Raw genomic sequence first — 144,179 nt, forward strand, 5'->3', positions numbered from 1 at the left:
AAAACCTCCCACCCGCTGGTTGTTTTGAATTAGGGTTTTGGCCTGGGATCACTGAGTTACACGACATAACATGAGAATATATATATTTTAAACAGAATTCAAAGCTGTTCTATGGCTGTTAGTTGCCTATAAAGTGCTTGAGCATCACTATACGTCATGACTTGGATAGTGCAGACTGCAGTCAACTGAATTTCTTGGCCCAAGACTGCAGTCTTTGCCGTCTAGGGTTCCAACGCTGCAAAGAAAAGATAAGCCACTACTTCTGAAACCTCCTTTATCTTGTCCTATCTCATCTGAGAAGCTGGTATACAAAGAGATACTGATGAGCTTTGTTTCAGTGCCTTGTGGAGGATGCCCGGGCAGTTGAGCGATGCTTAGTGCTGCTAGTCACCAGATGTCCTGATGCTGCCCAGCACAAATGGGCCCTCAGTAAACACCCAGGGACAATGGGGACTCTAGGGGGGAGGAATGGGTTTGTACCAGGGCTAGTGACTGTACCTGAAATAACAAAGGGGCAATTGAGCCCATTGGGATGGCGGAGTGCGGCACAGCGTGGAATGAATGAATGAGGAAAGATTAGCAAGGCTTGGCTTGTGCAGGCTGGCACATGATAACATTATTGGTTCTGTCATTCGATGCCGGGTAAAGAATGCAGAAAGATAGTGCTTTTAGTCAGCTAAGTTAGCATATGATGTTGGTAAGGTTATTTTCTGGTATTTTCTGCTCCGTTCCCTTTTTTTATCCCCTGAGTCATTCCTCCTCTTCTGTCATCTCGTGATACTTCCAGTTATCAGGCAGCAACACAACCATGGGACTCCTGGCAGAGCAGAATCAGTGCTGACCCAGCAGGGATCGATACACTCACAAATTCCCAGTTTGGGCAGACTTTGAAGACATCAAAAGTGGGGTGTCTGGCCTGGGGCATTAGTAATGGAGGAAATGTAAATGTAACACCTGAGGAAAATAAAAGATCTCTGATGAAGTTTTGTACACTGAGAAATTGGATAGTTCTGTTTAGAAAGGCGAGTATATGTTGAGAAACCCAACAATGGGCACCTGAGCTTGTAGATTTTTACTCTCCATGAAATACTTTGTAAAATAGAAATCTTAATGTAAATAGTGGCAGATAAAGAATTTTTAAATGGTCCATTGCCATGAAGAAAAGGAGTTGAGCAAGCAAACAAGCAAATGCAGCTGAGAGAATGAAGGTGCCATAACTCATGGTGCATTTATTTACTTACTTTGGCATGAGACGCAGGTGTGAGTGAGTTCTTTGTTTCTTTCTGCGGGCTGGAAGAAAGCCCTCCTGCTCCTTGCCACGCAGGTAGAATAACTTGAGTACTGAAGAATATTCTTTAAAGCTGTGCTTTGCCACCTTTTTTTTTTTTAAATGAAAAGACACACTTTTGTTGGAGAAAGAAGTCCAAGGACCAGCTAAAGTTAAATAAATAGAATCTGCAAACTGTTTCATGCAAGGCTCTAACAATGGTTTTCATTTATTCTCCTCACGTCTCCCTGAAATAAACTAAACTTTGAATGTTCATGGATTACTCTCCCCAGTTTTGCTCCCTGGTGTGGATCTTTGCACATTTTCACCTCTCGGGTGTTGCAAATCCCCACGTCCCCCCCTGACTCAAGCCTGCAGACTCTTTTACACACTCTCTTCTTGGTTATATAAGTCTTTTATATTTTAAAGCTTTTAAAGGATTTTTTTAAAATACAAACACCTTTTTATTTTAGCCAGCTTACACCCTTTTATTGAGAGTTTGGCAGCACCTTCTCTGAGAGCACAGAGAGTTTGGGAGAGGTCAAAATATAAAGGCACTAGTGAGAATGGCTGAGCGGAGCCCAGGTAGGAGCTGCTGGTTTTGGGGAGCACTGGGCACATCCAGCCTCCAGGGAGGGAGCTTAGTTTTCAGAACTAAATCCAGTTTTAGGAAAGCCCCTCCTGGAGCTGGGAGGAGGTGAGCTGGCAAGGCCAGGCTGGATCGCAAGATGTGCACTCATGCCAGCTGTGTACCCTGAATATCTCTCCCGTGGGATGGATAAAGGTGAAAAAAAGCAGTGTATTTGCAGGTAGTAACCTGGGTGGATTGAGCAGCAGTGTCAGGTGTGTGGAGATGCCGAGGCTGGAGAGCAGGGAGAGGAAGAGCAAACAGCTGCTCTGTTGATGGTCCACGTATTTGGCTAATGATGGTAATAAAATAGGATTAGCTGCTAGTCCTGGATTGATGGCCAAGGCAATTGCCAGACACTCTGCTTCCCTTCTGTGAGTAAACAATGGTGGTGGCATGTGGAAATTACTTTTTAAAGGTAATTAGCTGAGTGTTAAGTCTCATCAGACAGTTAATGTTTCAGGCAAGTACAACCTGGGTATAATTGCAGCCCCAGTAAATTTGTTTGCCTCGTTAATACCTGTCACTATCAATTATTTAATTCCTTCTCAGCTGTTTGAATGCTTGTTTCAAACTGGGCTTTACATGGATTCATTAATTTGTTTGTGGTACTGTCAGAAACTAGTAGGAGCATTTGAAGACACAAGGGGATGTGTTTCCTGCTCCCCGAGCTCTGTAACCTGGAGGTAAGAGATTATGTAAGAAACCTGAGAAAGGCAGTGAGGACAGTGTGCTGATACAGCTTTGGTTTGATGCTACAAAATCATGGGGGGATTTCTAGTGGGAGGACAAGTCCAGGTTTGAAAGGGTTGGTGTGTGGAGGACTTGGTTCTTGTCTCACAGATGTCACCAGGAGCTCCAACCAGAGCAAAGGGAGCCCGAGTCATGCAGGAGACTTGTGCGCCTGTTTATACCAGCGACAGGAGAACCATAGCAGCAGGAAAACAAACTCTGGGAGGGAGGACAGAGAAACGAGCCAGCCCTGGGGAGCAAAGGGAGCGGGAGCTGGACAGGGATGCTGTGGGGCTGAGGGTCACCTGCCCCGGGCCACTGGGCAAGTGCCAGAGGGTGAATCGTCCCTTCCAGCCCGATAAGGAAAAATAATAACTGGGAAAAAATCTTTACTAGAGCTGACTCAAGCATTTTTGCCATATCTTAAATCAGAATGTTTGCTTTAGCTGCTGGGTTTTTTTCTTCTGTTCTTTCTGGCTGCTGTGTTTCTGCTGAAATATTTTTGTGGCACAGATGCCTCCCTGGCAATTTCTGTGTATGTCCTCTCAGGAATAATATGCTCTTCCAGCACAGCTCTTTTACTTTTCTAACTGACACCTGTTTGATGTGGGTACTAATCGAAGAGAGCAATAAAGAAATGGGCTGGCAGGTGAAAACCCTTCTCTTGATCTCCCTGTGCTTATCTTTAATGCTTTTAAGCTTATGGTATCACAATAATTAATTAAGGTGGCATTTCTGTGGTCAAATGGAGAGTGCTCATTTGGCTGGCAGCTCTTCGCAGCTGCTCAGCCAACATGTAAGCAAGTATTCCTGTGCAGTGCATATGTGGCACGCTGCAGTCCTGGCGACCGAGGGCAGCAGTTTATTTTGGAAACTGCTAATGGCTTTGTTTGCACATTTATTCCCTTTGCTGAGAGAGGCTGCAAACTCTTACCGTGACCTTTTGTGTTACTATGATAAGAAGCTGTTTTGGAGGAAAGTAGGTCTGGTGCTTTGGACACCCAGGAGCCTTTTGTAAAGGCCTCCAGCCTGTCTCTGCAGAGGGAGGTGCGATGCTGTTTGCAGCTGGAATCCATAGGCTGGATAATATTTGCTAGGGTAAATATTTAGAATTCAGGCGTAGGAATTTAGAAATAAAAAGAGGTTAATGTGTAGGCTTGTTCAAGGCACTCGATTGCTGATTTTTGAGGGTCCAATTCTGGAGGCATCTCCCGCCATGACAGGACTGCTGAAAGCTGATTTTCCAATAGAGCAGAGAGGTGCATGCGAAGGGGAATGTACCTTCCTCCTGACTTTGCTGCAGAACCCTGCAAAGTGGTCAGATGCCAATAGAAGAGGGACTTTTTGGTTTGTAAAAGGGGAAGTAGCAGTAGCAGACTTTACAAAATATTTTTCTGTCTTCAGACCATGTCTTAAATATAGCTGCAAAAAGTGAAAGTTGAAATGTTAATTTTTTTATAAGAAGCAAACCATACAATGTGCTTGTTCTTTATTTTTGCACTAGAGCTGCAAGCAGGCATGTCATATTGCCTTCATAAATTAAACCCAAACAATTAACTTTAATTTACTTTCATGTTTTGGTAACTTTGGTTTCCATATATGTCCCCAGCTTCATTTAGTAAGAAATGTCTAGTTATATGAATCACAATTCATGACAGAGAAAACTGAATTATGAAGACATTCTCACTGAAAATCCTATGTGTTTTGTTTTGGTTTTGTCTTGGTTAAGTAAATAGCTCGAAACCAGTCATTTAAAAAAGAAAGAGCAGTTCTTGTTGCTCTTGCAGTGCGCCTTTCAGATCGCGCATATAATACTATATAAAACAAGGCATTTTTCCAGAGCTGCCATTCTAGAGTGAACAAAGCTTGTTATTAGATGTCTAGCCTAGTTTGTTTGATTTGAACTGCAGTCAGAGGGATGAGTGCATGCTTGACATTTCTTCCACAGCAAAATGTCTAAAGCAATGCCAGCCCAGGCTCCATTATGGGAAACTACCAAAATCCATTCAGTATGTTCATGAACAACAATTCTAACTTTTAATAAACTTATGAAGTATATAACCACTTTTGGCTGCATATGCTCCATTTTTCTGCTTTTTGATGTTTTTTTTTTTAAAAAAAAGTGTAGGTTTTCTTAGATATGGAAAAAATACTAGCAAAATCCACATTTGTTTTATGCAGCTGAGCCTGTTTATATTGCCCCTGCTAAGGTTTATGTGTTCTCAAATGGGAGAGTTATCTTGTATACAGCTGTTGTGGAGAGCCATTATTGTAAAAAAAATGATGGAGAAAAAGTTAAGAACTTTCTTAATGAATATATAGGTAATAAGAACAGAAGAGAGATCAGGAGCAGTGACCTCTGCTCAGTTCCTTGAACCCTGGGTGTACTTTAAGTATATCCCTGAGCTGATCCTTGTTGAACAAATATTGTGAGCATATCTTGAAGTTTTATTAGCTTCAGTGGGGCTTACACATGTGTTCAATAACAATGTATAATAAACACTCCACTAAATTGGGGTTCCAGCTTTGCTGCTTAAATCTAAAGTATTTGTCCGGCTTGTTCTGATAGTTACAGATGAAACTGCTTTCTGTGTTCAAAGTAGTATTATCCATGCTTAAAAATGTTAAATAAATAGCCAGAAGTGTATTTCTCCCTCTTGGATTCCCTGGAGACACTTGTCTCATTTGACTGATGGTTTGCCATCTTTGGTGTTTCTCAGCGCATCGAATTGAAGTACAATGCTACTTAAAAGATCTCTGACTTGCCTCCTCTTTTAAGCCCTAAGATCTTCCCACCAAGGACGCTCTGTTTCCAGCTCTCACTCCGAGATGCAGTAAGAAGCGGCATTTCACTGAAGTCACTGAGAAGCCACCAACTGACTAATAGTTTTGCCTAAAATGCAGGTGGACTAATGTCACTTAGCCTAGAAATATCAACTCTCTTGTTCACGTCCCAGGAAATCAATCCTAGAGCTGGGAAAAGCAGCAGACCCCCCAAAACCAGGGCAGCTATTTCAAGCTTCTTGACGCTACTGTGACTCAGCCAGGAGGGCTTGGAGCTGTTGGGGCAGAGGGACACAAGGAGCTCCCACGGGGAGCATTTGCACTGTGGAGATGCTCTTTGTTTCTTCATTCCCCACCCACCTAAATGCAGAGGAGAGAAAAGGGGCATAAAGAGGGAGTAAATCTAATCAATACACCCTCCAAATCTTCTGTGAGGTGATTAGCAGAACCTAAACTCTCTGACAAGAATTTAATGTGTCTTTGAGCTGTGGCTAGGACAGAAGATGCTATGAATTGATATCATAATCAATCTTTATCACTTTATGTATTGCTGTACAAGCTCCAGTCATTGCTCCTGTATCTCTTCTAGTTAATGGATTTATTCATGTATCTTCAGGTATGCACAAATGTGTTTGTTTTGGGTTTTTTTTTTGCTATAGCAGTTAGTTAAACAGCCTAAAGGCTGAGATAAATGGCCAATGAGTAAGACCAGAGACTGATGCACAGAAGTGGCTTGCACCACACACCTCTTACTGATGGAGCCCTGTCAAGGCTCCCTCCCACAACCTGCATTGGGACGGCTGGAGGGATGCTCTAATTCACACCCAGCAGCTACAAATGTGATGTTGCAGGAGAAATCTTGGCTCTGCCTCTTTCCAGCAGCAGCAGGAAGAAGTTTCAAGTTCTTCTATTGGATTCCTGTCACCCAGATGTGGATATTTTTTTTTTTGGTAAATAAAGGATGCATGCAGTTTAATTTACCTCATTAAATACAGTGTGTTTGCATAAACTTGATGCTAGTGCAGAGCTCATGACTTGGAGAGGCTGCTTTGGTAACTGGAGAGTGACCAGCATCCACAACCTGGTTTTAAGGCTTCAGCCTTTGCAAGCTGATGGAGCAGCACAAAAACCCTAGCAGATGTTAATGAGATCAGTGTGGAGAATATAATAATGGACCAAGAGCAAGAGGTCAGTTTCTAAATGAAGAAAAAAGAAACATTTCCAAGCCGACTGTACTAGCACACAAGTCAGCCTGGCACAACAGAAACATGTAATCCTGGTGTTCACCTTGGAAGAGTGTCTGGGTTAGAGATCCACCTCTCCACCCCAAGGTTTTACATGCTTTGGGAGTTTTTAATTGCTTCCCTTCTCTGACCTTGAGTGAGCCATTTTGGCCTGATTTTATAATGCAAATGTCTCAGTGAGAGCACCAGTGAGATGCAGGATCTTCCATGTACCAGCAGCCTCTTGGTAGGAGGCAGAACCCTTCCAGGTTGCTGAAGGCCAATTTCCGATATGCCAAAAAACAGGGATAATCAATAAAAACTCCAGATGAGGAGAAATATACTGGGGGAAAAGTAGCACCGTTAGATGATGTAATTAATCTGTGTTGCTGTCAGATATGTGCAATAACATATCCTTACCTTTTCCCCAAATTATGGAAGAAGTTGGGTAGCTGGGAACATCTATGAAGTGACTTTTGCATTCAAGTCTGGATTTGGAATACAAAATGTAGCTGGGTTGGTTTCACTTAAAGAATAAGAACAAGATGTCACAGATCGCTGTAGCACATGCAGCAAACTGGGGCTCTTAGTCACTGTCAGTTGTTCTTCTGGTAGCTGGCAGCCATCACTTGCATTTTTCTAGCTAACTAGATTGCGTCCCAAATATATGCTCCCTAATCAGTTTGTTATGGGAGAAGACACTGAGTTCTTTGGGAATAAAGATATTTTTTTTCTTTTTTAATCACTGTAAATTTATGTTTCCTTCATGAAATCCCCACTTGGGGATTTCCATGGCATCTTTAAAGTATTTGTCTCAAAATCTTTATATAAAGGTTTAAGTTTAGTACCTGGTAGTAGTAGTTCTTAACACTTCATGTCAGACAGTGTAACTAACATTTTACTATTTATTGCTTTGCTGTCTGGGGGAACTCTACTCGTTTTTGTTTTTTTTTTTTTTTTTCTGAAAATTAATCAGGTCATACAAAACAGACATTAATATGAGGATGAAGCCTTTTATAAACAAAATTATGTTTAATGTTCCCACTTCCAAGTGGTTCTCAGCACTGTTGATTTCTTAAATCCTCACTGTGGACTCCCTAATAGTTTACAATGGTGAGATGGTTTTATTTTCTCTGTAAGAGTAGGGAGCTACTGTCCTGACATTTCTGCTGTCAGCTGTTAGCCTGTGTTCATCACTTCTTGAGTGCAATGAATTTATGCATAAGGCTTGCGTTTTTCTGAAGATAAACCAATAGTTTGCATGCATTTCCATTCCTTCTATGGATTTTTTTTTTTGGTGCATTTTGATTAAGATAATCTGTCAAACAAGAGTGTGACTGACAGTGACAAAGTGGCCCTTGTGCCATCATTGGTTCCTGTTGGGACATTTTAAGTAGTGGTCTGGTAATGTTAAAGATGGAGACAAGGGAAGACAATATGGCCTCAATGAAGCTAATTGGAAAAACTCCCATAAACTTCCACAAAATCAGGATTTAATCCCCGCTATTTTATAGTAAAGCAAAGCTACATGGGAGAGAAGCCTTTAAAAGAAAAAAAAAAAATTATTAGAGAACAGTTGTGATCTTGCATGTCAAATGTATTTAATTATAAGGATTTTTCCAGTATCTCTAGAGAATTTTGGGACGTTCAGTGGGACCTTCTTTTCTGTTTGGAAAATACTTTGCCCATTGTGGGCACTAGGAGAGGAAAAAATTGAAGTAAGCTGTCTCCAATTGCAGTTGGAAATGTAATACAATGGGAGAGGACTGAGACCCACAGGGAAGCCAGTGGCAGCACTCCCACTGACCTTAATGGGAGCTGGACCACGTCCCACACGGCCTTGGAGACATTTGTGGGGGGGAGGGAAAAAAGTCTAGTGTAAAACTGAAAGATGAGAATGAAGAAACACATGAATTTCAAAACTTTGTGGCTCAAGTGGGGTCAGTGCCAAAACCTGCTGAAGCAAACACGAAGTCAACGGTCAGGCTGACTTTGACTTGGTTATGTCTGTCATTTTGTTTTGCAGAAAATTTTGTCAGTTCATCAGCTACTACTCTTAGAAAATACCTGTTCATCCCTCACATAATACACATTGGCAACATTTTTCCTTTGTATAACTGATGTACTGGATTTTATCCCAAATTGTAAGAGAGAGGTTATTTGTGTGTTTGCAGTCTTCACTAATGGAGTCCATCAGGATCTTGTGACCTCCGCTCTTCAGTGGTTCCCCACCTGGAGGTCCTCTGGGTTGTCTCCCATGGGATCCACCAGCATGTAATGTGATGAGACCTGTGGACAGGGGCTGGGTCACCTTGCAGCCCGGGGAGAAGCTGCAAAAAGGGGTCCTACAACAATGGGGTCTGATATTGCAAGGTGAGGTAGACCGTGGTGGTGGACAAATGTTGCCATCTCACTGGTTTTAAACACAACAGCAAAAGAAGGTGGAATTTTCTTTAGAGGTAGAATATTTTTCTGGGTTTGAAATGCAGCTCAGGAAAAGCTTAATGGTAAAGAGGCGTTTGCTTCATGTAAAGGAAAAGGAAGGCCTAAAAGACTGCAGAAAGAGGTTGAAAACATCTTGCACATCAACACTTCAGGGCCAGCAAAGGTCAGAAAGCTCTCAAGCTGCTGTTGTCTGCTTGCCATTTGGTGAAATTATGGACAGATATCTCTGTCATGGTTCAGTTCCCAGCAATCAGGTGTCTGATCTACAAGTGTGGGTAGTGGAGAGCTACAGCACAATCATAGAGCCTCATCCTGGGTACCAGGACGAGCTTTGCTCCATGACGCTCCAAGTGCCTCTATTCTCCAAACTACACAAAAAACTGCCCAATTTCCAGAACTATCAACAAAGTAGGGCTTACTAACATCAACTTGGGAAGAAATTGGGAGGGCACACACCCCACTCAGATAGGCAAAGGCTGCTTAAGGCACGGCAACACGCAGGAAGAGCACAGCTCCCGAGAAAAGGGTTGCTTGCGCTTTCAGAAGAACTTGCTAGAAGCCACAAAGCGTCTTGGAAGGAACGTGGATCATATTTCAGCCTTGGATTTTAGGCACACGTTGTGACAGCCCGCGGCAGACATGCCAGGAACTTCATTCCGTAAATCACATTTCTTGCAAAGGAGGCCTCTGTGCTCAGTAGTAGTAGCATTTGTTTCTTCTTTTTCTTGGCTGCTTTGCTTGGAAGTAGTGTAAAGACTTAACCCTGGTGAGAAGGACCTGCAGAGAAATAATGGAGTATGTGAGAGCTCCGGCTTTTGCCTTGTTAAATTAAACTCCGTCTATATAAACACCCTTGAAAAAACCCACTGGTAATGCTGCAAACACAGGATTCAGCAGTGGGCTGTTTTCATTTAGCTTTTTGGCAGTATTTTTAACAAGAATATGTTTTTTGTGACTTTCAAACCAGACACATCATCTTGGATGAACTATAATGGTAATAAAAACATTGCAAATATCTCTATTTCTAACCCCAGTTTTGTTGGAAACATCTTACTACTTAGAGGAGAAATAGAGCCTTTGTGTACCATGTATAACAACTTGCGTAGAAGTGAGTGTGTGCTAAAGCATATTCCTGCCTTTACTCATGCCCCAGCTTTACTCTTAACATTCTTCCTTTGGTTTGCTTGGTATCACTCCCTCTTCTTATGGGTGGCTTTTACTTTCATCTAGCAGAAACTTCAGAAGTGAGTGACCTTCTGTACCTTGCTTTCTCCCTCTGAAGTGTGTGATGTGTTTAGTGTAATAGTGTTTGATATACACAAAAGCCAGCATCTCCACAAATTACTTCTTTGTAGAGAAAAATATGTTCAGGCAGGTGGGGAGGGTGAGGAAGATCTCTGCTGTCAGGAAAGAAGATGCTACATTTTGCAGCAAGGTCTGCTTCAAACACTGCTGAATAAATATTTTGCACAGCAATGCATGTATGGAACTACAATGTTCAGCTTGACTAGTGGCAACCCTGAAGAAAATGGTAGTGGAGATCATGAAAATGATTTAATTAGCAAAAGCACCCACTGATTTGCAGAACAGATGTCAGCAGCTGCAATTCAAAGTTCCTACCTCTACCAGAGTTGCTGAACCCCATCATCAGCCTTCACAGGCAAACACCTGGTGTAAATCTCTGCACTTCTATCTAGCTCCAGACTAAGATTAGGTAGGACTTTGCCCTTTTATGGAAAGACACCTCAGAATATCTCAATAGCTAGAAACTTTCCAGCTTTCAGCTAACTTCTACGTTTTCTTGTCCTTGGCACAAATTACCATTGTTGATCCTGAGCAGCACGACTCACAGTGTTAAGAAATTCAATCTACTTTTTTTATTCTGTTCAGTTCTGATCCCATTGTCCCAGAATGGATATTCCCACCTTCCTCTCTTTGACAGTCCTTCCCATTCTTATGCTATCAGCAAAATTCATCAACATGCTGCTATTTCATGTGCCAAGAATAGTAATGAAAATATCTAATGTATTCAACCCCAAGACCAAGATTATGGGAGCTTTTCTCTTTGCCTCCTTCCATGCTGATGGTCCCTGTTTCGGTTTCAGATGATACCTTCAGCATCCCCAAGAATTTTCCTCTGCCTCTCTGGTGAAAGAGTTGCCAGAAATGCTGGGCAGCTGCTGACAGGTGGTAATGGTGGGTCACCAGATTTAGGGTGGCCAAGGGTTTGATTTGTGTTTCAATTATTTTGCGATACAGAATACTGTAAGAGTATAGGAAAATAACCTAAAAAGTCACAATTTCCATAGTGAGTACGCTTTTATTATAGAAATTAGAAAAATAACTGATTGTTGACTTCAGAGATTACGTCTAAAAAAACCCTGAAGACAGTCTGCAAACAGGTGAAGGAGGGAGTGAATGGGGAGCTGAGTTAGGTAAGCTAAGCTCTGCAACACTACAGTGTTTTATAGTCTCCTGAGGTGATTGAAATATTCTGTAAGCCCTTTCCACCCTTTGGCATACAAGAAACAGTATCTCGCTTTGTAGCGCAAGGCCAAGAAGTACATCTTTTTAAAATAAAGATGATCGGAAAATGCAGAGCTCTTGAAGCTGGAGCTGTCCCAGAGTCAAAACACATTTGTTTGTTATCAGCCTCAGTAATGAACACCTGAGTGTGAAAATAAATTGCCTCTTCCACAAAAATGTTTGGTTTATAAGAATCATAGGTAATGGAATATTTAGCACTGAGATCTCTTCAGTAATTCATTGTCTTGATTAAAACTTGAGCTTGCTGTCTATAAAGGTGTAGCTTCAGTATGTCATCAAACAGCTGCTTGTTGCCAATGCAGCTTCTTTTTTTCCTTGAAAAAGTGGTATCTGCAGGGAGGAGATTCCCTCTTAGGATGCTGTTTGTGCTGTGCTCTGCGTACCCCAGCAGCTGCAAATGCAGCCGCCACTGATAGCAGCAGAAATCATCGCCTGTTCCCTTGCAGAAAGCCTGGCCATGCCCAAAATATTTGCTATTTCACCTCCTTGCCCAGCAAAGCCAACAGCTCTCAAATGCCAACGAATCACAGCATATTGCAGGATATTTGAGCATCACAACACAAAGAAGGAGTGAGGATGTCATGCTCTTGTTGTGCTGGTCATTATTTTGCCTCCTGCAGTGTGCTGTGAGGCAGGCGGTGAGTTAACTTTGTGCTCTGCTGTTGCTTGGAGGTACAAGTCACCCTCTTTGCATGAATGCTGCCCACGCAATGGGGAGAACTGTCAAGCTGCAACACGCCGGAGACACCGAGACACACCTATTGGAACGGTGCTTCACCTCCCCCTTCGCCTTCCCTTGCTGTAGCCTTCAAACTTTGAATGGAAAATAATGATCAGGTACCATATTTGGCCTTTTTTTCGTATTTTCTATGCCAAACACAATAAACACTCCCTGTGCTGTGAAGTGTAGACTGTCACAGAAACAGCCTATTTGCAGTATATTTTCCTGCTGCTGTGTGACCATGCACGGCTATGGTTTTTGCACTTGTGGTGACAACAGCAGCCTCAGCGCTGTGTGTGCTGCATTGGGGTGCTTTGGTTTTGTGTCAATATTGCAATTTAATGGTGTTTGATGCAGTAAATTCTATAGTAAGATGGGAGATGGGATGGGAGGGCTCTCGGAGAGGTGCCCGCACCCTCCTGTATGAGCTGGGGTGGTCTGAGCACATCACCAGGAGCTGCTGAGACACAGCTTCACCCCAAGAGGAGCTGCTGGTGTTGCTGGCACTGCCGTGTGTCTGCTTCTATAGCCCATTTGCTGCGAATCATCTCTCTACTCTAACCCATTGGGGTATTTAATTGAAAAAGAAAATTGTTACAGTGATGCTATAGGTGTGTAACCACAGCCTTTGCAGAGGGAGATGGAGAGTATCACAGCACATGAGGGTAACCTCGAGGGAGGGGATTGTCCTGTTCCACTCTGGTGTGGCCTCACCTGCAGCACTGTGTGCAGGCCTGGGTGACACAGGATAAAAAGGATATAAAGCTACTGGAGAGTGTCCAGAGGAGGCTACGGAGTTGCTGAAGAGTTTGGAGAGGAAGCCATATGAGGAGCAGCTGAAGTCACTGGGTTTGTTCAGCCTGGAGGAGACTGAGGGGAGAGCTCATGGTGGCTCCAGCTTGCTCACAAGGGGAGAAGGAAGGGCAGGCACTGAGCTCTTCTCTTTAGTGACCAACGACAGAACCCGAGGGAATGGCAGGAAGATGTGCCAGGGGAGGGTCAGGTTGGGCATGAGGAAAAGTTTCTTCACCCAGAGGGTGCTGGGCACTGAACAGGCTCCCCAGGGAGGTGTCGCAGCCTGACAGTGTTCAAGAAGAGACTGGACAATATCCACAGACACATGGTGTGAATTTTGGGGTTGTCCTGTGCAGGGACAGGAATTGGACTTTGTGATCCTTGTGGGTCCCTTCTGAGTCAGGACATTCTGTGATTTTATGGTTCTAACCTCTGAGAATAAGGACTGTACAAGGAGTACTCGGTGGTGGAAACAAGTCCCCTGTGAGCACTGTCCTGTGCGACCTGTGTGCTCAGGGCTGGTTGGTGGCTGTGGCCACGTCTGGCCCTGGGATGTTGCCCTTGACTGGAGTGTGGGGACAGGACAGGGAAATGGGGAGCAGGAGCAGCGTGTGGCTGCAAAGGCTCTGCCCCACCTGGAGCCACCAGCAAACCTGGGATGTGCTGTCCCTGCTGCCAGTCATAGATCACAGCTGGTGCGTGCTAGAAGTATGCGTCTGCCACGCTAACCACGCTTTGTTTTCTTTTAAATGTTAAATTAGTCTGAATAAGAGATTGTTAACCAACCTTGACTTAAGTTACTCAGGAAATTCCATTATAGTAAGTTTACACTGACTTTACTGGCTACTCTGTACAAACTCTCTGACAGCATGTGTGTCACCCCATGCTCCTCTCTGTGGACAATTCATTAGTGCAAAGATACTTGTGTGGGAAAGGGCTCTTTAATGAAGCAAACTTATAATGAAGTTCTGTGGCTGAAAGCTGAAGCTGAAGAATTCAGACAAGTAACAAGGTGTGCATTCTTGGCCACTGGAGAATTTAATATCTGAAACAATTTGCCTAGGGACATGATGAATTCTCGCTTTGAAAATTTAAATTAAGTTTGGGTTATTTCTTTCTAACCAATCTGGTTCAACCAGAAGTCATGGTCTTGATGCTGGAGGTACTGGGAGCAAATATATGACCCAGGCGATGCAAGAGTTCAGACCAGACCCTGCAAGTCTCCCCTTGGGTGAAGTAAAATGTTTTGAATGGTATATTAAAGCAATGCTTACCTTAGTGTTTTGAACCTTAACTCAACCTCACCTGTGTGAAGAAATGAGGAAAACGTGAGAACAAGTGACATTTTCTGAATTGCTTCTTCTGTGATGTGTTTTTACCTTTTTGTCTATTCCTTCAATAATCTCTCACTGACAGTAAATGTGCTTGACCTAAAAGGAATCAGATCACCTCTATAGAGCTTTCTGATGTATTTTCATGTCCTGGGGAATGGGTTACTGCCTGGTAGAATACCAGCACTAAGGCATAATTCACCAGGAAATACCCCAGGCCAAGTAATGAACTGCACACTACAACAGCCCTCTTTCTACTAATTTTCCTGCAAAAACAATCCATGTGCTTAAATATTTAAGGAATGCAAAATAAAGTGGTGGTAGTGACTTTGAGCTATTAGGTGTATTTTTCTATACTTCCCTTAGTATCATTTTGCATAGAGGGGAGTTTTACAAAAGCTCCTGTGTCTGGCAGGGCACAGACACCCTGGCCATAGCAGGACTTCTCCTCCTGGTCCCTCGTAGAGGAGCTGTAGCTACAGCACGCTGACATCCAAATCACTGCTACCTGCTCCAATGGCCCCTGAATCCATGATCCCCTGCAGATGAGCTGGGATAAGCATGGGCATGGAAACAGGACAGACTTTTTAGCAGGGCCTGTAGCAATAGGACAAGGGTGATGGTTTTAAACTAAAGGAGGGAAGACTCAGGCTGGACATGAGGAAGGAATTTTTGCCCCTGAAGGTGGTGAGAGCCTGGCCCAGGTTGCCCAGACAGGTGGTGGATGAACCATCCCTGGAGACATCCCAGGCCAGGCTGGACGGGGCTCTGAGCAACCTGAGCTGGTGAAGATGTCCCTGCTCATGGCAGGGGTTGGACTAGATGGGCTTGGAAGGTCCCTTCCAATGCAAACTGTTCTATGATTCTAGAATTCTATGAAATGTTTACTACACCACTGGAAATACCTCGGCTGGCAGGAGCTAACAAGGCTGTTACCGCAGCTGTGCTGAATAGTTAGTCACAGGTTTTTGATGAGAAGAAGAAAAAGGAGAGTGAGAAGAGAATCTTTGATACAATCTCATGGAAGCATCCTCTGCAACCCAAGAGTACCCTATATAATCTTTCAGCACTATATAGATCTAGATTAACCTGGCAGCGATGATCTAGATGGACCCTTGTGCTTATTTTAGCTGTTTCTGTACAAAAACCCTGAAGAAAAAGGAAAAGAAAGGCCTATATAGAAGGTCTACTTGGCTTCTCCTCTCTTGCTAATAGCAGTTGTGAATGAACATCTACAGGGATTGTCAATCGTGTTGTATGTGAATAGTAAGTCTTCTCTAAATACTCTGGATTTAGTAGGCAAACAAGAAAGTGCTCTTTGGTTAAATCAGTGTAGTGATTCCAGTATGTCCTGTGATTTTATGCTTTAATTTATCCAGTCAGCTGCTTTGATTAGCCCTCAGACCATGTACCCACAACTATGTCAGTCAGACTTCCCCTCTTTTGCTTTAGGAAATCATTCTAATAGATGTTGCTGGTTATTTTACCTTCTTATTTTACTGTGAACAGAGTAGGGCTAGAGGAGAACTGAATTACCAATGTACTTCATATGAACATATTGTGAAAAGTAGGTAATGCCCAAGGGATTAAATACTGGAAAATTATACTTTGATTTGTTACCATGTTAAAACCAGAATCCATCCTTTTCCTAGTGCTCGTTGTCTATAATGTAGCTTTGCAAATTTGTATTACTTTTTTGAGCTTATTGCCCAGTAGCTATTGAAACTAACAGAAAAATTCCTGCTTTCTTTTCAAAAACGGCACATTCCGGGGAAAAAAAAATATTTACCGACAAGAACTTTCATTTTGAAGGAAAAAGAACACTTTGCTGAAAAGTGTCTTGGGGAAAAGTGCATATGTTTATTTCCCTGCGTTTACTGAAAATAGACAGAAGAATTTTCCTTACAGAAGTTCCCTTTACTGGCAATGAGGCACAGACATGAAAAGCTCTTCTGCGTTATGATTCCTGGTTGGTGCTCAGGGCTGGCAGCTGGGAAAGTTCTTCTGTTCTTCTGCCTTCATGTCTTCCATCAGCAGAGACGTGCAGGGTGGCATTTTAAGGCTGTAGCTCACCAGGAGACCAAGTTGGGAAAAATACCCTCTAGACAGGCAAGGCAGTGAGATTTATAAGAGGAATTTCAAAGCATGCAATGGATAACTCCATGTAGGTAATTTTTGCTGGGCAGATGTTTCTTTATTGGCCTGAAACACACACTGTATTTTTAAATGCTTCATGCTGTTTGCCCAGTAAATTATTTAATGGAACAAACAGTTAATCTTCAGTGTCCTAGCCTTGACTCTGGCTCTGCTCTTCAAGTTCATACGTACTCTACAGCAAATGTTTCTGCTGACAAATTCATAGTGATTTTTCATGTTTTTAGCGTGGTCTGGCACGTTTCTTCAAGGAAAACAAATCTTGATATCAAAAGGGGAATAGTCACCCAAGGAGAAATTGAATAAAGGCTGGATATTTGGGTGTACCCTCATCCTGTTTAAAGGGTGTAAGGGTGTAAACTCATCCTTATGTTTAAGTCTTGAAATATTTTGTTGACTTTAAACAGAAAGAAAAAACATCTTATTAACAAGAAAGAGAGCTTAACATAAGCTCCTGACAAATACGTAAAAGCCTGTATATTTGTACTCCTTCATAGAGCAGAGCTGGAACCAAACAGTGACTAAAGATCACCACTAAACTTCCAGTAGATGAGGCACACGTGCAATGGCCAGAAACTCTCATAATGGACAAATTAGATGGTATTGCCAAGTACCTGCTTATACATTTTTTGTTTGGTTTTTGGTTTTGTGTGTTTGTTTGGGTTGGGCTTTTGTTTGTTTGTCTGTTGTTTTGGCTTTTTAATGTTATTGTAAGATGTAAAGGGCCTGGCATGCTGGATGCATGCAAGCACTGTGCAAGAGACTGCCCCATCTCAAATGAGTTTATAGTGTCCCCAGGACGGATAAGAACAGAGCTGGCATTAAACCCCAAGTCGTGTCCAGACATTTTTACCTAGCTCACTAGCTTTGCAGACCTAACACAGAGGAAGGACTAAGTTTTGCTGAAAGAGCTACTTCTTTCTGTCAGTTGTACAAAGAGTTGGCATTTTCTCAGGTCCTCAATTCAAGCTTTTTGTTACAAAGTAATAGGAGTATATGAAGTATTCCTTAAACACAAGTTTTGAGAGTCTCAAACTTGGCTGGGAAGCACCTACATTTCCATTTCCCCTTGTCTTTCAGAGCAATGGACTTTAACAGTTCTTCTCCAGTGGAGAGCACAATTAAGTTGGGATTACGGATCCCACAAAATTCTGTAGTGTTAAGTCTCAGCTGAAGCTGTAAATTAATTGATCAAATAAAAATATAGAAATATCATCTCAGCATTTACAGGAGACGTTTTTGTAGGAAAAACCTTTCCATTATAGTCAAACATTGCAGCACACCTCAACTTTTGTTGTTTTGAAAAGGATTCCAGATTGACCAAAGCTTTTTTTTTTTTCCTGTATGCATTAACATTAACTGAAAGTGTCATTACCATACAAATATTTCTTCCTTTTGCTGCTATTCCCATGAAATGATTTCCTCCTTCAGGGTTTAGTCCAGCAGGTGGCTAAATATTAATTTTTTTTAACTAGCGAGGAGTGATGACGTGGGAAGGATGGTCATCAACTGGGGCATCAGGTGTGACCGTCTTGGGAGGTGGGTTCCACTTAACCAAGAGCTCATCACACTAAACCTGCTTATGCATCAATGCTGTCACTGTTCACTGTGAGAGCAGAGGGAGTCATGGCCATGAGGTGCATCCCTAGCAATGGGATCCACTCAATAAATTGCAAGGAGCAGTCATAAGCAAGTGCATATAGCTGAGCCTTATCCCAGCTGAATGGAAAACCACTCTCAGGAAGATCAGTCACATGAAAACGGTACCCAGCTCTCATGCAGAAATAATTTCCATTGCTTATCTGCAAACCCCTCTGCAGGGTGGGTGAACTGAAGTAAAATATTACACCGTAAAAGACAATTACGTGTCCTTCGCTTCCTTGAGCCCCTCAAAAACCAAATAGTGCTATCTAATCTAAACCACGCCAGCTCTTCTCCATCCCCTCAGACACATGCTGTGCATTACATATCTGCCGAAATTCATTGCAGTCTGGTTCAGCAATCCCTTTGAAGTCCTTGGGAGCTTATCTGTACTCCAGCGAGCGAGGGTGTGTCTCCGGCCAGCTTGCAGGCGACTGTAAAGCAGAAATTTATCCCAGAGGCCACAGGTGCCTCTCTGGGGATATTGTTTACTGAGTATCGGGAAATCTCCAGAATTCACCCCAGAACAGAGGGCTGCATCCCGAGGCTGTCACTTGGCCTGAGGTGCTGCTGGGTGGGAATGTAGCGTGGGACACATCTCAGTGTCTTATGGGCATGGTCCAGGAGAGCATAAAAAAAAACCCAACAACAACAAAAAGCAGCTTCAAGAAAGCACTGAAAATGGTCATAGCTGCCCTTCAGTAGAACCGAGCAGACAGAAACAAAGAGAAACAGGCAGGAGGGGTCTTGCTGTCTCTCCACTGAACTCAGGCAAATCCTGGTGTTTCAGAGCACCGTGAACCCACCAGCACCAGCCTTTCCCTGCCCAGCTCTGCTCCTGCTCTCCAGGGGTGCCCAGACCCTGCTCCCCCTGTCCTTACCCCCGGCTCCCATATGCATCACTGTTCCCAACCCCTTTCTTGGTAACCACTAATGCTTTCCCTAAAAAAGCTAGCAAATGGTTTTACTGCCACCGGATAGAAGAAAAAAAAAAAGTCCGACGTTAATCCTGAGATGAAAATGGCTGAGCAAGTTTATTTATGTTGATTTAAGGCTGTTCTTGCTACATTCCTGAAACTACTGAGGTTATCTTGTAATCCATCTGAATTGCAGCTCGCGGCATTTTGAGATAATTTTCAATGGTGCTGCATTTAACTGTTCTTTACCTCCTTCTGCCTCCTGGCATGTAAGGAAAAATGTACATGAGGTTTTGGAAGCCCTAGCCTATGGCCTCTGAGGTGTCTCTGCATCAGAAATGGGGACTGAGCATTCCTTGAGAAGTTTTGGGGGCTGATGAGACTTTTTACTATGCTGAAAGGTGACAGTTTTACAGTGCTGGCTTTGGCTGGAGGGGGGTTCAGTTGAGCAGCACTCTTTCTGTTTATTTTCTGAGTGTTTTGAGTGAATGCACATCTCTATGGATGTTTAGAGAGCCGCAGCACTGGAGATGAGGTTTATTTATTCACAAGATATGTACCATGCAAAGAGCTGTGAACTGCGTCTCCTCATTGCTGTGTTAATGGAGTTCAACTCCCACCCCAGCAGACCACCGGACCTGGGGGGGAGAGGAAGGACATTGTCTGCATGCCCAGGAGCCTCCTGCCTCTTCTCCAGCACGTATCTGGCTCTTGGGCTGACCAGCTCCTGGAGCTGGAGCTCTGTGCAGCAGGCTGAAAAGTGGATGAAATGCTGGACATGAGCCAGCAATGTGCGTTTGCAGCCAAGAAAGCTAACCATATCCTAGGCTGCATCCAAAGAAGAGTGGCCAGCAGGTCAAGGGAAGTGATTCTTCTCCTCTACTCTGCTCTGGTGAGATCCACCTGCAGTGCTGCACCCATCTCTGGAGTCCTGAGCACTGGATAGACATGGACCTGTTGGAGAGGGGCCAGAGGAGCCACAAAGATGCTCAGAGGGATGGAGTGAGAGAGTTGGGGTTGTTCAGCCTGGAGAAGAGAAGCTCCAGGGAGGACCTTATTGCAGCCTGTCAGTATTTAAAAGGACTGATAAGAAAGATGGGGACAGACTTTTTAGCAGGGCCTGTTGTGATAGGACAAAGGGCAAGGGTTTTAAACTAAAAGAAGGTAGATTCAGACTAAATATAAGGAAGAAATTGTTGCCCCTGAGGGTGGTGAGAGCCTGGCCCAGGTTGGCCAGAGAGGTGGTGGATGAACATCCTGGTGACATCCCAGGCCAGGCTGGACGGGGCTCTGAGCAACCTGAGCTGGTGAAGATGTCTCTGCTCATGGCAGGGGTGGCACTGGATCAGCTTTGATGGTCCCTTCCATGCCAAACTCTTCTATGATTCTAACATGGATACATGGATTTTGGAAGGCGTTTTTTCCCTCTGGTGAAGTCAATTTCCTTCTCCCACCATTTTCTCTCCTAAGAGAAGAGCTCCACATGGGTGACAGATTTGTCAGATTTCTGGATGCAAGGCACAAGGAAGAATTTTCTCCTGGGCCTGTTTGGTGATCTTGGCATCCAAGAAAAGGAAGCGTCACTACTAAACCCTGGATGTGACATCTTCAAGGACCAGACAAATTTTCCTGGAGGACAAAACAACTGGATATCTCCAACCAGATGGAATCACAGTGTGATTTTCCTTTGGGATCTTTTGCAAGTAATTTCCTGAGGAAGGCGGGGGTTAACTCCATTTTTAACATATCTTTGGAAAATGCTCCTAGTCTGCTCATTACCCCTCAACCAGCAGAAAACTGGGGATCTTTCATCCCTTCATCTCCATGTCCCCATCCCAGGGGTCCAGCTGAGCCCCAGTCCCCACTGAGACACAGGAGACCAATGGCTTGTAGTTACTGCTGCTGTTTTGTTTGTGGAGACAGGGTTAAACTGTGTATTATTTCTTATCTGTAACCTGTTTTTTTCTGTTGAGCACAATTACAAATGCAGGTCCTTTGCTTTTAGCTCAGTTTTTCACCCCTTGCTTTCCCCTCCGTTCCCTTTTTCGCTGCACGCTGGAGATCACAGTAGTTTCTGTTTAAAATGTTTCAGCTTCTCTGTTTTCCAGAATGTAATTGGGAGCCTGTTGCTACACGCTGAGCAGGGTGGGACTGCAGATGCCTTTTCTTTTCCCCCTCAGAAAGTAGATTGCTGAATGTAAAGCTTCAGGGAATAAAATTTACAGGAGAGAAATTGCCTTATACGTTTTTACCTTCGAGCTACCTCGCTGACCAACATGTTTTTTCACCCTTCGGATGCCACAAAAAGCTCTTATTAGTGCCAAAGCTTTCTGTAACCAAGAATTCAGTGTTTCTCTAGTTCCCGACTCCTTACTCCACTTTTCTCATTCTCCGCAGTGAAAATGAAACTCGTTGCTTTCTGATTCATTGGTGAACTGCTCTTATTTGCATGTAATGAGGCCGAATATGCCAGTAAAAATTGGAGTCTTGTTTAAAAAGCTTCTTTTGGGAGATTTATCATCTGTCACTGATCATCACTACAACCCTTTTCAAAGGACGTGCAATGTTTTGGGACCCATCCAGCCTGGGGGAGGTGGGGAGAGGAAATGTAAGAAGCCATTTCTTGCCAAACAGCCCCTTGTGGGGACACCCATGAGATTTCAGGGTCCTGTGTGTCCCCAGGCCAGGAGCCAGGGCTGTGCCCAGGGTGAAGAGTGGGACGTGGGACAGCACAGCAGGTCACCCCCATCCTCCTGCACATGCGGCTTCCTCGCAGGAAGCATCGTGGGGGATCTGCTAGGATGTTTTGCCTTTTTTTTTTTATTTTCGCTTGTATTCGTGCTCTTAGGACCTGCTCTTCCCAAAAAGCCAAGGGCCATGGCCAGGAAGCGCAGCTTCTCCTTGTGTGCGGCCAGCTGGAAGCAGCACCGAGCGAGGTCCCTGAACGCTCGGTGCTCACTCAACACTTGAGGGCCGAGGGGGAAGCGCACGCTGCAAGGTGGGATAAGCCGTGTGCCGGCTCCACCGGCATCTGGTGCAGTCGGTGGTGGCTGGGATGTGTGATCTGGGGCACAGCCATCGCCTTTCCACGGCATGACTGAGAGCGCCGCGCCGCTTTCTCAGTCTCTGAGCTCTTGTGTGGTTTGCTCCCAGCCTTTGTGCTCGTGATTATTTCAGACTGAATAAGCAGCAGCTATAAGACTTTAGAAACCTTGTTTAAGACATTCCTCTTGCCCAAAACACTCGTGTTACCTGCTCATCGAATGCAAGGTGGTCAGATAATCAAGTCCCGTTGGCTCTACAAGGCTCTCCTTGGCAAATTAAAGCAGCACTACCTCTTGCTAATATTAACAACCAGCAAAAGCATTTCTTGCACATCCGCGCAGACCTGCTGTATTCCTCCCACTAGAGGACAGCAGCTGGTGTATGCAACCGTCAGTAGCATTTTACAACAGAAGCAAGAATAAAACAGCCCTACCCTTCCTGTAGAAACATGTTCTTTTCTAGTGGTTTTCACATAATGAATCCCAGTGAATATTTAACTAAGTCTCCCCTGTAATCAAGTTTCTGGCCTCCTTACTTGTATCCACAATGTAAAACATTTCCTGATCCACGGTGCTCAGCAGCCCTGGGAGTCTCTGTTTCTCTGCTCCCTTGACATCAGAAGAGATGCATAGTTGTTATCAAGTTTTTCTCATCCAGCAATCACCGATGTGACCTTTGCTATCCTTTAAGAGATGTAAAGGATCTTTAGGATCTCATCTTGACCATCTGAATCAAAACCAGCCCTGAAATGCCGCTATATATTCACATGTATATCAATATTCATTGCTAAGTGTATGAATATTCAGCAAAGGAAGTCTAGATTTCATGCAAACTGAGCTTTCCTGTATTCCTCCCTTTAAAGCACAAAAGAATGAAAAGGTGTGCTTCTGGGTCTGTGTGAGCGGGGAAAGAAGATGGTTTGGGTCTGTCTGGTGGCTCGGGGAACTTTTCTATGATAAAACCAGAAACTCACCAAGCACTGGAACAGGCTGCCCAGGGAAATGGTTGACTCACTGTTCCTGGAGGTATTCAAAAGATGTGTAGATGTGGCACTTAGTGACATGGTTTAGTGATAGACTTGGCAGTGTTACGTTTACAGTTGGATTTAATGATCTTAAAGTTATTTTCCAACCTAAATTATTCTCTGACTTTTGTTTAAGGAACTCCACGTGCCTGTATCAAATAACGAATCCCTATTTGCATTTGGGCTTTGCCTGCTTGGCCATCACCTTTTTATCCCATTTTTGGACTGCAGCTTGTGAATGCAGTTACAGAGTTAACAAACACGGGCTGTTAAACCTCGATGCACCTCTGTTCACATGGAGAATTTCTTGGGCAGGTCACTGGCTTCTCTCCAAGGCAATCCAATTTCTCAAGTGAAATCGTGGGTGCCTTAATCACCTGGCAAAGTGGAGGAGGAGGTCATCTTACAGTGAGGAGCAGAGCTGGTAAAAGACATGGGTTTCACTGAGACACAGGAAGAAGCAAATTCCTGTGAAAGCTACAGTAGGAGATAGAGAAGTAAAATTAAGTGCAAAGGACAAGGAGAGAAGAACAATTATGAACTGCTTTGGGAATGCTGACTTAGAGATGTTGGAGGGACGAGAAGAATGAGGCAGGGGAACACTCATAGGCATTTACTGCTTCATTACCCAGGGTTGTGGAAAGTAAAAAATGATATTTATTTCATTTTTTTTTGAATGGCTACAGAGTGACTGTGCCTGTTTGTGTCTGAGAGAGTAGACTGGAAAGGCAGAGCTTGGCACCGCAGTGAGGGATGTGGGAAGCAGGAGGGGTTTGCAGGGATTTGGTGGCGTGGGACATGGGGGTCACAGCTCCCTGCCCAGAAAGAGCACAATTCCTACACTGTGGGTCCCTGCTGCATAGTTTTCTCCCCCTTCCAGGGTTTAAACTGTAATACAAACCCTGGCATAAGCCCGACTTCACACCTTATGCTCTGAGGTTGTCCCTAAAATTCAGAGCATGCTCGCCGAGCCCTGTGGTGTCACCAGAGAAAGATCCCATCTGATGTAACATTGTATGGGAAGCTGCCACAACCACCAGTTGGTCTAGTTAGACAACAGAGCTTCAGTAAAACAAACTAGCGTGTATTGATCAGCTGGAAACAGAAATTAGAAGTGCATAGGCCAACGAGACGAGTATATCCAAGATCTGCAACAGAAAGACAAATTGTCTTTGCAGCCTTTGTCTTCTCATTTTTATAAGTCTGGCTCTGTCTTGCTGTGCCCTGCTTGGTGCTGAAAAGGGGTTTATTCGCATGGTTTCTCTGAGGCCTGCTTTAGGGGAGCTCACTGTTAAAAGAAATTCTCCAGTGGATGCTGCTTTCCACTCTTTGAGAAAAAATACTCTTCCCCAAGAGTCAGAGGTGCCTAACCAGGACAGCGTGTGACAAATTCTTTTGGAGAGAATACATAATAAATTGTGGATTTTCTTTTATTTTGATTATTTAGTATTCAATATTTGCATTATGGAAGCGCCTGGAGGTTCCAGCTGAGATCAGTGTCCTATTGTTCTAAGTCCTGCACAAAAACATGGTCAGAGATGAGAAGCTTACCATCTAAATAGATGAAATGGATAAAGGGTGGGAGACAGGAAGCATCTATTATTCTCATTTCATAGCTGGAGAGCTTGGACACAGACAAATTAAGTGTCTTTCCCAGGACTGTGTAGGAAAGCTGATGTAGAAGGGCAGAAAGCATCAAATCTCCGGTATCCCAGTGTAATACCCTGCTCATAACACACCACATTTCCTGTTTAAATATATCTTGCAACAGTGTTAACAATAACAACAAACACTTTTGAATCTTTTCCTTAAGATGTACGAAATGAGAGGAGTATCAGCAAGGTTACATGGCTACAAGGCATAACAGTCTGGAGGGAGTGCTGATACTCAAAATGCCTTTAAAAGGCATTAACATGATAGCAGTGAAAATAATCTATTTTTTCCAACTGCTTGGCCTTACTGCCTGCAGAAGTATCTCTTACAAGCTTCTGCTGTGCATAATGCAGAGAGGGATCAAAAATTGATTGGCAAAAGTAATTAATTTGGTGCATTCTGTAGTTTAACCCAAACAGGGTTTTGTTTTGTGTTTGTTTGGTTTTTTGTTTTGTTTTTTTTTTTTGTGTTTGTTTTTTGACAAACACCAAGTAAAGCTACCCCTTTACAGACCAGAAACTGCAGCCCTCCATTCTTGTATAAATTTTGCTGCAAAAGAACTTGGTAGCCCACCTACTTCACACTTCTATAGATAATTATTGGATCTACTGGCATTAAAATAAAGAAATTCTTATCCAAATTTTTCAATTTAGCAGCATTTTGAAGTAATACATTGTGAGGACTAGTGATGGAAGCCTTTCTGTAGCAGTTTTATGTTAGGTTTGCCTGTATATGAATGTGAAGTGACTTTCCCATAAGACACTGACAAATATATAGAGCAACTTTGCCTATTTTGAAAAGAAAAAAACATGAAAATTGTGATAATTTTTTTTTAAAAAGTGGGTTCTTATGATTTGCTTCTTGGGAACCCTAAAAAAAGAAAATGAAAAGGTGAAAGGAAAGGGAGTCATAAATACTTTGGAAACCAGTTAAATATTTTAGCTGCCAGAGTCTGGTTTAGGCACTTAGCTTTAGATGAACTTTAAAAAATATATATATATATTGAACAAGTATTTAATTGGCCAAGCAAAAATTCTGGATGGGACAGCTTGAATCACAGGGAAGAAATGTTGCTCCCCATTGTCTTCTGTTGAGAAGCAAAACCCTCAGTGATTTGCATGGCTGAGTGAGGATCCAGAGGATTCCTCCCCACAGTTCTCTAAAACTTAATTGTGTGCGTGGGTTTTGTTTGTTTGTTTTTAATCTTCTGTATTATATTTCTGTTCTCATCAGATAGGTAGAAGTGTGGCACACTAGCAGGCCCAACACCTGGAGAATACACCAGTATTGGAGAATTTGCATCCCTCAGGTACCTGCAGCCTCCCTCACCATCTGTCTGCAGCGGCCAGATGGTGGAGTCCACAGAGGAGACAGTTTCTGTGGGGCCCTCACTACACTAATGTCTCCAGCACTTAAAATAAATGTCAGAGACCCTGTGAGGAGTAGAACTGAGTGCTCAGACACTCCGTGTTATGTTTGTTTCTAAGGTGACTCTGCCCACATCACTCGAAGGCATCGGTTGCCTATCTCACCTCATCTCTCTGTAGACACAAGCTCTTTGTCTTCTCAGCCTTCTACCTCAAGCCTAAATCCCTTGAGTTGGGCTCTTGTGGATCCAGCCCAGGAGCAGCCTGAGGTCAGGCACACCTCCACCTCACCCTGCCAGGTAAAAGAGATGCCAGATGGAAATGAATTGATCTCCTCACCTCTGCTTTCTCTGCCATGGAGATTTGTCCAAGCCCAGCTGTGCCTTCCCTGCAGCTGGAGCCCCTCGCTCCTACTGCACCCCTGTTGAACATTAACTGCATCCCTGCCTGAGTGGGGAGAGGGTCCAGCTGACAGCAGTGACAAAGAGCTGGCAGGGCCGAAAGATTCAATTTAACTTTCTTTCTCCTCCCCCCGCCCCGCTTCCATATGTGAGAGGGGACAGCACTGTTCCTGCTTTTGAAACGTGCGGTGCAAAGGAGCATTGGTGTCCTCATTTTCCTTCCTCCCTATTGATGTATCATTGCCAGGATGAAAAAGGACGTCTCAAGAGCTTTTGAAAAAATGGGTGACTACTCAAGACATTTTATAAAGGAGGAAGAATGGGAGAGAAAATAGGACTCGGTAGGGGGTAGAAGGAGCCTGAATGTGTGCCTTGTCCGTCTTTTCTTTCGCTTGAAACCTGGAGCTGTTGTTCCTATTTCAGTTCAAACTGTCACCTTTAGTTCATGATGGCTTTACTGCCCTTGCTCCTGAACCTCAACAGATTGGGGCTTATTTACCTATTCACACTCCGCTGTGGAACCTCATTAATAGGCTTATTAGCCACACCATTCACGTGCAGGAGGGCTCACAGAAAAGATCCCAGCCACTTTGAGAGGAGGAGGAAAAAACTGTAAAGAGATTATGCTCTCATTCAGCAGCCTAACTGCTATGAAAGGCTCCCTGGGCCCACTGAGATCTCTTGAAGCCTAAATATGATGACAGAATTGATCCCCGACCCCTCCCTTTTAATTCCAAACATGCTTCTGCTTTTCTCAGGTTGAGGAGTTGGGCTGTTGTGGGCCACTTTAGGAGAATGTGGCTCATTTAAGAGAAAAGGCTGCTATTGATAGACTGCTATCTTTTCATCCTGAAAAAGAATAAATTCTGACAAGTGCTTCCAGACATTGGGAATAGGTGTTCTGATTTGTCATTTTTAGTGGAATGCTTCCTTTTCTTTCAGAGTATGCAAAGATATCAGTGAATGGGGAGAGGTATTGCAGCTTCCTGTGTCAGACAATAATTTATGTGAGAATGCGCTAACAATGTTTTCAATGGGCGATGGACATGCCCAGAGCTGGGAAAATTGGATCTTGACTGTGACATCTCAGCTTCTCAATTAGAACACTCAGATGTCTGCTGCTTTAGGAACAGGGGAAAAAAATTAAACCTGTGTTTCTAATCAATTACAAATTTGCCTGCCATCTCTCATAAAGCCAGCATTACCACTGGTGATGCTGGGAAAGTACTTTCTGGGAGGCCAGTACATATGCTCAGAAAACTTGTTTTCAAGTTTTCAGTGTCTGGAAGTATGTAAGTAGAGAGTTATGCTACTATGCCACTGTGCATAGTCCTTGAAAGTCCCCTTGATCAATATTGCACACAACATACAAAATGTATAGTAGGGCTATGCTTAAATAAAGTAACATTAAATTGATCAACACTGATTTAATTTGGGGCAACCACCACTTACTGATCTTCTTGTCAAGCTGATTCTACAAAGCAAGCATTACATGCAGTGCCTATTAGCAACCTTTTAGTTAATGGTATCTAAAGCAAATGTTTTATTAAGCAAGTATCAGCTTAAGTTACACTGAATTTTGAATACCAGTATTCTGCAGTTTTCAATCTGTGTGTCCAGGCAAATTATGTTTGCACAACTATTTGACAACTTTCCCTGTTAGGGCACCACGCACGCAATTATTAAAGGTGTCAGATGAATTCACACGGAAGTTGAAATCAGGCTCCGAACTAAGACTCCTAAACTGCGGGATTTTCTGAGCGGACGTTATCTAAACTTCTGGAGGGCTTTTCAGGGAAAGCTGGTAGCGTATTTCAGCATTTAGGTGCCTCTGCAGGATTCCTCCCCCGCCAGCCCTGCGCCCGCTGTGGGATGCGCTTCCCCGCTCCCCTGGTAACGCAGCGGGGGGACCCTGCTCCTCACTCGCCCCCTCTTTAACGCTGCTTCTGAGTTGCAACACCCACGCTTCGGTTCTGCTGGGCTCTCGCCGCCGGGGAAGCAGCCCCGATCCCCGGCTGGGGCAGCGGCTGAGTGCAGCCCTTCCGCGGGAGCGGAGCGGGAGGCGCAGCGCTGCGCACCGGGCCGGGCGGGGGAACAGGCTCCGCACCGCGGCCGCCGCGATTGGCAGAGCCGAGCAGCACCGTCCAGGAAACGGCTCGGGTTGCAGCGGGGGGAGTGACCAGGGGAGGGAGGAAGGGAGCCGGAGGAGTAGTGCGGCGAGAGAGAGAGAGAGGGAAAGGGGGGGGAGACTTTAAAAAAAAAAAAAGCAACCAAAACCAAAAACCACCCACCCACCCGAGGGGGGTTGTCGGCTTGACAAAGCTGCGGCGGGTCGGGGAGGGCGGCTGGATGGAGCGGAGCGGGACCCGCGGCGCTGTGCTCGGCGATGCCCGCCCGGGGGAGGAGGCTGCTGGCGCCGGGCACGGCGGGCTCGTCCCTCTGAGGCGGTAGCGCTGCAGCCGAACGAGGGGACGGGACGGGACGCCGGGCCGGTTCCTGCCTCGTCTCGCCTCCCTCCTGCCTCCCCCAGCCGCGTCCCGCGGGGGATGCGCCCCGCTGCGCCGCTGCGGGTTTGCCAGACGGCCCCGCCGGGGCTGCCTGCGGAGTGACCGCGGCCGCCGAGGAGTTTCGCCCCGTCTCAGGGAGCCGCTGCTCGGCACCGCGCCTGTTGCGGGGGAACCGACCCTTCCCGCGGAGCTTTCTCGCTGCAGGTAATGGCACTGGGCTGGCCTGGCAGGGGAAGCGGGCGGAGGGGAAGGTTCGAGCCGGTTACAAGGTGGTGAAGGGCTGGAAATCCCGGCACTTTCCCGGTGCCCGCTGCTGCGCTCTAGGTGCGGGGCCTCGCACCTAGTGCTCGCCGGCACCGGGGCGGGTTGTGCCGATGCGGGACTCGGGCAGCCCCGGGGGCCGGGATGCGGCGGGGCGGCGGGGGTGCGTTCCCCCGCTGCTCCCTGGCGGGGCTGCGGGTCGGACTTTCTGCCTCTACGGTGCGGGGTGATGCCCGAGCAGGACCGCTGGGTCCGTGCCGGTTCGCGCACGGCTGTCTTTGGGGACAGTTTCCAGCGGTGACAGCAAGGCGGTCAGCGGGGGATGAGAAAGCGGAGCTCAGCCTTGGGGAGCATCCCCCTAGGGTTCGGTACCGCTGGCTGGAGGGGCCGGCACTCCCTGGACGGGCCGCCCGGAGCGAGGGAGACCGGGAGGTCCTTCCCCACCGTGCCCGGGGAGCGGGGCCGGCGGTTCAGAACCGCCCCCGCCTGAGATAAGGGGGGGGGGGGGGGGGGGGTGAAGAGAGAACCTCAATGAAATATATATTTAAATGCAAAACGGCCCGTTCAAACAGGGACCCATTATGCGTTTGGTGTGAAACGCTATCAACATTTAAAACTTCATTGTCTCCTTTGTACCAAATCCCTGTAAATCTTCCACTAGCCCTTACTCATTTTCATCTGAAAAGCCTGTTTGGGCTGAATAGACAGCAATCAGCAGCCTCTGGACTTCTCTCTCTCTCAGGAATGTCAATTAAAATGCAGATTTCCCCCCCCTCCCAATCTCTTAGTGGCAAAAGACTTGAGAAAAACAGGATAGTCCTGGAAAGCAAATGAAAGAAGTTCAAACAATGAAAAAGTACTGAAGCTGCCAGCCGGTTCCCATTAGTTCTCCAGAATTAATGTTTAGTAGCTGTGATGCTCAGATTTGCTTGGAGATTGAACTATGATAAAGAGTCTTGTTAGCTTTATATGCGTGTGTATATACACATTTAGAGACTCGTATATATTAGTGTGTGGGTATGTGTATACAAAGCTGTTAGCGTTAGAGCTTCGTGTACCTGGATTTTTCTGATGAAGCTACTGGGCTTTTTAGGGTGCTTCGGATTTCTTTGTGGAGAGAAGATCCATATTTCATTCAGATTATGCTATTCCCTGCCTAATAGAGAAAGATGCTGAAGAGTTATACAATGAGCAATGTATTGATTTGGTTAACATGCTCTACAAATTGTACTCTCCCTGGGGAGTGATAAACATCTTATAAACAACAATGGAAGTAGATTAAAAAGAACACTGAGTATTGAATTTAATTAATGCCACTGCTGAACAAGTACTACTTGTTTGTGTGTGTGTGTGTGTGTTTAAACTGGAGTACAGCTTGGAGGAATTTGGTTGGGCTCCCAAACCAGTCTGCTTTCCCATGCTTGTCAGTTTGGCAAAGAAATTTGGGCAGGTATGTGACGAGGTGAAAATTGACTTGATGAGCGAGTGGCAAGGAGAGCCATCAATCACTGGAGCCTGACAACTCCTCCCCAAAGTGTAGGCTGAGAAGAGAGACAGAGTTCCCTTTCAAGGGGAAAAATAAACACTACGTGTGGCTTTCACTGAGTCTGAGACTCCAGGAGGGATTATGGTATTGTAGTCAGGAAGCCAGAATTGTGGAGGCCAAAAAGCATGCTGGGGCTGTGTTCCAAACATTGAGATAGAGGTACATAATTATCCAGCGCAGGAGGTCTTTCCAGAGACTCGTCCCCCAGCAACTGTGGCAACTAAACTATGAGAAGAATTTGGTTTCGTTTTATCTTCGCTGGACTCCACTTCTTTCGGGAAGGGGCAATCCTCAAACCCCGGTTGCTGTCGTGATGGTGAAAAGTGGTTTGGCTCCTTGGATGGGTCCAGAGCTCTGATTTTTGCTTTGCTACGCCTTTGCAAGCCACGGTTTTGAATTTTCCGCTGCCTTGTGGATGAAGGGTCCCTTCTTTCTGCTGGCAGATGTTGAGGTGCAGAAGCTGGCAAAAAGCTTCAGGTGAGAAGACGTGTGGTCAAGTAGCCTTGTGCTGCACTTCAGAACTTGAGATGAGGGTAGGAACCACAAATGTGCTTTCAGTGGCATTTCATGTGGCCTAAAAATCTGAAACGGCTGAAATGTAAGTGAAATTGATGCTGTTAAAAAGGACTCTGGAATATATGCAAGCATTCTGGTATGTTTTCTCTTTGCAAAATGGTGATTACATTTTGCATTTATATACATAGCTTTTAATCAGAGTTTACAGGATGATATATGGAAATTAAATTAGCTTTACGTACAGCCTGTTAATTAATGCTTCTACCTGCTTTACAGCTGCATAAACTGAGCTACAGAGCTGTGGTGAGGCAGGAGGGTGACCTGGGTGGTAGTGTCCGGGAGGGCTTGCTCCAGCCCTTCAAACACAAATGGGTCCTGGAGACAGAGCTCTTTTCAGTTCTGCACCTGATTTGCGCTTATTTAAAGAAGCGCTCAGCAAGCTCTTTGCAAATATTTATGCAGTGGTCTGGTGGTGGTTTCACTGGAGGTTTAATGGTAGTTGGTAGCTCGTAGTCTGGGATGCTCATGCTATGCTTAAATCTCTAAAGGAGGGACAGAGCTTTGAACTGGTAGCAGCTGAGATGAAAAAGCTTGCCCTGAAGTATCAGCGATTCATGAAAAATACAATGTATTAATTATTTTCCTCAAGTGCCATATTTGTTTCATCTAAAATCCGTTTCTACTGACTCCAGAAGTTATTGTATATAGTACTCAAGATAAAAGATGCCTCAACAGTGTTTCTGTCCTTAGCACTGTGAACTGGGTTTGTAGGGAGCAGGTAGCAAAAGGCTGATAAAATCTGAATACACTTTTTAATTGTTGCCTCTATAAAAGGATAATATTTGTCCATGTTTGTGTGTACTCTGTGCTAAGGTACCACAGCACATCCAAATGACAGGGAGTTTTGAGGAGTTTGTCTTTATCTCTACACTCTCAAGAAAGAAAAGGCAGTCTTCAAGAGTGAGGGCAGGAGGGAATGAGAGGTATTATGTTATTTTTCCCTCCAAGACAAGCTCTCTCTAAGCTTCATTTTGATTTCATCACATCTAGATGAATCATTGGCCAGATTAGAACAATTGCTGCCGTTACTTGTTTTATCCATTCACTGAGGTTTACCGTCTTTTACTTTTGAAGCGGAAAATCAAGTCTAATTTTCTGGTTGAGCTGCTGAATCACCCTGTGAGGATGCTCTTGTGACCCTCACCTGGCATCTTAGTGTGGTGGCAACAGGCTCTCCTGAAGGGAGTGCCAATTACTTTGGTACCTCTTCTCTCTTCCATCAGCCCTTGCCTGGATTACCGATCAACTCCATCCGTTTAGATTAGTTTTGCTGTGAATAAAATAGATTTTTCTTTTCTTTGTCCAAAAAATATCTATTGATAAGCATTATTGAGAGAGAGATTGAGAACAGAAATGTGTGTGCTGTGCAGTTTAGCACATAGGAATGGAAAAAGATGCTGGGAAGGTTGCCTGTGAAAGTGCAATCTGTGCCACACTTTATACAGATTTTAATTCCCTGTAATGCAGTGTAGCTGACCAGTATCCCTGCAAAGACCTGAGTCTTTCACCTGCGCAGGACTCTCAGCCTTCAAAATGACACTGAACTGAGGCAGTAGAAGGTACATCCATAGGGGAGCTGGAAGTCCTGAGATCAAATAAAGTTTTATGGATTATCCAAGTCTAAAGAGTATTTTTCAACAGTTTTTCTTGTGGAAAATTACTGACTTCTTGTACATTCAGCTGGCCGCAGAGCTGCCTAGGTGAAGGAATGAAAAACAAGGCAAACTTACATAAACCTTCAAACAATAACAAGTGTATGATTTGTATAATTGTGGTAATTTTGAAGCATTACAGGTTATGTGCCTGCACATGTGTGTGCCTTTCGTTTTTTAAAAAACTATATTTTTTCTGTCGGTAGAACAGCTCTCTAAATATGTGCTGAGAAGTGATTTTGTGAAAACAAGGAGGACTTGGTTTCGCCTCAGGTGATGATGGAAGCTGCTAACAGAAAATGAAAAGTCACTCACTTTTCACATATTCTTGAAGCTGGAAAACTGTTTTTTTCCCATCCTCCTCCTCCTCCCCCTCTCACCACAGGTCTGTTCAGGGCTTTCTGAAGTTTTTGGGTTTGCTCTTTCAGAAGGGGTCACTGACAGTGTTCAATCTCTTCCCCACAGCAGCAGCCATCGTTCCAAGGGAGGAGGCATCACCCTGGCCGAAGGCACCGCTTTCTCTCCATGCTTCTCTAGAGGTGCTCAGATGGGATTAAAGTCCACATGGAGATATGGAAATGGACCAGGAATTTACTTTAAAAAGATGGTCAGCTGGGATTCGGGTTGCCTTATCTGCCTGGTGGTGGTCACCATGGCTGGACTTGCCCTGGCTCGACCTTCGTTTAATTTAGTTGTTGAAGACGCCACGCTGGAACCTGAAGGTAAATCACTCTAGAATCCTTAATTCTGCAGAAGTTAATTTTAAAATGACATCTGAAATAGAAATCAGCATCTTTATGCGCTTTGGTAAATCTAAGGCAAGTAACAGAAGAGCCCTCAAGAGTTATGCTTTCTGACTTTTCTTGCTCACACGTGGGCTGTGTTCGTGCAAGCACCCATTTATTTAGTATTATGCAAGCAAGTGATGTCAGTGATTTCACTTGGGACTGTCATCACGTTGTATAATTAAAGTGTATAGCTGAAAGTTTTCAGGAATGGGTCTTTAAGGAAACCAGTCGCACCAACATACGTGTGGCATGTTGCTGTCTCAAGAAATGAAATGGCTGTATAGCTGCCTGTCTTTGTGATTCTCTTAACTGGAGAAGTTCAGGAAAAAGAAATCCCAATAGTTTTTAATTGTGTGGCCTGAATGTTTAATTTTATCAGGCAAAAATGGTGTTGCAGCTTTGTTGGTGTTTGTACTTAGGATGAATTTCCCTGTTGTTAATACCCAAGAGCAGTTGATACTGTCACTGGATTACAAGTTCTGGGAGTGTAAATGTTGAAATCTGAATGGCAAGGCTTGCAGTTTATTACCATGAAGGCAAAGGCTACTCAAAACCTTTCAATTGGAAGAGGCATTTTGATAAAACCTTCTATTTTGAGTGTGCACATGTTGGTGTGTTCTTCTAGGTTTATCCGTTCCTCAAGCTTTGCAAAGTGTTTTTCTTCTCTAAAGAGCTAAGGAGGGGCTGCTTTTCTATTGTCGTGAGGTGATTTGATTTTACTGCATTGTGTAGGATCTTTCCTGCTCTCTGAACAGTGGAGGGGGAAAGCGAGGCTTCCTTTGTAAGGTGGTATCTGTCCTTTGGAGGAGCCATTACATCTCTAATAACACAACTGTCAAACCAATCTAATAGTCCATAGAGCATTTCTGATCCAACAAGCTTGCTGGAGAGAATTTGGCCTTTACACATTCTGCTACTCATGTCCACGGATACAGCTTTGTTTTTGTTTAAATACATTTTCATGCAAAACTTATTTGTTTCTATCCACTGCCTCTAAAAATAGATGTCACCAACTAACACATTTTTAGAATCCATTCCAAGTACATTTTTATTGATGGCAGGGGATGAACTATTTAGAGACGATGAACACTCCTCCCTAGCAAACATTCCTGAAAAAATTAACAAAGCATAGCAATATTGTCATCTGTCAGCCATAGAGATTGTTGATAGCAAAGATTTTTGTTTGTTTTCTTTTGAGGGTAATTTGAGATTAAAATAAAAGACCAAATCTCATCACCACTTACTGTAGGATTTGTTAATTGCACATCTGGTGCCTTTTTGGCTTTTCAGAGGAATGACAAAATTGCGAATAATTCTGGTTTCTGTTTAGCTGTTTGTAGTGAGGTCCCCTAGTTTTGTGGTTAAATCAGAAAGAATGGGATTACATGACTGGTAGAGTATTTTACAGGGAGAAGAGTAATATTTTTTGAAGGATGCCTAATAATTTTTCAGCTTTTCAGGGAAGGAATAGTGTTTATTGTTTTAAAAAGCACAGTTTAAAAATATGTTTCTTCCACAGTGAATATCCAGAGGGTGGAATCTGGGATTTATCAAAGTGTAAATTGTTAAAAAGGATTTAAAACTTCTTCCCCGGGCAGGAATGTTACTGACATGAAACTATTTTAGATGTGAGAACCCGAATCATTACCAGAAAGGAAGAAAAAAACATGCTTTTAAGTTAATGGTATAATAGCAGCTTTTATGTTGCAGAATACAGGGAATTGTGTAGGATTTATATCTGAGATTTGGGAAATAAAAACCTCCTTTATGTGCTTCCTTAAACCTCTTTTAAAAAAACACCAACTTTTTACACAATCACCTTCTCTGGGTTCCATCACTGCCACCCACAAGCTCTGTCAGCTGAAAACAAACCAAAACACCCTCCAAAAAATCTCTTCAAAGACCAAGCAGACTTTTCTTGTCTTGAATTTAGTAAATACTAAATGTCTTGGCCACAGCTCATTTGGGGGATCAGGTGCTCTAATAATGTGAATTTTCGGGAGGGCTGCTGACTGTGCAGTCATTAGAGCGATGACATTTCATACCAGCTGAGAAGGTCGACAGGGCCATGACCTTTGGTGACACGTGTTGATCTGTTCCTTAGTCATCCTTTATGAACATCCCCTAAATGTTGTCTTTTTTTTTTTAATGTTAGGTGCTTTTATTGTTACTGTTTATTGTCTTAGTGATTCAGAATATTAAAAAAAAGCTGTATGCTACATTAACAGGAATTGAGATTGTGGCTTTTTGTTCCTTTGATTGTAATAGATAATGTATTCTTGTCTCAGATAAAAATAACTTAAGGGACATTTACAGCTCTTTCTTTGGAGTACCTGGTTAAGTATGTACTTCAGCACAAGCAATATTTATCTAATAGTGTAGTTAAATGCATGAATATGTGCAGAATACATGCAAAATGTTGTCCTGCATCAAGGTACTTTACTTTTGCTTATCTACGGTCAATCCGCTCTCTTTGGTAGCACACTGCTCGCGGGTGCTTTTATAAAACACTGGGCTCGTTGAGCTCTGAAGCTCATTTGTGAGCATTAGATATTCCTTTGGTACATATGAAAGTATTTACTCTGAAGATGGTATCTTGAGCCGTTGTAAATTATAATGTCAATATTGATATCATGGGTGCTGGATCACGAGTATGGTGATTATTGCTTTCTTCCCTGAACACGGATGGTTAAAAACTGAGGCTATTGAGCAGTGTGATCAGAAACAGGACCTGTAAGAGTTAGTTTGGGGACTGTCAGCTATCGAACTATGTCTTGCATCAAGTGTTTACACACATGTTTTTTTACCCTAGGGAGCACAAAGCCTTTCTGCTTTTAAATATTTAGAAATAAGCCTACCCCAGTGTGTATAAAGGAGCCATTCTCTTTCTGCGCACCAAGGCTGTGAAGGCCTTTGATGATAGCCAACATTTCAAAAGGGCTTTGACCGCACACATAGGTTGAAGGGTTACTTTGTGAACTGAATAATTAGTTTAGACATGTATTTGATAAATAGCAAGCTCTCCCTTGACCTTCCCTTGCCCAAGCTGTGTGTTATCGTTCTGCCGGGTAGCTAATTTAGTCTCTTCCCCACATGCAACGCCTTGCTGCTGGCCTTGGAGCACCCACTCGGAGCCCTCTCGCCTGGTGCAATAACAATGTGGTTTAGTTCTGTTAATTTAGGTCAGATTTCAAAGGACTAATTTAAGCTTTCCACAAGGGACAGCCTAATTCTGTGTGCTGGGAAAAACACGGGGCAAAATGGCCTTAAATGCACATTTGGGAGGTTCCTGGGAGCAGCAGTGAGAGAGAGGGACCTTCTTTAACGGGTGATAAGTGCTGAAGTGAGTAAGGAGCCATCATTTGGGTTTTAACTCAGTCACAGCTATTTGCTGGCACTAAACAACCTGCAAATATAAACACATTCAGTGAAGTACCCAGAGCTTTACCCTTTTTGTAACAATGTTGCATAATATGAGCAATATACCTTCATTTTTTTGTAAAAACACAGGCAGTACTTAAAGGTTAAGGTCACATGTGGTCACAGCACTTAGCCCAGTCCACTCGGAGATGCTACTGTAGCCACCATGACCTGCCTTGGTCAGGACTTGGGGTCTTGTGAGGTGCTTCTCAGGCTTCCAGCGCTGCAGCCTGTGGAGGTGGGGATGTCCCCTGTCCCATCCTGGGGTGTCCCCAGAGGTCCTCTCCATGGTGGTGCCACCCTGCTGAGGGCTTGCATGGCTGGTGGGACCCCACGGTGGTCATCTTCCTTGGGCAGAGGTGGTGGAGAAGCACCTGGATCCAATTTAGTAGGAGAAATAAAGCAAAAAGTTTACCCCGGTTTCCCTTGTTCTATTTTTTTTTTTAAACAAGTGGCTTCACTATCTGAAAATTATTAACAATTCAAACTGATTAGTTAAATATATATATATTTTTTTAAATGCAAGGGCAATTATCACAGCCCATTATGGAGGAATGTGACATCCCTGCAGCTTCGGGTGAGGGCAGGATGCCCTTTCAGGGATCCGGTTCAGTAAGTTATTTGGCCTGGTACAGGAATTGCTAGCTGAGATTTGGAGGAATTGTACAAGCAGCCAGATTAAATCAGTCTTAACGTGTCCATTCTGCGTTTAAAATCCTCAGTCCTTTAGCAGGGGCTTGGTCTTGAGCTGCACGCTAATTGGGCATGGGTAGGGTTGTTATTTACAGGTGGTGTTGATGAGACACTGGGAGTTGATGTGTCAGCGCTACAACTGTTTTGCAAAGTAGCACAAATGATCGCAAGTTTCAGGCTTATCTGCCATGTGATTGCAGCATTTTGAAGGGGTGGAAATAGAAACTTTTAGGAATTTAATTTCTTGTGGTGTTTGGTTTTTGTTTGTTTGTTTGTTTTTTGAGTCAGAAGATTTTCAAACCAAACACCAAACGTCTGACTCCAGCGGCTGCATAGTTTTCTAAATTTAAAATAGCTTTTCCTTGGCAAAGAACTTGCAACAGATCTCAGGCTACAGTAACTTTTTTACAGGCAAGTTACAAACCTTTGAAAGCAGAATTTACAATGAAAATGCTGACGTCTCCAGTTATGCAAGATTGTGTACACATGAGACGATGGACTGTTGTGGTGTTTTAATAAAACCATAGCATAGGTCTTAATGAGCGTATTTCTATATGCAGTTTCTATATCCAGCTTCAGGAGAAATGATCACTTGGCTTCAAACAAATACATTCAAAGATTAGTATTTTCTTAAAATGAACATTTAGTTTAGGAACAGATGAGAATGCAAGAAAAATGCCTAACTATCCCTTTTCTATCATTAGTAGAGAAAAATTCCTTATTGGAAGTGTCAGATTTTTATGTGTTAAACATTTTGTGAGTCCTCAAGGCTGAAGCTTTACAGTGAAAGCAGAGACTTTTTTGAAAGCAGCATTTATAGCAATATAAATCCATGTTTTTAAAAGAACCATCACCCACTCAGGCAAGTTACATCTTGTCTATCTGTAATAATGCACCTGGTTTAACTGGAAGAGAAAATTTAATTTCAGTGTAGTTAAACAAGTTCAAAATTAATGCTGAAAAGGCACTGGGAACCCAAAACACATCTGAAATGATGAAGAATCTGGAGTTTCGCACCAGTTATTGCAACCAGGGTTTGGTTCCATGGTTGCAGGCTGGACATGCTGTGCTGGTCTGGTGGGAGCATCTTCTGCAGAGTCGGTCAGGACACACTGATTTGTGTTTGTGGTGTCTGTGGGAAACTGGACAAGACTTGATTTGGCTTAGAGCCTGCCAGGGTAAAATCATCCTTAGAGCAATTTGGGAACAGAGTTGAAATTCAGACCTTTGAATTTAAGTTCAGCACATCGCTCTGTGTATCTGTAGCATCTTTTTTGGGAGAGTTTGGCACAACGTGCTCCCAACATCAGGGATGCCGCCCCTTAGCTGACTTTTAAACTGATTGAAGGAGAAGTTGGAGTGACTTTGAATACAGGCAAATATTAAATAAAGACCAGATTTGCAGGAGCGCAGCAGCCAAGAGCTCCTGTTGTAATTACGAAACGTGTGCTGGGAGCGCCGAGCTGTTCTGGAAGTTTGGTCCTTTGGGTTTCAGTTGGAGTCGGCGCATCAGCGAAACTGAGTCGGCGTTTTCTGCCTGTGGGCTGCGCGTCTCAACGAGGGCAGTTACAAAATGAGATATTCTGTTAGAGGGGTAAATATTTATGTAGGAGTTTTTTTTAAGAAAAAAAAGTTGATAATTTGTTTACTGATTACGTACATCTCCAGGGTATCCTTTCCCATCTCTTAATTATCACTGCTGGATTTTTCTTTTTGGAAGAAAAACCCCTTTTAGGGGATTTGGTTTTCCTGGACCTACTTTTGAGTATGAGAGTAGTCAGCAACTGGCGTGGAGGTGTCTCATGGGCTTCACTTTCTGCTGGTTCAGGTCCTTTGGCTGCTCATCACCACACAAATGACATTATCCATATCAAAGAGAGGGACAGAATGACACTTAAGTTTTAGCTGAATTCTACTGTGCTGTTTCTTTCACTTGCCTTGCTGCTATTATTGTAATTGTATTTTTAAGATGACTGTAAGTGAAAGCGTTTGGTGAACCTCAGCGAAGCTGAGGAGTTGTGAGATCTGACCTACTTTCCTTCCCCTCCTCACATGCCGTTGCAAGTTGTGTGTAATTATTGCTTTTCCTCCCCCGCAAAAGAACTGGCTCATCAGTTTGGGACATTAAGCGATGTTGAGCAGCCTTGCAAAGCGCCGTACGGTAGCAAAGCCACAAGAACCAAGAGGAGGAGAAAATTCCTTTGTACGAAGGAAACCAATTGTACTCGTGAGGGTTTACTGGAAAGGGCAATGTGCTGGGGGACTGGAAGGGAGAGAAGGGAAGATGAGAAGCTGTTTGGGGAGGAGAAAATAATAGTTTTGCCCGTAATTTTTTTTTTTTTTTTTTTTTTTTTCTCCTAGCTTTTAATGTGTTTCTATTTTGAAAGTTTTGTGATGTGCTGGTTCTCACCTCAGGCTTTCTCCATGGGGGCTTGTGGCTGTTTCTGAGTGAGGTCTGGAGTTGGATGGGGTGGCTGGGAGGGAATCCCTTAGGAACCTGCACTGACCAGGACAAGTCTGTAGGAGGTTTGGTTGTGGTTGGATGGAACAGAACTTGGGGAGACCACCGTACTTCATTTTTAAACATAATAAAAAGTTGTGGTGTAGAAAAATGATGTGAAGTTCATGATGCTCTTTCTTCGGGTGCGAAGGGCATCAAGGGAGAGTGCGCTATGCAGGACTCGCTTTGCAAGTTTGGGAAGTGCCCTGCTCAGTGTCTCCGTGTTGCAATGTTTAATTTGTTTCAAGGAACGTAATAAGATTTATAAATCTGTATGCCAGCCAACAGTTCTTAAAAATCATTTGAAAACCCCAGTTTAAATTTTGAGCAGTTCTTGAGCTTGGTTCTATTAAACATAGTTTAATCATGAAAAATAATTCTGTTTAGATATTACAGTGTTGAAGTATCCAGATTTATCTGATACTGTTTACTCACCAGGGTAGCATAGGTATTTTGGGCATGAGGGATGGCTGTGGAGGCTCTGTAATAAATCTGCAGCACAGCATTACTCGGTAATGGCCTTTCTCCTAACAATGCAGAAGCATTTGAACCATCTTCCATTAGAGTGGCAAAGCGCCCAGGGGCCACTGCCACAGCAAGGAGTGACGGAGGTGTCTGCAAGTTAAAAATAACCCTTGTCACGTAAAGGGTTGTGGGCCACCTGGAAGTGGAGATACTTCAGGGCTTGTTCTGCTGCTCCTTCTTGACCCCAGGTACCACAGGGGACTGTTCTCTGTGTGCAACTGGAATTAAATTAGCTCCGATGTCTTTTGCCTAAATGTTGCTCTCGGTTAAAAGGGAGCTTTGAAGTATTTGGAGAATACCCTACGGTTTATATGCATTTTGGCTAGGACTTTTGAAAGTGCTGAGGGGATGTTTGGGGGGTATCGTTTCCAGTGACTTTTTTTTTCAAATCCCTCTTTAGGAAGTGGGGGAAGATGAATTTCAGGGGAACAGGCAAGACGAGACTTCCAGACGAGCTGCTAAAATTAAGAGGATTTGTATAGTCAAGTAAAAATGGGACCGTGTACAAAAGAAACAACTGCTGACTTGCTTATAGGGAATCTGAATAGATGTTCTCGGCATCCAGAACTAACAGTCAAACATGAAATTGTGCAATTTTTAACCTCACAGTTGTGATTTATTTCTTTTGCATGTTGAGTAGTGATGGTCCTGAGCATGGCCTTCAGTGAACCTGGAAGAAAAAGGTTGTGTTTCTATGCTTGCATTTATGCTATGTTTTGTTATGTTTTTATGTTGCTCTTGAAATGCATATAAAGAACCTGAAAAAAGCTGCAGATTGGAATAGATGCAAGACAACACTAAAACCAAGAAAAACCCTTTGTGATTTAATATATGTCCAAGGTTGTATATCTTACATGGAGCCTTTCCCAAGCAGACTTTAATGCTAAACTGGACGATGGGAGTTGGTTAAATTGCTCTGGCCCTTGGTTATGTGCAGAATACAGTCAGGAAGATTTGATGTTCTGCTGCTGCTGTAAGTAGAAACATGGAGAAAATGATCCTAGTCTTGGATTCTGCTTTTTTAGAGAGAAGAGGTTAATTTTCTTTCAGCTTTTCATTTGAGGTTCTGGCAAGAGGTGATACATTTCCCCTTTGTATTGTATAATAGATTACACGAGGAGACTCTTCTGTAATGAGTTTGAAGAGTAGTTAATTATTTTTGAGATTGCATTACATGTGTGTTAGGCTGATATTGTACTCCCCAGTACACTTGGCACAGAGACTATCATTCTGTTACTTTAGGCGGCTGATGTAGCTTATGGATTGAACAGAAATGCTCAGGATTTGGTGCCTGGAAGAAAAGGTTCAAATCCTGAAGATGGCCTGTAATTACTTATCATACTGATAAAATTATAAAAGACAGCACAATAATTTTAGGGGTTTTGGTGTGGCTGCTCAAGGCTGGGGGTGTTTTCTCCCTCCCTGGTTACCGAGTCTTTGTGCAGAAGACAGACCAATGCTTTGCTGTTTCTTGCTCTGTCCCATATCTACAGATAAATCCTACAGTGCCTGTTGTATAAAGTCTTCATCCTGTAAAGAGCAGACCATGAAGAACGGGGACAAACAGGAAGGAATTGCAGGGCCGTTCCCAGCAGCAGGAGGTGGCCTCGCTGGTCTCTCTGCTGTTTACTTTGAACTTGGCATGCTCCAAGTCTTCCTTGCCTTGGCTTCCAAAGCATAAAGCACACAGCCAAGCCCATGAGCATGTGATACTTGGCATTTTTTGACGTGTGTTGCGTGGCTGTGCAGCCGTAACTCAACTATCACAACTATAAAGGCAGGTAGGAGCACGCAGTCTACAAGTTTTAGGAATTTTTAATCTCTTCATGGAGCATAGGCAAGTATAATTTCTTTTGAGAAGGAATCTTCTTCCTTTAGCCAGGGGGGTGAGACACATCAACCCAACTGCTTTGCAGCCGTCAAAGCCATGTTGAAATATTCATGTGTCTCACCCTGTGTCTGCCAACACACCAACAGGGGACCTCATGAGCTTTGCCCCCACTGCTCTGTTTTGCTGGGTGTGATGAGGCCCTTGTGTCTGTAGCCAGGGCTGAGTGCTGCTTGGGGTATAATAGTTACCTGGGGGAGCTGCAGTTCCATGGTTGCTCATCCGCCAGAGAGCATTACGCAAGGCAGATAGGTGGACTCACGTGAGGATAATTTTTAGGTGCACATGTGGAACTTTTCTGTTGTCCAAGGGGTCCTGCAAGTGGTGAAACTCTTTGCTGCTCACCAGAATTATTTATTTTTCTAAGTCTTCAAAGCTTAGGAAAACAAGTTAGTGCGGTATAATATTTTCCCTTACCCATGATGACATTGGCAAGTATTTCAATTGGAGGAGGTTCACTTTTTTTTATGATCTTGGTATATGTAACACTCAATAGGAGTTGACATGATGCTGGATGTCCATGCTCTAGCAAGTCGGTGTGGCTGGAAGCTCTGTACTTGCTCAGAGTACCAAGCATGTATCATGTGGCAACACTTACTTCACTTTGTAAATGTTCACTTCCAGGGCAGAAGAATTCTTCCTGTTTCTCAGCTACTTGGTTTTAGTCTGGTTTCATCTCTTGTACCAACCAGATAACTACATCTTTATAGAATAACACAGTTAAAGATGATGCCAGGAAAAAAATCCCTCAATTTTGTTTTAACATTTGGTGGAAGTAGCTGTGCTTTCAAATAGAGCAGCCCAGGAGCTTGGTTTAAAGGAACAAATGAAGACTTAAAATCTGCACATTTTTTGTGTTTTTAACTATCACATATATCTCCTGCTCTTGGGTGCTGTTTTGTGAAGTTTTTCTACAAGATCTAGATCTTTTTTTGTCAAAATTGAACAATTAATGTTTTTGTACACTGGGGCAGGGAAATGATTCCTGCTCTTCAGGGTGTTCACAGTGAAAAAGGATTTGTGTTTCAATTTTTTTTTTTGTGTTTTAAAATTCTAGAAAGAACTTGAGTAACTTGGAAAGGAAAGTATTTTATCAGAACAGAGAGAATTCCTGATGATGGCTGGCAGAGGCAGAGCTGGGCAGAGCTGGCAGTGAGCTGGTGGAAACGCAGGACAAATAAGCCAGCAGGAATCCAGTGGCTTCGGAGAAGCAGATGGATGAATTGCAAACACTGTTTTGTCCCCCTTTGTGTAAGGAGACGTGCTTAGCCTTTGTGGCTTTGGTTTGCTGTTAGCGAACAGGAGGTAGTCACCATGGCCAGGAATGACTTTCGTAGGATGAGTTTATCTTCCTTCATCAGAAGAGGACATGGAGCTAACTTAAACGGAGAGAGAAGCCCATATACTAGGGAGGGGAGGGTAGGTTGGTTGCAAACCTGAGGGATGATACCTGGGCTTGCCCACCTTGCAGAGCTGCCTCCTGGAGAGAATCTAAAGGCTTGGGCTGGACTCACAAAGTCACGGAGCTGTTCTGCTTCAGGCACAGCCCAACATCCCCATCCCACGTTGCTCATCCAGCGTGGTCTTGCTGATCTTCCTCAAGGACAGGAAAAACAGGAGAAGGGGTAGGAGCAAGAAGCGGGAGGAGGGGTAGTGGTTGGCAGCCTGGCGTTCCCTGTGGGAACATTCAATTTTGCAATGAACCTCTTGGATTCTTGACAGGTCAGGTCTGTTGACCCTTCTGGGGCACGCTGTGGTGAGTGTTTAGTTATTTACTAAAGGCTTTTGAAGGGAAAGTGGCTTGATGGGGTCTGAGGCTTTTGTGTTATGGGGAGTTGTGTGAGAATCTTTGCTGGGGTTAGCTATTAGCTGATTGTTTAATTATTTGGCTCTGTAACTAAGTAACTAAATGCCTTGAGCCTTAAGATAAGCAGTTCTTTGTTAACATTTTAATAAATGGAGACAAATAATAATAATTTAAAACCTAAGGAAGTATAAATCTCCTGTTTCAGTGACTGAATCTTGACCAGAAGCATGATTTGGAGTATAATTGCTTATCTCATAATAATCTGAAACAGAGCATTCAGAATGTCCCCGGTCCTCTATTGTGGGCATAGCTTTTATACAAACAGTATTTACTCCATTTGCTGGCTGGGTGGCACAAACCATGCTGCGAGACTGTATGAGCAGGCAAAGAAAAAGTTCACATCTATTTATTTAACAACAGCTTGGTTTTCCATGGTGGTATTGTTCAATAGCTCCACTTCTAAAGTTAAAATACATTGTGTGCACCACTATTACAAATAAGGATGTAGCTGAGAGCTGACAATACAGAAGCAACGTGCCCTCCCTAGTCCCCCAGGGTTTAAGAACACCACCAGAAATTTTACATATGCCTTTGTTCCTTGTTTGTTTTTTAAGGAGTGATAGACAGGTGTTATTCACATCAGGTAATGCACCTTTGCAATAGGAACTAATGCCACAATTATAGGATTTACAGGAGAATTCAATGGATGGATGTGATCCCCGATCATCAAGCCTCGCTTGGTGGTGCAGGCTCTGCAGTGCTATCTCTTCCTTCTCCCATCTGGATATTTTCACTAAGGGAAAATTCAGGAGGACACCGCTGAAAACACTGCGGGCAGGGTACAAATGAAGGCCAAGCAAACCTGCAGCCTTAATTCTCTGGTATGCTCCAAAGATGTGGAAATGGGGAAATAATCCTGATGTCAGCCTCGGGGGAACCATTGATTTGATGGTACAGCACACACATGAGTTCAGAATTTGTCCCTGAACTTCAGGGAGGTGTAAAAACCCTTGTGGAGTGTCCTGGAGAGAGGGTTAACTCAGCAGCGTAGGTTGTTTATGTACTGCCGGGAATTTTTGTAACAGTTTAAACTGGTTGATTTTCGCAGTGAAGCTGTTGGGCGGACTCGTGCCTCAGAATCCCACCTGTTCTCTGTTTGCTTTTGGGCACCATTTCAAACCCACACTGGAAAAAGTTTATAGGCAAACATTATAAAAAGTGACAGTCTTAAGTGCTGCTACATTCTAGTTTGGCAACACAAAGGCTTACCTGAAATAACTCGCTATTTCCAAACATGACTTCATTATTTCATGACAACACTTTGTGCTGCGTCTTCCCTGATACTCTAGAGAGAAAGAAATGGAGGAAGATAATATTTACCAAATGCTAATACTGATTTGAAACTTGTTCTTCTTCAGTAGACTAGTGATTTTCCTTGTAAAAGGATTTTTTTTTTCCTAATTTTGAAATAAATTGCTGTTCTCGCGTTTGAATGTGGAATTTTCTTGGAAGATTCACTGTAAATTTCAGATTAATAGTTTAAAAAGAGATTAAATCTTCTCCCAGGCAGTCAGCAATAGGACAAGGGGGCATGGGCTTAAACTCTGCCAGGGGAAATTTAAGCTGGGTATTAGAAAGAAATTCTTTACAGAGAGGGTGGTCAGGCATTGGAATGGCTGTCCAGGGAGGTGCAACTGAGATTGGACATGACACTTAGTGCCATGATCTAGTAAACGGACTAGAGTTGGACCAAGGGTTGGACTTGATGATCTCTGAGGTCTTTTCCAACCCAGTCAATTCTCTGATTCTGTGAAATCAAGGAGGGCGGGCGGAAGATTTATTTCCTTTCTAATTGTATGCAAACAATCGATCTACCCAGGAGGACACTGCAACCTGTGTGACCATCCTGCAGGTTTCCTGGGGCTCTTCAGCAAAAGCCTCTCGTGCACTTAAAGGAGGGTTTCATTATCTTTACCTACAGTGGCTTTTAAAAAGTTTAAAGAAAGACATTTTAAAAGACTTTTGTACATTGTTGGCACAGCATAAACTGTGCAAATTTTTTTTTTTTTGCAAGTAGAGAGTTACAAGAAGTCTTAAAAGCTTCAAAGTAAATTAGCCAGCTGGCTTCAACTACTTTTTTTTTTTATTATTATTATTTTTTAATTTGACAGTGGAATCTGAATTTAAAAAGAAACTCAAGCAGACTCAACTCTACTCATTACTGTTACAAAATACGTGTAGAAAGGAGCCCGTGCTCCCTCTGGAAATCAGATTTCTAACAGCATGGTGTCGTACTCGGTGAAACACCTGCATTGCAGATCTGTGGATTCGTGACTGTGGGAGCAAGACTGAATGAGTCTATAAGGAGTATAAAGCTGTGCTGTAGCCTGTCCTAGACTTTGAGATGGAACTTCACATGCTAGAAAGTTTAGAGTCCTTATTATAAAATGGAAATCCAAGAATCTTTAGAGTCTCCGTAATTGGCCTTGTTGATATGATTTTATGTACTTATCTTGGCCACTCTTGGTGTGATGCAACTGTCAAATCTGTTGTTCAAAAACCCATGTTTGCCCCAGGGAAAAAGCCAGGAGAAGCTTTGCAAGGGCACATCTCTGGATCTGTTCTCCTGTTGCTTCAGGCAAGCTCCCACTGAACTCCCTGAAATGACATGATGAGTGGGAGGAGAAATTTGGCTCGCTGTTTTCAAGTCCATCAGTATAACTCAATACTGAAATGCATGAGTGTCCCACCGTGGTGGCCACTTGTGGTACTCATCAAATCGTAGGCTGTCTTGAGTTGGAATGGACCTGTAAGGATCATTGAGTCCCACTGCCTACTCCTCACAGGATTACCTTAAACTACACTGTTGACAGAGCTTTAGCATTTCCAGACTCACATCCACAGGCTGGCTTAGATGTGAGGCTTATTTCAGACTTCTCTATTGAAGATGTCATACAAAAATGACAACACTGTGCCCCAAGGATGAAGAACACGGGTTCCAGAGTTTTGCAATTCTTAGACACAAGCGTGGACACTGAGGAGTCACCTATTTTAATATTTCCTTAGACTCCCAAGCAAATAAAACAAGGTGTGTGTTTTATTTAAGTATGCACCCAGCGATGCCCAGTTGGTGCCTGTGCTGGGGAGCAGCTGTTGGTGTGACCCGACCCTCCTCCTGGGCAAACAGGAGATGTCTTGAGGCTGCTTTCCCTTATTTACTTCTCCTGCTGGCCTTGGTGAGGCCAGGAGGCTCGTGGGAGAGGGACACTGTGGTTGTAAGGAGAAACCAGTTAGAAAAGCAGTCGCTATACTGGGCACAGCTCAAGTGTGTCGTAGGTGTGGGGTCCCTCCACCCTGTGCTGAGCCATCTGGTCCCAGGTGCCAAGGGATGTGGTTCCTTGAGAGCTGGACATGGAAGAAGGTGATAAAGCTTTTTAACTGCAGGCAGATGTAATTTTCCAAGGGTTTTCTTTTTAAAAAGGCTTTGATTTGACATTCTTGTGATTTGGTTACAAAAGGGAACTGATGGATGAGCAATTTCGTTGTGAACGTCTGTGTACGCTGTGACTTTGAAAGCTTCGCTTGTGTTCCCGGGTTTCTGCTCTATTCTGCTCAGGAGAGTCTGTGAAATAAAAAATGAAGCAAAAGTAAAAATTAAAAGAAAAAGTGACTTGCTGGGAGCAGATTTGGCAGTGTAGAAGGCAAATGTAAAGACTTTGGGAAGGGTGCAGGAAGAAGAATAAAGGACATCCTATATGCTGCATATAGGAACTCATGTTTATTAGTTTGATTAATGAGGGGTTGTTTGGCCATCTTTTCCTTCCAACACAGCTCTTTTCAGTTTAAAAAAGGAAAAAAAAGGCAATCTACAAAATCGAGTGGGGAGAGATAAATATTTGTTTAAATTGTAGATATAGGTGCTAAGATATAAAACTGAATTTCCTTTCTGAGCTCCTCCTGCCTCCTCCAAGTTCTTTGAAGCCCCCGGGGTTCAGCAGCACTTTTCTCCCCAGAGATGGCTCTCAGTGACCATCGAGAAGGATTGTGCCTTTGAGTGGCACTTGAGACAAGACACATGCTGAGAAACCGATAAAAAGTGAATGAACTTTGTTTGTGGTTAATTTCTTGAAAATAAAGTCTATCCCATACTTGTGCATGGTTCAGTTTTACAAGACACATTGATGGGCTAATCTGGATGAGACCTTTTTTATTAAGCGTAACTTGATTTCTGTGGACGAAAAGGGCCTTCACTGACTTTTGTTGGAAATTCTCTCCTTTCCCTTCTCTTTCCTCTTTTTTCCTCCTTTTCCTTCCACCTTCGCAGAGCCGCCAACCAAATACCAAATCTCTCAGCCAGATGTATATTCAGCACTTCCAGGAGAACCGCTTGAGTTGCGCTGTCAATTGAAAGACGCCGTCATGATCAGTTGGACTAAGGATGGGGTCCCCTTGGGGCCTGACAATAGGACAGTGATTATTGGGGAGTACTTACAAATTAAGGATGCTACACCCAGAGATTCGGGCCTCTATGCTTGCACTGCCGTTAGGACCCTAGACAGTGATACTCTGTACTTCATTGTAAATGTTACAGGTAAGTTAAACATAGGTTTTTGCATGTAGAAGCTGTAAAATGTGATATAAAGACATGTTATGTTATAACGTGAAACAGTCCTCCCGGGCATAGCGAGTTGAGCTGAGTTCTGTAGTTATTTCAGGTATGTTCTCCCTTGTCCTGACCCTGAAACGGACTCAGTTTGTATATACTCCTTTTACTTCATGGGATCTATAATGATTAACAGCTGCTGAATAGCCCTCTGTTTTATGCCACTATGACAGGATTAAATTATACAGAGTCGCTGTGATGATGATAAAGCCAGTAGAATGAATACAAGTTGTTTTTTTTTTCTCTCTGTGCATCTGAAGAGTAGAAGGGGTGTCCTACAACCTTGAAGTTTAGAGATAAATCGTTCTGGAGACACTCAGTTCTGCTCAAATGAATGTCTTTAAGAAAAATTAAAATTGTAAGTGGAAAGAGATTTTTGGATTAGCGAACTCCCTTTGGAAACTTTGTAGCATTTCAGGAGCATTGGCGAGTTTTGTTAAAGTTTTATAAGAAAAAGCCACATTTTGTGGCTCAAGTTCTTTTTCCTTTAGCTCCTGCACAAGTAGTATAATATCTGTTCTCCTTGACAGATAATCTAAGATGTAGCCCACTAGTTTATTTCTCTGCAAAATAGGCTGGTTTAAAGACTTGGTTATTTTTAATGTGCAGATGCTCTTTCCTCTGGGGACGATGAAGATGACAATGACGGGTCCGAGGACTTTGTGAATGACAGCAACCAGATGAGTAAGTAACAGCGGACTGCCAGAAGTCAAGATCCACCTGGAAAATCATGTCCTGTCTTTCACACTCCTGCCTTCAGAGCTTCTTGATTGTTAACTGCATGGGCTGTCAAAAAGTGTTACCTTTGTCCTTCTCCATTTTTCTGTTTCACGTAGTTCGTACCTTGGAAAAGAAAAATAAACTAATATTCTTCTAAACACGCTTTACTGGTCTGTACTTTCTTTCTCCCTTCTTGCTGGCTTTTCTGCAGTTTCCTTTCTTCTTGAATTGAAGTTCCGTCTTTGTCTGGTTTAGAGTCTCGCAGATGAACTAACTTTCCCTGAACCGGATCTGAAATTTAACAGAAGAAACAAAACTCCAGCTCACTTTGCTAAAAGGTGGTATGGAAACTACAAAAAGAAAATTTGAGTAGTAATGAGGCAAATCCTTCAATCCTTAATCTCGGCAGAAATCTCCCCATGGAGAATGAATTTGGAGACAATGAGGTTCTTTTGTCTGCAAAGGACCTCAAGATTTGTTGCAAAGAAAGCAATCCAGCACTAAAACCACGTTTTGTGTTACTTATGAATGATGAAAATGAGCTAAAAGAATCTTAAACTTATCTCCATGCTAAACTTTGGTCCCTCTAGAGAGTTTGGAAAGCTATTAATAGACTCTAAATAGAGCGGTCACAAAGAAAAAAAATACAGAAAATTGATATTGGTTCCTTATGCCCCTATGTTGCAAAATCCCCTTGGTAACTGGTAGTTTGCTATCGCTCGTGCTTTGTAAAGTCAATAACACGCAGAACACAGAAATCCTTCATGGGAGGTGTCAGCTGGTTACCGGAGGCAGTAGCCAGGTATATATTTGCTCCTCAGCCTGATTAGTAATTGGCAGCTGAACTGTGAGCTTGAAACACTTGTTCAGATGATAAAGTATGAGCCTGATTTCACCTCCCCTAGTTAGTTATTGTTGTATAGGGCTGCCCTCGTCTGAAGCTGTGAAACATTAGATGCTATTTAAAATGATATAAGTTCTTAGCTGCCTATTTGGCCCCTGCCATCTGTTAGTGTGATTAACCCAGGCTGATTCACAGGTGCAGCTTGAAGTGGCTGAGATTAAGCAGCTGGAGGCTGCTCTGACAAAGGAATGCTGTGGCATAGATAATTGGCAAGTTTGGAAGAGGGACACTGCCTTTAAAAGAAGTTGTCTAGGCAAAACTCACCAAGCCAGACAATGTTAGCCTTCCCCTGAAAAGGACTCATGGGTAGAAATTCCTTTTGAGAAACATCCTTATGTCTGCTGCTGCTTTATTGTGAGCTTTATTGGTGTTGGTCAGAAAAGCACTTGCAATATTTTTGGTTTGTTAGTGAAAACAATTGTGCTTCTAGTCTGTTCTGATGGCTTTGAAGATTCACTGTGAGCACAAATGGGTTTTGGAAGTGAATATAGATAGAAAAAAAAAAAAAGAAAAGGACCAGATTCCAAGGCAACTATGCTTTGTAATGTCGTGGTAACCATTCCTGCCATTTCACATGACAGGGAGAACTACTCAGTGGTGTACTCGGTAACACCAGTGATGTTCTTGTAATATGAGCTATCATTTTAAGTTACTGTTAATCAATCTTGATTCAGGAGCTGGTGAAAGGCCACTGATGATTTTCGTCTGCCAGGGACGGGGTGTGTGTTTAGCAGAGGTCAATCACACTTTCCCCGCTAAAAATGAAAGATGCCTCTAGAGCGTGAACATTGAAACGTTTTGGATGTCAGGGGGATCACAAACCCTTGCAGTGTAGAAGTGAGGAAACTGCGAGAAGACAGATTTCTCCTGAGCAGAGCATTGCACAAACAAGTCCTCATGAGATTGCCCTTTACAAGGTGCCCACAAACTTCTGGGGAGTCTTGCAAGCTGCAGATGGGCGCAGGGACAAGCACAGGGACATCTGAGTGCTCGATGGGAAGAGCTGGCACCAGAAAAGTGATCAAGCCACCACATCCCTGCAAGAAGTCTGTTTTCAATGAAAAGTTGCATCATAATAACTCAGTTGGATTAATGCAACTGTGCTGAAAGAAAGAGGGTTGTGAATTGGCAAGCTTGGAGCTGTGTGGAAGTTAGGGGTGGGACTTGGTGTGGTGCTTTTGCAAACTGCTGAAGCTTGCGTGTTTAGCATCTTCTAAGTCTTCCCTTCTGTATTATTTGCCATTCACCTTCTAGTTTTTTATATTGTGTCCAAAAGGCCACATCTAAGTTAAGAAACTGTTGCAAAATGGATTGATAACTGAATGAGGAGTTGAGCAGCAGTCTAAGTCCTCCCTGAGTGTGCGGTGGGGCAGGCAGGGGTGTGCAATGGCCAAATGCCCTTGACCACCTTCGCTGGCCTACCTTAGGCAGAGCCTGGGGAAGTATTCAGGCCCTCACAAGGGTCCCTGGTTGCTGCTCTTTAAGAGAAGAAGTCTTTAAGTGTTTCCTGAATCATCATTTGAGCTTTGCAGATCTAAAACAATTTAGCTGATAATTTACATACAAATTACAGCTGCAATCATTAAGGATAAGCAATGGAAATTGGCCTGGTTATGCCTTTACAGATGGAAACAAAAGGCCATAGTCTTCAAAGGTTGTTGCTTTTTGATGAAACAATTCTGATAAAGTCCAGCTGTCCTGGCATGTTAATTATGATGTGATGAGGCAGGAAATGGCTGTAGTGCCTTCCACAGGAAACGGAACCTTGGCATTCTCATTCCTGAATATTTAAAAAAAACTTGCAAGGCTTTTAGTGCTGTTTTATTTACGATGGTAACTATTATTTTATGCTTTTTTAATTTTCTTTGCCTCTGTTACAAATATATTTTTCGGAGGCCAAGGTTCTCCAGTGCAAGCAGCGAGGCTGTTGAGGAAATCTGGCCTAATTTTCAAGGCCGCCCAGAAAATACAACTGCTCTTGAAGTCAGCTGAGGCTGTAAGTGGCTCCGTAGCTGCGAGGAGCAACTCATTCTTGAAAGAGGAGGGCACTCAAGTGTACACATGTGCATTTGACCATTTGCCCTGTGTGTATTTTTAAGTAAAAGGCATGCATAGCAGATTTCACTCTGCTTTTGGTGTCCTTTTAGCTTGACAGATATTTTAACTGTCTGAAAAAACACTGTGGTAGATTTGTTCCAGACTGCATCCTGAATAGCTTTTTATTACTTCCAGCTTTTGTTGAAGGGATTAGTGCTTGTGGGGAAGGTGCAGGATTGGTTCCACTGCAAAATAGTGTTCTCTCCACACAAAATAGCTGTGTTGGCAACTCATTTTTTCCCTTTGTTGCCCTGAAGAGGTGCCTTAGATTGGTTCTGGAGGGCCACCTCCAAGGACATTGACCTGAGACTTACTTCTTTTTACAAAGCTAAGGGCTGATCATCATCAGTTCCTTTGACAGCAGTGGAAAATACATTGTTGATAATTGCTGCCTCATCTTCATTATTTTGAGAGATAGCCTTAACTTAAGGGTTTTCTATAATCCTGACTAGGTGCTGGCAAGGCAGCAGCTGTCGTGATGGTTGCACTGAAGTTCACCAACAATTTATTCTGGAGACCCTTGGGTAGCCTTGAAGATGCTGCTGTTCTGCCTTGAATTCTAGTCAGGCGACTGGAAGCTTTGTGGCTTTTTTTTTTCTTATCACCCTTTAAACAATTTCTTCTGGGCCAAGCAATGGTAAATTGGCACCAAGAACAAAAAAGTATCTAAATGCAATCCACATGCTGTTCTTTTCATGCCTTGAAGAATTTCAGAAAGGATGAAACAAGGTTCAAATTCATCAAATCCTGTAGAGTGGAAACCCACTCAAGGGAGCAGCAAAAATTGGATGCTGCCTAGAAGTGTTTTTTAATTAAAGGTCAAATAACAATAACACTGAAAACCTTGGGGGGATTTGATGTGGCCGTTTCAGGCGCACTATTGCCTGCTCAAGGTGCTTGTCAGGCAGGCTTGGAGTTGACTACTTTTGTATTTCTTTGTATTAGATAAGTCCAAATAAAAACTGAGGTGTCCTGAAGTGAAGTGGTCCCCTGGGCTGCCTAATTTCAATTTCACATGCAGGAGATTTGCCTGATTAGATGTAATGTATTTGCAGGGGAGTGCAGTGTGGGCCAGCAGGATATTTTCTTCGCTAATGAGAGCTCTAAAAGCAATCAGGAGTTCCCACCCGTTCCCCTGCTGCTCGTTACCGCTATGTGCCAGAGTTTGCCCTGTTGTTACTGTGAACTTCTATCAGAGGTGCTACCTCCTTCCACCTGTCCCATTAGCAAAGATGGGATGCGATGGACAGGGTCTGCACTTGAGAGTATATACTCGTTAACTACGTTCGTTCTTGCTTTTAGTGAATCTGGATGTTTTTACTCTCCAGAGGAATAATAAAGGGTGCTTTTGGGTTATGATATTCAATCTATAAAGAGAAATGCTGTGTGTTAATCAGATCAGAGCTGTATGAAAACACAAAGCGAGGGTGAGTGTTACGGTTTGTGCATGTTGCTGCCTTTTTCTTTTTTCCCTTAAACGTACTGAGGAGCTGCCAGTATAGATGCTGCTACCTAGTGAAAAATGGGAGGATGTCTTGAAGCGTTTTCAGGCAGCGCTTTCAACATGTGATATCTGCATGTTTTTCTCCACCCCCCCTGTAATTTGGGAGCCTTGCAGGTTATGCTGATGGGAGGGTTGTGCAAGGGGAAGCTTTCCAAGCAGAGTCCTTTTTCCCCGAGGAATTTCCTCTCCCTGCTCTCTCTGTGGCACAGAACTGAGCTGCTCTTCTTCATTCCTGCCTGCATTCTCCTGGCCTCTTCTCTGCTTCCACCTCTTCCATGAAGTGAAGTTTTTCCTCCCTCTGCGTTTGTTGTCCGTGAAGCTTATCAGAGCACTTATTTTCCAGAAGCAGAGTTTTTTAAAGGGTGAGACTTGATGGAAATGGGGGTTACATACAAGAAAAAGAGAAGAAGAGCTGCAGTAGAATGCAGTAGAAATCTGGCTGCATGAAGCAGCCTTGTTGTGGGAACTGTTGGTGGTTGGGTCCTGGCCAACTCAGATGTCTTCATCCTGGGCTGAACCCAATGGGACCTTAGAATTATAGAATAGTTTGGGTTGGAAAGGACCTTCAAAGCTGACCCAGTGCCACCCCTGCCATGAGCAGGGACATCTTCACCAGCTCAGGTTGCTCAAAGCCCCATCCAGCCTGGCCTGGGATGTCTCCAGGGATGGTTCATCCTCCACCTCTCTGAGCAACCTGGGCCAGGCTCTCACCACCCTCAGGGTCAAAAATTTCTTCCTTATGTCTAGACCGAATCTCCCCTCCTTTACTTTAAAACCATTAATTGGTTTTAATTAGATTAGTTTTAGAGATTCAGGCTTCTCCAGAGCTTGGTCCATCCAGCCTGTGCTGCAGGGCAGCATCACCATGGGCGAGCGGTGGAGTCTGTGGTTCCGAGGTTGTGCCAGTGGGTGCATCCAAGCCTCCTATGCCCTGTAGCTGTGAGAAGGTGCATGTGGTAGACCTGATGAGAAGTGACCATGCTGGCTACAAAGTTGCTTGGTTGGTGTTGCCTGTTCCAGGTCAAATCTAGGCACTGTGCTCTGAGATACCAATACAACTGGTTCTGATGGTTGGTTTGCTTTGATTTTGTGGGAACTGTGGGCAGGGCCCAATAGTGGTCACCACACATTATCTTGCGGAGGATGTTTAGCAATCCAGAGAAAATATCCTTTTAATATGTCAATACCAACATGTAATTCCACCTTTGCCTGGTGCAATTGTAATGTAATTTGGTCTTTGTGTGGAGTAGTTAATTCCATTGGTTGGCTTTGTTTAAAGTCTTCTGTTATTTTAATGTGATCCTGGTTTTAGCAAATAATGTTAACAGTGATTTTCCTTGCATCCCTAATTCGCTTTAGTCTATGCAACAATTTCTTAGTGTTGCAGTTAATTTTCAATAGTTACCTGATTTTCTATTTTGATTACATGTAGAAATTTGCTTTGCTTTTCTACTTCATTAATTTTAACACTAATTGCCACTTCGAGCAAAAAAAAATAATCACTTATCGTTCTTAGCATCATTATAAAGCTTGCTTTTGGAATGTTTTCTTTATCCTGAGAGAGACGTTGTAAAATGATTTATTCCTGTATTTTCTATCCAGCTGTATTTTTATTTAGAGAGGGGGTGGCAGGATTTCTGGGTTTGCACTGATTGTAAGAACTGTTATAAATATTTGAGGAACGGAAGAGTTTATTTATAGTGGAGTGTTAGGCTGCTAATGAAGGAAATGAAACAGGGCTCAGAGAAATGGAGTTATTTTTCTGGACCCCTCTAGCACTAGAAATTCCACACTAATCTGATTTGCTTCAGGAAAACTCCATTGTAAAAGAAATTAATGTTTCCTACTATTAAACAGATCCTGAATCTTTAACTTTTTAAAAACTGTTATGGTGAGACAACTGAAGCGATGCCATGAAAACACTGTGCAATGTAGCCGAAGTGTTGCGTGGATCCAGAGCATGGGGTAACCTTGTATATGGAGGGTAAAAACAGATGGGTAGTTTTATGTTTTGTTGAGCTGTCTTTGCCATATTGGTACATGACAAATGACTGAGAACCTGGGCAAAAAGGGGGTTTTCCATGTGCTCCTCATGCGGGCACAGGCTTGGCCAGGACATGGGAAGGAGATGGTGAGACCCAGAAGCTGGCAAAAGTGGTCACTACAGTAAACATGGGCTCATGGACCTGCTCTGTTTTTGTGCCATGGTGTTGGACATCAGTGAACATTTGGACTTGGGCAGGCTCATGAGAGTAAGAAATCCTTGCAAAGTGATCAGCGCTATTGCTGAGTTTTGCTGCTCCTGCATTTGTAAAGATATTTTGGTGGTTCCTATGACAGTAACAGCACAGCTCATGTTGCCATGCTACACTGTAAGTTCGAGTGTGCTGCCAGGCAGGTAGGTAAGTTTATTTCTTATCTAACAGATGGGGAAGGGTTAAGACTAATGCTTCCAACAGGTCTTCTGACTTGGTCTGTCTGGCTTCAGAGCTTGGGTCCAAGAATTCAAAGTTTGCCGAGTGCCCACAGTAACTCAACTTGAGGTGGAAAGTGTTTGATTATTTGAGTCTACTAAAAACTTGGTCCCTCTGTCTTACTTGATATACACAAACCAAAGGATATCTGTGCTTAATTATTGGACTTTTGTAATAAACTATATACTCAAGTCTGAGCTGTTTGCAAAAGTCCGGTCAGCACTTGTGACATATGATTTTCAGTCGTGTACTTTTCTAAACCACGCTGTCTTTGCTAAAATGAATATGTGCTGCCCTTCATGTCTGTGGAAGGGGCTGGAAAGGGAGATCAGCTTCTGAATACTGATATATTTCTGGATGTGTCTCATTGAAACAGGGGCACCTTATTGGACACACACAGACAAAATGGAGAAAAGGCTACACGCGGTGCCAGCAGCAAACACCGTCAAGTTTCGTTGTCCAGCGATGGGAAACCCAACACCGACCATGCGATGGCTGAAAAATGGGAAAGAATTTAAACAAGAGCATCGTATTGGTGGCTACAAGGTACATTCTGATGATGTGATTTTGGAATTTCTGTTCTTGACCAAGGCTGTAAAAAACCCAACTTGCTGAAGTCAACAGAAAATCTTTTAATGGCCTTGGATCAAATGTAGAAGAAAAAAAAAGTAATTGTTTTCTTCTGGGGAAGGGTGGATGTTTTCTTTGGTGGTTATTTTTTTATTTTCTCAAATTCAAGCTTGTAGCATAGCAGTGCAGCTAAGGATTATTTATAGAGACCTGTTTGGAAAGCTAAAGGGTGACTTTGCAAAGCAGAGTAAGACTATTTTGCTCTATTCCTTTTCAGCAGCATTGCTGAAAATGTGACCATCCACCCTGGTGATTGTAGGAAGTTTAATAAAGGAAAGGTTTGGAAGTCAAAAGTTATTATTTTCTATAGAGTTTATGGTCTGTGAAACTAAAATGGGAAGCAGAATTTGAAGGAAACTAACAGCCATTACTTACAAGGGTTTGTTTGAATTTTAAACAGCTTCAGATTAGACGTTTCATGCTAAATTGGTGGTTACTGATTAAGAGAGAATTTTAGGGAGGCCAGCTCACTCTGTGGGTTAGTGCACGGACCTTTAACCTTTTGGTATCTGCCTGGATCAGGTCAGAAGTCAGGATTCGGTCATCATATCCCACTCCTCACAGGGAATGGGAGTGCGGGACTTTCGATGGGAAATTGCTGTTCAAGCCCTACCGTTGCCATACCTCCCTGTATCTCTGAGTTACCTCAACCTCCTCTTGGACCTTCTGTCAGTGGTTTCCTTATGTATCCCACACCTCAGCAACTCCTCTCCAAAGATGAGAAGTTTCGCAGTTATCTTGTGTCACTATTGTAAGCCCCAGCCTAGAACTTCTGCTGAGAAGCTCAGAGCTCCTCATGGTAATTAAGATCCTTAATGGTAATTAAGACAGAAGTTGAGACTTTTCCAGATGACACCGTAAGCACAAGACTGAGCCCTGGGGGCTACTTACCCCAGCAATGCAGTATTTTTGGGCTGCCAGGTTTTGCGGTGCCCTGATGGAGCCAGGGTGTATATTGCTCCGTGTGCTGTTGACTCAGACCCTGCTTGGTACAAAAAATAAGTTTTCCAGTGCAGAGGAGGACGAGCCGTAGTCTCCTTTCCTCTCTAGCTGGATTTACTGTAGAAAGTGTCAGTTTTTCCAACATTTGTGTTAGCAGAGAGCGAAGCCCAGAAAATCTCGCCGCATGAGCACTAATTATCTAAGTAGACTTTTCCATCTATGTTTGCTTACACCGTAAATTACTGTTGCTTGTGAGTGTACACCTGGCAACACCTTCTGCCTTTCATAACGCTATGGAGTGTTAACAAATTGGCTACAATTCAGTGATTTTTCACTTTTCTTGGTGCTTTTTTAAAAACAACCCACAAAAAAAAACCCAATTAAAAAAAAAAAGGGAAGACCAAACTAATCCTTGGAAAATAATAGTAACTGTTTCAGTACTGAGACATTATTTGAACACTTTACGTCTCATGAAGGGGAAATGCAGATATCACTCTTGAAAAGCGTGAAGGAAAATGTGTGTTTTACAAGGCAGGATGGAGATACCTGATCTCTGGTTTGGGAGGTTGATCTTTAGTGGAGCAAATCAGTTCATGTGGAGCTCCCTGCTGCCACTAGTACACTGTGTTAGGGGTCTGGTTGAGCTCATTTAGGCTTCTGCCCATTAAGTGGCACAAATTAAATTTTTGCTCGTACGTATTAAATGTATACAATTTCCTAGGTATGTATGTACTCTGGGAAGAAACCACAGACACCTATTTCTAAAGCCAGCTGGATAAGTGAAGTATACACCTATAATTCTAAATCATAACTTCTTGCATCCTTTTAGTCTAGAGGAAAAAAAAAAAAAAAAGAGGAGACACAGCTGTGGATTTTAGACTTAATTGTGGCTCAGAAATACATAAAAAAAACCTAAATGATCTGGTACTGTTTACTTACCAACATAATTCTGCTTACCCAATCTAGGTATATTCTGGATTCTGTCAATGTTTTGATTAATCATCTTTTTAAGACGTAAGCTTGTTTTCAGTGGATGGGTGTTAAAGAATGAGTCCTCCAGAGCTTCTGAAATATGTGTCCTACTCTTGTTAGGGTGGCAGGATGAGGTCACTGCAGGCTTAGTTCAAAATTATTCAGAAATAAAGAGAGAATTGTGTTTTCTTGACACCTCTATACTGACACCTTTGTAATGAAGGGATGCTCAGAAAGGACTGAATCTTTCCATGTTGGTTTGTGTTCAGCCAGGTATCACAGCAACTTATGATCATTTTTGTACACTGGTTTGTTTTGAATCTGAACATTGCTATATGTAAAGCGTTTCTGCTGGATACTTTAATATTCATAATACTTTGAGTGACTAGAGTAGCCCAGTTGACTGTATCTTCCATCACCAGTTGATGTAACACCATCTATCCCTTTAGGAAGGGGCAATTATCCCTTGAAGGCTTTAAGAACAAAGTGAAGGGAAGGAAAACATGAAGCTTTTCAGTAATCCTTCAGCCAGCTCTCTCCTGCTGCCTTGAGCTAAGAAATCTCTTCTTTGTATTCTCTTTATCGTAATCAGATAGTGACCTGCAACACTTTGTCCCTCCGAATGGGGAATGTCTTGAGTCAATTTGCACTTGGGTGAACTAGCAGGAGGGTGTATGTGCTGGCCAAGATACCTCCCAGAGCAAAATTCCTCCACTGTGACTAATTCTGGGTGGTGGATTTCAGAATCGAACCTTTTCTGATTATTTTCAAGGTACGCACAAAGTCCCTACAGCACGGAGAAAGGGTTCAGCTATTGAATGTCTAAATATTTTTTAGTCTTTTTTTATGTCTCTAAAGTGATGCTTGTGCATTTAAAGGCATTTAATAATTTGTTTGAGTTAATAATCTAAATCCTCTATGAGACACCACAGGAGCCTTTACTTTTCTGTATGCCACCCAGAAAGCAAATGTTCTTCTATCAGTTGTTACTGTTTATGTATCGACAGGTGTGTGTTTTCACATATGCATTTTGATAAGCTTCATCACTACAGTCATCTTATACACATTTAAATTCGGCCAGGTAAATACAGAGTAAAGAAAGAGTTCTGACTCTATAGGAACTGTTAAAGCATATGGCTTTTGCATGGATGTTCTGCACTTGTTCCCTCTTCCTGAGCAGTACCAGTATATGTCTGAATGGTGCTGATTTTGTGGGGAATCATATTTTGGTTTTTAATCCTTCTTTTGAAATTCATATAAAATTGACCCCCTTTTGCCATTTTTTGCTAAGTGTTAACTTTTCATATGGATCTGTTCACTGAAGACACATGTTTGAAAATGAAACAGAACTGTCCACAATTTTTTATGTGATACTCCAAAAGTACAGCATTTCTATGAAACATCCCTTCCCCTTTCCTGGATTTCAGTATTTCTTGGCATTTTGATTCCAGTTTAGGTTTCCCACCTCCAGCCTATATCTTAAAGGGACAATTGTGTACATTTGATATTGATAAGTTAGTTTAAAAATTGAGTTGTTTGGAGATGTTGTTTGGAAGAATTGATTAAAAATTTGATGGAGAAGATGGCTAAAAAAAGCACCTCAGTGATTTGCTGGAAGTCTCCATAACTAGTTAGAAAATAAAGATAACCATGCTGAGATTGTATTTATTATCTGAATCCTTTTGCAAATAAATTACCATTTTTGGGTGTGAAGCACAGATAAAACATAAAAATAGGTATTGCAAAATAATTTAAAAAGTGACAAAAGCAGTTATTGAACTGGTGACAAAGTACCTGAAGTCTCAAGCTGTGTTTCAGCATGCTTCCAATGTGGTTATCCCCTGAATTTCCCTATATCTAGAAAAGGCAATTGCAAATTGGAAGGAATATCCTGAAGAACAGGTGAGAGAATGGATGAAATTATGTGGGTATTCTCCAGGATTTTGAAAGAACTCAATATGAAGTAAAGCTTCAGGGAACAACATAATAGAAACAACAGGATAATAGCTGGCAAGGAGTTAGTCAGGTTGGAGAGCTGGAAGAGTTTCCTCCAGCTTATCAGTCTCCAGCTGTGGACGCTTCTCCTTTGCTGGACTGCATATTTCTGCTGAGGATGCTCCTGCTTTCAGCAGCTTGCTGTTTCCCTCATGTTTTCTCCTAGTGGAACAATTCACATGAGCTCCCTAATATGTTCTGCCTGCCAGGTGAGCTCCAGTCATCTATGTAAACAGCTTAAATTGACCCAGTTGGTATTACCCAGGGGAATTCATTAGGGAATATTTGGAGAACCGTAGGACTGGTGTCTTCACTTAGAAGGGCCCAAGTAAGCAACCAGGAGGGATCTAATAGCTTTGACCTGCATCACCAAAGACACCATCTATTTGCAGGTTTAGTCACAGAATCATGGGATGTTTGAGGTTGGAAGGGACCTCTGGAGATCATTCAATCCAACCCACCTGCTCACGCAGGGTCACCAGAGCAGATCACACAGGGTCGTGTCCAGGCGGGTTTGAATGTCTCCAGAGGAGACTCCACAACCTCTCTGGGCAGCCTGGGCCAGGCTCTGGCACCTTACAGGAAAGAAGTTTCTCCTTATGTTCAGATGGAACCTCCTGTGCTTCTGTCTGTGCTCGTTGCCCCTCACCCTGTCATTGGGCACCACTGAAAGGAGTCACAAGAGTAGGTTTCCCCCTTCCCCCAAAATAAAAGGAATATCACTATTATAGTTAAACTGTGTGTAGAAGGCTGGTGTAAGAGCTGTCTGCTGTGGAAACTCTGTTTTGAACCTCTTTCAAAACTACCTTTTACATAGATGGGTGTGATCCTGATGCTGGTTGTCAGTAACGGCACCAGTTTTGCTGCCCAAAGATGGGCTTTATTGGGACTAAATAGTGAAGGCACATTACTTAAAAACATGTTAACAGAGCCTGTCTGATCAGGGTGTTGCAAACTGGGAGGTTGCGGGGACATGGCAGGATCGTCACATGTCTGAGAACTGAAGTTTCAATTTGGGAGCCTTCTCTGGGGAAGATGCCGTCATCCCCAGCAAAGGGGAGCTTTTCTGGGCTTCGCAATGCTGCACTTGTAACCAGAAAGCACTAAGCCAACAAGCTGAATCTAGTTGAATCCAGATCCGTGACATAAATCCAGTTGTGTGACGATGTGTCATAAATGCTTTGGGCCTCTACAGTGGTTTTTTAGTTCAAACAGAAGAGGCTTAAGCTGTTGTTTTATTATAAAGATATTATCTCTTCTCATTGGAGTTACAAGAAGGGAAATTGCACAAATACTTTTTAATATTGCCATCCAGTATATCCACTTGTGGCTGTAAATTAGTTATGTTTTCTTACTGAATGCTAAACAATTTCCTTTGTTTCGCCATCAAATTAATTACTTACAGCTTGTTACCATTTTTTTTTTTTTAATCTTTCATGAAATCATGATCTCTTCTTGTTTGGCAGTCAAATTGGTTAAAGACACTTCGATTCTGAGAAGTGTGATGTAACTTATAGTGACAAAACATTCAGGTCACTTTGACCAAGTTTCCCTCAAAACAGCTCATAAAGAAGTAAAATATTCAAAATATGTAGCTGTTTTATTTGTTATTTACCAACGGTTTATGACAGTAATTCTTCCTGACCCAAACCTTGACTTTCAAAGTTGCTTAGCAGAACAACAAGACAATAAAATAACACTGATAAACTCTTTGTAGCTTCATAAATTGGTTTCTTAACTCTTCATAGTGTGGAAAGAGAGAATCAATATATAGTTTTGATGTATACCATAAAGAGGAGGGGTGGGGAAGAGGAGCTGTAAGTTTGGGCTGGAGATTTTGAGGTTGTATCACACATTTCTGTGACATTAGGTTAGCAACCATGCCCTTCACTTGCTGCTGTAGTCTTGTCTATGTTTTCTTTGTCTCTCAAAGCCCACGTGGCCAGTCAATAGGTAATATTATGTAATATTACAGTAATATTACAGTAATAGTAATGTCTAACTAATGAGTTAATGACTAGCTGGGGGGGACTAGAGAAGCCAGGAACTCCTTACAGAGAGGACTCTTCTTTCAGGCTTTGAACTGAAGGCATTTTAACCTCCAGCAAGCACGAGGTTTAAGCTCTTGGCCCTGAGGACACAGCCCTGTGTCGCCTTTTCCTGCTGGATAAGGACCTACACAATAGTCAGGCACAAAGCAGGATTTCAGACCTATAGTTGTAATGATCTTTTAAGAATGTATAGTTACTGGAAGCGTCACTGAATGGTCCATAAACTTTTTTCTGGTGTACTGCACTGAATTACTGCTTTCCATTTGGCTGATTAAAATGACTGTACCAGATTGTATTTTTATTCCATTTGCTAAAATACGTACTCTGCAGTTTAAAAGTTGTACATTACAGCTACATGATGTTAAGATCTTTGAGCGCTTTGTCAAAATGTAATGCTAAAACAAGGGATTAGTGGATAGCCAGCAAAAGGTCATTTTGGGAGCCAACTTATGATGCAGGAAATATATGTATGTACCGGATGACTCTATATCCTTCCAGTATTGGGCTGGATCCTATTTTCTGCAAGACCAATGCCAACACTTCTTTTGAGTTCAAATGGGAACGGCACCAGCACCTTTCTTATGTTCTGTCCGAGAAGGAGTGCATGAAATAAATGTATATCCTTATGATCTGTTTCTGTGAGGATTTTCTTCAGCCATTTTTCATGAGGCAGCATCATCTTTTCTTTCTCGTGGTACCCCAGATCAGCGAGAGGTGTGGCCACTCTGTGTGCCTGGTGGAGGGATCTCAAATGTTGCCCTTTTGTACTCTTTTTCTCCAAATTGTGGGCTGTGTAATTGAGTTATTAGAGAAAGACAGAGACTTAGATGTTAGGGGATTATACCCATCCCATATTGTTGTTGGTCAATCATATTATTAGATGATTGTTTGGAGGCAGGTGGGAAATATCCTGAGGTTGTGAATTTGCTCTAGAGTGGATGGAGAGGTTATAAAGATGACCGCTGCTAATTGGTGCCATCTCATTAGGCTGGTAGCACTGAGTGCGCACCAACATGTGCAGTGCTTGCATCAGGGACGAGGTAAATTTATAGCAGAATGCAAGAAAGCTCTCACTGCTGCAGCCATGCTGTACCTGGTCAGGAATAAATAAACTATTTCAGTTTCCAGAACCATCAGCCAAGCACAGAAAAGGCTTTTAAACGTAGATTACAAAAGGTTAACGATTCAGAAAATGTTTCTTTTGGATTGGGAGAGGGCGAAACTACGCTGGTGAAGTTCCCAACCTCTGGTTTACAACCCTCCAGGTCCGCAACCAGCACTGGAGCCTCATCATGGAGAGCGTGGTCCCATCTGACAAGGGAAATTACACGTGCATAGTGGAAAACCAGTACGGATCCATCAATCACACCTACCATCTTGACGTTGTTGGTAAGTAAGATGATGTTTTAATTCTCCATTAAGACATTTAGAGCTAAGCTGATACATTTTGCATTAGTTTTGAAGATGACTTAAGAATCATCTGAAGAGAAGATCTCACTACATAACCAATTGCTACTTTATGTATTTGTCTGTCCAGTAGTGTCTGGAGAACCAATGTACCTGTGCCTTGGCAAAGGTGTGAAATCTGTGTGTCCAAGTGAATTCTTTTTGCTGTGATACACCTGCAAGCTTTCCATGATGACCTAGTAATAAATATTGATGCAATTTTAATCATTAGTATTACAATTTAATTATTACTTGTACAATTGTACCAACACAAATTTTAATAACTGCAGTTATGAAAACAGGTAAAGTGATCCTTTAGGTTGCTGTTATTATAGGTGAAACACTTTTTTAATGAAAAGCTACATATTGACTTTTAACTGAGTGTACATCTAAAGCTTCATGAAACGTAGTGTAACAGCATCATAGAGATCCGACTATAGCCCATTGCATGGGCTATGGGGAGTCCCTGAAACATAGGTGACAAAAATTGTGGTTTTACCTGAGGACAAATTCTAAAAAGCTGCCTGAATCTTTAGGAGTAGCAAAGCTGTGATTCAGCAGGACTATTAAGCACATGCTTAATAATGTTAACTTAATAACATTAAATTCTGTTGACTTTAATAAGGCTTACATGTATTTATCTAAGTGCTTAGCTAAATTAAGGCTTGAAATCTCAGGAACCAATTCCATTCCTCCTTGCTTTAGTGGGTTAGCCTGGATGAGTGTGAGCAGTTTTATTGATTCTGAAGGCATTGCTGTCCAAAAGGAATCGGTTTGGCTGTTATAATGGGACCTGCTGGTAGTACTTTTTGGGATCTCAACTGCGGTTTCTGAAGTATTTCTTGAATGGGCTTTGCTGTCTCCAGGCTTGTGGGGTGATCTGAGCCTCATAAGTTCTATGAATAAAACTTTTAATCAATCAAGATTGAAAGCAAAAAATGAATTTGATTATTGTAAGCTATTTTTGGCTGGTGACTGACTTATTTTCTATGGAGAATCTTACTGTGAGTGTGGGTTTATATGACCAAAACAGTGACAAAGTTTTCACTTCCCTATTTCTTGATTGATTTTTACATTAATAAAAATGCATCTCTTACATTTGTTTTGGATGGTCTTTAAAATTAGTGTCTCATTTTGTCTGGGACCACTTAAATCTGCTGAAAACCCCCAAATTCAAAATAAAACAACTGCCAGCTTGTCAGGCAGCAAGAAATGAAACTATTCCCTATGAAAATGCCAGTTTGAGAGCTAGACTTTGTGGAGCAGAGGAAGGAAAAGCTAATTTTGCGTTGGGGAAGCCCTACCACAAGCCCTGGTACGTTTAAGTCTTCAAAGCCGGTCTGTGAACCACGCAACTCGCCTGTACTTGGTTTTAGGTGGCCAACACTGAAAGCAGTGAGGACTTTTAGAGCCTTGGTGATATTTTGTCACCCTCGGTAGGGTGAGCTGTGGGTATATTGCTGAGATGAACTGAGTGACTGGACAAGCCATTTTTGTTTGAACGCTTGTTTAAACAAAGTTTATGGAGGGTGTAGCAGCAGCGCCTGCCAGAGATGATAGTAAATTGTGTTCTGCGTGGCTCGGTCCTCTGCTGACCATCTGCCTGGAGGACATGGGCTCCCCAAGGATGAGGCTTGATTTCTAGAGCTTGGCCCAAGAAGAATGTAATGAAGGTGATGAGCTGTGGGATTTTTGGAGGTGTGGTGTTTGTGTTTGTCGTTGTTTTTTTTTTTGCTTAGTCCTTTAGGGAGTTTAGTTTGACTCAACTTTGGTTTTGCTTAAAACTATTTTTCAGTGGGCTATGTGGGAGGAGAACCCCAGCTTTGCAATATTGGGAATTCTCCTTCCTGAAACAGAACTGGTTAAAAATTCCCTTTTTCTGTCCCCTGCTTCTTCTTTTCCTTGTTACCACCCCAGTCCCAATCTGGCATGTGCCATGTTGACTGTAAATTTCTTCACCTGTATTTTTTTTTAGCAAATGTGTTCATGATGATGCGGTCACTTGAGCAAATATTTATCAGAAGCCTCTCACCTCCTCTCCCCCTTTGAGCCTTTTGAATGTCTTACATTGAGGAATATTATGCAGGAGTTTATTTTTCCTGGCAGTAAATTATAGTGACCTGCATGAATGAATGGAATGGTAATAAGGATTATGTCATTTATTTAAATGTCTATTCCTTTCCTATAGAGAGGCAGGAAAGTAAATAATGAGGCTTTTCAGAAGTGACTAGTGATGTGGGGTGCTGGGTACCCAGCTGATGGCACCCAGAGGAGCCCGGATTTCCCCTGGGTGAATATTCAGCATTGTCTGATGCTCGGACTCTATGAGAGAGCAAACCAGAAGTCCAAAAGTGACTTCTACAAATCCCCGTCTGCATCTTGGAGTTCTACACACTTAATCATGTTACTTCCTTTAATTTGATGGGCTAAAGGGTGCAGTTGTTAGTTTGCTTTGAAAATGTATGTATGGGAATGTGCACCCTAAGATACCTGTGTTGAATTTACTGTGAGTCTTTCAAGATATACTGCACTGGGACATTAACCTAAAGAGGGGCTTGATGTTAGAGAGCTCAGCTGTTTCTGTGTTGCTGAAAGCTTGTAATAATCGTGGAGGTTGGGCATAAAATTGCTGAAGCAGTAAATTAAGGCTGGCCAGAAGGGGAAACTCTGACAGTTAAGACAGTTCTACAGAAGTTATTTTTGTGCTTTTTTTCTGTTTTCATATGAATTTTCAGTTCCCACAGGGTTGTGGAGAGTTATGGATGTTTGTTTAGAGGCAATTGCGTATGTAGACCGCATCTTAGAAACTTCAGGTCATAATTTTAGGTCAAGTTGTGTGTGGAAAACTGTCAGTTGAAAGCCTCTGAAATTGCTTTTCCTATATGGTTTAACTGGTTCCAGAGTTGATTAAGTGTAAGTAATAGCAAATGGTATTAAACATGGTAACATATTACACTAACATGAGCATCTGACTATATGGTGTAATGTAGAGAACCCTCTGATTATGTCACAGATTTGGGAAGTATCCCAGCAAAAATCATGCCAAATAATGACACAATGCTAGTTAGGAATATCCAGTGTTACTTGATGCCAATAACTTTCCAAACCTTGAACTCTTTTGACAATTAAAAGCCTGGAGCCAGCAGGGCTGAGTAGTTTTCAGTCAGAATGTAGGTGTGAAGTATTCTCATTTTTTACCTTGTAATTACTTGCAAGAACCCTCTTAAAATAGTCGGCTTAGCTCAGATGGTCTCATTCACATTTACAAACCTGGCAAAACCATTGCACTGACTTTTTTACAATGGGAGTAAAAAATACTGAAGAAAAAAGCAGCAAGTTGTTGGCAGCCTCTCTGTATTGCAAAGAATACACATTGACAAAGTTAGCGGAGAATGGTCCATTCGAGTTGGCCAGGATGTTTTGTGTTGGAAAAAGCTGTAGTTTTAATGTTCAGGATACCCCAATCAACTGCATTTTCCTCTCCCCTCCTCCTCCATTTCAAAAGCAGGACTGAAGGGATACAAATGACTGAGATTGCAGCAGTGAGAAATGGTGGCAATGTAAAACTCCGTGAGGATCCTGCGACAGGCAGACGAGTCGATTTTTAGCTTTTTATTGGAGAACTACCCAGAGGCTTCAATTAATATCGGATACTTGCTGTCCAAGGCAACGTGCCAGCACTCAGTAATTGCTCACAACCGAAATGCAGAGAGAGCGGGAGAAGGAAATGTCACCGTCCATTTTATAGATGAAAAACCGAGCTGTGGGGTGATGAAGTTTCTTGCCCTGGGTCACACAGGAAGCGGGTGGCAGAGCCAAAAAGTAAAGCTGGTACTTGAATCCTAATCCAGTACCTTAATTAAAAGAATGTTCTTTCCCTTGTATGGTTTAGCCCATCAGCTGTTTTTTTTTTACACGCAGCTGAAGTGTTTTTCTATTCTTCTGGATTTAACGGTGGGTAGAAACTCACTTTTTTTTAATAGTAAGGTTACTAATAGACTAACTCCATTCTCATTAAACATATAGAAAGCCATGCAGTCTTAAGGGAGGATGATTGCAAACGATGTGGTTGTCACTTACAAGTTGTATTGTAGTGAATCCGGGTTGTAGGAAGCAACGTGGGAATGCAGCCACTGAGACTTGTATATAATTAGATCATTCTTGAATTGCAATTATCGCTAGAGTACAATTTCAGCAGCAGTTCTGCTTAAGCATGGAAGTAACTAATTGAATTTATATTTTAAAGGCAAAAAGAAAAGGTTGGTCTTTGAAAGCTCCTAGTGCAGGTAGCCATTTCTGTCCTATTTAATGTCATCAGGGAAACAAAAGATGGTTTGGTTTCAGATGAAGTTTGGCACATTACCTCATTCACTGGGTTTTATAGGCAGCTGCTATAGCACAACACATCTTCCAAGAACGTGTAAGGCGGCCTTGCTGTTTACTATAAAAATTAACATAACTTATCACCTTTTTTTAAGTCCTTTTGCAGCCAGTTTAGCTGTACTTTGACCAGTTTCTAGTTTACCTAATAGCCATGCCTTTGGCTCTTGTTACTGAGGAGTGAACTCCAGAGGTGTCAGAGAACCACACAGTTGTTCCTTAACAGTAATGCGTATTTTCGTATGAAAACAGTGTGAGAATAACTTCTCATCCAGGAGGCATTTTAAATGACTCTCAGCTTAAGGCTTCTGCCCCAGAAATCTCATGTATGAGTGGTTTTATTGATGGATATGCAGAAAAACACTTTTTTTTTTCCCTGAGCTCTTGGAGGTTTTAGAAAGCTTTGGTATGAATTTTACTCTTGCTTGTTACAGCATGATAATCATCTTTTTGCCATTGGTGCTTCACTGTTTATATTTCCTTTAGTTTAGGCAGAAGAAATAGCTTTGCTCTTGTTTCTAGTCAGTTTTATTTTTGGATTTCATGTGCTCTCTGAATCTCTGGCTGCAAACATGGCACAGACACATATTTCTTTTAAAGACATTTTTCCATTTTATCATTCCCAAATTCATAAAAACATACGCACCGTTGTTTTCTTTTTGCCAAGGCTTGTTTTGTCAAAATAAAGCTCAGAATTAGTTTGACTTAGCTATGGTACGTTCCTTGATTTCCAAAGAATTATTTTTAGGATTCACATTACAGACAGAAAGGGAACTATGACACCACCTAAATACATCCCTTGGATGTTGTATCGCTAATGTCTGGCAGGAGTTAAATGTAGGTATTAAACCAAGCCTAAACTTGCACTGCTGGCAGATGTGCTTGTTGACTGGGTTTTTACACGGACAAGCTTTGGCTTGACAACCTCAACCCAGAGCTTGCGGCACAGGACATGATGAGACAGGAGCTGGAAGCGTGAAGGAATCCGCGCTGATGCTCGCCCTCAGGTATTTGGTGAGGCCAAGAGGGAAGATGATGTTATTTAGTGTACTGATAAGCCTGAGCGTGGACTTTACACCTGGCACTTGGCTTTTGGCAAGGTGTGTGCAGCTGAGAAGAAATTACACAAAATGTTTAGAGCTGGAGGCTGTGGGGGTTCACTCCTGAAAACAAAGACCATGGTGTGATGGTTCAGCTACGCAAAAATGAAAACTTATGTGTTTTTTTTCCTCCAATTTCTTAATAAGGTAAAAATATTCCAACCCCCTAGTTTTATAGTGTTAAAGCTTCTGATTTCATTGGAGTAGTCTGGCTAAATTACATTTTATGGACAAATACTAGTGTCATTACTTCATCTGCTGGGCGAACAGTGAATTTGTCATGTTTGGAATGTTTCCTGCAGAGTCTGCTGGGGGAGGACTGGTCCTCCTGTCCCACTTTCTGTCTTATTACAGCCCCAAGGCAGGTATTTCTCTTTCTTTTGATGAATGATGAGCAGGATATAGTTTCAGCCCTGTCATTATCATTTTTAATCATGCCTTCTAATTTGTGCAGTATCCTGCTCATGGAAATGCAAGTAGGAATTTGCAGGAGTTGTCTGAAGATGCTAACAAGACTGTTACCTTGTTAAATGTGCGATCAGCATGTGTCAAAAGCCATTTCTGTGCCTATAAGAGGTGCTGTTTGACCTCATCCGGTCTTTTCTAACAATTTTGTTACTAATAAATGGCAGTGTAATTGGCAGTAAATTGGCAAAGTTATATATTGAATTAAAAAAAATATTTGTTACCACAAATACAGAAAAGTTGTAAATGAACTATGATACAGACTGGATGAATGAGCCATATTAAAGGAAAACACAAGGTTATTAATCATGTCTGCCTCGTTAATGAGGAGTTTGCACCTGCATTTCTGCACGTGGGACGGTCCCGTGGCTTCAGTGGGATAACTGCCCATGGTGGGTGAGATGAATCCTGAGACCACCACACTGGTGGTTTTGGGGATTAAACCAGGATTAAGAGAGATGTAGCAGAGGTGAGATACATAAGGGAGTGAGAGACCTTGACAGTACCTAAGTGGGGACAAATCAATAAAACTTGTAATTCTATGGCTATTAAGAAAATTAAAGATTGTACTTTGTGTTGGTTTTCTCTTCTCTCACTGCTCTACAAATCACTGTGTGACTTGAAATTCAGGGGTGACTGTGTTTTGCAGGTTTTCAGGATTTTAAATCATTAGGTCATCTTTGGATTACTACCATTCTCATGGTACAAGTTCAACAGCAGTTATTTCATTGAAACATAAAAGGACATGCTAAAAATCCTAGTTTGTTAAGCACTTTGGATATTGAACTGCTCTGTAAATATAAAATATTATTTTTTTCAGGTTGCTCCTTAAATGTTGCATGAATATGTTGAAATTTTGACTGTTCATGAAAGATAAACACTGATAGTGTCAGAATTTGAGCTGAGTCAAAAACTCAATGTGACAGTGTATTAGTTAGAATAAAGTTAGTCTTTACCATTTTTATGAGATGCTTATGAAAGTCTGAAATTATATATACTTTTAGGGATTGTTAACCACTGTCACAAATTAGATTATCAAAACAGTTGCTCTTAAATTCATGTATTCTGCATTTACAAGTGAATAGACATGCACTGGTTAGTGTTTGTATCTGCAGCATTGTTTCTGTTGTTAGATTGGATTATGTGCATTACTGAGCAACATAATTTCATTTCAGCAGTTGGTTTCAAATGTATGTTTCCTTTAATATCTGTAACAGTGCACTATCTAGGGTGTTTGTGAAAGCCGCCTATGTCTACATTTGAATGAATATTCCAACAAGTGGCTTTTTTCCTCACTATTCTTCAGTAAAATTTTCTCAGAAAGCAGTTCTGACACCTGCTGCTAGTCCTGGTGTTCCTAGCTCTTGGCTTTATAGGAAGCTGGTTGTTGGGAATGTACTCTGAAAGGCAGGAAAATCTGGGTACAGAAGAGGGGTCAAGAAATGTAGAAAGTAACAGAGAAAACAATTATTGTTTTGGAGCAAAAAGTGTGTGTCCAAGCATGGCCAGCCTAAGTGCTTGCTCTGAACACTGTTGCATCTTGCAAACTTTACCTGGATTTGCCTGAATTACTTGAAATATAATGGCAAATGTGTATCATCGAGGTCATTCCAAGAGCAGTCATCTTCATCATCTGGTCCATCATTTAGAACAGGTTATGGATTCTGTGTTGCAGAAGTGATTGTGATCCTGATGGAGGGACATCTCCCCTCCTGACATGGCCATATGTGACAACAGACTTCATGACCGGGGCAGGGAAGCCCAAAAACTGAGTGAGGTCCAACTTAGATGTGTCTTGAGGCTGATCCAGGGTGGTCCAGCACAGAGCATTGAAACTCTAGGACCTGTCCTGAGAGCCACAGGTGTAGTCGATCAGGGGAGGCAGGAGAATATCGCAGTCCTTCTGATAATTTCACACCTGCCTTGCTCAATAGAGCAATAGTGCTGTCTAAGAAAAGGGGGAGAAGTGTAGAAATATACGAGGGCTTTTACAGGTTTATATAATCTTTTCCATTTTGCTTGAAAGGCAGAGCTGTTTTCAGGAAAGGAAATCTGGAGGATGAAAAATATGCAGTCAGGTCACAATGACAACAGCAATAATAAGTCCCACAGTGTGCTTTATGGCATCAGTGCGTGCACTGTTGAGTTAAACCCTCTGCAGCTAGGAGAGGACATCATCCCGGTGGGAGAGATGCTCTTTGCCAGGCATACGGTAAACTTTTGGCAGAGCCTACTGGAGAGGCCAGTCCAACAATGCTGGACCCCAGCATTGTCTCTGGTTATTATAAAGCAGCTGACCTGGGAGCTGTGCACAGTACAAAGGATGATATCCCTGTGTGTCAAAATTAATGCAGTCTCTGGAAACGGCCAGAACAATAAAATTTTACTGCTTGTCTGTGAGAAGTCACAAGTTGTTCTTCATGTTCTCCTGTAGCCTTTTTTTTTTAGGGTACACTGCAAAGAATTTCAATGAAAATTTCAGCTCCTCATTGTTCTGTTTCCCGTGTTTTTTTTCACACTAAAATAAGGCCTCTCTGCACTTTGCTCAGACATGTGTGAAGCTTTTGCTTATGCGTGCCCTGTGTGAGGGATACTGAAAGTGAGCTCTGATATCAGTGCTGTACAACTCTTGCTGCTATGACTTTTCTGCTCCAGGGGACTGATGAAACCCACACTATGTCAGCTTGACAATAGGGCTTTGCTTTAAGGAAAATCTGGTCTTAAAACCCTGTTGATAATTTCACATTTTAAAACAAGAACGTTCACGTTGTCTGCTATAGCCCTGTGCTTGCTGGATGTTTGTGTCTCTTTTAACCCTCCGGTACACGAGTGATTTGGAAGGATAGCTTTTAACTAGTTCTGATTGTGATTTTTTTTTTCCCCTACTGTTTTTACTGACATCAACAGGCTTTGTATCAAGCCAAATACATGAGTCTTGCTTGCTTTATTTTCCCTGGCTTACTGCCATATGAGAAGGAGGTGTGCAGATGAACTTATGCTGTAAATGTGTTATGCAAAGATGGATTTTAGCTAAAATGCACATAGGACAGCAAGCTGAAGCTGTGCTGTAGAACTGTCCAAAGAGACAGATGGGATAACATCAGTGGGAGCTTTGCCTGCTGAACAAAAAAAAGTGCCATTACTTTAAATCAGAGTTGAAGGTGGTGAAGCCAAGGACAAAGAGTTTGAATACACCTGATTAGTTTCTGTATAAAGATTTTAGAAAGGCACTGCCTTTTATCTGACTGGCCTCAGTAAGTAGGAGGGCTTGGGTGGCACAAGGACATTGAATGGGGTGGCAAAGTATTTTCTGTACATAGTAACTGAGTCTGCTTCTGGTGTCTGTTACAAGATTTTAGTCTTTAGAAAGAATTCTTTAATAGTCAGTGTTCAAATGTTTAATTTTTTGAGGAAGTATTTGGTCACAGCAGGGGATATATGGAGTCTGGTTCCCTGCTGTCTCACTTTGTTCTGAGTGCTGATACTGGTCCACAAACCAAACCAGATATGGACGTTTGGGCCCAGTAGTCAGCAATGATGAAGTGTGTGATACATCAGCAGAAAGAAATGCCTTGAGTTTGTATAAAAGACTTCTATATATGAGGACAAAGTGGGTTAGAAGGTGGTTATGGAGGTTATCTCCTCACTCCCATCTGCATGGCCAGACCCCTGGGCTCACCAGGTTCCTTTCTGAGGGCCAGGAGCTCCAGCTGCAGCAATAGCCCTTTGAGCTCTTGGCCACTGAGGTGACTTGTTCAAGTAGCTTTCGGCCAGTAGGAAATGCTATACATCGAGACTCCTGGTGCACAGGCACTTTGAGTAGTGTGAACGTTTATTTGCTAATGCCTGCTGATAAAAGATGCCAAAATTTGTAAGTCATGATTTCATCAGCACTGGTAATGCTGGTCTGATCCCTAAGCTGCTCTGCTAGACTGCCTTAAAGACTCCTGTTCTCTATCAAGTATTCTTGCCAGGGATGGTCTTTATCTCTTAGTGTTTAATGACAGTGATCTGTTATTCATTGTAGCCTTAAACCATCTTTTGATTTTGCAGAACTTGAGAAGAGAGCATTGTCCGTAACTTGCTGTGGATGCTATCTTGGCATGTATAAATTACCTAGGAAGTGATGATTTGAGGAGTGTGTATGTATGTACATATAAATGGAACATGACAGCTCAGCAGTGCTTCTGAATTGGCCATAAACAACATGCAGTGCTTCATATTATGCAGAAAGGAAACCAAACTGACATGCAGCTGGTAGAAGCTGCTCAACTCCTGGCTCACGTATATATAGTGTATGACGTTAATTACTAGAGGCATTTTGCCCACACCTGCTCATCTTTTGAAAGAACAGCCAGTGCTCAATGTTACTTCTCCACGCCATGGAGCAAACAGTGGAGTTAGCAGTGTTTTCCTTCCAGCACTTCGTAGAGCACAGGCCTCCAGAAGCAATTGCTTATTGCTGGAGAAAGGAAGCAAAGGTTTGGCTTGGCCCATGTGTAGAAAGCTACCTGGAAGGAGGAAATTCCTGTGGGGACTCAAACATCTGTTTGGTTAGACCCCTCCTATACTACTCCACCAAGGGGTGTGGATTGCAAGTGTAGTTTCACATCGGGTCCTTTGTATGAACTTGGATAACGCTGGATTTATAGAGAAATCTGAGTTGCAATTCCTCATGCCTTGGCTGTTCCTGGAACTCTCCTCAAAAGAGCTCTCTTAATCCAGAGAGCAATAATTAAACCTCTGAGTGCTTGTGAATGAAGGCCAGATTCACAGCTCATGTAGGTGGGATCTTTCATGAAGGAAAATGATCCTTGTGTCTCTCCTTGCAAACTGGTTCCTTTGCTATCAGCTAGAGCACGACAGAAATTTGAAAGGTTTTTACTCAATGAATGGTGAAAGATTGATAAACATTTAATCTTTCTTTTAATGGTTGATATTTAGCCTGAACAGGTAGCGATCCTGTGGCTGGCCCGGTGGCTTTAGCAAATGCTCTCACCCAGTGGTAGCTATCCATACCACCAAAAAAACATCAGAGCCACCAATAATAGTATGGATGTGTACAGTCTCAGTAAAGGTGCCAAAAGTTGAGCAGAGAGACAGTGGCCTGCACAGGTGGAGAGAGTTATTCTCTCAGACTGTGACTGAAATGGTCATTAGTGCCACTTCTGAGAAGAAAAGATATTTCAGCCTTGAGATGGCTTATGGTACACTGGCCCTTTAGGAAGCTGGAGCTATACCTGACAGGTTTCACGCCCCTGTCAAGTCCAGGCAGCAGTTAAGTCACCTGAGAAGTTAGCATATAGCTCCACTTTCTGTTGGAGCAGTGTGGGTCATCCCATGGGTACAGTTTGGAGGAGGACATGAGGAGGGGGCTCTGGATGTGCCAGAGATGGGTGATGCCATTGGCTTCCCACTCCACGAGACTTGTCCGTGGTTCAGTCAGTGGCATGAGGGATTTGTTAGGCAGATGTGCATCTGTCTGTAAAGTAACTGCCAAGGAAATACCCAGATGTGATGCATTGTTGGATAGGAGAAGACATCTGCAGTTAATTTGGGGACAGAGCCATCCATGTAGCAACATATTCCTCCATCAGCAGTGCTTCTACCTAAGATTGGTGGCCTTCGGGGACCTCCTGTGTTATTGACATGGCTTGGTGGAAATGGTGGAAGAATGCTGCATACTGCATGAAGAAGAAACACAGGGGAGAAATATTTCAGTCCAAGCATATGATGAAAAGTATGTGATTTTTTTTTTTTAAGGCTGAAGAGTTAGTCTAGCAAGTTTGAGATGCTAAGCCAAAGCTGAACAAGAAGCTGTGATTACAGTCTAGCCTAAAACTTTGTAGGGTGCTTTTGAGGCCCATAATTTACAGGATAATTAGCATCTTCCAAAGCAACATATGTTGCGCAATTGGAAGGAAGGTGGTTGGGAATGCAGAGTGTTTTCACCGAACAGTCCAAACTGCTGCTGAAGGCGTCCCGAGCTCAGGCAAAATACTGAACATGCTGTGCTGACCAGGGCAGGTAGAGAAGGGCATGGCAGGTCTGTGTTTTCAGTTAAGCAGAGAGACAGCTGGAACTGCTTCATTTTTTATTCAGTGAGGACTGAGTACACCAAATCTCTACTGGGGCTATCAATCCAGGAAAGTTACTGATTCACTGAGAGGCATCATTTGAGGGAACCCTCTGTAACTTCACAGTGGCAGCTGTCAAGGTGACTCCTTAGGAGTCAGTAACATTTCAAAACTAGTATTGAAGACTCTGATAAATGTATCTAATTAAAAACTGTGGAAAATAATTAACTATATTTCTTCTCCCTCTCCTCTCCCCCTGTTAGTTGAGGATCTCTCCATTGTCTCCAGAACTCATGTTTGGTCTTGGATTTGCTATTCAGCTTTTATTTCCCTAGCCTGCACTTGAATCACACATTTGCAAGGAGAGGAAACAAGCACATTCAAAGGAGAAAATAAGAGTAGTTTTCATTTTATTTTTTTTTTTTTAAATGAATCAAATGCCTTATCCAAAGCCCATTGAATTCCATGTGAGTTTTTCCTCTGACTTGAATGGGCTTTGGTTCTGGCTTTTAGCTCCCATGAAAGGTCCTGAACTGTCTGTGCTAGGGTGACAAGGAGGCTTGGATAGACAATTACTGGAGCTCTTCTCAGCCCCTGGCACAGCCAGGTTGCTAAGGAGACTTGGCCTCAGGATGGGCCCTGGAGCTCAACCCTTCCGGGGTTATTGTCTCCTCTCCCTGCCAAGGCACCCCAGTAGTGGCAGAACCACTCTTTCAGTCACAATGTGCTTTACTTTGGCCTCTGGCAACAGCAAATCCTGCCCTACATCTTCCATCCACCAGTGTGCTCAGTGAGCGGCCTCTCTTCCCGCAGTTTTTGCATCCCAACACCCCCGGCCTTAGGACCAGAGTGGTGGGATTGGATCTTCTGGTCTCTGTTGGCTGTGAAACTTGGATTTTGGCCCCATCACCCTCATCCATACTCCAGCATCTTCATCTTGTGTGTCTGCTTCATGACTTTCTTGTCTCTCTGCTCTCTGATTTCCCTCTGTATTGGCTTCAGCTGCTCCGCAAAGAAAATTGGAGGAGTAAAGCTGAGGATGGGAGAGAGATGAGGCCCTTCTGTAGGAACCACCTGCCCAGAGACAGTACCTTCTAAAACAGCTAATTCTCAGGACCTCCTGTTGTGGTGTGTGGGCTCCAGTAGTCATTTCCAGGATAGTCCTGACAGTCATTTCTCCATCATCTGTGGCAGGATAGACTCCCACCTGTCTCCAGGCATCCTGCAGGGCTGGGAACTTCCTGGGCATCTTCTTCCACTGTGCCAGTTTTTAGGAAATTTGGGATTTTCCAGCTTTCCTGGGTTCTTTGCAGTTTTCTGAAGTTGTAACATTAACAGGCTAAATGACAGTTTGTTCTAAGCCATTGGGCAGGTGTAATTGTCAGTTGTCTTTTCAGATGGTGAGTCTGTTTGTCTATAGATAAGCAGAACCCTGAGCAGAAATGCTCAAGTCCTGGGCACTTTTATGGTGGTGTAAAATTTAGATGCTTGTAGCCTTGAATGCGATATTCCTCAAGTGGGCCATCATTCTTGCTCTGCCTTTTGTAAATAATTGACTCCTCAAACGGGGATGTTCTTCTTTTTGTATCTAAGCTGCAAACTGGAGAAACCAAGCTGGCGTCTGTTTGGCTCAATAACTTTCAGATCAATATACTTTTTTTAAACTTTAAACATTTTTGAACGTCCATTACATTCAGTCTTAAGCATCTGCTACATTTCAGGTGAACCAGGGAAGTCTTTTTAAGAAAGTAGGGCATATCTATGAAACCCCTGTAGATCTGTATGTAGTTCACTAAGTAACTAGTATTTATGGTAAATTAGTATCTACTATTTATGGTCTTTATGATGTAGTATTTAGTATGGTTGAAGACAGCTAATCAATGGGGTGATTTTCTGTATTATAGCTTGGGCTGTTGACTTTTTTTTTTTTAAAAATGTGTTAGCAGTAAAACACTAAAATTTGAGTGGTCAAATAGTAAAGATTTATTTCTTGAGGTTCTGATTCAATTTAGTATTAATGAACGAGGGAAATGTTGAAATCAGCAGGGCTACCGAGCTTAATGCTTGGTTGCCAACTTGTTTTGTATGAAAATATTGTTTGTCTGAGTTAACATATGATCACTATAGTTTCACAATGATCCTGATTATAATTATTGGGTTATGAAATGCGAATGATAAAATTAGTTTCACCAGCCTTTAAGAATTTTTTTGGAGGCAACTTTGACTCTTTTGCTAGTTTTCAGTAAAAAAACCAACCCAAAACAAACCATTTCCATCTAATATTACTGTAGCCAGTTGTTTGAGTGATGATATGGGTGTACAAATGTAAGGCTGGTGTTTTAAAAGGCTAAGTAGTGATGTAAAATTTATGAATGTGGTTCTGACAGTACCAATGCTTAAGCAGAGTCCTTAGATGTGTTGGATTCACAGAGAAATATCAAAGACAGGGTGACATCCTGAAATTATTATTACCAATACTATGCAGAATTATAAGCTGGTCATTTGTAGTTAGTGGAAGTTTCTCCAGGTTTTTTTTTTCCCCAATACAGAGTATATGTGTTGTGGTATTGGATTCCAGGATTGTCATGAAATTCTGCTGAATGTGCATCGTGATGGTTGTGTTTTTCTGTGCTGTTTGCATGTGTGGGCACAGGAATACTCCCTTCTGCTGAAGCTGGGGAGCTGATGAACACTAATCATTGCTCCATATGTCGGAGGGCAACTAAAGTTTGTTTTCAACACATTTACCCTTAGAGAAGAAGTCTCACAAATGCCTTACCTATACATACGATACACTTTATTTAATTTTTTAAAAGGAATTTGAGACCACAACTGTAAGATCTTTGCTTTTACTCCTTTGGTTTGCCTCTTCTTTTTCAGTAGAGGAAACGTTTGACAGTCATCAATAAAAGATTAAATCATTGATGGCTATCGGGATAAACTAAACACGTTTTGTGTGTTGATGCTGGCATAGTAGGAACTTTTCCAAGATGTTTCAGGCCTCGTTCTCTGGTTTGTTTAAGGGCAGAGTATAAGGTCACAAAGGAAATCAAACCCTGATGTGGAGAAATGAAACATGAGGCCTGCTGACTCCTAAAAAACATTTTAAATAACATTCTCTAAGGTTTCATTTTATACTGAAGGCAGCTGTAATAAGTTTTGGAAGATGGTGTAAGGTTTCTATTAAAGAGAGATTTTTGCTTGCCGTTTTTGTACCCAAATGAAGGAGTGAGGGAGATGGAATTAGAGCTTATTTAGTAGAAGGTGAGAAACTAAAAGTTCTCTCCAGAACTGTAAAATAGTAATTTATATGTTCTACTGTAATTTACAAATTAAAAAATACTAAACTGTTCCTAGATCTTTGAAAATGACAGATATAGCGATGCAATAATTTAATAACTGCAACACAAATGCACTTTTGCTGCAAGTAAAATAAGACTGCTGCTTTGTAGTATGCTGCCAGCATAGCCTCAGTGAATAAATTCCCAGTAGATGTTTGCTGCATGCCAAATATATTGGACTGTATAAAAGATCCCATTGTTCCATGGGCATCATTATTTGCTATTACACTCGCAATGTTTGCTTGTGAAACGGTTTATTGGAAACTAGTATGTTTAAGAAGGACTGCTTGGTTTGAAATTCAGTTGATTTGGCTCGTAATGTCAAAGCTTTTACAGTGTACGGCCTCTAAAAATAAATATTTAGGTCCGCTGTTTTTTACTTATCTTTGAAATAATTCCTGGAGTAGGGGAGAGGGGGCTGGGCAATGGGTGTTCTAATTCATAGGTTGAAAGTATGTAGTATATGTAGGTCAGTATTAACTTTGATTTCTTAGAGAAAGAAACAGAGTTAAGTTTGCATGAGGAGGGTGGTGAGTTCCCAGTGAGGCTGATGAAACTGCAGCTCCCCGAAGGTTTTCTGGGACGGGTGACAGTGTCCGTCCTGTTCACTGAATAATGAAGAAATTTGGTAACTAAGACTGTCAGTTAGAAGACTTTCACTTATGAGATGTTTGAATGAAAAGTTTTTATGCTTTGCCCACTTGCCTTGTCCAACAAAAAAAGGCTGTTGGTGGCCTTGAGGGCCAGGAGGTTTTAATATCTTTTAAACTGGGCTTAGTGAGGGTGATGGAAAGCTGCCTTGCTGTCATAGCTGAGGATGAGGCTCCCATCAATGCTTTGCCCAAATATTGCCTATATCACATCCACAAAACTGGGCTGGGAACTCTGGCTGCAGTGACTCGCTGGGCACTCAGAAGATACAGGGTGCACTTGGTATATTCAGTGATGTGAGCTTGAGCAAGAACATTTGATAAATGGTTAAGCAGGTCCACAGATCAGAAGCTCTGTTGGCTCAGATTAAATACACTGCAGTTTTCCAGGGAATCCTGTATTTCCTGGTGTTGCTCAGAATAAGAACGAACTTTATTCCTGCTGCTGTGTCTGGGTAAAGCAGAGAGCAGCTGTCCTGGGAGCACTGGGCAGGGCGTTTTGAAGAGTCAAGCTGTTTGCTATGGGCATCCTGCACCAGGAGCTTCAGTGCTGAGGCTTCTACTGCTGGTTTTGAGAAGTTCCCTTTGGTTTATTTTAACACAACAATAAATTTTAAAAATTAACCAATAATGTTCTTAATTTGTAGAGGTTTAGTCCGATTAGAATGTTTTAAAACTCAGAGATACTTACTACAATAACTCAAAAAAAAAAAAGGGGGAAGATATTTTACTAAATTCTTGCTGAGTTGAACTATGAAAAATGCTTAAAGTTTTTAAGCACAGTTTCTCCCCTCCTCCCAAATAGCTATTCTTTATATTACAAGTGTAGTGCTCAAGTCATCTCCTTTGAACTGTAGTTTTTGTTATACGTTTTGGCTGCAGTGTGATTTCGGAGGAGTCAGCCAACAGGCTTACAGGGCTTTTTGGCTCGAGTTCACTTACAGTTTTCTTGGCAGCTCTTCTTATTTAGGCATCTTTATTTCTCTCTCTCTTTCTCTCTCTCTCACTCCTTCTTGTCCCCCTCCCGAACAGAGCGATCCCCACACAGACCCATCCTCCAGGCTGGCCTCCCAGCAAATGCCTCTGCAGTCGTCGGAGGGGACGTCGAGTTCGTCTGCAAAGTCTACAGTGACGCTCAACCTCATATTCAGTGGATAAAACATGTAGAGAAGAATGGCAGTAAATATGGACCAGATGGGCTGCCCTATCTTCAGGTTTTAAAGGTGAGGCTTTACAGATGCCGGCGATGGTGACGACTTCTTCAAAGTGCTGAATTTATTTGGTGTAAATCCAAGGATTTGGAGATCAGAACTTGTTTTGAAAATGGAAGTGTTTGTGTTACAAAGAAAATAATGAGTTAGATAAATATTTGATTGTCTGAATGCTAATTGTGCAGCTTATAGATGCTGTTTTACTCTTTTTTACTTCCATGAAGTTCTTTATCTGTAACTGTTTCAGGCATGACTTACTCAGAAAAAAATGAAAACCCTCTTAAAGAACATCATTGACATTTATGTTTGGGTAGAATGCATCCAAAACATACCCAAGACAATCTACTCTCTTTCTTTCACACTTTTTCAGCCTCTTTATTTCAAAGTAACGTGACGCCTGCTGCCAAATGCTTGTTGGCAGGGTTGGGTTTTCTGGATGCTGAGCCTGCCGAGATGTCCCATTTTTTGCCAGCGTATCGGTGGCGTCATTCCTGCCGCAGGCATTTTGAGTAAACCCCACCGGGGAAACTCCAGAGTTTTCCAAACTGGGTGGCTTTGCAAAACTTATTGCACTGGCAGGTGGGACAGCCAGCTCGATACCATCTTGTTCCATGCAGTTGGTGGAAATCACCAGCCCAGGTCCTTTCTCCCCCTCACTTTGCTGTTTTCTAACTCCTTGTGTCATGCTTTGTATTTAAGAAAAAAGCAAACAACAACAACAAAAAACAAACAAACCCTCGATGTTTTGATGCTGATACCTGTATGAAGTGGAAGGCGTATTCTTATGATGTGTTGGTGGTGGGACCATAGACAGATCGGTGTCCGTTTTGGGCAGCAGTGACATTGTTCTCCTGTGTTATTGGTCTATTCTAGCATTCGGGGATAAATAGTTCCAATGCTGAAGTGCTGACACTGTACAATGTGACAGAGGCGGACGCTGGAGAATATATTTGTAAGGTCTCCAATTATATAGGGGAGGCCAACCAGTCTGCCTGGCTCTCTGTTCTGCCGAGTATACAAGGTAACACTGTTTTTTAAAGCAAGCTGGATGTGGAAGCTGGAGAAAAATGGTGCTTTGGGAGACTGCAGGCAGCTTGTAGGATAACTCTTTGGCCTTGTGGTCTATGTGTAATCCTCCTTCGGTGATGCAACTGGTCTTACACCAGCAGCCATGGAAAAATTCCCACAATATTCTGTGTGCACCATAAGCACTGGTTTCTGAAGCTGACCTTTGTCCTCTCTTGTGTTTGGTGTCTTTGTGTCTGTGTGTTTATGTCCAGTTTTGTTGTTAGTTAATTATGCATACTTTGCCGTTCACATACAAGATACTTATTGAACAACGTAATTACAACCTAATTAGTGTATATTTATATATATACATATGTGTATATCTATATGAAATGTTCATGTATGTACCCACTGAAGTATAAGTCACATCAGTTTACTCATAACTTCCCACATCACCTGTGACTGTGCAGGGTGGGAGGGTTTTCCAGTTGCTATTCACCTGTTATTAACTGGGTAATAGCCCATTAATAGCAATAAAGACTGGCAACAGGGCAACTGCAACTCACGAGTAAATTTACTTTAAAGTGGTCTTGTAAAAATGTGTTTATTCCCTCATCATCATGTATTCCAAAGTAGCATTTTTGAACAGAACAGAGACAAAAAGTGGCAAACAAACATTTCTTTAAATCTGCATCACAGAGACCTTGATGCTGATTCTGGGCTGTGCTCATCTGGGGACAGCTGGAAAGTTCCAGGTCTAAGATTTACTCTATTTGTATGAGTTTAGATCATCACTGATACAGTGATTGTTTTTGTGCATAATGACTTGTCAAGCCAGAGGTTTAACAAATCCGGAAGGAGACCGGAAGAAACCTTCTGATTATTATTATTTAAATCTCTAAGATTTAGAAAAATAGATTTTATTTCCACCACGTGGCTTTTGACCCTTTGGGGCCCAGTCTTTCTCCACATTTCTGAGAGCCATAACTGGTCTTTTTTGAACAAGACCTGTGCTACCTTCCTACACTGTGCTTCTAATCAAGCCACCAAATATTACCAGGCTTCCAATTAAGCTGAGATTGGGCAACACTGCACACTCTACAATATTTAAGTAGTAGTGCAGTGGATGATGCAAGGACCATACACTGCTCAAAACAGGTATTAAGTTATGTCCATTGGAGCAGAATTTACCTTCAGAGTGTATTTTTATAGTAATTTCTTTCCTCTGAAACAGGTCACTACATATGAAGGATTCTGTGTTCTGTCCTACTTTGTTTTCTTTGTTTTTCTTTCAACTTCCTTTTATAAAAAAAAAAGCCAAAACCAAAAGCTCTGTGGGTGAATTTTTCCATGTGGTTTGATTGCATGCATGTCTAGGTGGTGAGTCGAGGTCTGGTGAAGGGTGTTGATTACTTTCTGAGGTGAGCTGGGACCTGTTGGTAAACGCCTTTTGGACGAGGGATTGTGGATGGGGAAGGAGCTTTGCGTCTCTACACCTCTGCCTTTACAAAGTGCAAAGCCCCGTGGCTCCATCTCCCTATCCACAAGTATTCTCTCAATGTCTCGCTTTTTCTCTTGCTTCCCTCTTCTGTTTTTTTTTTAGGCTGCCGGTGTTAACACTACGGACAAAGAAATTGAGGTTCTCTATATACGGAATGTAACTTTTGAGGATGCTGGGGAGTATACATGCTTGGCGGGTAATTCTATTGGGATATCCTTTCACACTGCATGGTTGACAGTTCTGCCAGGTATACACTGCTCTCTTTCTGTGGTTTTTCCTCTTTTTATTTTCCCCTTGTTGATTGCTGCAGAATTAGCACGGCTTCTGTCTCAGAAAAGGACTTTTACAATGATTTCTTCTTTTAAAAACACAGTTATCTCCAGCCAATGAATTGTCATGTATTTGCAACTCCAAAAACCTAACAATAACAATTAAAAAAAAGGGTGTGTGGGGGGAATGCCTATTGCACTCAATGGAAATATTTTTACATCTGTTAAACATTCATCAGAAATGCTAAGGAGCTGCGTTTCCTTAGCACTTCAGTGGGATAACTGAAAATCAGCACATTAATCATTGTAAAATTTTTCAAGAGGATGAAATTCGAAGTTTCTTACGAAGCTTTGAGACTAATTTGGCCACAATCATGCACTGGTTCACCAAAATACTATTTAGTGTGCTTAAATTCACTCTAATCTGTCATCCAAATCTCATATGGAAATTCCAATTTTGATGCCAATGGATCGTGTACAGAAGCAGTGCCTTCCATATCTTGGGAATTGGCTCCGTGCATCTTTAAACATTGCATGCTCTAAGAAAACAAGTAGTCATTTGCTTTTACTGCAAAGCATGTCTCGCTGTTCTGGGGTTGATGGTGTTTCTGTCCTTAAAAGAAACAAACATCAATGTGCTTTATTGCCTGGAAATTGTTATCAGCTGTTAGAAAAACTGTAGTTGGTTTTGACACTAGTCAAATTTTCTCGTTTGTAACTGTTGGAGTTACTTTGCAAAAACCATGAACCACCTGAGGTTTGCTGGGTCATCTTGTGCTTACCATTTGCTAATTGTTAATCCGAAGTAAAAGGTACAAAACTTGCATGTGCATATTGCTGAGGTTCATATTACGGGAGTGAAATGTTCCCACTTTCTGCAGATAATTTCTGAAAATATATTGAACGAGGCAATGTTATTACATCTCTGTTATTTGAGCACCGAGCCTGCGTGGTCTGTCACCAAGCAGGCAAAGCAGTGCTTGTGTAGAGCTCGCTTCTGCTAGCAGTGTTTGCAGTTTGCAAGTGCTTGAACATAATTTTTAACTGATTATCTTGAATGAAATATTTTTGCAAGCTTAGAATGAAGTGCAAGAAAATTTCAGCTTGAATGTGCATTGCTTGCAGAGTGACCACGAATTGCTGTGGAATCTCTTTATCCAGGGGATGTATCGCAGATGAGGGATTAGGGACAATGTTTGCACATGTAACAGTCTTGAAGATAATTTCAGAACAGTTTCGGTCGGAGTAACTGCTCTGTAGAACCACTGCCACTAAAATCTAATCTCATAGAGTAGTAACCACTGGTGAGGTTGCTTGAAACATGCAGTCCTCATGAAAGAGGATGCGATCATTAACGTATTGCTGGCAGTTTAGCTTTTGGTTGCGTTATGCTGGGCTCTTCGAAGGACCTCGGGAGCCGAATACCCAGCAGGAATGGCAGCGAGTTAAGCAGCTGGGCTGCTGGGTCCTTGGAACACTCTTGAAACCCCAAAGCTGGATTTAGAAACCTGATGAGAACCAGTTCATCCTGCATTCCCTCTGTATTCTGAGGCCGCAGCGAAAACTTTGGATAAACAGGCAATGCAGGCTCAAGCCCAAATGTGTGTTTGCATATTCAAACACTTTCTCTTAGTCTAGCTATTTCAATATTTTATCTTTAGATGTGTCTTTGTGTGGTTAAAAAAATTTGCAGTAATTCTGAAGTTTGACTGGAGCAACAAAATGAACCTGAGCCTTGTTTGAACGCTTCAGTTTTTTCTTTTCCCTTAAAATTATACTTGATCATCCAATATTTCAATTTATATGTACCTATCTAGGCAGACACATGTATATATCTCTCTATATAAATACGTATAATACATGCACAAGCTCACACTCAGTGGCAAACTGAGAAAGTCAAAGCAGTGATCTAGAAAGAGGAATTACTCTCAGATTGCAAGATGGCCTAAACATCCACAGTATTCTGTACGTCACACAGTCACTACGAGAATTGCTGATATTTTACCATTTCATGTTTTTCCACGCACTGTACTGAGCTCTTCTTGCCCCGTGTGCTAACTCTATGGTGTGATTGTTCCCTCCTCAAAACTTCCAATCCAGCTCCTGAAAAAGAAAAAGAATATCCGACATCTCCAGACTACCTGGAAATAGTAATTTACTGCATAGGGGTCTTCTTAATCGCCTGCATGGTGCTGACGGTCGTCCTGTGCCGCATGAAGAACACCACCAAGAAGCCAGATTTCAGCAGCCAGCCCGCTGTCCATAAGCTGACAAAGCGAATCCCTCTGCGCAGACAGGTAACAGAAAGTAGATAAAGAGTTTAAAAAACCTTTTACCAAACAACTAAGCCAGCACATCCCTCTAATGAAAGCTTTGGAAAAGGGGAATAAATAAGCCTTATACCCAATGGCAGTAGGGGTGGGATTTAATCTGAGACTGGCCTGGGGAGAAAAGTACAACTTAACACAACAAAGTGTTTCTCAGGGCAGGGATGTTAGGGGAGAAATGTAAAAAATGAAATACGTTCTGTCTATAGATGGAAAAAATGTATTTGTGGTATTTTAGGGCCTGATCCCACAGCTCATTGAAGTCAATGGAAAAAATTTTACTGGCTTAATGGATTTTGGAACAGAATTTTCTTTAATTGTGTATTTATAATGTTTCTAAGGTGACTATTATTGCAGTAACTAGGTACCAGATACAGAGAGGTATTTTTCAGGAGGAATTTTGAAGACTGAGGGGAGGGAATTTCATAGTCAAACATCCAGAAACCACCTCAAAATAGCAAAAAGACTGTAATAAAGTAAAAACAGGAGAGATACTATATCAGCTCTTAGCTTAAGATGCTGATGTGTTTGAGTGAGGTACAAAAGCAAATGAGAGATTTAAAATGTACACAACGGCATTGCATAAAATATATTTTACAGTTTCTTGTGGCTGGCAATGAGTGTTTCTGGAGAGGGCAAAAACCACGAGCACCAAACCAGTTGAACAAGTAACAGACCTTTGGCTTTGCCACAGGCTGTCACTTGCCAAAACAACCTCACTTCCCACATACTGTCCTCTCCTGAAAGACTTGATTGTTTTGAAGCTGGAGTTTAATATGGTTTGTTGATTTTTTTTTCTTGCAGTAGGTCTTCAGTATAGACCCCTGAACCCACCAAACCCACCCCCAGGGTTCAGGCCTGTGAGGTGCAGGGGCATCTGAGGCTTTGGTTCCCCTCATTGTTCAAAATAGGGCCCATCTGCAGGGGTTGGACCGAGGGCTCAGGTCAGGGTGTTTGGATCTGAGGGTTTAATTTGGGTCCATGATTAGGTTGTGCAGAATTTCTGCAGACTGTTCTTACAGCCTGTCCAGAATTTTGTCACTGTCAGGCTAATGCTCATACCTTCAAAATAGTTCTTCAGTGTGGGTAAGTGTTTGAAATTTAGATGTGCAATCACACAGAGTCAGGATGGAGGTTGGTCTTGGGATTTTGACCGGTATTATTTTTTTCAGAGCCCTTTTTTTTCCCCCACAGCTTCTGAATCTCCTTGGTTAAAAATACTAGAGAATGCTAATGCTTTAGCCATCTTCCTCTAAAATGCAGTATTTTACAATATCTTGAGATGGTGAACATAAACTTTGTCCAATCTGAAAAAGACTTGTTTTGTTTTATGAGCAACAATGTTAATTGTTACTTGGTTTGTCTTTCTTTGCCAATTTTTGTTTGTTTGTTTTTTTGTAATTTTATTATTTTACTCATTTACTTGAAAATCACTGGGGAGGAGAGGGACTTTCACCTCTGAGTATATCAGAGTGATGAGAAGCCCCCAGCTCAATTCACACATCTCTACAACTAAAAATCTGCATAGCTTTCTGGACAAAGAAGGCTTTTCAAATGGATGGTTAACCAGAGAGATATGTATTAGCTGCTTAGAGAAAATAAATACATCTATTAGATTTCAGCCTGAATATAAAAGTATAATAATGACTCAGAGATAAGTTGACAGCATAAAAAATACCCAGGGTTTGGTGTGAGCTCAGTTGTGTCAGTTGGAAATGGTTCCTTGGGGCAATAGTGTTATTTCATTGCGTGTGACAGCAGTGTCAACCGCTGCCCTCAGTTTAGATTTTTGTCACTAAATGATGCAATATGGACCTTCTCCAAAGCCTATTGTTTTCACAGAGGAAAATAATCTCTGTCTTGCAACATGCTTGTCAGATAGGGTTTTGTCAGTTTATTTTGGTTTTCTAGATTTTTCTTAGAAAAAACCCCAGCATTTTGCTTTTAAAAGTGGGATTTTTTTTTAAAAAAAGTATATATTTGAAAGTGTGAATCCTATTTCAACCCCTAAACAAGAATTCCACTACTCTCAATACTCCTGAGTACTTTTTTGTTAACAGGAGTTTTTCATTGAAGGGCTCTCTGCATTTGTATCTTCATAGAGTAAAATACAACTATTGTAAGCATTAAAAGAAATCTGTATTTCTGTTTTTATGATTTCACTGGTCATTTCACTAATTGATTATATTAGCTCGCAAAGGCAGGATGGGATGAGCCGTCCCAGAAGACTCGCTCATCAGCAGTGAAGACCCCTTCATTTTTCAGTTAGCATCTCCTTGGTCTCTAAGGCCACAGCAGTTGTTTAGTTTCCGCATCTTTGAAAGCTGCTCTTGAATTTCAGAGTTGTTGGCACAAATTGAGAATTAAAAAATTAATTCAGGAGGTGTTTTATTTGATGTGTGTGTTTCTGTGTTGTTCAACTTGGTTTGGTTTGTTCTACCACCGAGCTATTAGTTTTTCTTTCATTTTATTTGTGTTTCAGAGGGTTGTATTTAAAGCCTGGTGGAGTTTTGTCTCTAAAGCTCTATTTGTTTATTGATCACAGAATGTTCTCTCTTGCCTTGTGGGGGAGGAATAGAGAAAGAGGTGGAATTGTGGAGAGAATGGGTGAGAGCAAGCAGGGGAGATGCTCTTGGCAGGTAGAACTGGGCAGCAGTCTGGGGCTGGGTGATGGAATTTGCTGGAATTCCAGAGAAATGAGGCCATAGATTGGGGAATTTTTGATAGTGTTTTCAAAGCTCTCTGCTGCTGGGTCAAGCTCCCAAAGGACGTGGATATGAAAATAATCCTGGATCATGAAGAGGCATTCTCATGACTGTGATGCCATCTTGTCTAAGTGGGATCAGAGTCTTGCTGAGTAACATCTGGTTTAGTTTGCAGCCCCAGCTTCTCGTACGCTGTTTAGTCTGAGCTACCACAGGATTTTATCATTCCCCACATGCAGGCATTTATTTTTTTTTCTGCCAAGATGCGGTTCTTTTCACATTCATAGGAAGGGTCATGATGAAGTCGGGAATTATCAGTTCCCTCCCCCTACAGCCCTCAGCCTCACTAGGATCTGGTACTTGGTTTTCGAAATGGAAACTGCTTACAGGGAAATCCAGCAAGCACTTTCTCTCCTTCATAGAAAAGCAGAGAGCTGCAGCGCTTTGTTGTCATTAACCATGTTCTTTATAGCAGTACCAGCTCACAAGGGAGAGGGAAAAAGGTCTGAACATCACAAGCTGATTTGCAGTAAAAGCTTTTGATGACAAGTTCACTGAGCCAAAAGGTAAAGAGCAGCCTTCAGTAGGATATACATTTATTTTGTAGAACTTTTTTTTTTTTTTAGTTTCCTTTTAACATATGAATTATAATTAAAACAGACAAAAAGACAGTGCTGCTCTAGCAGTTATAGAAGGTCCCATCTCTTGTGCCTTGCCCGGTCAAAGTCAAGTACAAGTGTTTGTCACCACTAGAGCATTTCATTAGTGCTGTCACAGTTAATCTGTCAAATTTGGACGCTCTCAACTTGGGTGTATATATGTGTCTTAAATAGGGGAGGAAAAATTTCTTATGCTAAGTATTCTAAATACATTCCCATTAGCTTGTATCTACTGTGGTTGTTGATTCTAATCCTTTGCAAAGATATAGTGACGACATTTGTGATGAGCAAAGGGTGATTGGTTTAAAGTCACACTTAAGCTCACTGAGCAAAATAGCCTAATTCAAAATTATTATGGCAGCTGGAACCTGAAAAAAAGGAAAGTAATATGGAACAAGTGAAGTAATATAGTATTTCACATAGTATGGAGCTGTAAAAATATCATTCTTTTTTAGGAATAGACTCTGAAATACAAAAATTAATACACAGCTTGCAGTAGGATGTGTTGCAAGGCATTTACCTTAACACATATTTTAGTTTCTTGTGTTATCCTTTGATATGGAAACCATTGACTTGCCTAGTAGTACTTTGCTAATTTGTTGTGTGTTTCAAAAGGAGCCCTTTCCTTGAAGGGGTTGTGCTTGTGTGCTTGTGTTTTAAACACCAGTACTTAGATCAGGAATCCTCAGTTTCATGTATTTAACCTTCTTTCATGTATTTAACCTTCTTTCATGTATTTAACCTTATATTTTCTTAGATCCGGTCACTGAGATAGACCATTTCTATCAACAGCTAATAGCATTACTTACTCATTATATTTATATACATATATGCATGTGACTTCAAATTAACTTTTATAGCAGAGCCTTCAAAAAGACTGACAATTATATGAAATCACTGCATGGCTGCTAAAATCTCACAGCATGAGTGCCAGAACTGACAGATCTAGGCTTCGGGATATGGTATAAATCATCAGTGGAGGAAAACACCCTTCATAATCAATTACAGACAATTACGCACTGCTCTGCAGCTGATTTTGCCACATGGCATTTAAAGATTTCAGCAAATATATGTTTGTTTTAAACGCTCCACTGCTTAGAAATGCTTGTAAAGCATTATCTCAGAGCTGATTGAATACAGTGTGTTGGCCAAAGGAAAAATGTATTGTTAAAATGGGGTTATAATAATGCACTGGTGCGTGAGGCTTGGGCACAGTGGGCTTTTTGCCTTCTGAAGTCCAGATATGGAGCTAAAGATCTGCCTAAGGCCAGTACTTTCCTTGGTTCTGGCCACCTAAAAACAGAAAGGAAGCACAAAGAATATTTCTGGTGGGGTTCTACCTTCCTATTGAGGTTACTATATGCCACAATAGTTCTTTCAAATTGACTTCTGCCTTCCTCACTTTAATTAAACACTCAAAATGCCTCCCTAGTGTACCATCATTGCTTAAAACAAGGGTCACCAACACAATGAGTAGAAGATGTCTACTTCACCTACATCAGGTGCCCTTCCTTGCTTCTCTGCCCTGGCTCTTCCGTTGTTCCTTTTTCCCATGTTGGTGAGCTGGGTGGTTATCCAAGAAGTTTGTGGATTTTGACTGCATGTCCAGCTGCTGCTTCTCGGCACCTCGTAGACCCAAAAGTGGCCCTGGAGTCTGTATATTGGCCATTCCAAGCTTGCTGCAAATACTCAGGATGGCCTCTGTCATGCCTGTGTCCTGTGTACCTTGAATCTTTGTGTAACTGAAAGCAAAAAGAACAACCACATACTTTAAAGCAACTCCACATGCCAAAATGTGGGGTTCATGGCAGGAGTGTCACTGGTTCTTGGACCTGCATGGTAAGGGGTTGGGAACCAGTGCTGCAGGTGAAAAAGGGAAAGTAGCAAGGTGGAAAAAATGCTTTCCTATATGCTGCTACTTAAATGTATACATGTAGATTAACGTTGACCACATCTACAGACCTTGGAGTAAGTAGGGTTTTCCTCGTTGTTCTATAGTGCACTCAAAGCCCATGAAAAAAAGGATGAGTTCAAGGGTTAAATTTTTACTATTGCAGAAAAGGGGAAAGGCCGTTTTGAAACAAAATCTCCTCCAACCATACGCCAACTTGGGTTGGTTTCATCTTTTCTGGAGCAGATTTTTATAGCCCTTTGAGCTCCTGTAACTCCTTGTGCTGCTCCAGCTAATCAGATGAATATTCCTGGGAAGTGCAGTCCGTTTTCCTTCTCCCAGACACCGAGTAGTTCCTCTGGATTTGTCATCAGTCCTATCCACGTTAATGCACTTCAGTTACCTACAGCATCTCCGGCCAATCATCCAGTTATCGTGTGAAGTAAACATGGGCAATTGTGTTAAAAGGGAAACTGGCAGAGTCTTTCACTTGTTTTTTTCCTATACATTATTACTATTTAACTTGTTTAACTATGTTTGAAATGCATCACCAGAGTATTTCAGTTTATTGCAAGTTTACATTTATAGGTTTTAACCATGTTAAGACTGCTGAATTGTGAGTGTAAGAGCCAGTGAAAAGATGAAACACTGAACAGTGTCTAATACAAATATTGCATTCTTGAAAATAAAAAAAGATCCCAGAACATTTTGCAGCTTCATGTCCCATGAAAACAATGTCTATAATGACAAAGAAAGGTGAGAAAGCAACGGCAATGTTAATAAATAAATCGGGACTTGAAAAAATATCTTGGTAGGATGGCTGGTGGGTTGATTTTGGAAACATGAAGGAAGTGATAGTAGAGTGTTAATAGTTTGTGAGCAGTGAGAGAAATTTAAAAATGAAAATAAGAGAAATAAGATAAATAATAAATAATAAATAATAAATAAGAGAAATTCAGGGGAAGATGTAGGGCACAGAGGAGTTGCCACATTTTTTTGTGGAGATTTGCACGTTTCTTAGTGCTGAGCTAGTTCATTTCATGAACCATAATTTTCAAACTGTAGTGAAATAATGAAAATGAGTGAAAAATAAGTAAAAGTCCAGGTTCTGATGCTGACCCACCATGTAGCTCTGGGTGAGCCCCAGCAGGTGTGTTCCCCTCTGGGCTGGGCAAAGCAGCATCTCTCGAAAGACGCCCTTCACTATTCACTTATTGATTTAGTTTGAGCTACGTAGTCTGGCTTAATAGCAGTTTTCTGTTTGTATCCCAAGTGGTCATCATATTTATTAGCCTAGAGGAATGTGCCAGGTACTTATATTTGCTGAAGGTAAATATTAACATTAAGGATGGTTGGATGGACAGGGGAAAAGCCGTCCGTCTGATTTGAATGGTAGCCTTATTTGTTCAGTTGTACTCTCATTTCACAGATACCACACCTCGCATGCTGAAGCTGGAGCTTCTGATATCAAGATAGATCTGTCAGTCAGCTGCAAAACTGATTACCAAGGTTATTTTTTAGATAGCAGTCCTTAACAATTTATTCCTTATACAACTTCTTTCCAGTCTTAATCTCTGGTCTTAGAAAAAATGTGTCAAGAAGCCCACCCCATTTGATGAGATGGGTTTGAGTATGTTGACCTGCAAAGAGACCTCTAGAACAAAACAGGTTGTCAGAGTCATGATGAGGAATTATTTTGAGAGCCTTAGCCTTGTCTTGTCAAAATACATTGTGTAAGAGCCTGACATGGTTGCAAAAGCCTTTCAGCCCTGTTCTGAGGAACTCAAGTAATTACGTGGGCTGAGACACTGTAACTGCTAATTGGATTTGTAATGAGGGAGCACTGAGTTGCGCTTCTCAGGTGTCATCGAGACAAGAGGATTTTTGTGCCCATATCCCTGCATGTCTCTGATTTGCACTCTAATGCTATTAGGATCTGTTTGTTTATAATTGCCTTTTTTTTTTTTAATCTAGTTGTAAGACCTCTGGAATAAAATTGTAGCCTGGTGACACTTTACATAAGCAAACCTGGTGTCAAAAGTTGACTCCAGGTGATGAGGATGAAGGTCAGGAGTGGTAGACATTCCGATGCTGTAGGCTTCCAGCTTGGGCAGGGTCCCAACCACACTGTCCGAGAAGCATCTCCTGCTGCCTGACCTGAGGACGGGTACCAGTGATGGCATCACAAAACAACCTTCATCCCGCCTTGGCCACCAGATCTGGGCTTGGCCAAAAGTGTCATGGCCTGAAGAGAGAAGGAGGATTGTCGCGTAAAGGAGAGGACAGAGAGGCCATAACAAACATTTGATTGTTTTTATCTGTATTCACTTGAAACTCTGAGGTCAGCAGACTGCAGGTTTGAGGAAAGCAGCTTGTGGAAGATGCACTCTTCACACCGAAACAAGGTTTTTAACGTGGATGGTAATGGCTGCCTCCTTTTTTGAAGCAGTTACCATTGAGTACCTTTGATACTATAAGGAAAATGTATTGTTGAGGCCAGTGAGAAATCATACTCTAAAGTGAATTACATTTCAAAGCATCAGACATTATAAATTATTTTTATGAATTTTTTCTCCATACCTTGAAGAATCTTTAATTAAGAATTTAGCTAACAGAAGACTTAAGGATCCCCCAATTATTGATGCTTTCAATACTCATTGCTTAGAAAATATGTGAGAGAATCCAGTGTTTCCTACACAGTAATATGCATGTGATCATAATAATCAGCACTGATGAAAAATACAGGAGCCTTTGCAAAAATATCATTTTTCAATTAAAAATCAAAAATTTCAATTTAATGGTAATACAAAAAAAAATTAGATTATGTACTGATTTGGGAAAAGACGTGGTGATACAGACAACTACAAGTGAGTGAAAGAAGAGAGCTTCTTGGTCACCTCTGCTCATGGTATGTTCCACCCACTTGGGCATCCGAGGGTAAACAAAGAGAGGGAAAAGTTTATTGAATTTACATTCTGAGTTATATGTATTTAAAACTTATAGGATTTTCAAACTATGGGCCCGACTTAAAGCCTTGGCAGCAGTTAGAGTCTGTACTGTGCTTACAAGGGAAGGTAAATATATGAGAATAGTCCACTAGAAAGAAGATTCAGCCACTTTTTCCTAAAACCACTGTTCTGAGCTGGCTTGGTTAACAGGTGCTGCTGCTTTTCAGATATTGGGTCAAGATTACATCTCTGTCTTTTTCTTTTTTTGCATCTTGCATTGCAACCACAGGTGTCAGCGGACTCGAGCTCCTCCATGAACTCCAACACGCCGCTGGTGAGGATAACGACTCGTCTCTCCTCCGCTGCCGATGCCCCGATGCTGGCAGGAGTCTCAGAATATGAACTGCCAGAAGACCCCAAATGGGAGTTTCCAAGAGATAAGTATGTAGCCTGTTTCTCTTAACGCTGCCTACACATTTGAAAAACATGACACAGCATGAGAGGAAACATCTTTCCCGATGTCTCCCAGGGTTTCTTTAGTTAAAAGAAAATCTCAGCTGAACCTCCTCTGAAGATCAAAATCTAATTAATTATCTAAATTCAGTCTTCTTTTGAATAGAAAGTGAATTTCTTCTGCCTGCATCATTCTGATTTTTATTTTCAGATTTCTGGTAGGTTTTCAGATACACTGCTGAAATGTAACTCCTCTGTTATGAAAAGACTGAATCTGAAATGTTATTTCAAAATACCTATTATTTAGATGGGACAAGATGTCCACATACCCTGGTTGAAGGGCAGTCGAGATTTCCCCGTGGAATACCTTTGTACATTAAGCCATGATTCTTAGTTGAAATATTAAACTTAATTGTTTAATATTTATAAAATATGTATTAAAATATAATGTGAGAGAAAGATAAAATCTAGAATATGGTATTAGACAGTCTCTTCTTTCTGTCAGGATATTCTGGGTAGGATTTTGTGTTGATTTTTTAATGATATTGTGTACATACATACACAACTTCTGGGGCTTAAAAGTATTAGGTATTTGATATATGCAAATTCATGTGGCTACATAATATTTTCTTCAAAGCCTGTTGACTAACATGCAAAATGAGCTGCTGAATAATCTAATTAAAGCTGTAACCGTATTTCTTAATATAAAAAAAGACATGTAAAAGATAATATTGACACAGGTAGAACTATGATATATATTAAAGTTAGTACCAACTTTGGGAAGTCTGTAGGTGGCTTTGAGAAAACAGCACCTTTTGTCACGAACAGTTCTCTTTCAAAGTTCAGCGTTGTAACTTTTGGATGGAAGAGCTATAATTTCGAACCTTCTGACAACTGTTCTGGAAATTATTTTAATGATGTAGCTGAAAAGTAGCATAAAATGCTGTAGTTGCCACCTGCAGTATTCTGGTCAACAGTGGGGGCCTGTATATGTGCTTCTGTCAGCCCCTGCCCTGGGGGAATACACTAAATGTGGAAAATTTTAGAGTGCTAAACATTTTAAACCAGCATTCAGCACAAATGTAGGTGGAGCAGATTTGCAATGAAAGGAGGCTATTTAGAGGCGGTTTATTAGGTTGGGGGGCAGGAGGAACACAATGAGGGGTTTGTTACTTTTAGTCCTAGCAGGGCAATAGCACATAAATTAACCAGTTTCCAATGCAAATGTTTGTTCTCTGCCAAGATCCTAAATTCAATTTTAGTTCTGGAGAAAATGCAGGATGACCTCAGCATAGCATATACTGCCCTTCAGTCTTTGCACCTTTTAAAACTGCGTTTGCTTTAGAAACCAATGCAAAAAAGCTTGAGGAATTCTCACCGAGGCAAAGATGGCATTTGACAAGGAGTCTGTGGGCTGCCCTTGGGAGGAGCCATCTCTCCCTTCTGTCTTGTGTCTGAGCAGATAAGCTGGGTTTTCAAACAACTTAGTCCTGGTCTAACACTCTTCTGTTGATGGTATGACAACCTCTCCATGTATTTCAGGGGGGAAGACAGAGGTCCATGCTTTTAAGAACGAGTCCCTGTGTATATCATATCTGTGCATCCTGCTTTTGACCATGGAAAGCCAGGACTTTAAGAACTCAGTTAAGAAAATGCTTATTGAAATCTCGCCTCTACACTGGATAACATTAGAAGTATTAAACCCGCCCAGCACCCCCCCTGGTTTCTGCAATGGCACTGCTCTGCAGTTAGATTATAATTTCTGTGAGTTATAGAGTATGAATGTGGCCCTTAAGCACTTACACTGGAACAAAAAAGATTTAGCCCAGAGGCTTTGAAGTTTCTTTTTATTTTTTTATCTCTTTACCCTCCTAAAGTTGAGATCGACGTCTCTGTGTCTGTCTGTTACAGCTGAGCAGGTTTTGCTACGAGGTGTATGCTCCACAAAATGCTTTTTGCATAGCCCAGTTAATGACTGCTCTTTTTAAAAGGTTTCTTATGTTGATATGGTGATTACAATAGAGTTTCGGTTTCCCCCAGTCCCTGCTTCCCACTCTCAGAGCAGAGCCTGGGTGCTGCAGACAGGAGGCATCTTTTTTTACCCTCACACACAACATTTGTGGCAGCAAAGAGCCCGCAGCCAAGAAACAGCCTCTGTGCTGGACCCAGCTGTGGGTAAATAAAGCATCCTGTCTCGCCCCTTAAGGGATCAAAGTGCTGGGGGAACGCAGGGCATGTCAGAAGAGCGATCTGGCTGTGGGTGGGAAGACTGGGAAGAGGACGGCTGGTCAGGGATCTGCCAGGTGCTTTGTCCCATGGAGATTCTGCCTTTGTCCCCACCGGGCAGGGAGAGCATCACTGGGGAGGGAAAGCGAGCATCGTGTGCCCACACAGCCCCAGGAACTGCCGCAGAGGAGCCAGTGGCCATGGCAGCTGCTGGCAGCTGTTCCGGCTGCCTGAGCATCACCAGTGTCTTCATCCAGGCTTTACGCTGAGCCTTTGCCACATGCTTGTCACCAACCTCTTATCCTTGCCCCTTCTCTCACCTTCATCCTCACTCCTATCTCCCAGAAGAAGGCGGTGATGTCTGGCCACCCATCAGCCACATGAAAGAGAAATGAGTGTGATAATTTAATTACCCACAGCTGCACACAAACACAGTGGCTACTGATTTGCTGTCTCTGTCCTGCCTAATTCCTTTGGTGCAGGAAAGATCGTCAAGCAAATGTACAGGAAGTAAGAATATTCATTTTGAGTTAAAATTAAGCCGCCTGAGAGGATGTTTGATTTTCCTTTCTGTCTGAATTGTGCTGTTACATCACACGAGTTAGTAATACGGCGTGTTTCACAAAGATGGACCCCAATATGTTACCATTACACAAAAATTTACAAATGGTTTAATGAGCTATCAGGTTTTAGTAACCTTTTAATAAATGCTCTGTGTTCTCTCCACCTGCTGTATGGACAACGCTGAGATGATAGTTGATAGTTTGTGGCTGCAGAGATACAGTGATTTTAAATTGGGTCCACATTTTTGAAACACCCTGTATTTAAAACATCCCTCTACTCTTAATGCCTCCCTTTACCACACAAATCATCATCGGCCTGAAAGCAACCACAGGACAATGCACACAAAGCAATTTTTCTTTCCTCTCCTTGCAGCCAATGTGAAAAAGGTGACAACCGCCCGTGTTACAGTGACAGGAGAAGTTTGTGTGTTGCTGGCTGCTCCTGAATTTCAGCTGCAGGCTGATGCTTTTTGAAAGCTCTGCCCCTCTGTGCTGTGTCTTGCTGCTAGCCATCGAGTACAGCCTGTTAATGCAAGGAGAAGGAGTTTAAAAACTGGGTTTAGCAGCTGATGTGCCCATATGAGATGCTCGATGTACTGTCCCTAAGAAAACACGCTGCGGTGCACATGAAAACCGATGTGCACCCAGGGTCTCATTAATTCCATATGATAAATGCTTCATGCTGCAGCAAGTTGTTGAAAGCATTTTATATTTAGCCGTGGAATTTCACTGCCTGCATCCCTTCGCCAGATGCCATGTGTTAATCTCCTGTTTGCACCCTTAGGCTGACGCTGGGTAAACCCCTGGGAGAAGGTTGCTTTGGGCAAGTCGTCATGGCCGAAGCGGTGGGGATTGACAAAGACAGGCCCAAAGAAGCGGTGACTGTGGCAGTGAAGATGTTGAAAGGTAAGAAAATGGGCTGATCAGGGAATGGGATGGGCGATGTGGCAGTTCTCATCCACAAAATGTTTCTTTTGTGGCATCTGAACTCTGTCATCATAGGGGGGGGTCAAAGAGCACATAGCTGACCTCAGCCTTCAGCAGTTTGGGGTGTAAATCTGCCCCCTTGACAGCCTGTTTATCTTGGGCAGCGAGTATTTAGGAGCCAGGAGATGTATTACCATCGTGTGGGTCTCTCTGCTTTTAGTTCAGTTCACGTCAGACGCTGTCCATGTGTGGATCCCAGCCCATTCAGTCCAGGTGGCTGGTGCCTATTTATTTTGAGTTTAATTGTAAGGTTAGTTTGCAGGAAAGACATGGTTTATGGAGGTTTGATAACTAAAGACAGCAAATTTCATGTCTGATATTACTGTGTTGCCTCTTAACATGTAACACTGAAGAGGTGGTCAGTCCAACGAGGAGATTTAGGCTATTTTTTGTTAGGACATAACATACAACTTTCTGTAATGTGTACACTGGAAAACAAGTCCCATATTATGCATTTTGAAGCATGTATTTTACACCAACTGCTGCGATTTAGTGGAGTTTGTGCTGGCACACTAGAAAATATGAACTGAACTTGTGTCTTGTACAGATGATGCCACAGAAAAAGATCTATCTGACCTGGTGTCAGAGATGGAGATGATGAAGATGATTGGGAAGCATAAAAATATCATCAATCTCCTTGGAGCCTGTACCCAGGATGGTGAGTAACGAAAATAAAGTAACTCAGGACTTTCCAACAGGTCTACGGAAGTCTCATTAATCATAATTTTTCAAGGCTTTTTAAGGAAATGGTCATGCTGTGATGGGATTTTTAGATATTTCCCCAGCTTAACAGCAATATTTTTACTTCTGTGTCTCATTATACTTGCAGCTTTAATATGAGAAAGGGTACTATATCATATGAAAACTCTCTAATCCCTTGCTGTAGGGAAAGAATTACATTTTACGGAGGCTTTACCTATGCCTGTTGTTCTGAATTGTCAGCCCTGCTTTAGTGGAACTTGTATCCCACAAATGTGAAATGAGCACTTTAACTCTCTAAAGACCACCGAGTTTTTATTAAAAGCTAATTTTGTCACGTAAAGTGATGCGGAATGGCATAAAATTGTGGAAATTAAAAAAAAAAATCTTAAGTGCTTTCTTTCACCTTGTTTGAGATCTCATGGTATTTTTTTATTGGAAATCCTTGCTTTTCAGTACATGGTATGGTCTGGAAGGAGTAGGCAATGGGTCAGGGTATAAGCACTTTCGGCTACTAATTGTAGCTCTGCCACTATCCTGCCATGGAGCTTTGGGCCAGTTACCTTGCCAAGTCCAGATCTCCTTTCTTTCAATTTGTGCTTACTGATTTCACAGTTAAACATTTATCGATTCAGCTCATTTGTTGTAGATCGCTAAGTGCTTCCTTACATAAAAACATGTTACCCTTCGACCTGACTCCAGTTTTCACCCGGTTTATCCCAAGGTCCGTTGTACGTGATAGTAGAATATGCTTCCAAAGGGAACCTGCGTGAGTACCTGCGAGCCCGCCGCCCCCCGGGGATGGAGTATTCGTTTGATATTAACAGGGTACCAGAAGAACAGATGACGTTCAAGGACTTAGTGTCGTGCACATACCAGTTGGCAAGAGGGATGGAGTACCTGGCTTCACAAAAAGTAGGTAGAACTCAGCAAATACTGCACAAAGCGCCTGGTGTGTATTTGTTCAGCACTTCTTTAGTTTAGTTTTTGTTAACGTCTTGTTTGCGTTCAAGAATTTGCTGGGAAAAGGACTTTTCTCAAACAAATTGCATAATCCGTGCTTTTGGAGATCAGTGGGAAAATTAATATACTGAAAGTTTTTAATCTCTGTTTAATGTCATTGCTAAAATGAGGCCCAGAATGGATTGTTTAAAGTAAATACATGCACTTTGAATTCATAAGCACAGGTGGTCACTTGATTACACAAGTCACATTACTCCCCATGAGACAGCAGGCACCACTCACCTTCTGTTTCCAGTCAAATCGACCAAATCAGCTCACACAGTAATGTAAAATAAATTAACTCTGTTAGTGAAAGGATTTATAGAATTATACCAGGCAGAGCTGAGAAGACCACAAAATGCCAGGGCAAAAATTGTGAACAGAAGAGGCAAAAATAAATTGAGTAAATTAGCCACATAAATTATGTGCTTCACTTGAAATTGGTGTTTGTCAGGAGTGCAAGCTTGTTGAAAGAATTTATTTATCCTGTCATGTCCATAGACACTTATTTCTTCAATTTTTCCTCAAACTTTTTTTAAACCAGTAATTTGATGAAATTATAATTATGAAACCTTAAATAGCCCTGGAAAAGTAACTCTGTGAACATATTGTGGCTTGGTGGACAAGAAATCAATGAAAACCCCGGATGGTGTTTGTACCCAATGTCTACAGCAGAGCACCAGATTTTTATGATAAGTGCTTCCTGCAAGTTATGGGGAGGTTTTTGGGATTTGTACCGATTTCCAGCCATGTCCACTCCAAGTATTTTTTAAGCAAAACCAGAGCTGGATTTCGGAGGAATTGAGGTCTAATTTTGCTTTTCTCCTTTTATTTCAAAATAGTAATTCTCAGCACAGTAGGGCGACAGGGTGACAGGCACAACATCAAGACAAAGTCTTCTAATGGAGCAAGCTTGAGTATTGTATTAGGTAAAGCACATTAGGGCATCCCTTCCTAAGATAAATGAAACGTTTGGCTGGCAAAGAGCTGTGCCTCAAGAAAATCAAACTGTTGGGAAAGGAAAAACAATACGTCTTTGGACTGACAAATCTTGCTCTCAAGCGTCTGCCTGTGAAGCTCTGAAGTGCTGTTGTAGGACACTGCCAAGGTGTGTGCTCACACAGATGCACATGGCAGGACCATCCCATCCTTGATCCAGTTCATTTGCCAAAACACTTGGTCAGCGCCGCGCCGAACTTGGCTGAATGTGCGACATTGCACAAGGCAGAGAACGGTGGGGGAAAACAAAGGCGATACATAGTAAAACTGTGCATTCTGGTTCTTCAGATATCCCACCATTTCTGTTTGTATTTCATTAGTGCTTTTCCCCTTAGGGATCCATTGTTGAGCGGGAATAAGAAGAGAACTGGTCTTCTCACGGTATTTCCATCATGCAGGAACTGTGAGAAGACCAGTGTTCTTGTTATTTCAATCCAATAAATGGCTCACTGAGACCTCAAAAAAAGAAAAAGAAAAGGAAGGAAGGTTTTTGGGTGCCAACTTTTTGCCTGGCAAGCAGTTGTATGTTGAAAATGGGATGTTGTTTCTAAGTTAGATTAATACTTTTAAAAATTCTGTTGACATGTCCTCTCCATCATTCCAGTGCTGCACAAAAATGACAGGGTAGCTCTAGATACAGGGGCTGGCCCAGATCATTGCAAAGAGGCAGCAAATCGTTAAGACCAGAGGGTCGGCTATGAAACATGTCAGTGATGGAAATGAATAGTGGCACCATTTTGAAGACAGGAAGAGTCTCAGCTGTAAATCAGTAGGGTGTGAGAAAGCAGAAATATACTAACAGAAGGTACCAGGGTTTGAATCATTTGGTGTGTTCATGCAGAGGTGTTCTACACCATCTGAGGTGCTCTGTGGTACCTGCAGGCTAGATGCTCTGGAAAGGCGCTGGGTAGCTGTGGGTCCTGTGTTGTCCCTCGATATCACAGGCTGTCTCAGATGAGAGCACTTCTATTTGGGTGACTGAATTGGGTTCCTTGTATCTCAGAGGATGTTCTTGTTTGAGAACAGGGACGGGGAAGCAGGAGGGCTGACTTGTCTTGTTTCTGCTACCATAGCATTGCTGGTGTTGAGTTAGAAGACTGATTTGATGCTGAAAGCACGGACTGTTACCTGGTCCTGTGCACACAAGGCATTGCTGGAGCAGGTTTTACTGGCATTTCCCCATGGCTAAACCAGTGAGGAGCAGAAGCTTTGTAGGCTCATTTTACCCATGCAGGATAAGAGGTCTCAGAAATTGCTGGGCAAGTTATAATGCAAGAAAGAACTTGACTGTTGTACAGTTTTTTTGTAGTGGTCCAGTCCAGCATGTCTATGCACATGCTGAAATAAAGAGGACAACATAATAATCCAAAATTGAGGAAGGGAAAAAATAAAAAAAATAAAAAATTAAATTAAAAGTGATATTTAACTTGAAAAGAAATAGACTATCCTGGGAAGACTCCAAATGCTCCAAATGCAATGTTTCTTACCATGCCCCTGCTGCCACCTTGTATCAACACTAATAAGGCTGCTTAAGCACAGGAATAATATCCAGAGCAGTGACAACATCCTTTCAGTGTCAAGAATCAGCTGCAAGTATTCAGAATAACGCTGACCTTAAGGAAAAAAACTCTGAGGAGAAAGCACATTAAGTATCAAAGCTGTTTCAAAGGCAAACAGCCCAGCCTTGATTGTTTTGTTTTAATTAAATTGTTACAGTCTCATGGTTGAAGTAAGTACACACACCCTAGACATCTAGTTCAAAATTATATACTGTGGCTATATCTCATATTAAGATCTTTTATATTAAAAACAGTTGCACTGATCCAGACTGTCAGGTTTTAGTTCTGATGAGACGAGATAATTTGAGAGAAGCAATGTAATAAAATGCTCATTAGCAGTATTTGCAATGGACGTGCCGCAGTACCTGTACCTGGGCACGTGTAACAGAGAGTGAATCACAGACGGCTTTGCGCAGTTCGGGTCACCACCCAAGTTTTCAGCTTTAGCAAAACAAAAGTCTTAAATAAGCCAGGCTTTTCTAAGACGCTTCTGGGGCGCTTGTTGAACTTGTAAACGGCAGCTGAGGTGATGGGTTGCAGTAGTTAACACAGTCATATTTTTCAGGATTGTAGTAAATGTGTGGCTTTCCCATCTTGTGATTTAGGTTAAAATCTGTAAAGGAGACTTAGTTAATGGTGTAGAAGTAATTTCACTTTTACAGTAGTTTATTTCAGTGGGCCTTTTTTTCTTTTCTTTCCAGTGCATCCATCGAGATTTGGCTGCAAGAAATGTTTTGGTAACTGAAAATAACGTCATGAAAATAGCAGACTTTGGTTTAGCTAGAGACATCAACAATATAGATTATTACAAAAAGACTACTAATGTAAGTGGATGGTTTTCTTATCTCTGGAAAACAAGTGTTTCTTTCAAAAATTCACTTCAAAACTGTGCTTATAAACTTAATGGGCGTCTTGTACATCAGCCTCACTTTTCATTGCAGACAGAAAACAGGGATCAAGGACATAAGCATTTCTGTCCCCTCTTATAGTGACAATTATTTTAAAAGATAACCAAAAAGGCTATGTATTGTATGATTCATTAGAAATGCTAAAATACAAAAATCGTTTTTTGTGTTTCCCTGCCTCCAGTCACTTGAAGTAAGTGCAAATATTCCTGTTGATTCCAGGTCATTTTGTACCAAGCCTAAGATCTTGAAAAACACTGTATAAACAATGCTAGCAATAACCATAATAAAAATCCTATTTATGTGTGGCAACGCAACATACAACTTTATGCCTTTTGCCTGTACTCAGCTTGTTATGTACAAGTTATGGCAACAGTATCAAAGCAGGGCTAGGGGTTGAGAACGTCGATTTTTTTACTCCCCACTTTATCACTGTTTTGCTGTTTGACCTGTACCCAATCAAGAAGAGAAAACATTTCAGATATAGTTATTGATGCCTAGTTTGAACAGCTTACACCTACTTCTCAGGACATCTCTTAAGATCCTGACAAAGTACACTTGAGTTTTGATGGCAACTTTGCAGAACTTATTCAGTTCTGCAGACTTTAATATTTTGTATAGATATTAATTATTATTAAGCATCATGTGAAGTGGCTTATCTATGAAAACAAGCACTAAGTGATTAGTGGCATTTTAATGGTAATATCTGCCTACTTCCAAAAGACAGAGCAACCAGGTGTGGGTACATCATCACTGGAGGGAATGGAACCTTCATATCAGATTTAGTGCGATTCTTGGGCTCTGCGCAGACTTTGTGTGCAAAGCACCAGGCAGTTGTGACTGTTAACTTTGGGTCACTGCAAAAGGTGGACCAGGAAAAAATTCATTGGCTTACTGATCAACTTATTTCTTCTTAATTTTCATCTGCTTCTCCTAGCAAGCAGTTTGACAACTTTTTGGGAGCCCTCAATGCATTTAATTTTGTCTTCAGTGTTTATATCCACTTTTCTTAACAGTCTCCCTACTTTAGCCCATTTTGCTGTTTTTTCCCTGAAAGTTTTAAAGGTCAGTTATGTGCTGGTTTGCATTAGAAGACTGTCCTTGGAGAACTGATTAACGTTTTTAAAAAAAAAATGGTGTTGAAATGGTCCTGTAAATTGCTGCCATTGTAATTTTTCTTCTCTTCCCCTCCCGACTTACAGGGACGGCTTCCAGTGAAGTGGATGGCTCCAGAAGCTCTGTTTGACAGAGTTTACACACATCAAAGTGATGTGTAAGTGGCCTTATTTCAATGGGTTTGGGTTGGGGGTGGGAAGGAGGGTTGTTTTGGTTTGTATTTGTTAAAGTTCGGGATATTTTAAATGTATTTTCCTGTTGTCCTTTACCTTTAAGTGTTCTCATTCCTTTTCACGTATTAATAGACGGAACAGGACTTGCCCTTAGAAAGTGAGGATTTTATGGTAGACTGCTAACCAGTGCTCTGTTACTAATCTGCCCGGCTTCAAAGCACATGAAAGGTGGAAAATGCGAACCTCCTTCTGTCAGTGCGGAAGTTTCCCCCCTTGAACTTATTTACGGATGTGCAGCTACAAAGAGTCTATCTAATTTGCTTGGCTTTTGACATACTCTGGACTTCCTTCTGGTTTAAAAAAAAGAAAAGAGAGAGAGAGAAAGAAAGAAAAGAAAGTTGCTGAAAACTTCTTATAAAAAATTCGTGCTAAGATTAGGTATAATAAAACACAGGCTGGATATACTGGAGGAGTTTTCTCTGATTTTTAGAAGCTTCATTGCTTCCCAGCAGTACTTCACATGTAGTAGGAAATCATTGGACTGACACTTCAAAATCTTTTAATGTGTGCACAGACCTGCTGGCTGATGCAACCGCTCAGGACTTATTCTGCTTCCTATTACAGTTTCCTGGGCCCGTCTACTATACTCGTGTGCGTTGTGCTTGAAGTAGATGTGTATTTTTTTATGCAGTGCAGATGAATATCTTATGGTTTTTTATTTCTTCAAGAGAAGCTGTTAACCATAAAGGGCTGGATGCTTCCCAGAACAGGTGTAAAAGGTTATGTGTGTCAGTGCAGGGTTAAAAAGAGAAAAGGAAGGGTGGAGAAAATAAGAGGCATCTCCCCTTTCTTTAACCTGCGTGCACTTCCTGAGCTGCTTTCTCCTTAATAAAAGCATTTTACTGAGGCTTTCCTGCAATCTTTGCATTATTTACAAAGGAAAATAAATGCACAGGTTTAGGGCGGATCAAGCTTTTGTTTTAAAATAACATATTGGCAAAATATTTAAGTGAATGTGAAGTAGGCTTAACTGGTTCAGGACTGAAAGTCAGTCTGAGCTCCTGAGCAGCCACCGGGCACAAGGATTTCAAGTGCTGGAACCTGGAGGCTCTTGGCCCCATGGTGGCTTTGAAGACAGCTAAAGATAATATTATTGTAAGTTTGTGCAAACAGTTTACTAAAATATACTGCAGCAAAGCTGGGAGAGCTGCAGAGCAGCTTGGGAGCTGGTGCAAGCTCTGAGCTGTTGCTCACCTGGCAAAGCTGCCGACCAAAGAGCCCTGGGTTGCCAGCAAGGCATGATGTGGCAAGCAGGCAGGAAAACTGCCTTAAAATGATCCTCCTTCATCTCTTAACAAAAATATATTTAAAAATAAAAGAGCGGAATGATGCAAAATATTTTTGTTTTGAACAGCCTGCTTTTGTCACAATGTCCTGCCATATAATTTGAAACCGGCTGAGCTGTGAGTATTCTGTAAAGAATTAAGCTGTGAAGACGCAGTTCTTTGCAGTAGCCTTGGAAACTTAGGTACTTGGAGCACACCAGACAAGGCAAAGAGAATGTTAGAGAGGATGCTCAGGTCAGTCCCTATTCTATATGCTGCCCATGCACCTGATGCACTTAATGGAATGATATAGAATCACAGAATTGTTTTGGCTGGAAAAGACCTTTAAGATCATCGAGTCCAACTGTTAACCCAACACTGCCAAGCCCACCTCTAAAACATGTCCCTAAGAACTTCATCTTTTAAACCCCTCGAGGGATGGTGACTCCACCACTGCCCTGGGCAGCCTGTTCCAATGCCTGACAGCCCTTTCTGGGAAGAATTTTTTCCTATCTAAACCATGTCCTGCTCAAGGCCGTCAAGAGTTGGGCAGATGCTGATTTAAGCATCTCCTGAGTGGGACTGGCAGTCGCTGCATCTGTCACAGACTCATCTGTGTTTTCAGCAGCAAGGCAGATCTTCTAATGCGGTTTTCTCTTTGATTTGTAGTTGGTCGTTTGGTGTGTTAATGTGGGAGATCTTCACGTTAGGAGGATCGCCCTACCCAGGAATCCCAGTGGAGGAACTTTTTAAGCTGCTTAAAGAAGGGCACCGAATGGATAAACCTGCCAACTGCACCAATGAACTGTAAGAACACTTATTTTGCTGTACCAGGACTGAGGGGCATAAACTGTACTGAATTCACATGGTTAATGCTACTCCCAGCAGAATCAAACACTTTCAGAATTGCCTCAATCTAAAATTGTGGAGATGCGTGTGTGTAGATATGTAAAGAAAAGGTATGACAGGGTCTTTGGGAAATATTTGACAGACGTTACTTCTCTACACGTCCTGCTGTGATACCATTCAAAAAAAGAGATGAGATCACCTACAGCCAGTGTTTGTCAGTGTTTTTACACTTGTATTTGTTTTATTTTAATCTCGTTACATGACAATTCTTAAATGGCACAAAAACCACTGATCATGTGTAAGGTACATCAGACTGGTGTTGTGCACAACAAAATACATCTGGGAACTTGTGCAGTAACACAACATTATCCCAGGGTGATAAAGGGGCAGTGTTTTCTCTTTCTGATATTTCAGTATAGCCCTTGACTATTTTTACATTTTTCCTACCCATTTTAATTTCTTCACTTCACAAAGACTGCAATCCTTAATGTGCAAAAATATTTACCCATGTGTAATTTAATACCATTGAAATTCCTGAGACAGAAGGCTGCAGAATTAGGTCCACGAAAGGGTAAATTAGACACTAGGCAAGAGAGAGAGAGAGGAGTAGAAATTCACTTTTGAGAGAAGTGAGAGTATTGTGCAATTTTGGCAAAGCCAGTGGTCCATGTGTAGGTCTGTGGGCACTTGCTGCTTTACTTGTGATGAAGAACATTGTGTATGAAAAGGTTCACAAGGAGGAGCGTGATTTTAATTAAGCTAAGAAAATGTGCATTTCTTACAGCTATATGATGATGAGAGATTGTTGGCATGCTGTGCCTTCACAGAGACCGACTTTTAAACAGTTGGTAGAAGACTTGGATCGGATTCTCACTCTCACAACTAATGAGGTAGGTAAATTTTTTCGCTCCATAGGCTGCCGATCAGGACAAATAGTCCAGGAGACAGATGGAATTTATTCAATGATGCAATCCTGCTCAAGTTCTCTCTGTCGTTGTCCTCTGAGGTTACACGCAGCTCAACTATGTATCCTATGAAATCCTCGGTTTCTAGCCATTATGCCTTGATTTATGTAACTAAACAGAAACACATTTTTAAATTGGTTTTATTTATTGCTCATTGCATCTTTTGATGTTTTTATCTTAGTATCGAAGGACTACATGTGACAGGTTGGGAGGTGATGTTTATGTTTCGACATGAGTTTCGCGTGAAAGGAGAGATGTAGAGTTCATGGTGTTTCTAATTTATCGACTCAGTTTGATTCCCAGGCATGATATCTAGGTCAGAAGAGGAGAAACTGTCAATGGTAGATTTCAGATTATCTGTCTGAGAGTGAATTAGGTTCACTGAAACAGCTCTCTGTGGAGGGAACGAGGACCCACGGGGAATGTGCGAACAGCCATCCAATTATCCAAAGGTCCTGCCTAACACTGCTTCACGTTGGCATATATGAATGCAAAAAGGTTTTATTTGAAGAACATTCTTTCAGAGGTCTGACATATTATTAGTTTTAGCAAGGAACACACTGATTAGGGTATTCACCCAGGAATCGGTCCTCTTATCGCTAAATCGCACGCACCTTTGAGGAAGATCACAAATGTTGGCAATGTTGATTCTTTTGGTGGAAACTTCTTTTGAGAGAAAATATTTGGTGCCCCAGAAATCTTTTACAAATTCTTGTCATTTCTGAGAAATGAGATGTATGATGGGAGGAAAAAAAGAACAAAACCTTTACAGAGGAAAGTTGCAACGACTCATTTTGACCCTTTCAAAATAATCATAGCAAATGAGAAAAAATTATAGTACTTTTTTACAAGGGGGGAATAAGGTAGAAAAAAAATATTTAGATTGCTTTATACTGGTCTTCAACATTACTTTCTAATTTTTCAGAACTGTTGGAGAAATAAAAAATGGATTATTAAGCAACATTAGGAAAGCCATACTCAGCAGAGATGACAGGAGAACATGAGTAAAGAGATGCCATTTTTTATTGCCATCATTTGCCCAGCAGGTCCAGTTGAAAAAGATTTTTGGCTTCAGTAGCAGCCATAAACTCATCTGGATTCTGTTTTGTAAAGTTCACTCTGAGAAGTGCCACCTTCAGGGATGGCTCAGAGATGAGGCAGGAATCTGCGCTCCCTACAGATTCAGTAACACAGCTCTGCGCACTGTTGCCATTTTCCCCTCATCCAGGACTAACAGCATATTTTTTTTTGTATTTTTATTATTTCTTAATTTATATATGATTTCACAAGACGGGTTGGAGGTGGGCTGGCTGCCACGGCAGAGCGCTGGGTGGTTTGGACTGGATCCGCGTTTGCAAATTCAAGCGGGAGGTTCTGGGCTGGAATTCTGAGCCTGGGAAAGGATATTGCTTTCTTTCTTGTGTGCGTTTAACTGTCTTGCCTTCCCAATTCTGTACTGCTCGTGGACCTGGAATGATCTCAAAGGTAACCTGAAAAGGCCTTTAGGGTTATGTAAATTACTTTAGACTAGAATAATAGGAAAAAACGGCTGGAAAAAGCTCAGGAACACATCCAGTCCATCTCGTCGGCCTACGGCAGGATCCACTATACGTTTGTCATTCCTGACAGATGTTTATGTAACTTGTCCTTAAAGATCTCCACTGCTGTATTTCCACATCACCCCCTGACAGTGTATTGCTTTGTTTCATTAGCCTTACGCTCTTTAAAGTTTTTCCTAATCTCTAATCTTTCAACATAAGATATTGCTTTTGTCCTATTTACCCTGGACATAGAAAGCAAATTATTTCACTTGTCTTTGCAGCACATTTTATGTTCCTGAAAACTCGTCACGTTCTCACTCAGGGTCTCCTGAGAACTCCAGTGTGTCCCATTTTCTTCCATTGCCTGTGCTTTTGGGATGTCTGATTTTGTGTAATCCTCATGGTTTTCCTGCAGCGCAGGTCCTTTGTGCATCAGTCTGACAATACTTTTGCTTATCCTTTCCACAGTGGCACTTTCCCCCAAAAAAGGAAAATGTTGGTAATGGGGTCAGCCTGATTTAACCAACAACTCAAAAAATCGCTAGGGCAGTCAATAATATCTTCTTCTGCCTTTGTGAAAGTAATGATTTCTTCTGAAATGGTAATGTCTTGCGCTTCTCCATGCTGAACCATCGCCTGTTGAGTTTCTCCGTTACTATTTGGGTTTTTTGGGTTGGTTTTGTTTTGGTTTTATTTTTCCAAATGATGCTATTCCCCGTGTTTCCCAGAGTAGTTTCCCCAATCCATGCGAATCAACCTCATGGTTGTGCCATTGTATCAAAACCAGGGACCATCGTGATACTGGAAACTTCTTATGCCCCTTGATGTGATTCTGTCCCTTGACATTGGATAAGGAAGCTGGAGAGGGGATAAGGATCCCACCTTAAATATTGAATTTGTAATTGAATTACATCAAGCTTTTTGGTATGGTGAACCGTGCTTGATCTTACATTTCCCCCCTCTTTTAAAATGGTGACCATTTTTTAACTATAATATGGTAATGATTGAATTTCTGGCTAAAGATATGTTAACCAAGAGCTGAATTACCCCAAAACTAAGCACAGCAGCACAAAATACTGACTGAGGTGGAAGACTTGTCTTGTCAGTATGATCATAACTTGTGGTTTAGCAAATGAAGAGATCGCATTTAAATGAATGCAGCTGCCTTTAGAAGTTGAAAGAGAAGGAGCATTTCAAGGGGAAAAATAACTTTATTCTCCTGCCAAAAGTGTTGTTTCTAGCAAAAAAAAAAAAAAAAAAGCCTTAACCGAAAACTTGGATTCAGCAGATATTATTTCCTTTTTTAATGACTGCTTTGGTCATGGCTGCTCTGGGACACACACACACACACACACACACACACACACACACACATGAATCTAGTGCGTTTAACTTTGTTTCCCTTTCAGTTTTTTTTTGCAAGTATGCCACTGCATGTTTAAACACAAATTTAATATTGCAGAGTATAAAACAGATATTCAAACTGACCAAAGGAATATGAAGTTGGAAGCATCTTTCCCTCTCCAAATCATTACCATGTGCTAAAGAAAAATGGTTCTATTTAAGATGAAATTTCATTTTTATCATTGTGAGTGAAAAGTCTTTGTTTGATGTGGTTGGCATGTTTGTTTCCACTGACGCGGCTAATGCTGCTGATGTTGGACTTCAGAAAAAGCCCCGTGTTATTAGTTTGGTTTTTCTTTCTCTATTCAAGCTCCTTGTTTTATGAGATATTTAAGCAGTTTTGAACGCAATTGCGGTACTGAAATGAATGTCATTTTTAAACTGTTCTTTTACCCATTTTATAATCAAGCCAAATCTGAGCAGGGGTAATGTGTTATTGTCGGTTTTAGTCACTGTCTAAAAATGCAATTTATTTCTTTTGTCACAGGAGTATCTGGACCTCAGTGGACCTCTCGAACAGTATTCACCCAGTTACCCTGACACGAGGAGCTCGTGTTCTTCAGGTGATGACTCTGTTTTTTCTCCCGATCCAATGCCTTATGAACCTTGTCTTCCCAAGTACCAACACATGAATGGAAGTGTTAAAACATGAAATCATACAGAGGAATAAAGAAACGAGGACATCAAGCTACCTACAATATACAAAACAAAATCTTTTCTCCGGGACCTTTATGTTTCTGCTTGTACATATGAAAAAAGGAAAAGAAAAATAAAAAGAAAAGTAAAAAAAACTCTGAGGAGAGGAGTCAGAAACTACATAAAGAATCTCCTGATTTGCAACTTAAAATATCCCCAACAAAGAAGAATGTTTATGAGCTGTGTCTAGATACCCATCGCTGTGGATTGTCTGGCTTCCTGTAAGCGGCAACAGACTTTGTTTGTACAATGGACCAGTTGGACTTGAGGCAACTCTGGGTCTGCCTTTCTTGTTTATTTTGTAATATTTGGAGAAAATATATGTTGGCACACACTTACAGAGCACAAATGCAGTATATAGGTGCTGGATGTATGTAAATATATTCAAAATATGTATAAATATATATTATATATATTTACAATGAATTATTTTTTGTATTGATTTAAAAATGGATGTCCCGATCCACCTAGCAAATTAGTCTCTTTTTTAACAGCTATTTGCTAAATGCTGTTCTTACACAGAATTTCTTAATTTTCACCATCCAAAGGTGGAAAATACTTTGCTTTCAGGGAAAATGGTATATCATTAATTTATTAACTAATTGGTAATGTACAAAACAGTTAATCGTTTATAGGGTTGTTGTGTTTTTGTAATTTAAATGGCATTTCTATGCAGGCAGCACAGAGAACTAGTAGATATATTGCTCAGACTTTACTAGTTTTCAGATCTTTAAAAAAAAAATAAATATTTACAGTATATAACTAATTTGGGGGAATTAAACTTTTGATTTATTTGTGTTTAAAAAACTGCGGTGTCAGATGATTATTCTTATTCAAACCAAATCCTTTAACAAGAACGGCTTTTATTCTCAATACCTGTCACTTTAACAATCCAACTCTTCTCTTTAGCAGTGTTTCCCGTGGCCAAAAAGCATAATCATTCCATGTAAAAAAAGAAAATAAAGAAAATATTGAAGAGGGTTCCTAAAGTAAGGAAAGACATTAATTTGTCTATAACCACAGCAGAATGTACTGCTCTAAAAGGAGCTGAGCTTCTATCCTGAGTTGTATATGCCTCAAATTAACTACAGTTCTCTTCCCCGACTTGAATAATCGGTTCCAGATCTTTTGGCCTGGATCCTTTTGCCTTTTAGACTATCCCTCTATTGTAACTTAAGTTAAAAAAAGAGGAGTTGTTTATAATGACAATTTGCCATAGGAATATCAGCATCTTTTTAAGGGATTAATTCATGCTGACTCCGGTATTTCCTTCGGATCCATTCCATAACAGTAGGTGTAGCACTGGCCTGTGCTAAAATATCACAGTTGTTTGTATCTTTTTTACCGAAGTCTCGTGGTTTTACTTGCAGAAAATTCACACTGATACGGCCATGCAATATGAATGCAAGTTACACTGTTTTATGTGGTGGTGTTTTGGTTTATTGAAAAAAAAAATTGGCTAAAAAGTTTTAAATTCTGTTAACTTTTGTACTGACAATAAAATGTTTCTACAGATATTAATGTTAAAATTACAAAATAAATGTCATGCAGCTTATTTTTCCTAATCCTTTGTGTCATACAAAATGGTTTCCTGAACATCAAATGATGGAACACGTCCAGAAATGCTTCCTTTTGACCTTTTTGTGGATCCTATGTTACAAAGCAATTCTTTCAGGAATGATACTTTTGCCTTTGTCTTATAAAATGTCTACTCATGAATAACAGGGGTTATTTGGGTAAATGTATGTGTAGTCCTTGGTGTTTGTGGAGTGGGATGTTATTTGCTGGAAAATGATGTGAAGTGCTCATAGTGCAGACATAAATATATTCTTTTTTTATTTAGTCAGGCTGTATCTAATTAGTGAGGTTTCTTGTCCATATTAGAGAGGTTGGAGGACCATTTGCAATGAAGATATTTTTAAAAAATGCAACAGATGTAAAGTCACAAGAAAGAGTACAAAGGTTAGGAGGTTTCGTGTTTTGATTTGTTTGTTTGTAGGGTTTTTTTTTTTGTTTCGTTTTTAAGCTTGAAAACAGAAGGAAGGCACATGAAAACAGCTGGTGCTTGAGACAGAAATGGGAATTTTATGGTCACATTACTGTTACAGGTTGGCCAGGAAAGGGTATTGAGCCTGGTCTTCATCACATGCTATGAAAGTGCTCCAGACACAAAACTATTCTTTGCTTTCGTCTTCTCAGCTTTGACCAGAAATCCCTTACCAATCCCAAGACACCTTCTAAAAAGGTGCCTGTTAAAAACTGCTGTTTTCCAGCTAAGAATTATATGATTAAAAAATCCCACTGGTTTTACTGAAAAATAACAATTCCCTTTCCCCATGACATCTGTTAGCAGCAGTGGTAGCTACTGTCTGACAGAAACCACAATATTCTTAATGACACATGTCTGGTCTTAAGGTTTTCTTAAAGGCTATCAGAAGATCTTGAATCTTGCTCTGCTCATATTGAAATTAATTTAGAAGCATCTTTGATATCTTTTAAAAATAGAAATATGTAATCACTCAAACATGATGGAAAAGAGATATTAAATAATGTAAACTTATTTGGTTACCCTGATTTTGTTCTAAATAGTTTATTTACCTTTCTGTTACTCATTTTTAATTTAACCCTGGCAGATTCAGGTTTGCACCTTGGAGATAGACTGCAATTTCACAAATGTTAGCTGAAGTATATTATCTCCTTTTCCTAGTTTTATAGTGTAATCCCTGGATTAAGCTTTTGTTCTTTCCTGCTGCCTGAAGACTTTCTTCTCCATTGCCTGCTGCCTTATTTGCTCCTGGCTCTAAAACAAGGCACAGAAACACTCTGTTTCTGGTGAAGAAACTGAGTATTTTCTGTGTGCGGAGCTGCAAGAGGAAATTAGGCAGCAGAAAATAAAATCCAGCACTGAAATTTTTCTAAAGGGGACATATTCATTATTGCCATGCCTACCTTGGGCTCTTTCATGAGAATGGTTAAGGAATTTGGATTGGTAGCTCATCTAAAAATGAAGCTGGTCATTAATAACAGGAACAATATTGAGGAGTAGCATTATGTCAGGAAATTAATTTATATTGATGTGAGTAATGAGGATTAAGATCTGTGTATAATCAGTTTCCTGCAGCATCTAGTTGTTTCTTATTTCTTAAGTATCAATTTAAATCAACTCTGAGTAATATATGAGAAAATGTGGATATACAAACCCCAAATTTACTGTGGCTTAAGTCCATAAAGAAGTTCACATTGTCTGTTTTGGTTTTGTTTCACATTTTTACTGTTATATAAAAAGTAGCATGGGCTATATAGGTATCAGATAAGAAGCCAGATTCTATTCTGTCATTTTGTTGGTTTGATATTGTTCAGTATCTGGTTTATCATGCTTTTACAAAAGTAAGAGTTGGACTGTGTTCTGACTTTCCAATTTTTGAAAAGACAGGTAGGTTTATGGTTTTATTTCTGGAAGTAACATGAGCAAAGCTGTGTAGAAAATCTCCTAATTTTCGTGTCTATCCATTGAAAGGGTATTGAGAACAGCACTATGGAAATTTGAAGTCTGGAAATGAACTTTTTAGTGAAAGATTCAGTGATCCTCGATGTAATTAGTTCAAGAAAAGGTTAAGAGTTGTCTTGGTCTATAAACTGTTGTTAGAGGTCTCTTCCGTAGAAGCTCCAGATTCAGTGGCTGAAAGGTGGAGTAAGGCCCATCCTGGGCCAGTGGGAAGGTGATAATGGCTTTTGGATGGTAGAAGTAATGTGTGGTCAGAGCAGCATCTCGATGGTTGCCATTGACCTTCACCCATTTGGAGCAAACGTCATCTCCTGTGGCTCAACACTGAGCAAAATCCAGCAGTCAAGTAAGCTGGTTGTGATATTTCTTCCTTTCCTCCAAGTCTGTGATGGGAAAGCCCAGGCCATGCAGATCCTGAGTGGCAAGTTTTGGAGACTTCGTGTAGTCCTGGAAGTTTCAGGCACGAGCAGAGAGAGGCTGCTCAAATTGGTGTGTGATTGTTATTGATGAGGAAAGATAAAGAAGTGTTAGAAGACAAGTTCTTTAGCAAACCTTTCTGAAACCTTCACATACTTTAATTTCATTTGGGTGTTTTTAAGTAGGCTGATATACTCGAGGGAAAAAACTGAGACAAAAGTGTTGCTATTCATAGAAGGAAAAAAAAAAAAAAGCCATAAAAGGGGAAAAAAAGCCAATTGACACCTGATTTAGAGAGGTCATCTGTCCATTCTGTGATCAGGAAGCTCCACATCTGCATAATTTGATCTAGTTATTATAGAAATTTCTCACTGATTTTTCCACAGTAAATAATAAATCTATTGTGAGGAAGCATGAGTTACTTCCAACAATTTGTAGTTGGAAAGACAGTCCCTTAGCACCTCTAAATATGTATGGGTACCTCTGAGCTTTCATCACCGTGAGTCCTGTATGTTTCAAACAGCTTAAATGTAATAGACTGTGAGGCAAGTTTTCCTTTTTATTCCCTTTTGCCTGTGCAAAACTCCTGTTAACCAGATTTTCTGTAAACCTAAGGAGAAAGAAGATAGAGACAAGTCATTCTCTTCACAAGGATGCACGGTGACAGAGCAAGAGCCAAGAAGCACCAGTTACTTCAAGGTATTTCTGGATTTTAGAAACTATTTCTTTGCTGTGAGACCACTTGGATTTTGGGATAAGCTACCTGGAGAAGCAGTAGAATCTGCCTGGCTGTAGATATTCAAGACTTGGCTTAGCAGGGCAATGGATAACCTAATTTAAGGCCCTGCTTTCAACACAGGGTTGGCCAAGATGATCTCCAGGGTCCCTTCCAGCTGAGACTTCTCTGTGATTTTGCAAATGTGCATTACTGGCCAAAGGTAACCCAGGTCTGCAGAGGAGTTCTGGAAAGCTGCGCTGGCTCATGTTGAGGTTGCCAGTGGGATGTATCATTCAGTAAACTCAATTTAGTAATACATTTAACAAGCGAGTGATCTCCCCTTCTTAAGGCATTTAGATTTTAAAAGACAGGCCCTGGCTTGCTTTTGATTATCACAGCTGGCCAAAAATTTACTCTTTGAATTCCTGAGCGGTGGAAAACACTGTTTGGTCAAAAGCTTTCTGAAGCATGACTGTCTTGCAGAAGATAAATGACACAACCCTGTCAGAGTCATTTTGTCAGAAGGAAATGAAGTCACTTTATGTTGCAATTATTCAATAATAGACAATAATATATAAAGTTGAAGCAAGAATGTAGTTTTTTTATTTTATTAAAACAGAATGGTTAGATTAACTCAAAGTGACACCCAAGTACTGCAAATAATCGCACTTAAAAATATTTTATTTCCAGTTCAGGTGGATGAATGTTTTGTTTTGTTTTGTTTTGTTTCAAGTACTAGAATTTCTTGAGGAATACAATCAATGATGTTTATATTACTCAGAGCTCCTATCAATGTTTTGACAAGCTTTTTCCTGATACACCAGATATCATCCCCTACAACCAAACCGCTGTGGTGGTGCCAGGAGCCGGGATCTCTCCAGAGGTTTGATGAGGAACCTGGTACCATTTCCACCAACCAGCCCTGTGCACTGGGACCAGGCTGCCTCCCCTGAAAAGAGTGAATTACTGGACAAGCTTTGCCAAAGCCTCTAAGAACTTCCAGGGAGGACTAATATTTCTTTGTGGCAGAAAAGCAGCTCATCTCTTCTGCTTTGGCATCGTTTCCTTGAATTGTTTGAGGCAACAAGGGGAGAGTGGAGAAACAGGGCAGCAAACGAGAGCCCTGGTGTCACTGCTGTCTACAGAAATCTGTGGCCCATTATGCTGGAACCAAAGAGAATTACAATTTATAGAAGAATCGGTCCTCCCAAGGACTGTTTTAAAGACATGACAGAGAAGGTAGCCAAGGTGCAATATTTTGTCTAGATGTGTTTCCCTGGCACAATGGTAATTTTTTTTTAGGGCTATTTGGCAGCATGAAGTACTTTCTTTTCCAAAAGTTTGTTGCCACAGAGATGCACAAACTGTAAGCTGACTGCTGCTGTATTGCTAAACTACGTCTGTGAGGGATCTGACATGGGAATGATGGTTTGGGTATTCAGAAGAACAGGCTCTGTCCAGGTCTGGAAATAGTGGGTGTGACACCACTGGAGAAAGTGCAGTTGTATCTTTTTACATCGTGCCTGAATTTTTGGAGAGGATAGGACAGAGCCCACAGTGTCCAGTTTACGCTGGTGCAATATTAGTTTAGAAATGAGGGACCTTTTTGGCACAACCTTCATGCTAATGGTGCAGAAGACACACGTAGAGACCTTCAGCTGAAGGGAGAGCCATGGTCTGCCACAAGCGACCAATATTCTGTGAGAAAAGAGGCAAGAGAAGAAACGTTGTGCAGTTGGCATTGCTCTTAATTCCAAGTGTTTCCTTGTGAAACTCTTCATTTTCTCCTCATCAGCTCCAGGAAGCCACTAACCCCAGCGCCTGTGTGCTCATCTCCTGTGGAGCTGCCAATGGGTTTGAAAGGAAACTTCTTAAACATTTTGTTTCATGAATATTCTCTCTTCCTACCAGTGTTTTTGACTGTATCTCATTTGCTTTTAAATAAGATTAAAAAAAAAAATTGCATTTTTCAGGTCACAGATTTGGAAAAACAAAACAAAACAAACATGAGGGTTTCTGCTAGGCAATTAATTTGACCATATATTTTTCCAAATTCATATTTTCCCTCTAATTTAAGATTTCCAAGACTCGTTCCCTGACAGCTGTTATAACAAATGGTGGACTTCTTCAGCTGATGTAATCCAAGACTTCATTCATGTCAGTAGAGATGTAATATTTATTTATCAGCTGGTCAATGATCCATTGGTTTGTTTTTTTAATGTACACTAGCCCTTTTTTTTGGTATTTTTCAGTAAAAAAAAAAAAAATAATTGTCTCTATCTATATAGACTAGACCTATACAAGAATTCTTGTAGGTCCAGCCCTACAGACTGTTAAATCATGAGGCTAATGCCATTTAAATGTTCAGTAGTCATGTAGCAGATGTAATCATGACAGGGTTCTGGAAGCTTCAATAAAAATGTTACTAACCAGAGAAAATTCTGAAAGAGAAATGTTTTTATTGTGAGTTAAAAGTGCTTCCCCCCTGCTTTCCCTTTACTACTTGGCAGTGCTTTTCTTGCTCCTCATTTGACTTTTTGCTTCATTGTTCACAAATACTCTGTGGATCCTTGTCTGGCTTAATAATTGGGAAACAACAGTTACATTCAGAGTGGTTCCAGCAAGTCTTATAATCACCCCAGAATTCCATGCCCGGTCTCTCTTTCGATACCAACTGCCCTAAAATGAAGGATGTCACTTGGATCCAGGCTTGGGTCTTGTAATCTATGTTTTTCCATGGATGTAAGTTGGCTTCATCACTTCATAGTGTGTGCACTGAGCTCCCTTTATTCTTAGTGTTGCAATAAGCTGTGGTTTTCTGCACGCTTTGTTTCCCTCATTGCAGGCAGAGGAGAAGGGAAGGGACAACAGTCTCTTGCTTTTTGTAGCACCGTGTCTATTGTATTTCTTTGCTGGAGCCTCCTCCACCTCCTGCCCTTGCACCCGCAGCCCAGAGCACACGCACATCAGTAGTTAAAAAAACATACATCCTCAAAGACTTTCATATTTTGTGCAGATTTCTTTGTAACTCGACTACAGACAGCCGTTGCTCCATTAATCAACTCCCTCTGTTTGACAAGCGGTAGATTTATGGCACTGCCTTTATGAAACCAAAAAGCAATTAAACACAATCAATCAGTTCAGCTGAAGTTTCCAGATATTGCTCACGAAATTCTTTTCAAACATCATTAGAGTTGGGGCTTCAGGAAGTGTAGAGTAAAAACAAAGTAGTTTTTCCAGGTTATTTTCAGTCTTTCAAGATACACCCCCAAATTTCTAAATGTGTTTTTTAAGAAATAAAAAGCCACGGGGGAGACGAGAATCCAAGGGTTTGCTTTCAGTCCTGGGGTGGGAGTGGGGGTATAAGGAGCATCAGATGATGAAGTGGTAAGTCACTAAATTCTTATGGTTTCTGCAGGGGCAATATCTGCTTTCGCTCTGCGTGGCACAGCAGTCATGAACGGTATGTTCCTTTGTGGGGGAACATTCTCACTTCATTAATTAATAGTAAAGATATGATACAAACATGGCAAAGTTGCATGTTGAATTTGTAAACACTTTCTTAAATAGCTTTGAAGTTCTGGATTTCCACAGGGTTTCTTTGTACACCCATGCCCCAGCAACTGAACTACAGAAAACTACCATCAAGAAGAAGCAGCTTAATTTTATTTATTTATTTGTTATTGAATGCAATTTTTTTTTTTTCTGAAAGAGGCTGAAATAGTCATGTAGAGAGTCTGAAACATTTGGAGGTTTTATTCTTTCATCTACTGTATATCCTTTGAGTAGGAATGCTTAGTATTCTTTGAGGTTACACACATTAACAAATGCATTGTCGATATTGTTATATTAGTATGTGCTCCTCCTGTAGTATGAAAAGGGAAAAATACTTGGATGTTAGTGCCTGTGCTCCTTATGCAGTCCACATATTGAGTTGATTCTTCTATAGGAGATCAAGAATATATGCCTATACACACTGGGGGAGGGATGTCCCAAGAGCTCTTTACCCCAACAGAAATAAATCTGACAGTTTTCTAGCAGTGAAAGAAGATGAGACTCAAATTTTGCAGCAATAAACAAAGTTAATCAAAGAAACAAAGTAAAACAGCAACAGCAACAACAAACAAACCTGTACCTTTTCACTTGGTTTATGTGTTAGCTCACTTAATTCTAGTACCTAATTCTTTTTTTGATAGTCAAGAAAAGCCAGTCATCTTTTCCGTATATTTACTTTTCATTACAATCCCATATTTATCCAAACAACTTCTGTTATGAATCTGCTATGCAGTCAGTGCCCAAGACTCACAAGGACCTCTCTCAGCAAAATCTGTGTACATTTAATGCCACCACAAAGTAGGTCTTTTGTCTTTGATTAAGTTTCTTATAGTACCAGAGCAACACAGCGAGGAAGTTGTCTCCATCTCTTAACCCCCACTTTATGCTGTTCTTCAAAATGAGAATAAAATTTGAAGGGTGCAGTTCTTGGCTTTTAGCCGTGCACCAGTAACCTTCTTCTGACAGTGGAACGGCCATGGCCATCAAAACAGCTGTGAGCATTTCAAATGCTGGGACCATAAGTCTGTAGGAAATTATCACTGTGTGTTTATCCCCCACGCACTTGGCCATTTCACAATAATAATTAGTTACAGAGAAGTTCCATGTGAAAGGAACGTGTTGGCCGCTTATAACATGCAGCCACCCCCCGGAACCATGGTGCACCCATCTGCGCAGATGATGCTCCAGAGCTGGCAGACATGTCCTGGCTCCCGCGGCTGTGTGCACAGCGGTCAGGAGATACAGAAAGGAGCGGCTTTGCTGCACCAATCCTCTAATTAATAGAAAAATGTTGGTTTCTTTGGAATCTCGCGATAACTGGTGTGATGCAGTAAGCATTCGCATATGATGTGTCCTCGACTTTGTGCGATAGGAGCTTTACTGGTTGTAATTCTGGATCAGATTCTTAGACCACCAAGCCTGATGTCTTGCTGCTACCAATGCGGAGTTCCCAGGGCAGTTTGCTGCTGTTTGCTGTTTCCACAAGGGCTTCTGAGAGGCTTTGGAGAAAGGCACTACAGCTCCAAGTCCTTGAGAGGAACGTTGCTTGTAAGGTTTACCTTCTCTCCACAAACACCTGCTCTGCTCCCTGATGCAGCACCAGCCACCTACAGCCTCTGCTTACAGCAGCAGTATCAGGGGAAGAAGCAGCTGATGTTCTCCCATATTTGCTTTTTTTCCCCAAAAAGGGACCCCCCCCATCCTTGTCAAAGCTCCGCAAGTCCCATGTGCCTGACCCACAGCAGTGCTGCTGGCTGCAGGAGCGAGCAGCTTTCTTCCCAGCCTCGCTGGCTGCCACTTTACCTCCTGAAAAATGAAACTCATTTTTATTTTAAAACAAATAACCACTTCCAGTGCCTCTGCAGCATGATCTTCTAAAGACAGCTACTGCATTGACCATATAGCCTGGACACTGCACGTACTCTGCTGGATTTTGGATTAGTTTTAAATTTTCCAATTGTTAATTTTATAATGAGTCCCTCAGGTCCCTTATTAATGGACAGCTTACGGAGGAGGTCTGGGTTACTGTTTACCACAGTCCTCGATACTTTGGCATCCCTTGAGTCAAATTGAGCTCACAGGCTTCTGCTTGCCAAGTTAAATCCTTTTAGCATTTTTATAATCTCCAAGCACACGTTTCTTCATCTCTCGGACTCAGCCTCAGCAATTCAGTAAGCATTTGTTGCTTGAAATCAGATCATGATGAAATCTCTTAATAGTCATGCTATGAAAATATTTTGTTTAAAAAACACTCGAAACTTAATTGGAATGAAAATACCAGCAGCTGGATTGAAGTTTGAAGTCATAAGTCAGAGAAGCAGCTGGAACAGTGAGATTCTGAGAGACACTTCTAAATCGTCCTCTTCCTACAGGAACGTTTCAAGGCTGCTCTGTTTGGCAGGCAATGAAAAGGACTCACTTGAGTTTTGCCTTCTCTGACCAATATCATCTGCTGCTGTTACATCTGTCCCGTAGCTTTGCAGATAGCTGGAGAGCACAAAAAACGCTTTGTCTTTTTTTAAGTTTTACAAAGGGTTCTGATGGGGTCCATGTATTAACAAAATGTCATTACTGCCATATGTGAAAAATGCCCAACCCCAGCAGAGAAATTAATATATTCTCAGCTCCTCTAATGAGACTTACTGAAAAATATGCTATAAAGGAAGATTTTGGGGTGACTTGTTGATTGGATGAGGGTTTACTCCTTCAACAAGATTGAATCTGGTTCCTAACTTATCCTAAACCAGAGATTTAATTAACCTAATACAAGCATTCATGAACTTGCTAGTTTGTTGTGTTTAATTTAAACTTGGCTAGAGAATCTGTTAAGATTCAAATAGTTTAAGACCTTGGATAAGCACAGTAGTACCCCTACTATGAGTTCTGTTGGCAAAAAGTTTTCAGACCAGTTATCCAGTTTCTACTAGATAAAATTCCTTCCATCACAAGGGCTAATTGATAAAGATGGAATTAATTGCCTTGAGAAACTGCCTTCTCAGGGTAGAGGTAATCTTAACACACAGCATAGCAGCTTCTTGTTTGTATCTGAAAAGACTGGATCTTCAATTTGATCACTGTAGAACATTTTGGTTTATATAAAGAGGAAAATGAATTTATAAAAGATGGAGCTGTAAGAGGTATATAAAAAAAAACCCCTCCTAAATTAATGCCTTTAGATAAATTATTCTAATTGGATGTTTACTTTCAAATTATGCTTATGACCAGCAGGTTATCTGCATGCCTAAAATATTTTATAGAATTACAGATACAATAGTACAAAGTTGCCTCGTAATGCAGTGAAACTGTCAGCAACCCCAGAATTCTGAAAAGAGCCAGTGCACTGTGCCTGGATGAGGCATCCTGCTCTGTGCCAGCAGCAATCCGGCAAGCAGGGAGGAGTTTTTGGAGTTTAAAAAAGCATCCAAACTTTTTCAGCCTTGATTTCAATCTTAAGAATACTGTGATACTGATCCTTTCCTTTCCTTTCCTTTCCTTTCCTTTCCTTTCCTTTCCTTTCCTTTCCTTTCCTTTCCTTTCCTTTCCTTTCCTTTCCTTTCCTTTCCTTTCCTTTCCTTTCCTTTCCTTCTTTCTTTTTCCCTTTCCTTTATTTCCTTTTCTATAGCCCAACATGCAAACTGAGATCAGGTTGCATTAACAGCTCAGCATAGTTACAAAACCAAATGGTTAAGGACATAAACCAGACTTCCAGCTTGAAGGAACAGCCACTGTATAATGAGGAAGGGACTAATGCTGATAATTTTGCCTTGTAAGCATAGCAGAAGATTAATTTTGTGGATGAAAAAAAATAGGAAAATGTATTTATTCCTGCCTTTTGCCGAAGGTTACACTTCACCCAGAGAGCACTCCCATCGATTCTTGAATCAGCATGTGGTACCAAAAGAGAGGGAGATGTCAGGTGAAGGAATGCAAATGGAAAGGGGTCTTGGGGCTCTTCAGCAGTTTTGCTGCCACTGAAGACAGTTTCTGTTCTTGTAGATGACCTTCTTGTGCTTGTGTTCAAGCTGCATTGAGGGTTTGTCCCCCAGGTTGTCTCACATGAAGAAGTAAAGGTGGATGTCGGTCTAACAGAACAATTGGTAGCAGTGGCTGGAAAATGTATCTGGGGAGGTCAGGCTGGATCAGTATCAGATAAAATGGCTTTAGCCCAGAACATTTAGCAGCTCTATGAACAATTGGTGAAAGAAGGGAAATAAATAAATGAAAGAAAAGAAATCTTGGTGTGGTTTTAATAACGAGAGCATCCAAACAGGTTCTAATCTATTCATAGAGTCTGCATTCAGGGAAGTTAAATCTGTCAAATACTTTATTGCCTTGAACATTAATTTAAGCAGTCAGGGAGTTCATTCCACTCCTAAATAAGCATATAAACCAACAAAAAACCATTAGTTTCAAGAATAGCTAACTGCCATATGGCTGAAAGCTGAGATTCCCAATTATGATCTGTTCAATCTGTTTTCTTTTATCGTACTAGAGTAGACAGAATGTCAAATTGCTAGATTAGGCTTTCCTTTCTGAAGAGAGTGATTTTTTAAAAAGTAATTTTTGCACACATATCCCAGAGCTAAAGCACAAGCCCTCAGTTACACTCTACTGAAATTCATATCTCAGTGCCATCATTGTATTGATCAGTTGACTGTCACTGCAGATGTTTGATAGTTATGGATTCTTTCCTGAGATCATATTAAATCTTAAATTAAGTTTCTGAATTACCAAAGTAAATGAGAACATCAGCAAGTATAAGTGAATAAAAGAATTTAAATTAATAACAAAGGAAGTTGTACCAATTCACGCAGCCTGTTTGTGAGCTGTACTTTTTGTCCCAACTGCATGCTCCTACATCATTAGGTTATTGTCATTATATCTGGTTGTGGCCATTCCATTACAAAATAATTGTATTGTAGAAAAAAAAAAGCCATATTCTAATACAAATTGTATATTTATTGTTCAGGATTTTTGTGTCCTCTGAAGATATCAAGTAATAAGCAAAGCTTTTCTTCATGATTCTGAATATACCCTTGAGGATAATGGAGTTAAAAATCTGCTTTAACTTTCTGCTATTGGAACGCAGCCTAGCAGGAGGCTGTACGTTGTGCAATAGTTCAGAAGAGGTGACATTACTGTTTTCAGAGTAATTTTTAAACTAGCTTTTAAAAGTACAATGTTTGAGCAACAGTTCAACACCTACTGATGCGGGTCTAAGTGTAAAGTCTTTTTTGAATCCATGATCCTGTGAGTAAAATTGTGGTGATGCCTTTCATGGAACTGGCTAAATAGGGAAAAAAAAGGAAGGGAAGGAAGGGAAGGAAAGGAAGGAAAGGAAGGAAAGGAAATAGAGGAGCCCACAACTGCCAATCTACTGATGTCTTCCAGGTGGTGTCATCAGGCCCCAGTGCCAGTCTGAGCTAAAGCTCTCAGAAACAGTCTGTATGTTCAGGGATCAGAGTTGCCATGTTGTGGTGTATGATAATATCCCCCATATGAGTTTTGAACTGCTGTTAGAAGCAATTTTGCCAACTCCTTGCCACACCCCTTTATTTCACCTCATTATTAGATTTTTCTCCCATTTGTGCATGTCTTTTCCATGCTAAAGCTGTTGTTACCTTAATTACTATCAGTCAAATGAGAAACTCCTGATCAGCATGCTACCCCAAAGCAACCTAAATACCGAAAGTATTTGCTGAAAGCAGAATCATGTGGCTTTGAGAATGAATGCTTGTTAATAGTATCTTTAGTATTGTCTGTTGTGAAATCAGGGATATTTAGGTGTTTGGGAGTCTTTAATTTTTTCTGGGTTGTTTTGCTGATACTTTATTATTGTCCTGAAAGTTTAATTTGAAATGACAAAAAGCAAGAGAGAAATCTGCTATTTTACTTTATTTATTATTCAGAAGAAGAACTTTATAACTAAGAGTCAGTACTCTCAGTATCTGATGTTATGATAACCCCAATTATTTGATATTACCCACCCAAAAGATGACTACGAGATGCCCAGAGCAGGACTTTGAGGCTGAGGTGCTCCATCAGAATTGCAGCTGTGTGACCAAGTGTCCCTCCCCAAGGGTGGGGCGGGTTTGGCTGTAACCCTGAGCAGGTGGATGGAGTTTGTGTGATGAGCCATGTGCACAAGTGCTGCAGCTGGAGCCTCTTTAGGGTTGTTTCTCTGGTGGAAGTGCCTTGTAGGTGAGCTGTGGGTTGGGGTGGGTGCATTTCTGTGTCCCATGCCCTGAGGAGGACACAGAAATATATGTGAGGAGCCTCTCCATCTGCCTGATGAAATTATGTTGTTATGGGGAAAATCATAGAATCATTTTGGCTGGAAGAAACCCTTAAGATCATCAAGTCCAACCATAGCCTAACTCTAGCACAAAACTGTGTCTCCAAGAACCTCACCTATGTGTCTTTAAAACACCTCCAGGGGTGGTGACTCCACCGCTTCCCTGGGCAGCCTGTTCCAATGCTTCGCAACCCTTTCTGTGAAGAAATTTTTCCTATTATCCAATCTGAACCTTTCCTGCTGCAATCTGAGGCCATTTCCTATCATCCTAAAATTAAGCAGAGGCCAACAGAGCAAGAGGTATGACCTGCTGCAGCCCATGGCTGATGGTCCTCTGCTAGCAGCAAGGATTTTCATTCCCTGGGGGTCCCTCCAGTCTCTGTGCTATGACCATTGTGCTCACTCCTTGAGCTGATCTGTCTTGTTTGCTTATTTTCTTCCCTTTAACAGTGGGACAGCTCTGGACTGTGGGCTGCAAGAGCAGGACAGCTATTGCCCCTTTCTGCCACGTGCAACAGGGACACAAGCAGAGCTCCAGGCTGGAGGGGTTACCTGGAGGAGAGACCTGTGGGGTTGTGGACCCTTTTCCATGTCTCACATCTGCCCTGGGAAGGGCTCTACCTTGGATCATGGCAACATCCAGACTTGTCCCAAGGTGAGTGTGCCTGCCGGTCCCCAGGCCCTCGCGTGAGCGTGCTGCGTGTCTCTATGTCCTCGGAAAGGTTGTCTTGGCTTTCCAGAGCTCACATCTTTGTGTTGGGTGCCCTTTCCGCCAGGTTGCTGGCCCGGTGCTGTGATGCCTTCATCCTATTTTGTTTTGTTGGTGCTGAGTAGGTGCTTGGCCGAGGCTTTTTGGTGGATATCGAGTAGCTGGGCATCTTGGTGCCTTTTGGGGTTTTTGGAGAGGACCTTAGAAACATCACAGGAATGTATCTATTTCTATGATATGTGAGTTGTTGCTGAGGCTCAGGGATAGAAAATAGGTACGCTGGGATATGAGTGGTAAAAATCATAATGTTTAATAACTTTATGTATTCTTAATGCTGAAGTGACCAAATCAGTTTCTGCAAAGTCTCTCTCTTTAACAAAATCTTAAGCAATGTATTTTCTTAGGAAAGCTGTGTGAATGTAGTAGTCTCTTCTTGTGTAGCAATAATATTATATTTCTAAGCATCTATCATTTTATTCCTTTAACATCTGCTGATGAAAAATGGAATGTTGATTTGTGATAGTCATTGATGGCTGTCCTCTGTGGCTTCTGTGGCAGTCAGTGTGCACCTGCAACAGCAATAGCTCTAGTTTGCTCACCAAGCTGTTCCATGAAACCATGACACATAGGCAGCAAATTATCTTGTAGAGCAGTTCATCTGATCTGCTTCTACAGGATAGGTTTGTAAAAGTTGATGTCACCAGGCATACATCATTCAAGCTATTCAGAATTTATAGGTGATCAAGCATTAGTTGGACCTGTTTCATTACTAAGGTAGATTTTATCACTCTCTTTCTAAAAATGCATGGCTGCATTGTATCACAAGATTACACCTAATGCTGTGACCTGATTTATGGGAATACAAACAAATATTTGTTTTTGCAGGTTAGGGTGCCTAGAACTCAACAAGAAATCAGAAGATGAGCTGTCATGCATTTATAAATGGTAGCCAATATTTAATTTCAACAGTTGCATTATGCTTTATTTCTGTTGCTTATATCCTGACTTTAATGGCTCATTATTTTCCAATTAAATTACTATTGATTTACACTGGGAAGAGTGAGAGTGGAGTCACAACCTGAATTGAATATTCCCATTGACAAAGGATCTGGGGGGAAATTCAGTGTTCACTGTTCCAATGGGGTGACCTGGCCCTGCTGTTGCATTGCCACAGATTTCTGCAGCACTGGCTCAGGGTTAGTCCTGCTGGGACAGACTGAGCTCAGCTTCTCACAGCCACAGTCACACAGCATTGTGTATGACCAGAGCTCTTTATACTCAACCTGAAAGTAGCTGAATTTTTCTCCAATTATGTTATTTTGGGTGATTGTTTCAGCCCCTGTACTGTGCAGTGCTAGATCCTCTCTGACTACCCTTGTAGCTTTTTGATGATTGTAATTAAATGAAATGAGTGTTGCTGCTGTCCTGACAAAGATTAAGGGTGACCAAGGCTTACAAAGGCTGCCCTGAGCTGCAGGACTCCTGGGGAGGCAGAAGTAAAGCTTGTCTCTGGTCCAATAATGCACCCCACGTTTTCAGCACCCCTTCCAAACAATCTGTCAGCCCTCCCTGGCTGCAAGGTTTATTCCTCGTTAGAAATTGAAATTTAGTGTTGTCCTAAGCAAACCTGACTTTGATCCTGTGCCATGTTACCTTTGGTTACAGTTTTATTTTTTATTTTAATTTTGGTGTTGTGCTGCCTCGTGAAACACAGGCTAGGTTAAGGAAAACTTGCCATTAAATAGGAAAGTAAACTGTAACTGCCTGCTTTGTGGTGGATCTTTCTCACAAACTATATGTTTTTAAGTGTTTGAAAAATTAAAGTAATGCTTCTAAACGTGTTGTAGCTATCCCAATGGATCCCAGTCAAACCAGGTGACGTTTTATTGTACTGGGAAAAGTGAGTGTTCATTCTTGGCTGTGACAAATGGATAGGAAAACATGAATGGCAAATTTATGTTCCATGGAGGACTGGGCACTTCTGCTGCAGGCAGCACAGCCCAGGCAGTAAGTCATTCTGTCACCTAAACCTCATCCCATAGGTTAGAGGTATGTGCACCCTGCAAGCATGTTAAGAAAGTCTCTGAGCTTCCTATCGTATCCTTAAATTTTAGCAAAACTATTAAGGCCAACAATCCTGGTGAAATGCTGAACTGACAATTATAAAGCCATCGTATGTGCTCCTTTCACTGTGTAATTTGCTAATGATATTTCAATATATAGCTGGGGAAGTGAGAGGGAGCATGTGTCTGACCTCCTGACCTCACAGCTGTACTCAGGGAATTGTATACTTCAATGATTTCTTTTTATACAAACCTGTGTTTGGTTAATTTTAAAAATAATTGTTCTGAGTTTTCACAGAAATGAGTCAGAGATGCAGCATGTTGTAAAAAAGCTAGAAATAGTACTGAAACAACTTTATTTAAGAAGCTTATCTTTACCAGGACATAAGCATTATTTATTACTACCTCTGCTTATCATTGTATAATTAAATACATTATTCTTAACTACAGGTTTGCTGCTGTTCTTTAAGAGTAGTATCTCATGAAATAGAGTTTCAGTACATTGATACATACTGATGCTGATTCTCACATACTTTAAGGATGAGAGGCTCAGATTCGTTCTTCTGAAATACAAGAGTGTTTTATGTTGTAGTGAGGTATCAGATCATCTGTCAAACATTTCCTTGTACAATGAGTGGTGTCCAATCACATAAGTCCTTGCTAATGTTCTTTGAGAGTCCCTTTCTACAAGGATAGGTCTGTACAATGGTTGCACGTATGTTTTTGTTTTCAGTTTTGTAACTTTTATCACTTCACTAGTACAATTTCTAGCAGAGCATCACAAATTGCTGTACCAGTGCAAGGGATGGGCAATAAAAAGTGATGTAGAGATGATAGGTGTGTGTGGAGGGCATGAAAGTAGAAATCTTTTAAAATAGTTTTGTTCTGGGGGAGAAGACTGGTGTTGTTGCATCCTGATTGCCAGACTAAACCTACAAAGGAAAATGGAATTATTTCAGAACATTGAATATAAAAATGTAAATATGCATACACAAATTCACATATAGCTGAAGTACTACTAGTGGTCACCTGGAAGTAGATACATTTGTTTTGAAATGTGATGGTATGGCAGGACTTCTAATGAGGTTTAAACACAGAAAGTTAGAGTAGTATTCCGAGTTTCACTTTTACCTACATCTCAATGTCTTTCCCTGTGTGCCCAGTACTGATTTAAATAAAGTAGGCCAAAACTGTGCTTTCAACATCAGTCTTCTCATTTCGTTCTGACTTACAGAATGAAACTTACTGTTCCCATCTGTCATCTCTTTTTCTCTCTCCCAAAACCACCCATGGACAGAGGCCTCAGCCTGCAGGCAGCTTCAGGCAGGTCCTGGTTCCCACTCCATCCCACTCACAACTGTGCACTTGTCAACTTGTCTCCTCTACACCTTCTTGGTTGAGTCCTTTGCTGATCTGATTTGCAAGGTGAAGTGTGTGCTGTTCCAATTATCAGGGCATTCGCAGGTTATCTGGGGGAGAAACAAATGAAGAAAAAAAACACCAACCCTATTCATCTTCAGTATTGTCACATGCACGACATGTTGCTTCATACAGTACCTAGTAAAATGAGAATGTACAAGTTCTATGGGTGCAAAAATTTGCATTGCATAGGCGATAAATTATGCACGGAATTTGGTATCTGTGTACTTAATCTTAATTTGTTAACACTGGCAAGATAAAGGTCATTTTGACTCCATGCCGACTCTTGAAACTGGGACACTGTTCAGAAATTTGAGGTTTCTTCATCCAGCTGTGTACATGTGCCTTGTTATCTAATACTTTAATTGCTAACAAAACAGTAGGTAGTAGAGAATATACTGTTCTGTGTCAATATTTAAGCAGGACTTTACTTATGACTTAAGTTTATTCACCTTAGAGAGAGAATTTTTTGCCTCACTTAAATAACCAGGCAAAGCAAAAGTAGGGTTTCAACTTGCTGCTGTGGTCTGTACTCACTATAGGCAAATATAAAAATATGCAAGCTATTTTTGAAACCCAGGACTTTCAAGTTGTCTTGTTGTCGCTGTTGAAAATTCAGGAACTGTTGAGAGCTCACAAGGGTCTGGGACTTCACCCTTCCCGGTAGATGAAGAAAATTAAACTATCCAGCTTGTTTCTGATGAATATTTGCCTAAATTCTTAAAATTCTTCTGCAAAGAAGATTTGTAAGTGTAATTGTCTCTCTTTTCCTTCTTATCACTCCTTGAAAAGCTGAACATGGGGATGGGGATGTCTGCTGGCACACGTGAAGGGGAAACTGAGAAGAAAAAGCATAAGCTGCTCAGGTTTAGGTACAGAAATCAGCACCACTGTCTGCTCCACTGCATTGTCAGTGGCTTTTTCCAAGGGATGTTCCTTAAAATCTAAAACTTGCTGGTCTTCATGTCCAAAAGCCTGGTCATTAGTATAGAAAAGTTAAAATTGAAGAGATGCCATCCTACAGCCATAAAGCCTTAAAACATTTGAAATTACAATTAAGGAGCAGGTTATAAAGATGGGTTTTGTTTTTGTTCAAACTGGCTTTGCCCATGTGGCAGAAGCAGCAATCTGGAGCTGTGATCCCTGCCATCTACAGAGGCTCAGGTTGGATCATTTTGCCTGGAATCTTTTCACACGCCTAAAGGATCTGCTTGTTTTTAATACCTTGTGTTCACCAACCCGTGATAACATTAACAAACCAAGTCTTGAGGAAGTTACATGCTTTGATCATTCCTTTGTGCTTCCTGCAAGTCTTTCCTGAGTTGATCCTGCTTCAAACTTTGCTTTTCATACTCTGAGTTTAATCCTTCTGTCTACTTTTCACAATTTCTGTGTTACACTGCGACACAAAATAAACACATAGCAAAATGAAAACCCCTGGATCAAGACACAGAAGTTATATTAAGGTATATTTGTACTGTGAAATAAGACAATATTGCAAGCTAAATATAGCATAACTTATGGCTATAGTATGTGTCGTAGGACCCTGGAAACCAGGAATCTAGGTACCAGACTGCTGCTTTTAATACAAGTCTCATTATTAGTTTAAGACCTGGCTTATGGCCATAAGAGTGGTGGTTTTGTTGAGTGTGGGGTTTTTTTGGGGTTTTGGTTTTTGTCTTAGAGGAAATGTGTAAAGAGCACACACACCATAAGTTAAAGCTATGTGAAGATAATTAAAGAGAGGAAGAAGCAGCAGCAAACTTTGAACAAAGGGCCTTTTCTCCATGAGATGTGCACATAACATCTGCCATACTTTTAAAAATCTCTGCCAAACCTGACCAGGCTTGTAAGGGGAACTCACTGGAACTTGTCCATGGGTCTCCTGGAGAAGACGGGCCTCTGACTCTCCCTCCAGGGGCATTTGGGAAGGCCTGTTATTCAGAATGGTGCATCCAGGGTCTAGACTGCTGCTTGTGGTGCATGAAAATTTGAAGGGAAGCAGAGTGCAAGTTGGACGAGCTACATTTAGCAAATTAGCCAGCAGTTTTCAGCCTTTTTCTATGACAGACAGATCTTGATTTTTTTTTTTCAAGGGGAGTTTTGGACATTTGCCTTAGCTACATTCGAGCTGTGGAAAATCCCAGTGCGGCTTTTGTTTGAAAACCAGAACTTTGTTCCACGTCCTGTCTTTTGTCCTGATTTTTCAGTAGTCCAGTGCCAAAAAAATCCCTGGACAATAGATTTAAATATTTAATATCTTTATAATAATTTCAATTCTTATTGATATATATTTCCAGCAGGAGTACTTAATGAAAAGGCACTATTTATTTTGCAAGGACACTGGGTGATGGCACGGTGAGGATCTAAAGTGTGCAGTGTAGAAGTTAAAACTAAAATGCTTTCTGCTCTGAGAATAAAAATGAAGTCTGCAGCTCAATATTGCTAAACCTGAACACGTAACACATCCTGTCCATCCTCCTTATCTCTAATATTTATCCAGGTGCTGAGATCCTTTTTATTAAAGTTCTGGGGTTTGGACCTTTAGAGTTTATATTTGCAAGGCTGTTTGTAACAATGAGCAGTATAAAACACCTCTTCTTCTAAGGAAGCCTGAAGTTCTGATACGATCACTCAAAATGTTGATGCTTTAAGAATAAAAGTCACACACTTTTTAGAATTAAGAGTGTGAGAGGTCATCTAAAAGGGTGAAATTAGAAAGATTTCCAGATGTGAAAGAATCAAGTTAGTCATGTCATAAGAAGCTCAAAACCCAGTCAAATCTAAACACTGAGGTATAGAGAGGTGTATTTTCTTTAGGATTTCTGCTAAAAATGATAGATCCAACATCCTTTAGCATGTCAGTGATTTTGACTTTGTAGGAGAACCGGTGTATGGTGGCAAGAAAGGTTCTATTCAGATTGCTTGTGAGAAATGTTTGGACACAAACCAGTTTTTGTAGAGTTAGGAAAAAGTGGATTTCTTCTAATCCTGGGACTTCCCTTCCAGTGTTCTCTGTGATATCTTGCTTCTTACAGTCAATTTTTGTCTCAGTGTAGCAAACCTTTGAAATACAGGTTATAACAAATCTTGTTCCTTCTAAAGCAGTTAAATCCATGCCATTTTACATTTCCTATGTCATTAACTTTAAATGTGCATTTTTGGGTCTTTTCCCCACTTTTGGGTGTTGGCGGGGCTGCACAGAACAGTGTATTGCACTATGCCAGTTGTTCTCAATCATTTTTGTGACAATATTATCCCTGTAAAGTGGCCAAAGCAGAGTCTGTGTGAATTATATGATGCTTAATTACCTGAATTACAAGATATAAAATGTACTTTGAGCACTCTAAGGTATGTAACCAAATTATTTGACTGCTTTTGTATCTATCCCACTTTGTCCTTCTTCATGGTTTGTATCTGAGAACTGTTATTTAAAACAAAACAAAACACAAACAAAACCACCACCACCAAAAACAACAAAACACAAATGAAACCAACCAACCAACAAAAAAATCCCACAACACACCCAAACCAGGAAACTAATGTTTCTATGCTGGTTTGGATTAAGGTAGCACCTAATATAAATATAAGAATCAGATTGTGGACTAACTTTGCTTTTTGTACTTTACTACTTTACATTTGAACCCAGGGCAGCACAGTTGCTCTGGAGTGTGCGACTGTGGGGTTTTAATATTAATTATTAAATTAATTATTAAATTAATTATTAATTACAAAATTATTTTCATACCTCATGCCTGCTAATATATGTGAATGTCTTTAAAGTAATGCCTAATTAATTATTGCCATGACTTTTGTTTAATATCTTAGAACTGGTTCATGCAAAGAGATGTTCTTGGTCTTATTCCTCCCAATCTGTGGAGATGTGTGAATCTAAATCTACAAATGAATTCTGAGGTCCCAGAAGGGGTGTAACTCAAATAAGGATCCAGAGACCCTAAAAAACTAGAGGTGTTACTAGCTAGATAATTGCTTCTGGGAAAGTATTTCTTTAGTAATTCTAGATATCTTTACATCTATCCTTGATTGATTTGTTGCTGTAACTAGACAAATGCTACATCCTTTGCAGTGCTGCTTGGGGATGGCTTTGACAGAACCTCTTCAGAGGTCAGTTCTGTATTCTCGCCTTGACAAGCCAGTAGATGGTTCAGACTGGCAATTCTAGCACGTCCAGACTTTTATATTGGCAAAAAAATGTGGTAAAACCCTACCCTTTCTGTTAGAGCTACTATACTTCTTCACAAATAGCCCCACTGAGCCCTACTACCCTTAATTTCTATGCTGTCTCACCAAGCAATTATTCAGCTGATGACAAGCTAGCTACATGTCCTCATAATACAGTAAGGTTCTGAGAAATTCTTTATGATATTTTCATCTTTCTTTTTCAAAAAAAGCAGATCTGAATGTAGTCTTCATAAGTGCACAGTTCTCTTCTGCACAGTCACTCTTTACCCTGTGTGTTACAAGCTGTTCTTAGGTAGTATGTTCCAGATAACAAAATTTAAAACAAATGGTTTAATTTGCAGAGACTATCACTTAAAGCTGAAATCATGCCAAACTTTGTGTTGCTTTGAGACTTTTATCAGCCACCTTTTGCATTTAATTGCTATTCTGGCAGGCTGGAGAAAGGAAATGGAGATTTTTAACAATTTCATATCAATGTGAACTGAAAAGAACTTGATGAGACAAAGAAAAGGTCTTTTTCTACCTCAGAGATGCTCTGCTTGCCACATGATAAATGCATGAAATGCTTCCATTTAGAGCACGTCCTGCCTAACACATCTCACCCACCTAATGTTCCCCTCCAAAGGACCAAATTCTTGGAAGGCTTTGTGGAGCTCTGATATGCATTGAAAAGTAACAAACCTGGTATCATACTGACCTAGGTAAACTTACCTGTATATCTGTATCCTTGGCTGTATTTCCTATAATAGAAGTGCACTGCAGTATTACTGACTTTTACCTCGCTGCTCAACACCACAAGCATCACCTTGGCCAAACCCATCATTATCAACAAGGTCTGTCCTTTCTTGATTCATCCAACAAAAAGCAATAGTACAGTTGTTAATCCAGAAAGTGGCTGTTTGTCATTAATATCCACTTCACTTTAAACTAATTTAAGTGTTGGAAACCTCAGAGGCTGCTATTCCAGTTGCTTATAATGTGCTCTTTGTTTTCTGTTTGGCTTATCTTTAAGCACAATACAATCTCAAGGAAGCACACCCACTCCCTAATGTTTTCCTTGGGAGCCAGCAAGGGCTGCTGCAATGTATTTAGGCAGTTGTTAGTAAAAGCCAAGTGTATGTTACGAAAGGTGCAGGGGATGGTAGTGGTGGGATGCAGGAAATCATGCTCTGCTTTAAAGGTTGCAGATCCAGTCTAAAAGCAGAGTTATGACATTTTCTGATTCAAAATTGTGCGGCCGAAGTCAAAAAGCTCAAGGAGCCAGTGCAAAAACATTGAGCTTGCCCTGCTTGATGGATGGGTTGTTGAGGCTGGTACACCTTGTGTTCTGAGTACAGCCAGTCTTTCCAAAGTTCAGCAGCTAAACTGAAACTAACCATTGTTCAAATACTTTTGTAATGAGAGAATATTGTTTACTTTAACGGTTTCCTCTCCTACCAGGCATGCTGTTTTTTTCCCAGCCTGCAATGTTTCCTCTTTCCTTATACCATTTCCAAAAGTGATATTATCCATGGCTGCTTGGATAATTAATTCATTAGTTCTGATTTCTTTGTATTTTTTTTTAATTTAAATACTACATCTTTCTTAGAAGTCTTAGATTTAGCATTAGCTAAAATAAAATCTATTAATACAGAAGGCTTAACTTTATACATATATACATGTTGTATGTGTGTGGGGGTAGATAAGAGTGAAATACAGTGTTTTAAGGATTCTGATCCTGCAGGAGTACAACACAGCAGCACTATGTGTATCGTCAGCTGCTCCTGCATAGGGGCAATGGTGCCACAACCAAAAAGCCTGATCTGGATGTGGATCTAAAACCACACATATATGTGCCTGCCCCCTCTAACGGCTCCTCTGTAAGAGGATGGGAGCCCACTGCTGTTTTGCTGAGTAGAAATGCACTTTTGTCAAGATGCTGGATCTCTGTTCTGAATATTTCACTGCTCTGCAAAACCCTGTGGGTTTACCCATACCTGCAGTCTCTGCCTCCACTTGGTTTTGGCACATGACTTTTCATTTTCTGCTGCATTCTGAATATAGTTCCAAGGTATCAAAGAATACATGGTAAAAAAGATGGAATTAAAAACAAAATAATGCATATGTTTTAAGTCCTCTTGCTGCTTCCGTTCTTTTTTAAACTAAGACCAAATTGTATACAGACACCAGGTATGAGACCTCATTTTAGAACTCCTCTAAATTTCACAATGATTTAATTTTGAATGCTGAAATTGAAAAGACACTTGTGATTTTGGTTCAGAGTCACAGGTAAGTATCATTGGAGTCCTATTTGGAGGCTGCTGAAAACTCAATTTGAAAGCTGGTTCTGGAAGAGCTCTGATTTAACATAAGTGTCTTACGAAAAAAATAAGGAGTTTGTTTTCTTTCTCTGAATAAAGATCAAACCTTGGCTTATGTTTAAGCTTAAACTCTGAGTTTTTAATTTAAATGCAGTTTGTGAATGGTTGCTGATATCTCGATCTATGTTGAGCAAAGCACTTTTAAGGCAAGGTTATTCTTTCTATTAAATAAATAAGCACTACTATTTCATTGATACTTCTCAACTGAAAAGGTCAGCCCAATTGTTTCTAACACAGTAGTATATGAATCTGAAACGTAAATCATTAGTATCAACAGTGAAAACCATGATATAGTTAGGCATTTGTCACAATGAATGGAAAAATAAACAAGTTGTTCCCCCAGGACCGCTGAGCTATTTAGAGCTGAATTAAAACTTCATTTAACACAATAACCAGTTTGAATACTTTTTTTCAATTGTTCTGTGAATGCTATTTGGGAGATTGGATCTTCCTCAAAGGTACCTACACAAAGTACTTGACTTTAAAAAATGCTCTAAATTAGAGATTAAGTATTAAAATCTGGTCTTTTTGATCCCACTTTTATACCACCTTAATATTTGTATTTTTTTCCTAACTAAACCCAAAATCTTATAGAAATAAAACATGGGCTTCCTTGTATTTCTAATATCTCATACTACCTCATTCCTTATGGAGAGGGAGAGAAAAACATGGAACAGAAAATGGAAAATAGACATTTTTCAGTTTTCTGAAGGCAAAGTAAAATATTTTGAATTGAAATTTAAGCATTTTATACAGTGAAAAATGAATGTGAGGGGAAAAAAACAGAACAAAACAAACACAACAACAACAAAAACCCAGATCTGTAGGTGTTGGTGAACTTCTTTCTTTTGCAGTCCTGCTTGCCATGTGTACAGCAGTACTTTTCTATATTCTCTCTCAGTACAGAAAAATACGTTACAAGAAATGGAACTTTCATTTGACCAAATCTCCCTCTGACATTCCTGCTACCCTTCTTTGGAAAAAATTAGGAAGGATAAAATATTCTGCTATTAGGAATATGTGGTGTGACAAGTCTTTGCATCATAATTTTTTTATCTAAACTCTTTGGTCATATACCTTCAGAAGAATACTTGCTGTAGCTTTTTTAAGTGATGTGGTTGGTAGACATTGCCTCCTGCCTTTTGTCCTTCCATCGTCAAAGCTACAGCAGCTATTCACTTTTCAGAGTTTCTTTTGTATAACTTAATGTTTCCTACTCTTTTCAAGTGTATTCTTGCTAAGTCTTATTTTGACTAATGGAAAAAAGCATAGTGGTCTAGGAAAGCAAACCAGAAGTGATGGGCATACTGGATGATATTTACATATTGGTCCCATTCAGTCAGTTAGTGGTGTGTGTTGGTCTATCTGAAAACATGCTCACTACAAAAGTTTGCTGTGTGGCAGAAGGGTCTGTACCTATTGGTGTTCGGTTGTAGCCTGTGGAGTTGTGTTTGAACAGTAGTTAAATACTTTTTATAATATTTTGATTCTCACTGTATCTTATCAACTAAGGAGGCAGAATATCATGAAAAGCGTGACATTTCAAAATAATCCATGAGACAGTAAACACATCTTACAGAAATATTCTTTTACTACTGGATTGCCTTGAGATGTGAATGACAGTTGAACCAGCCCTGTGTTTGTAGCCACTGCAAAATGCATATTTAATAAAAAGTCCCACGTGCTTGCAGCTGGAGAAGGGAAAGGGGACACATCTGTGCTGAACAGGGGAGACTCAGAGCACCCTTGTGAGGTAAAAGCTCCAGGACCTGCCACAGAAGAAGCCCAAGTTAAGGTTCTCCTAACCTGCTCAGCAAATCCAAGGTGGAAGATGGATGAGTGGGATGTCCGGAGTGCAACCCCCTCCCATGGTGACCATGGTATCAGAGAGACCATTGCAAGAGTGTTGTCAGTACTGGTGCCCTGCTCAGGGAAGAGCCTGAGGAATAGACCATGAGAGACTTAAGTTGTGGGATGACTTGTTGAGGTGAAGGTGTGTGCGTAGATTGACTTCAGTAACACCCCGATAATTGTAAGTCTATCATTAGCTTTGAAAGGGTTTGGTTTGTGAGACCAGATGGGTTAGATTTATTTGCACACATAGATTTTGTTTATCTTTACACCTGTTCCTTTAAAAGTGGTAGTCGCATTTCCTTTGATGTTGTCTTCTACTTAACTCAGTACAGAAACAATTATTTTTCCTATACTATATTCACAGAGTAAGCGAATTATTAAATAAGAGAGTTCTGTAATATTTCCATAATTAAATTTCTGACCAATTAAGGCAATGCATTTGAAATCGCGTATCTTCTGAAGTACCTTAGTGCATCAGGTTTTGGCTTCATTTTTCAGGCTGTTTCACAAGCAGAAGCTAGCTGGCCAAAAGATTATGAGCAGCTACGTGCCTTGTTAGAACAGCGTCCATCACGCAACGTCAGGGATGCAGCAGGGTGGCTTGTCTTATCTTCTCTCAGCAGTCGTGTGTTCTCATACCTAGACGGTTGGCTCATTAGAACAAGTGTGTTATTGCTGAGCACAAAATAAAATAATAGAGACGCTGGGTTTTTTTAAGACTTGGATTTATAGCTCCATGTTGTAATCAGACATCACAAATTCTTTCACAAGAACTATAAAACAAGTTTTCTCATGAGAAGGAAAAACAAAAGGTGAGTGTGTTGTCCTCCATTAAACAATTGTGAATTTCTCATTTAGTGCAAGCTTGAGGGGAAAAAAGGGGACCTAGCAGTAAATCATCTGTGCAGCTCTTGGCCATAAAGTTTCTTGAGCAGTCAAAACTGCCAGGGCTTGTTTGGATGACTTATTCCTAGGCAGGGGGGGATGGAAGAAAGTTTATAATACAGCTGCAAACTTTTGCTGTCTCTAGTGTCATTGTTGTTTACATTACGTGATAATGTGCTACAGAAACCTTCTTCCATTTCAAAGGTGACATTTTCCTCTCTGACCTTGTTTTGAGATGATATCACCCAGCCAACGGAGCTGGGATCTGGACTTGTCTCGGCACTAGTGTGTGGTATTTAAATCTCTGTAAGGGCTGGTCGGGCAGGGATGGAGCTGGGAGAGACCTGTGGGTCTGCCTGGGGTTTGCATTGGGCCCTTGAATGAGCAATTGCTTTGTCTTGAGATTGGAAAAGAGAAGGGCACCAGTTGGCTTGGGTGGCTGGTAGTTCTGGGGTAACTTACCTGTTGCTCTGAAAAGGCTGCTACCTTTTTACCCTAAATCATAGAATCGTTTTGGTTGGAAAAGACCTCTAAGATCATTGAGTCCAACTGTTGACCCAGCACTGCCAAGCCCACCTCTAAACCATGTCCCTAAGAACCTCATATATGCATCTTTTAGACCCCTCCAGGGATGGTGACTTCATAACTTCATCAGATCCTCTCCATTAAACTGAGTCCAAAATATCTTGATCAACAGAATTTGATCAAAGAAATTCATCTCCGTACAGTATTTCAAATTGTTATTACTGCAAACTGTGTACTGTAGATGGAGGGACTCTCTTCAATAGGAGGCAATGCTTCTGTTTGACAGTGATGTACTGATATGGGAATGGGTCTGGGGCACAGATCACAGATGTGTGTGTGGGGGCCAGTGACCTGTACAGGCTGTCTCTGCCTGGATGGGCTCTGCAAAAGCCAAAGCAGCGTCAGAAAAATACTCCTGCAGACCACCAGAAGTTGCCCAGATGGGTGTTATACAGTACACCTTGGTACAAGTCAACTGGCAAATTAGGGGAGGACAAATGTCTTTTAAATACGTGTTTTAGAGGAGCAACTTGCAAGTTTCTGAGAATAATACCAGAACTATGTTTTAAACTGTGATTTTTTGGGAGGAAATGGACAAAACTAGGCCTGAATCAGGGTTGTATTTATCTTTCTTCTCCTGAAATTCTTTCTCCTCACTCTTTCCTTTGTGCACTGTTATAAGAAAGACGTCCAGTATTCTGAGACTTCTGACTGATGCTTGAGATGAGTATCTTTCAAATTAAACAGAACTCAGCCCGACCTGTCTCTGTCTTAAATTTCTTAATAGTATGAAATATAGCCTTTAAACAATCTTGGACCTGTGGTTCCCCCTTCTCCCCTTAATCTAAGGTACGATTAGTGCTTAATGGACCTTGAAAAGCACCTTTATTTATAATGGCCACAGGTTGCTCTTGTTTAGATAGGATCTCCAGTTTTCCGTTTTCTCTTGAAATTAAACCCAAAATAGTGAGACACATACTTGGTTATTATGTTCGTGTATGCTACATTTTATTTTCAGACCTGTCTTCTTTGGTGAATAATTTAGTATATATAACTTATTTTACACCAAAAACAATGGACTTCTTTATGCTGGGCAGTACTGATAACACCATATCTATTACACAGATACACCAGGGTGTCAGGTGCCAAGAAGCACTTTTCATGAAGGAGGACATCTGAGCCCAGGACATTTATTCTGCATCCAAGGAGGTACAGAGAAAGCAAGAGAGAGCACTCTCATATCCACTACATTTTGCTGCACAAAGAACTCAGAAGCCCTCAAAATGTCAGCCTGCCTGAGTCAAAACTGATTATCTGCCATGTGTTATTTGCTGAAACCCAGGGATAAAAGTATCCAGGACTCAGTGCTTTAAGAAAACCAACCCAAGCAGGCAAAGGCACAGACCATGATTCCAGCAACATTTTTTTTTTCTATTGAATAAAACCTTATGGGTCAGACTTCAGATGAAAACAGTGTCAATTATGTCCGTGCATCTGCTTATTGAGCACAGTCACAACATTTTTCTAAGACATTATCTTCTAAATCACACAGTCTCTTATACTTGCCTGACTCAACGCTGACTAGAAAATGAGAGAGGTGCAGCCCTTGGAGCTGGTAGATGATCTTGTGGGACAAGACAAACAGTCATTACTTTTGCTAATGATGTTGAATCCCTGTGATATGCTAATCATAAAGCAGCTGCGCTCACTTCAAACTACCTAATTAAATTTCTTAGGAACAGATTACAGTGGGGTTACTGGTTTTCTCCACAGTGGCATCAATCCATCTAGCCAAAGTTCAGTTACGTTTACATTGCTAACGTAGCTGGGACTTATTTCTCTTCTATTAACAGTTACATTGTAGTAGTAGCTGGAGGTTCCAGCTGAGGCTGAACTGCACTTGGTAGCACCCAGGAAAGTTAAACAAGCCCAGTGATACATGGTGCCTCTACCAAATCTGGGACCAGCAGTAGTGATCTCCAGAGTCTCTGTCCAGTTTCTTCATCAGGAGACAATACTTTTCAATAGATAGTTTATTTTTTTTAATAACCTTCAAATTTTAATGTATGGTAGCTGCTCACCTGGATTACATCATTTTCAGCTATGCTAATTTTCTAGTAATTAGAACCCCTGTGGATGGATACCATCTGTTTTCCACAGTTCCTATCACCTTAATATCTGAGGGCAGATTTAAAAAATAAAAAAGCTCTATTGGGATTTAAGTGCCTATAAAGTGAGGATTTTCATGTTCTTCTTACTATTAATACATTCAAGGTGGTTGCTTTGATTTTATTTATTTATTTATTTTCTTCAAAACTCTTCCAAAGCATTGCTGGTGTGCTATCCTTTGTGCCAAATCCTGAAAGGTGACTTAATCTGTTGAGAGTCCCTCTCAATCACTAAGCCTTAAGCTTTAACACATGACTCATCAGATAAATATT

The 144,179-nt window shown here is 41.3% G+C and overlaps 1 protein-coding gene across 20 annotated transcripts; it reads left to right on the forward strand.

Moving 5' to 3' along the window:
• The first annotated feature begins 28,890 nt into the window (after nucleotides 1-28,890).
• FGFR2 (fibroblast growth factor receptor 2) lies at nucleotides 28,891-114,795 on the forward strand. Of its 20 annotated transcripts, none has more exons than XM_065066855.1 (18): nucleotides 28,891-29,386; nucleotides 33,683-33,939; nucleotides 49,163-49,429; nucleotides 50,111-50,185; nucleotides 57,577-57,746; nucleotides 65,056-65,179; nucleotides 82,282-82,472; nucleotides 85,072-85,216; nucleotides 87,339-87,535; nucleotides 96,058-96,209; nucleotides 99,795-99,916; nucleotides 100,545-100,655; nucleotides 101,421-101,611; nucleotides 104,958-105,080; nucleotides 106,364-106,434; nucleotides 108,445-108,582; nucleotides 109,409-109,514; nucleotides 113,022-114,795. In XM_065066855.1, exons 2-18 carry the CDS (start codon nucleotides 33,765-33,767, stop codon nucleotides 113,184-113,186), a joined length of 2,523 nt encoding a protein of 840 aa, XP_064922927.1. In that variant the 5' UTR covers nucleotides 28,891-29,386; nucleotides 33,683-33,764; the 3' UTR covers nucleotides 113,187-114,795. The 20 variants fall into 20 exon arrangements, with proteins under 20 accessions (XP_064922927.1, XP_064922926.1, XP_064922923.1 ...); XM_065066854.1 differs by having other exon boundaries at nucleotides 33,686-33,939; nucleotides 87,339-87,541; XM_065066851.1 differs by lacking the exon at nucleotides 85,072-85,216 and adding an exon at nucleotides 83,334-83,481 and having other exon boundaries at nucleotides 28,892-29,386; nucleotides 87,339-87,541.
• Nucleotides 114,796-144,179: the final 29,384 nt, after the last annotated feature.

This window comes from Columba livia, chromosome 6 (assembly GCF_036013475.1).
Source record: "Columba livia isolate bColLiv1 breed racing homer chromosome 6, bColLiv1.pat.W.v2, whole genome shotgun sequence".
In the NCBI taxonomy this organism is placed as follows: Eukaryota; Metazoa; Chordata; class Aves; order Columbiformes; family Columbidae; genus Columba; species Columba livia.

Excerpts from the sequence above, each read along its gene's own strand:
- FGFR2 (XM_013368094.3), top strand. The coding sequence starts at position 31,405 with ATGAAGGGTCCCTTCTTTCTGCTGGCAGATGTTGAGGTGCAGAAGCTG. Across the intron at positions 96,210-99,794 it reads TGGGAGTTTCCAAGAGATAA|GCTGACGCTGGGTAAACCCC; the intron begins GTATGTAGCCTG and ends TTGCACCCTTAG. Across the intron at positions 100,656-101,420 it reads TGGAGCCTGTACCCAGGATG|GTCCGTTGTACGTGATAGTA; the intron begins GTGAGTAACGAA and ends GTTTATCCCAAG.